Here is a 144,179-nt window from a genome sequence, read left to right on the forward strand (position 1 = left end):
TTATTTTGGTTAGGTTTATGAATTGGGATAATGGTAGCTTGTTTCCATTTTTTTGGGAACTTGTGTTGTGTCCACATTTTATTAAATATTTTGAGTAATGTAATTTTTCCTATTTCGGGTAGATTTTGTATAAATATGAAGGGGATGTCATCGGGTCCACAACAGTTGCTCTTATGTTCATTAATAATGTTGTCGAGTTCTTTTCTTGTTATTTTCAAATTTAGGTTTGGTGTATCAATATGTTCAGCAGTGGTTAGTTCCTTAACGTTTATATTTTGTTTTTCGAATTCGGATTTGTACTTTAAGAAATTTGGATCAAAGTTGTTATCATCGCTTATTTCCTGAAAGTATTCACCTAGTGCGTTTGCTATTTCTAACGGTTCTGTAATAATGGATTTATTATTATTAGTTCTGAGTAATTTGATATCCGTTGATTTTTGAACTCCTTTTATTGATTTTACTTTGTTCCACACTATATTAGGATTTTCAAGGCAGGTAATTGATGACGTAAAAGAGTTCCACGAGTTTGTTTTACAATTTTTTATAATGTATTTAGCTTTAGCTCTTTGTTTTTTAAGTTCAATTAGGTCGATTATGCTTCTGCTTTTTCTAAATTTATTTAAGGCTTTGTTTTTGATTTTAATTATGTTTTTACATTCTTCCGACCACCATGGTACGGGCTTTTTGGTTCCGCTGTATTTATTTTTTTTTATTATATTCATTCCAGTGTTATGTATTATTTCTGTAAAGGTATCAACTATTTCGTCTATGTTATTATCATCCATTGGGAGGCATTTTTCAAGTTCAGATTGAATTGTATTTGAAAATAATTCCCAATTAGGTTTTTTTAAGTTCCATTTCTCTTTGGTTTTATATATTAAGGTAGAGTCTCTGTTATGGATATTAATGATAATAGGCCAGTGGTCACTGTTATATAATTCTTGTTCCACCGTCCAATTCAGATTGGTTGATATATTTGCAGATGAAAAGGATAGGTCTATGGCCGATACTGATCCATTGGCGGTATTAAAGTGCGTAGGGCTTCCGTCGTTAAGTAGTGTGATATAGTTATGGTCAAGCATTTTTTCTATTTTTTTTCCTCTACTATCAATATGCGTGCTTCCCCATAGAGTGTTATGACTGTTAAAATCACCGGTTAGTATATAGGGTCGTGGTAATTGATTAATTATATTTTCTAGATTTTCGATTTCAAAATCATGTTGGTTTGGAAGATATATGTTACAAATAGTTATTTTTTCTTTTATGTGAACAGTTATTGCTGTAACTTCGAAGTCGGAGGTGATTTTAATTTCTTCGGAAGGAAAGGATGAGTTTGCGTAGATTGATGCGCCTCCGCTGGCTCGACCTCTGACAGAACGGTTTTTTGAATAACCGAGGTAACCTTTAAGTTCTGCGATGTGGGTTTCGGGGAAATTTGTTTCTTGTAAGCAGATTACCAAGGGAGAGTATTTATGAATTAATCTTTTGAGATCGTCAATTTTTTTGTAGAATCCATTAATATTCCATTGTAGTATATTATTATGATCTGTATTGGATTTATTTAATGTAATTTTATGCATGCTAATTAATAATTATTTTGTTTGGTATGGATGTGGGTATAAGTTGATTATGAGTGTATTTGGGTATATATATGTATATATATGTGTGTGAGATATTGTTATTTTGATAGAGTTAATGGCTTTACTGATCGGTTGGGTTATCATTGGGTAATGAGTGGCCTTCCGTATTTAAGGTAGTTGCTACATTGTGTTCTAGATTAATTGATTCAAATAGTTTGTTTGATAAGCGCGTTAATCGATTTTTCAAACCTTGCGATTTAATTAACGGCCTGACCAACTCAATTGTGTTTAGTAAAGTTTTGGTATCTGTTCCGTATTGTTTACAGATATCGATAGGGTCTGAGTTACCTTGTATATTTATTATTATGTTCTTAAGTTGATCGAAATCTATATCTATGTCTTTATTATTATCAAATAAATTTCTGGCAGGTTCAATATGAATGTTTATATTTTCGATGAGTTTTTCTGTTGAATTTGATCTTATTACTGTTTTAGATTTTTTGATGATTTGATCTTTTTGGATTTTTGTTGCAGTAGATACAGTAATAGTTTGTTTTTTATCATCGGTGGTTTTTGTGCCGGTTAAGTTAATTACACTAATTGGTTCCTGCGTGACGTTGGAAGTGGTGGAGTTTGATGCCGCTCTTTTAATACCTCCTTTATCGGTTGTTGTCGTGGTCTGGTCTATTTCCATTTCTAAATTGTCATTATTAATTAGGTCATTATTTCTTGTATTTTCCTTGGGTGTATTTGAGTCTGTGTTATCTATAAAATTAATGAGGTCAGTAGGTTCACTACAATCTTCAATGTTGTCGGTCTGTGATTCAATGCTAAACGGGCATTTTGAGGCTACATGGCCGGTCATCTTGCAGCTGAAACACGTTACTTGATCGTCGGAAATGAATATACGGTGATTTGTTCCGTCATAGTTTATGAGTATGTCGCTAGGCATTTTGGGTATATCTTCGGCTTTAACAAATAGTTGTCTTCTAAAACTAAGTATGTGGGTATATCCCTCAAGTTGTATACCGGCTCTGAGGCAGGTGATAGGGCTAGAGGGGATAATATTATGGTGACGTAATGCTTCTAATATGATACTATTAGGGATATTATTATATACATTTGCCAGTATGAATCGCTTATCTGGGTTATATAAGTGGCGAATAAGAATAGATTTATTTTGTATTTCGATTGTCTTATGTTTAGTTATTAGCTCGTTAACTAATTCTTTGGAGTTAAGGAAGATGCAAAATCTTTTTTTTGAAATTCTGGAGACGGAGATTATATTTTTGGGTTCAACGATGTCCCCAATCTTTTTAATGTATTCTATTTGGGACACTTCATCTACTGCATCGAATACAATGGCTTGTTCTTTTTTTGGATATGAGCTGTTGCCTAATGTTTCGGCGAATGTAATTGTTGGATTGAAGGTGGTGGTGGTGGGCGATGGTTGGAGCTGTTGTTTCTGTTGGTTGGATGATATCATATTATTTTTGATTGAATTGGTTGTAGCTTTTGAATTTTGAGACGGGTTGCCATTTGATTGTGGAATTTTTGAGATATTAACCTGTAGTTTGTTAGGAGTTGTTCTAGTAGGTGGGGATGTGTGCTTCGGTGAAGCGGAGGTTCCTTTGATAGGAGGGGGCGTACGATGAGTGAGACTCATTTTGTACGGAGGTATATGAAATTATAATTACGTTATTTAATTCCTTACCTTGACCCGTACATGTTGGTTTTATTTGTGGAAAAATCTGATAAACCGTCGTGATGTAGATAACGCACTAAACTTTACTATACACGACTGTCGCTATCGGAGTGTGCCACGGGACTGAATATTTGTTTTGATTTTTAGGATAAAAAAAATAATGAAATGTATTAGGTATAACTTATGGATTTCGCCTTGGCATTCGGAAACTATACGAATCAGAAAAAAAAAGTCCAAAAACTAAAGTATATAAATTTTAGACCTTTTTTAAAACAGTAACGGAATGGCAAGATAAACTAGATGGGTTATGTAGGTAATAGCAAATAATAATCATATTATTGCGAGTGTCCACAAATGAACCCGAATGAAGTTATTTTCGATGAATGGGGTTTAGATTTGTAGTATACCTACCTACGGACGATTCATCGATGAGAAATCAGCCACGAATTTTCTCTCGTTTATTGCTAATAATTTAACCCTACCGAATGTCCAAGTGTTGACAGCGAACAGTATTTAAATTGAAGTGCTATTAAATTGTACTAAAAAATTATGAAAAATCATCCCGAAAATACAATGATTTAGTATATAATATCCCTTATTTGTTGGAGTCATTAATATATTGATTTTTATTTATCAGCTTTAAATTATTTTAACGCTATTTTACTGTGTGTCTGTTCCATTAATTCTATCGAAAAGTCATATGTTCATTTTTACGATAGACACGTCATAATATTATAATATCAATATGTATACATATTGCGAGTAGGTCCGCTTTCTATCGGTAAAAATAATTTTCGTGGTTTTTTCAATAAAACCGTATATTTTTGAGGAAAATATACCGAGATCACGTATTCACACGCCATATTTTGGAAAATATTTCCTTTAAACTCGAACTTTTTTTTGGGGGGGGGGGGGATTTCAATTTGAATTGAGATATTTATTCATCGAGCTTAAAGTCAAATATTTAAATTGTCGAAATTATAACTTTATTACTGCAGCTGTGCACATTATAATATATCAATCAAACGACGACGACATACAGTCAACGGTTACAATATGATATATACGTAGTATATGAGGTCATATTAATATGTTAGTTTTATTGCCACTGAGACTTGATAAGTGAAGTAAACAAATATAAATATATTATACGAAGATATATGATAGACCAACATGGCGACATCAGTTGTGGGGAGCCGGAGATTATTGCTCTTCAAACAAGATTACAACGGTAAATACTCAACCTAGCAGGGTCTCTCTCTGCGATATAGTCAATAGGTACCAGAAGTCTGTTGTATTCGGGACAAAAGTTATTTAATAATATTTAGAACTACCAATATTATATTATGTTCTATAGTAAGTCCTTAGACGAAATGCGTGCGCCCCAAGCAGCGACTCACTCGTCGTCACTCATCGTATACCGGGTGATTTTTATCTTATTTCAACTACAGTCAGTATCATCTATGACGATGGTCAGTGAACCGTAAAAATACATCCTTATAACCAAATTTGATTTTGTACATAATTTAAATAAACGGAATTTTGCTGGGACCTTGAAATTTACATTACTATATCGGGTCGACATCACGTGTTCGAAATTATACTAGCAGAAGTTTTAAAAAAATATAAATTTACTGTATCTGGACCAGACATACCATTATTCAAAAGATTTCAAGCTAGTTGGTCCGAAATAAATACTCAACATTTTGTTCAGGGCATAAATAGTACGGTAGTACAAGAGATCTTCAAAAATAATTTAGATGACATTTTATTGTCACTTAAAATTGTCATTTAAAAAAAACTACCCCATGAAGATTACTGCGAGCTTCTGGATTTGTCAATTATTTATTTTGGTGGTGTGTCACCAGGTGGAATACAATTTAGGAAATATGGAGCATATCACATGGCAAGGTGGATGGTAAAAGCCATATACACTTTAAAATTATATCTATTTCGAACAGAATTTAAATTATCAAAATTAGAAGAAAAGTCGTTATTTCAAATTACGTCATTTTATTGTAAAATGTTAAGTAATATATTGGATTTATGCCGTGGATACTGCATCTGCCCCATTAAATGACATAAAGTTTCTTCTAAGAGGATTAAAAAATATGAAGAAATAAACAAAAATGTATCAGAAGTAGCCATTAGTAAATTTATTAACCACCTTTACTATTTAACCGAAGAGTGTGCTGCATTTGCATTATTTGATGAAAATATAAATGTTAACACTAAAGCAATGATGGCAAAGAATAATATAAACGAACAAATCAATATCGAAGAGCCTGTACACGCGAAAAAATTGAAATTAAAAATGTGTGAAATAACAACATTTTTAAGCAAACCAGACAAAGACATTTTAATATCACTGTTAAGTAAAAAATCGGCAAATTTATTTCAGCGTTTTAAAATTGAAAACTTTTTACATATTCATCCATCTGAATGGTTAAACTCAAATGCTTACCAAAAAGGAAGACCTATCATTGAACAACTAAAAATTGTCAACTTTTCAGCTGAAAGAGGTGTAAAACTTGTAGAAGATTATAATGGCAGTATTACGAGAGACGAAACTAAAAAACAATTTTTATTACAAGTGAGTAATTTAAACACTCTAAAAATATATTGTATTTCAAAATAAAACCAAGCTTTTGCTTATATTATTTCAGACAGCCAAGACTATAGATCTACGTATCCTGAAACAACAAAAATTGCTTTGTCCACCTCTTTGTACATTTAAATACAAGAAAACAAAAGTATTTTTATAAAATTTGTTTTTCAGAAAAATAAGTTATTTTTATGTGTTTTCTCAATTTAACCAAAACGAGTTAGTTCGGCGCAAAATTTTGTAGATATATATATTTTAATAAAAATAAATTGCATCAATTTTAGTAAAATACGATTTTTGTGTATGTTTAATATTTAGAGAGATAATTGCAAAAAATATTAAAACAGGATTTTTTCATAAAATGTTATTTACATCAAGTTTTTTTGTTTTTACAAAACAATATTGACTGTACGAACAATTTTTTTAGTAAATAACGAATTCTACAAAAAAGTTCCTAATGACTTTTTAGAAAAAACCAAAATTTACGCGATAATATTTAAAAAACTAAAAGAATTTCACATTTTCTCTAAATTTTGAGCTTAGAGCGCGCCCTGTTAATCATATTATATAAAGTTCAAATTTTGCAGATCTTATTTTTAGACCCATAGAAAAAATTTCACGAGCGGCACAACTCGAATTTTAAAAATAACGGGCACCCTGCTACTATACCCCCATATAACGTTACGGTTAACGTCGTTATGGCACCGACTGTATTTTCTGTTCCTATTAACGTTTTTGAAAATATTTTAAATTCTGTTTATTGAAGTTATATTAGAAAAATGTTGAAAAAATAACCGTTTTTCTTAGTATTTTTTTATTGTTATAGTTTTTTTTTAATTTTTCCTTTTTTAATGACAATTTGATATAGCACTTTTTTTTAAGAACGTTGTTCAGAATGAAACTATTTTTTTGATTAGGTGTTTGTAATGTTTCGATATTTATTTTATTAAAATCGAATTTTAATCGTGTTATTAATTAACTATGATGGTCAATATAAGTGTTAAAATATATTTTAAAGTTTAGTTAATTGAAATGTTTTGAAATATTGAATTTTTATCGATCGAAATCCTCCCATACAATCCACGAAATCTCGCGAAGTTTATTAAGAGGACGCTACACCCGCATGTGTTGTCTCCGTCTTACAAGTGCGTAACATAGCAAAATCTGTTTAGCACGGGACAACTGTTCTCCCTCAATATTTATTATAGAATTTTCAAAATTTCACAACGCATAGGTAAGAACTTTATTTGTGTCATAGCGTCGTTATTTTTTTGATAGCACAAACCAATAATTTTAAGTAACTTAATGAAAAAATAAAAAAATAAATGTATTTTCTTAAGCTTATAACTTTAATTATATTTATGTTATAAAATTATTGGTTTGTGCTATCAAAAAAATAACGACGCTATGACACAGATAAAGTTCTTACCTATGCGTTGTGAAATTTTGAAAATTCTATTATAAATATTGAGGGAGAACAGTTGTCACGCGCTAAACAGATTTTGCTATGTTATACGTTTGTATGACGGAGATAACACATGCGGGTGTGGCGTCCTCTTAATAATCGTAATTTAGCCACGTCCATGTGCGAACGCCGAACATATTATTATATTATATTATTTATGGTGAATTGGTGACAGTCGTACATGTTATGCCAAAACACGGTGAAGGCAGATTTTTTTCGAATTATCATAATATGTACAATTTATATATCATACGCACGATGCATAATATTTATTTTTATTTTTTTATTGTATTATTATACGGTCTGGACTCATTTTTACGAGATATATACAGTTTATATTTAATTATTTATAGAAAATTACTTTTACATAACAAAAGTGATTAACAATATATTTTATGAATAGAAATCCATACTAATAGCGAGCGGTTACATTGAGTGTAACTAATGCAGAGAACAATATTAGCCAAGAAATTAAACGTTAAATTATATTAAATCTTACACGTACAATGTACATAAACTTTCTTAATACCTGACACCAAACATGTTAAGCATGCATTGTTTACATGAGAAACTCATTTACACGAATAAGGTAGTTGCGTGCAATATTGAATAATAAAATTAAAAAATTAAAAAATACAAAGTTAACTTAAAATAAAAAAAGTAGGGTCAACATTGGCATTCCACAAATGTTCATTTGCGAGGTAATTTGTGAAAGTATGTGGGACACAAAATGGTGCATTGGATATAGTTAATCGTTAAGGACGTTAAGGTACCTTAAAAGATATAAACAACAGCAGCTCTGAGCAATCGATTGACTTATCAAGGACTTCTTTAATGAACCTGATGCCTGCAAAGTGCCTACGCTCGGCTAAGGTAGAAAGGTTAAATTTACTTGCTGCTATTCTATAATATATTATTATATGATATCAAAAAAAGATACATACGCATTACAGGACGTGCCTACAGGATCTGCGAGATCGATAGAACTATGAAATAATATTATACATTTCGAGTCCCGTCGATTTGATCGTTCTTTTATTTTTTTTTTCAGTTTTATCTCCATTATATGTCTCCTTCTAAATTTCTTTGTAATTTAACGTTCTGGTAAACCTACACTTTACGCTCCTCGACAATAAGACCACATGATGTCATAATACATTCGTAGCTTCGAAAACGTTTACTAGATCGCTCGAACAATTAACACATTTTTATCAATTTTTACCAATTTTCGATAAAAAAAAATAACATAAAAATTAGGTAACGAATAATTAAATTTATCGGATGAAATGTTTATAAGGTGTAGAATTAAGTACAGTGAATATTGAAAACTTTTCAAATTAATCCATTGATTGAGTTACTTATTAAAAAATCGTCAAATATGAAAATTACAAATATATTTTGTGAATCTTAAGAAATCGCTTCTGTTCTAACCCATCATATATAAAGCTGCAGTGGCATCAGATATCTACAATGTCCTATATTTTGGGCAATGAGCAAAAATCCTTAGGATAAGGCGAATAGACTTTCTAAGCGCATGTCGTATTATATTAATATCGTCACGTACATAATATATACTGTACATGTATATTGTATATAATAATACTACACAGGGCCTCTATAAATTCACTGTGACAATATTCGACGGCGATAACGGCGCCCGGCCGACGCCCACCCGCGCCACCGTATAATAATATAGTCGTCGGTTGATTAGAAACAGACGCCACAACCATGCCACTATACATGTTATATATTCGTACCCTCCAGTCTTCTGTTCGGCGGGGTCTCTCTTTCTTTCACTCCATCTCTATCATTCACACAAACACACTGCAGTCACCTCACTCACCCGGTATATGTGTTACTATTATATTATTAATATTATTATGTATACTTTACCTACCCGCCACGACAGTCGTCAACATCACCACTGTCGCCAAAACGAGACCAACGCCCTAACCGCAAACATCGTCCGTCATAAGTCATCGGATTCCAATTTGCGTTATAATAGACGTCGCGCAAATAGCTTTCTCTCCCGCCATCTCCTCTCTGTCCTGGAAAGTTGGTTATAATATACCAACATATATACAATATAAAATACAACTGCTGTTTCGTCTCCGCCGACCCACATCAATTTACATTACGAGTTTTTTCAACTACCTTTCCCCAACGGGATCGTGTTATGATAACCCTTCGTCGCTAACCGACGTTTATAACACTATGTATTCGGTTACCGAATTAATGAATTGGGTTTGCCGTTTCGTACAAACAATAGATACGCGTGCTCACTCCCCATTGTGGTGGAGGAGCAGGAGCGGGGGACGAAAAACAACTGCAGGGTTCATGCGAATGAAGTTTTATAATATTATCAACACATACATACTGTTATACAGGATGATCGAAGGTTACCCCGTCGAAAAATCAAACTTTGATGTCTCGGACATTTTTTTTTAAACGAAAACAACTATCTATATATGTTACTTTTCACCATAGGCGTGCACAGAACATTTTTGCTGAGGGTGCATAGTACAAACAGATTGAACATTTTAGTATGTTACCTAGCCACATAACAAGTCAGGCCAGGATTAATAAAAAAAAAAAAAAATTAATAATAATTTTAATTATTGTATTTCCTTAAAAGTCAATGTTAATTACCTATGTTAATAATAATTTTAAATTATAATTCAAGATGACGTGTCTATATAGCTACTATCCATCGACTATCACACTGCGATAACAGAAAACGATTGTCGATTTTAATCGTGTTTCGTACAATGTAGATTCGTACATATAAGCACTGGTCGTGTGACCGCGGGTTTGAAAAAAATTATCACTTAAAAAGTATTATTTATCTATCTATTTATTTCTAAGCTGAACTCGCTAGGGGTGCAGTTGCATACCCTGCACCCCCCGTGTGCACGCCTATGCTTTTCACTCTCCTGCGACCGAGGGGAGGGCGGGTGTTTGCAAATTGATCCACGGTTCAATTAGACGGTCTAAGCCTCACTGCAGCGGAAAAATAAAACCATCTCGACGAATCCAGCGCCTCAATTGCAGCGCAATGACTTTTTTGCTATGAATAATAAAAATGTTTTACCGGCGCGCTTTAAGATGAATTTAGATTCTATAAGTAGAACAAAATGGAAAAAATTATATTCCAGAAATTTGAACGAAAATGGATAAGACATTAGACACCAATATGCTATTTCAAATTAAAATCGTATGTACATTTCCGAACAACTTCAAGCATCAAGCAGAGTTGACGAGAGTTGTGAGCATTAATGTCTATTTGTTTCCTATTATAAGTAAAATAATTCATGAATTATAATATTACCATATTTATTTTAACTTTAAAATAATTCAATAAATGAGTTGAACGAAAAAAAAGGTGTACCTTAAAGTGATTTACTTGATTTTACGTTTTCATTTATCCGTTAAATTGAATGATAAATATATAATAAAAATATTGAATATGTACTATTGTATATTTTATTTTATTGTCCTCTTTAATCTTAAACGTTTTTATTTTTTTATTGCATCACGTGCATATATGATAATTTCTTTGTATAAAATTCTTATAATATGCCTACATATTGCATATATATGATGCAAAGTTATAAAATAAGACATTTTAAAAAGAAACATTAAAATTTGTTTATATATTAAATTAAAATTAGAGTCTTTTTGAGTATAAATGTATATATTACGTATTTATAAACAAATTAATTAATGGCTGTATCAATGACTACGTCCATCAAAAAGTTCTAAAAATATAATTATAATTTATACCGATTTGAAATAATATTAATCATATTATCATATCGTAAAATAAAACTGTTAAAAATTACCATGTACCTAATAAAATTATTTTTTGGCTTGTCAATATGTATAATAGGTAGTTAGATGTATGATAATAGCTTGTAAATAAATATTTTGTTATCTTTTCACCTACAGTAAAATTATTCAAAATATGTGTCACACTTCACAGTATGCTGCAGCTGAAACTTCGAATAATGAATTATTAGCGTTTGCGAAGACGTCAAATTTAAATTCGGCGTACATAATATGTACATACGTTGAACGACATCGATTCTTTATCGAGGAAAACAAGCGATATTCTGCATACTATTATAATATTGTTATATTGTGTGTACGACGTGTTGTTTATTATATTAGATTATGTGAGCAGTATACAGCAACAATTTATGAACGCGAACGTGACTAGAAAACCGAGAAGAATATCGAATACGATGCTGTTCGCGAATTATACGTACCATATACGATTTCAAAATTAATCACCAAACAACGGTTTTAATAATAACATAATATTGTGACGGCCGTGTAAAATATCAAAAAATAAAAAAATAAAAATTATACCTATTCATAAATTGTGGGGTCCAAAATATAATTCGATAATTTTAACGAATTTTTATGCACATGAGAAGGATCTACCTATCACAATTAAAAAAAGAAAACCATTAAAACAAAAACCAATCGGGATATACACAAAACTAAATTTATATTTTTTAATTTAAAGGTCAAACTATTTATTAAAAATAAGGTGTATTTATATTAATAACATTTTAATTTTCAAATTCTCAACAAAATATTATGTTAATAGAATTAATTAAATTATTACATCGAAATAATTAAATAAACAATTTAAAAATTAATTATTTTTATAAGCAATAAAAGCGATATCATCATTCACTGTATTATATAGAATTCAAAATTTGTATAATTTGAATTTTAGTATAATATTTCCAAGAATTAAAAAAAATGAAGTTCATGAAAATCAATTTAACAAAACTCGTACGCTTAGGTCACGAAATGGGTTATCAACTTCGTGGAGGGGTTGATTATGCGATACCCTTCCGAACACAATATACACTTATATATATATACATATAATACATAACCCCGCACTAAACATTCGTGTATAAAGTTGCTTGGTTCTGTAATAGTTTGGGTCCTAATACGAATATTTGAAATTTTGAACAATGAAGATGTCCTTTTAATTTGAATTCTGGCATGACGTTTAAGACGGAGGGTACAAAACTCCAAACACTATTTTTATCTTAAAAACTAAAGACTTAAATATTTTTTTTACGCTTTTTCACTTTATGAAAAATAATTTGGTAAGTTCACAGTATTAATAATGTTTGACATGACGTATACTTTATCTAGAAGTTTTGCTCCGTCTGTTTATCATCAGTATACGGTTCGGATGATCCTAACTATGATCGAAATGTTTAGTGACCTTACCCTTTTACATCATAAAGTCGGTGCGTAAACTTTTGACATGGTGAAAAAACTATACACAGAACGAAACAATAAACACGCCGACTGCCCTCTTATAGTTATTTTGCACACTCTTGTTATTTATGGTTTCAAAAGGAAAATGCTAAACCCAATCAACAGATTTCAGGAGTATGATACACATATACATTTAAATAACAATTAAGATAAATGTTTTGAAAATTTAACAATTATTTCAGTAGTATTTTCATCGTATATTGTATAATAGTTAATACTGTACATACATATGCATTAAAGTTTAATATTTTTTTATTAAGAATAAGCCCTCGGCGACATCGGCCATTGGGAACAATGAAATTCAAAGTTTAATATTATATTAACCATTTACAATATATATTTATAACATACAAATTCAACTCAACTGTATATAAGCTGGTACATTTTAACATCGGTAGGTGGGTACGCAATTACCCATGCGTTAGTAATATTTTTAAGCATGACATCCAATTCGTTTCAACTAGAAGAACAAATTTATTTTTAGCGTTTATAATTATTATTATCATAAGCCCAGTACCTACACTGCAGATAAGACTAGAGTAGTTTTAACGTTGTAACTCTGTGCCTCCATAACAATCCAAGCTTAAAAGAGGTATTTCATAATTTGACTCTTGTTTATAATATTAAAAAAAATAATAATAATATGAAATAAAATTTAAAAAAAATTGATCAGATGTATGACAACGATAAATATACGTGAGGAAATAATATTTTTAATTAGTTACTAATTTTATGTGCTCATAGTGTATTAATATCAATATTGTGATTTTCAAATGTATAATAATATCCATGAAAACATTTTATAACATAAAATATAAATATTATTATGTCTAAAACAAACACATTTAAATTTTAAATTGATTCACGTAATAATGTAAAATTATTAAAAGTTGGATTCAATTTAATGGAATTAATAAAAAAAAATTTCGTTACAATAATCAAGACAATTTATTAAAATATAAAAGAAAAATTAATAATATTATATTTCCTAATGCCTATCTAATCAAAATACTGCTAGGTGATATTATTATAGGTAGGTACTCTGAAACAAAATCAGTTGCTGAATGTTAGTTGAATTTTTTTTATCAAATACAGTATGTTAGTAAGTTTTTATAAGTATCTATGCTATCTGTAATATAAAATATATGTTAAATTAAAACATTTTCAATAAAACAATAAAATATAAATAATTACATTGTTTATTAAATGATTGGGTTTTTTTTAAAATTATTTAAATGTATTTAATAAATGGTTGAATATATGATAAAAAAGTCTCACATAAAAGCTATATATTATTTAAATTATCATTTGCTGCAATTTATCCTATAAATGTATTTTATCTTCTTATTCATTAAAACTCTATATCCTTAACGTTTTAAATTTAACCATCCTTGCTAATTGGAGACACATTGTGAATATATCATTTCTTATTAAACTTTTATCTAACTCAATTGATTTGCTTCTGCCCTTATTTAAAAAATTTAATTTGATATTGCACCTCATTATACTAGGTATTCTACTCTCTCTCTATTCCAATTTCCACTTCTAATATTCTCTTTTACTTCCTCTATTTATTACATTATGCGTCTTGATGATGAAAAAATGGGTAAATTAACTGAGTATTTTATTATTACTTTTTATTCTACCCAAGATATTAATATTAGTATCAAATAAACCTATCATTCCATGTTTATGAGCGATAGGTTCACATTAAATGTGTAGTATTCATAGATTTAAAAAAAATAGATAATCAATAGCTATATTAACAATATAGATGGTAGCGAAGCAGAATGGGGAAGAAAGAAAGAATATTTTTATCATTGCTTCGCATTTTATATCAGTGATCTAATCAAAATGTATATATACGAGTATGTATATATATATAATTATACAATTATACAGCAATAATATTATATTTGTGATAATACCTTTATATTTTCATGTTCGTACCCGTACCTATGATACAAATGGCCTATCCATTCTATAATATCAATAGTAATATTATAAAATAACGCATAATAAATATCCTTAAAAATAGGGTCATCAATAAAAACTTCATGATATGTTAATCAAAGACTTGCTTCAATGTTCGATCAATATGATAATAAAGAATACATATTGTGTTGTACACTTACTGTTTATCTTTATTTTTATACGGCGCAATGGGTATGCAACTCAGGTACATGGCATGCTTCGAAAATATTTATGCTTATCACATACGACCCAACTAAAATTAATTGTAAAAAAAATAGTACATAATATATAATAATATACTAAAGGTATATATGTGGTGAGTTAATGTATACGATTTCCCGATTTTTAAATAAAAGTTCATAATTTTCTGTTTGACTCTGAATAAATACATATTGATGAGCTCATAAATCTGCACATCGTAATACAAGAATAATGCGTTTGTAATAGTTTCAAGTTTGTAGTAATTAAATATTAAAGTATAGTTAGTATGAAAATAAGTGTATTGAAATTTATAAATTATACCTGAAAAACAGTGAGCCTTTATTATAATGACGTTATTTTTCTCATTTTAAATCACTGAAAATCTTTTAGAATATTCTTTCTCAGCGTTTCGTACGTTCAAATAATAAAATCTGTTCTAAACAGTTAACTTAATTTTGATAACTACAGACGAGGGATAAACACAACTAACATAATATAAATTATATTCCTATTGAATACACCAAATATAGGATATATAGTGTGGTGTTGTGTATTGCAGTAGTATAGGTTTAAGGCAAAAGCTGCTTAATGCTTAACAAATGTTTAAAGCAGACCAATTGTCATGATCAAAGTACCCGCAATTATAATGTATTAGGTATTAATATGCCTCTAACAGTTGTGGTTAGATTATAGTCATTGTCGATCGTAGCAATTTAAATTATAATAATTATTTATATACGCGTGAATGGTGGAAAACATTAGAGATAATAATTGTATAGTAGAGGTATATGTATATAAAATAATTTGACGTTATTTGATGTTTTCGTATAAACTATAATATAGTAATATTATATCTTCTACAAGACTCGACCTTTGTCCACGGGAAATCTAGTCGTGAAAAGATCAATGTGTCAAAACGTCTGATACAATAATAATATTATAAAGTAGCTGTGTATTGTACTATGGCACTATGCGATTTAATCGCGAATTCGCGTCATTTCAATAATAACATTATTATTATCGTGTACAATTCGAATTAATATCATATATATTTCGCGATAACGCCTTGTTCCCGATCGGCGTGTGTGCAAAATTTACCTCTAAGATCAAACGATAAATCAGCGATCGCTACTGCAACGACGTGTGTCAGCGGCAGTTAGGGTAACAAATTGCCCAGTAATCTCATCTATTCATCGAGTGCGTGAGGCGTTGCAAAGGAGAGAGAGTGAATCGTTGTGAGACGAAAGGTTAGTGTGTATATATATGTATATATGGTACGCGTACATAACAATATATAAAGCACTTTAAACAGCAATCTGTTTTAGAAATCACTGAGCGTTTAACCCGCGACAACAATAGGTGGTCGCGCGCGCGTGTTTATCTACAAAGGAGACCGGAGTCGAAAAAATCTGAGGTGGAGCAGGAGGGCTTAGAAAAAGAAAAGCAAAGTCAGTCGAATAAACTCACGACTGCAGGAGTGTGTGCTGCAACGGCGTCGAGTTCCTTTTTATTATCGACTATTGAAAAGGAATGAAAAGAAAAGAAGTATTTTACAATATTAATAAGTATATTCGTACAAAAGCGAAAATTCACCGTTTGACGTCGGGTGTCCCGTTCTTCCGCAGATGAACTATACAGTGTACGCATATACCTATAGTCCGGAAACAAGAGCTCGTCTAGAGTCGAAATTCGGATATTAATATTCGAAAAGCCAAATCATCGTCGTCTCACCACACGTATATTGTATATTATATGTTGGATGCCCTTACGCACAACGTTCGCCATATATGATAACGATGACGATCATCATGATGTCGGTGGTAATAGTAATGACAATTTTATATTATAATGTACGATGTACCGGAAAGTGCAGTTCATCCGCCGCCACAGAGTCATCCGACGGGAGTCATTAATAAACCTCGAAAAAAAAACGAAAAGTTTTGTGGCTCAAGACGAATGAAATAAAATAAAACAAAAAAATAACTTGACATGTTTTCGCATTATTTTGTTTTTTACTTTGTAAAATACTGCGCGCTGCGTTTGAAAAAAATACCACCACCACCATCCAGGTTGGTAGATAAACACGTTAAAAGTTTCAGTTAAAAAATGTACGTCCCTGATCCATTTGTCATGAAACACGAAAATATAATACCATTTAGAGCTTTAACAAAAACTATAAGTCACCTCGTATGAAAAATTGTGAGTAAAACATTTTAAACCCTTGTGTTATCATATTTTATTTTTTTTTTAATTACGGGGTTAATTTTAGAGCACCAAACACTTTTTTTTTATTAGCTTTTTAATCAGTAACTATGATAGCTCAACATTAGCACAAAAACTTAATTTATAAAATCACTTAAATATTGTTGTTTTAAACGGTAGATAGGTAAATTCGAAAATAATCGTTAGCATTATTTTGTTATTAGAAATTAGAACTTAAAATATTAATATAACTATAAAAATTATTTTTATATCATTATAAAATAATTATTTTTATTTTTAAATTGGAATCCTAACAACTGATAATAAATCAAGTTATTGCCATATTTTATTGTTAAAATATAAATTTTAATATGATAAATGACTTTTTATATATTTTAAATTAAATTACTTCAATACAATTTTGCATTTGTTTTCTTTCACAAAAAACAGCTGTCAAAATAAAATGTTAAACATTTTGAAAATTGCATGAAAATTAAGAAAATAATTTAAATCACAGTGAATTATATTTGAAAAACAAACAATTCCACGTCAGTTGTAAGAATTGTTTTTCTCACAAACTAAAAAAAAGTGACTAATTGTGATTCAGGTTGGAATTCCAAACGTCTTAGACATCAACCGAGCATTTTATTTGACACATTTTTCTCGTCCACTTTTGTTCTTATGCCGGGAGCGAGTATCAACAACAAAATATTTAAATTTTTTTCTGTTTATAAATTATCAACATACATTTTTTTAAGTTTTATGTTCTTTTTCGTTTTAAATTAGGTAGGCACATCATACAAATAAAAACATATAATAACTATTTTATATATTTCATAACCGTTTGATTATATTATTGTTTTAACGGTATTTTAAGAAAGATGTTACTATTATTTTTTACGAATAACTTTGATCTTGGAACTGTTTTTCTAATAGAAGTCAACAATATCCACTTGATTATCAAACCTGCAAGCACAGGTCTGGGTAACTCCTACATCGTTGTTAAAACTAGTGATCACGTAAACGTGTTAAAGTCATTTATTTCCTATTACCTAGTACCCACACACTTTGTAAAATAGCGTAGTATTATTTGATTATAGTGTTTGTTTTAAAAATTATCAAAATTCAAAACACAACTGTGCTCGGTTGAAATTTGAGAATATGACGCATGACAATGATATTCTGTGGATTAAATGTACTTTCTTGTACGTGACAAAAAACGACTTAATACAATTATATTATATGTATACACTATACATAGACCGTAATAACTAATACGCAAGAGCACAAAAAAAGAACGGTAAACAATAATTTAGATATTGTGTCATTGCTTAAGTTCGATAAATTATACAATTTAATAATATTCGTTAATTTATATTATATAATTTTATTGGTGAGTGGCTGACAGTATATCTACCCATTCAACCAGAAAATATTTAACGATATTTGTATATAAATTAATCATTAATTGGTACAGTGGTATATGCCATATGGCGAGAAATATAAGTTTTTTAATATATTAATTTATTATTGATTATCTTTAAACATGATTTGCTATTTAATGACGCTAATGCGACAAGATAATTATAATATAGTTGTTAAAAATAATAAAATTAATAACACTAAAAAAATTAAAAAACAAAGCATTAAGAATTTAATACAATAATATACAGGATGATTTACCAAAAACAAACACTCCCCATTTTTTCCTTTAATAATAAATTTAACCAAATTCTGAATTTTTGAATTTTTAAATATAGATAGCTACTTAAAGAAAATGTTTTCAAACCATTTAATTTTTTTTTTGTACTATTTAAATAGAGTCCTTTTTTTCTTTTTATTAAAGAAATAACCCTCAGCAACTTGGCCATTGGAATAATAAAAAAGAGTCCTATGGTGGTACAATCTTTCTTTTTTCAAATGAGAACCTCTATCTTATTTTACTGTAAATTGATAAGTATATTTTTTTTTATTTTTTTTATGTACCGAATTGAAAATTCGATTGAATAGTTTCTTAATGATCAGTGATCACTGATCACACTAATCAAAATTTTTGTATTAAAGATAATTCTTAAAAATATTTTTACAAAAATACAAAAATGGATGTAATAACAGAACTAATATTTACTATTTATTATATTTGGGTCGTTTTTAAAAATTAAGAATGTCAATGAATTGATAGTTAATATTAATCATTAAAATTTTAAAATTGTCATAGCTCTCCAACTAATTATCATAGACCATATCTTTAGAATTAGAACACACAGTTGAATAACTCATATAGCCCATGCATACGAATTATGATTGTGTTCCGTTAAATTTTTCAGAAAAAATATCTTCTGAAATTGAAAAAGAGGGTATATGGAGAGTAGTATAGTCTCTCAGATTTTGAATAACTGTATTGTTGAATAAAATAAGGGGGTTAGCACTCTTGAAGAATCACCCACCTTGTAATCACCCTGTATTCGTGCACTGTTAATGTCGTACCCACAACATTCTAAGAATTTGTCATTCAGATTTAATGAAACATTCTAAGCAGCTCTATCTAGTATTAAAAACTAAACTAACATTGACACAAACTGTGTAATTATTATTTTGTTTTTTTATTTAATATTATACATATTGTGACATATTTACATAAAAAATAACATTAATATATAGATATTCTTATATTTTAAATCATTTTCTAAATTTTATCTTAAATGTGTTATACACATTTTGGTTTTGGTCGAAAAGGAAATCGACCTATTTTAAATTTGGTTGAAAAATGAATCGGCTAAAAAGAGAATTGTACGCTTTTGGTCGAAAACGGCCATACCCAATAATACGCGTCTAAGTATTTTTTTTTATTCAAAAGGTTTTCGAACGAAATATTTAGAAATGTGTACAGTGATTTTAAAGTGTTAAATCTAACCAATACTATTAATAATAACTCGAGGTAGGTATTTAAAATAATGTAGACATCCTCTTCATTACAGTTATTTATTTTTAAATATTTGATTTTTGAGTAGGTATAGACACTAAGTATTTATATTGTACATAAGTATCATAGGTAATATCACGGATGAGTGTATAACATTTTTTTTACGATATTCCATACGTATTGAACGTAATTATATTATATTACATTATTACCTATATTACACGAGTACACGAAAATCGACTATCGACTTTTCAATTTTCAGTTTTAGTTTATTAAAGGAAAATTATAATAATTAATAGATTAAACTATACTTAAAATATGATAAACAATAAACACTAAGTAAATTAATCATCCTAAACATTGAGTAAATATTTTACATGGATTTTTAATTAATACGATTTATTACATTTTCATTTATTAGCACAAAAACTAATGAATTTTTTTATTACTCAGAAAAGTGATACTTGCCTTACAACCACAATTATTATCGTATATTATGAGAAAACTCGTAAACGTAACACAGTAAAATTAACCGCCATCTCGATTTAATATAAATCGTGTAAATAAAAACGTTCTCTACCAATTATTGAAAACGAAAAGTCTGGGAGTAATACAACATAAATTTTTTTTTTAATATCAATAATAATAGTATCGATACCATATAATATGTGTATAAACGATAGTACTATAATGTACTTTAAAACCATATTATATAATATAGGCAGTAGGCACAGTAACCTATAGGATATAATATTATAGAGCTCAGTTATGAACTAAAGTCCACAGAAATTATCTCCCCCGAGAACATAAACAACCCCTTTGTGTCAAGATGTCACATAATATTATGTGGCATAATACGTAATAATATTTAATCTAATAATACGGTCTGTCAACGTAAGCCGAAGCAAATAGTCTTGGTTTTTAAGAATGTTATATATCGTGGGGACAGAGCTTATAGTTTTAACAATGTAATTTTTATATTATTTCTATGAAAAGAGTTTTACAATTGCTATGGATTTCTGTACGACGAATGAAGTGAAAGATAAAAAAATATTTCTAGTTAATATAAATGATAAAAATATGATCATATGCATGACGATGACACTTTAAATCAAGAATACTTTTACCGAGAACATCAAATATTTAAACATATTACTAATAAGCCAAGTATTGCCCAAACAGAATATTTAACCTGTCAAATCTTATTTCAGACGAAAAATTTATTTCAGTTTTATGTCGGAAACAGTATTTTTTGTATTTTGTAACTTGTATAATGCCTAACAAAGTACTGCAGTACAACAGAAGCGGCTAAGTAAGCATTAAAGCCAGTGGATCTTACCTAAAGGACTACCTACTCACAAAGAATTAAATTATATGTCGACTTCCTTTTTTTTCATATTTCAAGTCTTTAATAAAAGTTCCCAAAAACCTCTAAAGTGAAGGTCAGAAGCTCACGTCCAACATAATTCGCAAATATAATCTAGAAAATTGAATCGTTTTATACCATAAAAAAATAATATTTTTTTTTACATTGACAGTAAAAAAACGATTAGAAATAAACAATACTTTTTTAGAACGATCATACATTTTATACCTAATTTAAATCGATAATTTGAAGTGATAAATTATGTTAAATTACAGTGAAACAAAAAATCATTAATTTAAGAAAAATAAAATAGTAATTATTTTAATTGAATTTTTAATATACTGAAACAATTCTTAAATTATTTATGTAAAGTTTTTTTTTTTTTTAATTCATCGTGGAGTAAATTAGATTTCCATAGTGGGCTTACAGTTTTCATAGGTTTTATGTAATCTTCAACAAAATTATTATATTTTAATTATAAGAATATCAATTTTTTGATTTAAAATTTAAAGATCTTCCCTAATGTAATGATAAGATTTTACACAAAATTACATTTTTTGTTAATGAATACCAAAATTAAACATTATATCAAATTCGTTTCTAGTTAATTGCATCAACTGATGTTTCCTTATCAGCCAGCATTATATATTATATATAATCAACTATATAATATTACTTTCGAATATATTCTTAACAATTTTTTTTTAACATTAAAATATTGTAAAAGGTTAGTTGCTTAAAAAAACATAGTATTGTTTATAACGAAAGTTATTATTATATAGTTCGTTACATAAATAGGTACAATCGTCAGCTTAATCTACTATACCTTCCCCGTTAAATTGATTTTTGCTTTGAGTATTTTGATCATATACATAAAATTGTGCAAACTTTAACTTTACCATCAGATACAATAAAAATAAAACCACAGAATATCGACACTTTTCCATGATCCGTGAAAAAAAGCAATAACGCTATAGCCACAGCTAGATTTTTCAAAAATAGGAAATGATTGTTTTTTCTTAGTAAAACTTTGACATAATAATATATCATTGTTTGTACACCTTATACTGCACAGTTATTTAAGTTTTCCAAGTGACCTATTGTGAATCATTATATTTAATGTAAGTCCTTGTATAAACAGATAAAAAAATAAAGACAAACAGTGATTTCCCAATGATGTCCATCATAAATAGAAAATGTTTTCTTCTGCAATGCATTTCCGGAGAAGAAACTCCCCTGTAAAATCACTACACTGGGAAAATGTTTTATCTCAAACATCTTTTATTCATATGATTATTTCTGATAGTCTTTTCTTCTACTATGCCCATTACCATTGCATCGTATATGTATACTCCGCACGCCGTTTCCTTTCTATTTCAAAAACCTTCATCACAAGTACATACGCGAAAACGGTGACCCAATCAAATTAGGAAAACCCCATATTATATACACATACGAATGTATATTATACATATTATTATATATATTATGTATGAATACAATATGGTGATTGATTGTATATATACAACAATAATAATATGTATCTGGCATTGATGAAATTAATTAAGTGTTTACAGTACTGGTGTTGTTTTTTTTTTTAAATTTAATTCCACACAAAAATAAACGTAGTCCACATCATTCTCTTTTCGTATAATTAATTAAAGTTTAAATATTATACATACATTCTCGTATACTCGTATACAGTACCGCTAACTACGATAAAGGATGTAAACGCAAAAGCCGTCAAATTGAGCTCTACAAGTACGTATTATGCATGTTCGTATAAATAAATAATAATACATTTCAAGAATATATATCGAGATCTGCGATGTTCCAACTAAAGTCAAAATTTTTATGTAATAAATCTAAATTTATAATTCGCAATCTCAGTCATGTTTAATTATCCATATAATATATTATGTTTATCAAAATTGCAATTTTCAGTAGATTACATATTTTATATTATAGGTAAGAGTGATAAAATATGTTTGTTTAAAAAGGTAATTCAGCGAAGTAAAAAGATTTAAACTAAATCCTCAATCCTATTTGGGTAAAATAAATAAAATAAATAAAATATATTGAGTTAAATTGATTTATTTCTTGATTATGTGCTGTAAAAAAGAAATATTTTCTACATACATCTACTATTTAAGTTTTTGTGTTCTTATATTATGCAAAATGTTTATTTATTTAAAAATTTCACTAAGAAAAAAATTAATTGAATACGACTTTAATGCAACTTTTCATAAAATGAAAAAAAATGGATTGCCTATCAATTGTATTACACAGTCACAACCTCATAACCGTGTAGAAGTATCGTGGGAATACGTATTGATGTATACCAATTTTATGTATTAATGTATAAATGAATAATAATATAACCTTCTTCTTAACAAGATAAAAATAAAAAAATTTAATCCACACTATACCCTAGGATTGCGTCATATTTCATATTCAAATTTAAGTAGAACATAATATTATACCAACATTGTTTATGAAACGTTGTTTTGAATAACTAAAACTAAATTTAAAATAAAAAAATTTAATTTTTAATTTAAAACATTTAAAAAATAATATACTTTAATAACTTTTTTTTCTTATACCTAATATTAAATAATTAAATATGAATATAGTTAATGTTATAGAACGTGTTGCAATTACTTGAACATATAAAAATATTAAGTACAAACTTAATATTTAACCGTTTTATAAAGTAGTCTGCATAATATCTACAATTCTACATACTAAATTGTATAGGCATCTAACCACGTTTGTCGAATGAACGTATTAATATATTAACCGTAAGAATAAAAACAGATTACCTGACCTCGTTGATAAATATTTTTTTTGCAAATATAATATTCTTGTCAATTGAATATAATAAGTTTGGCTATGTAGTTTTGAAATCTATAACACAAAGAAACCAAAACCAATTATGAATATGAAATTTAATATTTCAACTAATAATATGGTGCAAAACAATTTTAAAATTGTAAATGGATATCTTGAAACTTCAAAATATTTGTTTAGATTTATATCTTGTTCGTGTAACATGGAAAAAAAAGTGTATTTCTTGAATCGTATTCCGGTCTACCTCGACCGAGTATCTATAGATACATGCTTCAACAACAATTTTGCATTCAAAAGTTTTTATAATGATTGGGGTGGAAAATTGTTTTGCAATCAAAGGATGATAGAGGCAGGTAAAAAGATGGATAATAATACCCAAGGTGAAAAAATAAATACTTTTTGTAGTGGAAACAGTAGAAATACGGCACTCGCATATTAATTTAATAACAAATAACAATAGACAATATTACCTGTACGAGCTGCGTAGTCGCATGGAAAGTGCAGTTTTTTATAGCTGCTGCAAGTGCAGCAATAGATGAATCGAAGTGACGAGAGCGATCACCGATGATGACGGTGATAAAGATAAATTATGATACATTATAAACTTATAAACATGCAGAGATATACGATGATTAATATATCGGAAAAACGAGTCGGTGATCGAGTGATGTGGTATGTAGAGACTTGTGAGTGATTCAGAGTCGGACGATGCCGCGGGAGACTTCGTCATCGTCAATCAGAACAGACGAAGTACGTGCGTTTTGGTGCGATGCGCGGACGCGAGTGTCGTCGTTCTATGGTAGTCGGACGGCGGTCGGGAAAAAGCTCCTCCGGACGGCGGCGGTCCGCCGACAGAGCCCTGCGTGGCGACTGCGAGAGGTACGCGCATAATGATATTACGTATATATAATATAATACGCCACCGTCGTCGTCGTCGGCGCGCATGCCAGTACACATGACCCCCACAACCCTTGTCGACAGCCTTTGCCCACTACAGCACGCGGCTCCTTCTTCTTCTCGCCCTCGTCTTTATATCGTACCCCCGAGCCTAATGAAAGTGTAATATTGTGAGCCGCCACCCGCCCCCGACCATGCCGGACGGAATACCGACGAAATAATTAACCTGTATACACTCGCGCCACCACTGCCTCATTCGAAAATTGTCCGCATCAGACCTATTTATGCACCTGTATTTTAATACAATGTGATAATATGCGGCATGGGTTTATCTATCTATGTATGTTTTGCGTTTAAAAGTCATCCGAACTAAATCAGAACGCCGTAAATCTAAAACAATCCACTGCTATAATTAACTAGGTAACTAACTTTCGTTTGAAATGAATAACACGCATTATTACTGTTAAGCCAGGGGTGACGTTTAACGGCTTTTGTGGAGCGAAAAATATTGAATCACCAAAATGTACATAAAGAATTATTTGACAAGGCGTAAAATGTATAGGTAAAAATCAAAACGAGGTTCAACAATTTTGTTGGTTACAACTGCACAAATATCACAGGCTAATGGCCTTGTTATTGAAGCCTTATTATTATCAATACAAAATTGCACAAATACTAAATAGACGTGTTAAAATATACCTAGGCATAGATCACATACGTCGACGATTCTATAATGTATTTTAATACTGTATCTAAATAATTCTCAATTATACAGAATAATTTGGCTAGGATGCACCTTCCTCCCCCATCCCGCAATTTTGAAGTACAGAGCTTACACTCAGTTATCATTAGTAATAGTTTATTACCTTTTCTTTCAAAGCTCAAAATGATTTTAGGGGGAAAACATTTTTTTTTATGATAAAAATCAAGATAAAATAATAGTTGAAAAGTGACGCCAAAACAGAGGTATAACATGATATCAAATGCATAGGTACCAACTGTGATACAAGTTACAACTTTAGCGTTGAATAAAACATCCTATGGACTTCTTAGTTTTTAAAAAATGTTGTACCTATATTATCCCCACATTTTGGACAACCCTCGTATTATATTATTGAGTGTACTATGCTTCTGATACTTTGATAGTATAATACATTTTGATGTACGTGATAATAAATTATAAAATTTATATAAATTATAATGTATAGTAATGTTTTCGTTACGAACTCGTATCTTCGGTCACATGTGAGCTACGATACGTAAATGTTATATATATATAAATAATAATAATATAAGTCCCTTGTTTGCGGCTTGGGACACGTTTCGCGTCTTATACCGATCTTTTCTGTTTGCACTGCCTTCGCCGCCTGTACATCGGTACACTTCCTGCTACACCCTCTCTGGTTTCTACCACTCGCGAGCACTGCTGCAGCGTAAAATATAATATCGTGCACTTTGACATACTTCCAAACGGATCACTTCAAAGGTAAGAGAGACGAGAGAGTGAGAGAGATGAGAGAAAGGGGAAAAAGCTCAGATAATATGTATATAAAATAATATGGTCGCAGCCAGTGGCATTGCAGGGCTTTATGTTATTGGTTATATAATACACATGTATTATACATATATGTATAATATTAAATATATACTTCTCGAGAGAAAAAAGTAATTTCCTTTACTCTGCGCTGCGACAGCCGCCGGGCCAATTTTCACACAAAACTCGACGCGCGCGATAAAGCTGCCGACGCGCAGTTGTCCGGTTTCAGCAAGTATACACAATAATAATAATATATAATAACCATGGCATTGTTGTTCTGACGTAAATGGTTATGAGCGACCGAGATCTCGTAAGTCTTCTCACTACAACCCCCATCTCACCGGTGGAGGTATCACGAACGCTCTGGTTTAATAACTGTACATATTTCATAGTAAGTATATACATATACGAGTATACGTATATTTGTGTATAGCTTCCCACGCGCGTTTCTTAAACATCCACCGCTGAACATTTTAGATATTTATAAGATATAATATTATTTGCATACAAGTTATATTGCTCACGTGAATTTTAGCGTTTAAACCATGTAATACTTACCTAATTTTTACTTGTTTATTACCACATTGTTTCTTATTTTGTTAAATGGTAACCAATTATCATTTGTATTTTATAACTGAAAGCTATTCTAATCAGAAAGCAACATTTTTTTGTTTGTGTGTGTTTGTGAGGGGCGGAGGGGGGGGGGGGGGGGGTAAGTGACGAAAAAGATGCACAAGATGATGACTGTACATAATAAATAGAAAATATGAATAATATGAGTCAAATATGTAATAAGCTGTTTTAAGAAGAAATGTTTTACACGACTTGCGAAAAAGAATTTTTTAACCTTTAAGTATAGTTTTTAATTGGTATCTACCTAAGTTCAGTATACATTGGTCCTCCCAAATTTTAAGCTACAGAAACAATAATAGGTATATTATGCAGATTAATTATTTTAAAGTTACCGTTGTAATCGGTAAAATGTTTATCCACTACTTCATTCATATAAACTTTAAATACTATTAATTTACAATATTTATTGATATATATAATAACTGAATAAGTTTGAAATTCAATTTTTACGTACCTATTGGAAATACCAGAAAAATATTTTGCTTCAGAGCATCAAATTAAAATGTTGCTGTTCAAAAATGATAAAAATTAAAAAAAATATATAATGATAAGACATTATGAATATATTAATATATATATTTTTATTCAAAAATGTTATTAATTTATTAAAAATGAAATTTTTCGATAAAAGAAGACGAATTATAGGTGTCTTTAAATAATCTACGGAATCACCTCGTCTAATATTTTAATAAGACGAAACAATTAATACAAATAAGAATTTGCTATTTGCTGAATTCGTATCATTCATGTCATTCGTTCCTCAGCACTAACTCGTGACAATTACATTTTAATAGTATACCAACTAATCGATTTTTATATCCAAATGGCAATATATTTATATTACAGTCTCTTCAAACTCTACTGTGCATGTAGCGCGTAGTAGTTGACGGTTGTTATTTTTACCACAGGAATCTAAAATAATAAATGAAATGTCCTACAACGTTATTTTAGATTCTGCACAGCGATAAAAACAAGTGAATGTATTGGTTTTTGTAATTAGTTTTTCCTGTTGATACATTTTCCTGTTTTCGTATCCTGTCCGACTTTTTTAAAATTTTTTCGTGTGACACGTTTTTATGCTATAATAATTATACTATATTATTAAATTGTATTGGTTTGATGACTCGTTGTATCTACACCGGCGGGAAAAGCTGACGTTTTTTCGCTGCCAACGTCGCACTGTCTCTTCTAACCATATCGAACTTAATAATTTAGACAGTTCAGTCTCCGAGTTTGTAATCTCTAATAGTCAATGTAGTCTAATAATAAGATGACTAAGATGATATCTAATATGGCTAAGTGTGCATAAAAGGATTCTAAATAATTGTTCTCACAGATTTAGATAATAAACTAATCTGCTGTTTCTTATGATTATCGTGTAAACATTGGATCAATAGTGAGTCACATGTATATCTTATCACTTTATCTTTATGATTTTGATAACACAAAGAAGGATTATAAGAGATTACCTACTATAATTTCTAGTTGGTCATTGAAACCATATCTGGAGATACTAATTTTATTTCATTATTTGTTCAAATTGTTTCACTATATAAGTCTAAGATTTAATTGTTTCCATTAACGTCTAAATAATATTATAACATAATAATTTTTTTTTTCTAATTGTACATATATCGTCAACATAGGCCATTGGACTTAAAGCGACATAATTAATTACATAGTTGTGTAACTACTAAATCTAATAATTAAAAAGCGGGTAAGTGGATGTCGCTCTGCTGTACAGTAGGTTACTGTAATGGATGGAATTAAATTTGAATCCAATGATATTATATCATTGTTTACGAAAAACGATTCTGAGCGAAGATGGTTTATCTGTCAAGGATATATTATAGATTGTTAAAAATTTTCAAATCTTAGATTAAAAAAGAAATTTTTTTATGAATTTCTAGTTTAAAATAATTTGCGAATTTTCGTGATTTTTACACATGTTGTCAAAATTCAAATTTTGAATGCTTGTAAAAAAAAATTGTGCATACGTATTTTTAATATTCTTTAACTGCTATTGTTACAATGATGTGTTAGAAGCCTTGTATTAAATTTTCAAGCTTTTCTACAGAACATATAAATTTTTATCGATATTTATAGAAAAAAAAACTAAAAAAGTTGAAAAATTAAAATGTCAGTAAATAGCTCAAAACAAATCTAAATATTTTGAAAATTTTATCAAATATATTAAATTTCTATATAAACATTCAGTGAAAATTTCAAGTATCTTCGGTCATTCGTTTTAGAGTTACACCAAAATAAAGAAATTGCTAAAAGTGAAAATCCAATGTTGTAAAAATTTAAATTTCAAATGCTCATAAAAATTTAATTTGAATTTCCGGTGGACTTTTTATTTGTGATGAAGATTGAAAAACTTTTAAGGAATATTGTATTAAATTTTCAAATCTTAGATTTAAAAAAAATTTTTTCATGAATTTCTAGGTTACGTATTTTGTCAAAATTCAAACTTTGGATGCTTATAAAAAAAAATTGTGACTATAAATTTCTTTTATTTTTCAACTGTTATTGTAGCAATATGTTAATAGCCTTGTATTAAATTTTCAAGCTTTTCTGCCTAACAAATAAATTTTTATCGATATTAATTTTAAAAAAACTAATAATAATCGAAAATTTCAAATGCCTATGAATAGTTCAAATTAAGTCGAAAATTTTTAAAATTGCATGGTAGATAGAATATACTTATATAAACATTTGGTAAGAATTTCATGTATCTATGGTAATTTGTTTTAAAATTACATCAAAAACCAAAATAGATTTTGTCGAAAAATGCGTGTTTTTCCTTTAATTTTTAGTTTGTTTTTCTCGATTATTTAGAAAAGTATTAAGAATTTTTCACTTTTGACCCCCCAAAGTACCAACTAGATTCACTTTCTGATCGAACGAGGTACTGAAGTCAAAAATCGAAGCTTTTATTTACTGCCCCAAAACGTGATAACAGACACAAAAAAAATAAAAATAAAAAAATAAATAAAATAAAAACACACATCATGGTAAAATTAATACAATCATCGCTCCGCTCAGAATCTAAAATTATTCACGTTATTGGGGCTGTATAATTATTAGTAATAATTGTTGAATTTTTGTAAAATATAATAAGACGTGCTTTATATTATCATAATTTTTATATTCAATATATTATTGTTGATGGATAGCGTAAATATATGAATTGTATTCTAAAAAAACCTCAATATTAGTTAGGTAAATAAATATTTAACTTTAAAACCTTTTGTTGATGTTTTTTATCTTTTTATTTTGGTCCTTAATATGAGTTTCGTCTTAATTTTTAAAAATATTTATTTTTCATAATTTTGTTATTGGCGTGAAACTGAAAATAATATTTAAGCTTAAAATTTGTTCTATTTACTTATTTAATTAATTAAATGGAATTAATTGGGTATTGCAGGGAACAAACAATTTATCAAAAAGAATCAAACATAACTACAAAATTCAAGTGATTAATTAAGAAATAAGTTATGAATAATTTGTATTTGAAGTTAACTATTTTCCATTTTCTCAGCAATACAATTAGGAAGCGATGATTTATAATCAAAATAAATGCAATTATTTAATGACTGCAAATGCCTACAAAATGACATAATTTTTTTTAGATTTGTTTTATCTAGAACATGTTTAGCTACTATTACTGTTGAAACTGAGTTAGTAGTAAAAATAAATCTTATACTAAACATTGGCCTATAACTAAGAAAATTGTGAAAAACTTACTATTTTCAGTGGTCTCATCTATCAATCTTGGAGAAAGTGATTTTATCTTAAAATAAATGTGATCTCTATACAATTAATTTGTTTCACTTATAAAGAATTAAAATGTTAAATACTAGGTACTGAAGTTTATCTCAACAACTTCCTATAGATTGGTAAACACCACTATTTGTAAAATATTAATTATACACTTTGCTATAGCGAGAGGGGATAAAGTTTTTTTTTGTATATTATTTTAACATTTGCCTTTTTATCTCTTCAAGCTAAAATCTTTTTTTTTCACAAATTATTATCATAATTCTATTTTTATTTGTTTTATACAAATTTAAAGGGCATTTTAAAAGTTATACATAAACTTATTGAATGAATATTATTTAATTTTGAATTTGTATTACCCATGAAAATTTAATTTTCCTAGGTTTTTAGCTTTACTACTACTATAGTGACAAGAACATTTTCCAACTCAATATATCATAAGAATTTAAAATCATTGATACTTGAAGATATTCCAATTGAATTGTTAATTGTTTACCTTAAGTCGGTTCAGTGATTCACTTAATTGTTCAACTACCTATTGACTTTTTCCTACTGAAAAAGCATCTCAACAGTTTATGAGTAAAAAAAATATTGAGTCTATCAATTATTAAATAACTTATGTTATGACTTTATGAGACATCATTGTTTTATTTTAAATACTTGCATGTTTAAAATTAATGAATGTTATGTATAATATTCCAACATAATACTTTGATAAAACCTATGCTACAAAAAAATTATATTTAATAAATTTGCTTATTTTCTATGGATGACAATCATAATTGGAAAAATAAATAATTTTTAAAAATTATATAAATATTATTATTATGTATTTTTTAAATTCCTATAAAAGAACTTATGAGGATTCTTGGATTACATTTTCGAACTTTTTGACTGAGGAAAAATTATTTATCAACGCAATTCAAACAGTTAAATAAAACAGACGACACTTTAAAATGTCTTTAAATATATCAAAAAGAGCCAAAATATTTCATATCATATAAAAATAAAATATGCTATTATGAACATTAGTATACATTATAGTATCGTATACATAGAATATAGATATAATAATATGAATAATTTATAGTATTCACGGTTATTCATTTTTGAATTACAATAACAAAAACAAAACTTATTTTGTTAAAAACTGGTGGTACTTAGTGTAAATATATAATATATATTTCTGTATTTTTTTCCCCGAAAAACAAACTAGTTCCAACTTGTTATGAGAAACCACGCGACGACGTTTAAGTTTGAAGCTTTTTTTCTGTAGGTACCTATGAAACTGTAGATATACAGTAAATAACATGCACTCCTTATTGTAAAACCAAAATACATCTATTGCTCCGTCCATAATCTATAACAAATAATTAAATCATTATAATATACATAACACGTGATATTTCGAAAGACTATTATGAACATTATTGTGTTGATAATTACTCCATCAGTATAAAATACCTATAGTATATAGATTAGGTCTTAATGCAAACTGTAATTATGCGTATCATAATGAATAAGGTACCTGCTAAAAGTAAACAAATAAATATTTAAATATATTTTTTCAATGTTTACGTATAATATTGTGACACTATAACCGTTGTCACGGCCGATTCCCTGAGTACATAATATAATAATGTTGGGTTATTAAATTTCCCTCACTTTTATTGAAAAAAACTATTGTATGGCATAGTATTCTTAAAATTTTTATATAAAATGTACAATCTGTACTTAATAGCACAATAAGTAAATATGAAACAAGAATAGACATTTTATAAGGTATTAAAATATATAAATTATTAACATATAAATATTAAATGAAAAACAGTTTACATCGCTGTAATATCAAAAAAAAATTATTATTGTTCAATCAATGAATGTCGAACCTTTCAAGCACTCCTACAAAACCTTAAAATATAATAATAATAAAAAAAAAATTATAAAACATCGTTCACTTTGCTCAGAATTTTAAACGCCGTGGTCCTTATTACAAAATTGAATCTATGTATTTAGTATTATTATGGTACCCAAATTCAACAATATTAAACAGTAAACAAAATAAACAATTAGTTTTTTATTTTGTTATTTCATGTCCTACAAAAATCTATTTTATGTTTCTTATTGAAGTAATAATACTATATTCTGATAATTATTATACATTTTGGAATTTTATATTATAAATATATATTTTTTTTATTAAACAAATATGCTTCAACTACCGGGGTTGTTGGCGTTTTAAAATACGTATTATAGTTTACTTAATTTTTGCAAAATAATAAATTGTAATATGGAAAAGACCGAACCACCGATATGCCTCTCTTGCAATATTCCCCTTACGATCAAACACATCATCATCCACTGCCAGATATTCACGGAAGCCAGGGAAGAATGCGGAATACCTGATAATGTATATGAAGCCATAGGACCCTATGCTGACTCACAAAAAATCATCACTTTTTTAAAAAAAATTGAAATGTACAACCTAATTTAACTTAATTATTTTTTGTAATTTATTTGGTTTTTTCTCTTAACAATCATGTAAAAAACCCATGTATGTAACCTAATCAAGCTAATAACCACGATGTTGATGCTGTACCAAAAAAAAAAAAAAAATAATAAATAAATAAAATACATTAAAATAGGTGAAAAATTAATACAATAAGTTAGGTTAGATTTACCAAAAACCAAGGTTATTTTGTGTGATATTCTAAGTTTTGCTAATGCTATTATACTTTATGCAGAAGGTTGGTCTCTTTCAGAAATTCTAAAAGTGATTATGTTCTCTCTTCGTTTGGTGCAAGTATTTCACACAGATTATTGGAGAGCATCAGTTTGTGTCTGGCGTCGTTTGTGAGGAGGCATTAAGTTAAAAGATGTTTTACTGGGATCGTGGTGTTACAATATGAGGTGCATATCTGTTGTTTCTTTTTGTTCATTAAATGCTCACGAGTGTCTAATATGTGGCCAATTCATAGTCTGTCGATGATGATTTGATATCTGCGTGGGGGTGACATATCGTGCATCCAAGGGAGGATAGAGGATTTAATTTCTCTTAATTTGTTATTTTGTATTAATCTCCATTCTTGAAGCTTTATATTATATAATTTGATATTCCATGATACTGAAAATCCTAAAACGTTACAATAATAATTATAACTTTGATATTTTTGCATTATTGTAGTTAAAATTTATAATTACCTAGTAATATTATTATTTTCAACTAGGCCGTGACGAAGCATACCATCGACCGCCTCCAAAAATACATCGTTTAGTTTAAATATGTAAATTTCGTTGGCTACTATATTTTTCATGAACAAATTAGTCTGGATATATACTATAAGTATCATTACAACATTACCCACGGTTTACTTTTTAATTATTCTGCCCAAGACTCTCTTCAACGCGTTAAATACGGTTCCGTCTTCTGCAAACATACTACACTAATAATTAAATGTACGCATTACATACAGATTTAAGTGACACTTGTAAAGTCACCCCCCCCCCCCTCCTTGACACTTCACGCTCAGTATTGGACTTCACGCAATAATTATTATACTCCGCTGCAGAGTTTGTTACCCATAACAAAGTAGGTAGTTCTAAATAAACTTTCGTGTAATTTTAATTTAAGCGTGAGTTTGATATTGACAAAGTTTTTAATTACGCTTAGCCTTCGTTTAATAAGTTGATATAGTTACAATTTCGTACGTATTACGACCATATTAACCACTTGAGTTGCATGTATTTAAATTATTATCGTACGTACACGTGAATTTAATAAAATATTTTCGTTATAATAGTATCGTTGCTTGCGATGTTTTCGACTTTTCTGACATCCATTTCGTGTCAGAAAATTGTCGACACAAAATGGATTGACGTGGTTAATTTTTCCATCACAAAATAAATTCTTAAACAAGTGTGGCCAACAAGCGCAAGCCGTTCAAATGTTTTATACATTTACATTATAAAATTATACTTACGATCGTATAATATAAGTACTTATTATACTTTCCTTTAACCACCAGACTCAATTATAGAGCACTAAAATAGTTTTGTTAGGCTGATTTTATTTTCAATATGGTTTCCGAGAGATAAACATGTTGTATCTAACTATTGTAATATATTTTTGGACATTATAATATGACTATATGCCTATATAGCCTATATACATTTTATAACAACTGTGCGAAACGGTATCCTAGAAAAATATATAAAGAGTTCGATCACAAAATCTACCTATTTCACGCTTAACAAATGTTTTTTATTTTTTTATATTTTTATTATTTATTGAAATAAAATGACAGCTAACCTTAAAATCATACGGTAATTTTTCTAGATTCTAAGCGGATCGATAAATGTATTGATTTTACAATGATGTGTGTGTTTTTTATATAGTTTTTTTTTGTGAGTTTGTGTACACGAATTAACACGATTAGTTGTCGAAATAGTGCTTTGATTTTCAACTTCAGTAGCTTTACCAGTTGGAAAATGAATCTAGTTGGTGCATTGGGGAAATGAAATTCCCAGTAGTTTTCAAAAAAACCGATAAAAACAAAAAAAAAATTATGGAAAAACGGGAATTTTTAAGCGAAATCAATTTTAGATATTGGTGTAACTATAAATTTACCGATAGACACATAAAATTGTCACTGAATATTAATACTGGCATTTTCTATACTTGATTTTTAAAATATTTAGAATCTTTTTAAGTTATTTATAGACATTTGAAATTTTCAATCTCTTTGGTTTTTTTTTTATAAATTACAATAAAATTATATTAATTTGGTAAAAAAGTTTTAAAATTTAATACAAAGTTCCCAATAAGTTTATACGATAGGAGTTGGATAATATTAAAAATACATAGAATTATTTTTTTTTATGACCATTTAAAGTTCAAATGTTGACAAAATTTATTTAATTGAAAATTTGCAAATTCTTTAGTTATTAAAAATGTATAAAACGTTTAAATTGTATAGCTAAGGATTGAAAATTAACAAGGTTCCATGTAATTAGTTAATTCTGTTTCAAAAAATATCTAAAAACTATACAAACACAGTTTTTTTTTATAGTTATTTTAAGTTCAGCTTTGTATGAAATTATATATTAAATAATCAAGAATAACAATTTTAGTTATATTGTTGTAATTTAAAAATATTATTCGTGGGTACATATTTCTAAAGTATACTTTATATTCTAATGTTAATAGTTAATGTCATTAATGACTTATATAAATACTTTATAATAAATTGCATATACCTACTATGAATGACTGAGTGAGTCGTCTACATAATGAATCTGATTTGATTAATTTGGAATTTATTTTATAGGTACCTAAATTTTTTTTTTCAAATAATAATAAATAATAATCTAATTAATATAGTATAACATATCCTAAATTGACAAACCGTCTCCGCTAGAAATCATTTTTCGTATACAATGATATTATATCATTAATCATTGAATTAAAATTTAATACTATCTGTTACAGTAGCCCACTTGTAACGTACTGTACAACAGAGCAACATCCACTTACCCAATTTTTTTTTAATTTTTTAGAAAATGTCAACATAAATCATAATCAACTGTTGGAATTAAATAAATAACGACTTTAATATTATGATTAAACAACCCTAATCCAGTGAAAACAACGTGTATAATTGTAGTGATCATAAAAATGACCAAGATCGTTCGTCTAAAATTAAACGATCGCGGACGATGGTGGATTTTATCCACTGTATTTAATTCTATTCGTATAAAATCGATATTTAATATTTGGCTAATAATAATTATTATTATTATAATAAACAATAATATCCAATGCAACGAGGGTGTAATAATGAGTATCTTGGGCTTTTATGGTATCGCCAATTAATCAAATTAGATAGGAACCGGAATATGCTGAACATGTGAAAATATAATTGAATAATAATGACGAAAATATTACTATATTGACTACCTATTATATAATACGTTGATGGCAAATTATTATTGTGTTATATACAGCAGTTGAAGACTTGTAGTGGTTGTTAATTAACAATATAATATTAATTATACAGCTGCAATATATTTACAATATATTTTCAAAACAAATAGTAAAATAGTAAAATATAATATGTATTATATTTAATTAAAATATTCAATTGCTTTCTTCGATTTTAACTGAAATGTCATTGCATTGTTAGATTTAAATAAATTATAGAGTACATTCATTTTTTTTATGTTTGGTTCTATGATCGTAATTTAAAAAAAAAACACTTGATCGTTAGGAAGAAGAGTTTAATAGGCCCATAAGCGGATATCTATTGAAAATTGTGATGTAGTGAGGGCTACAATTATTTACATAAATCTAAGAAGTGGGGGGTTCGCCCCACACATCCCCCTTAGTGTTCATTTATTAAATCATCGAAAGTCTGTTTTTATAATAGTGACCACATCAATAGAGCCAGACATAGAGCTAGATGTTTCTGCCTCGAAGTCATCGACGATTATGCTACTTTCCTGGGCATTTTTTTTTATATATTAAAAATACTAAACACATTTTTAATAAATAATTAACAGTAAAACTAAAAACGGCAATTGTCTAATTAATAAACTAGGTAATACACAAAAATTGTTTAAAATAGCAACCTACAACGTTATTCCCGTTTGAAAATTAATCAACGTGTAGTGTTTACAATTTACAGACAAAACATTAACCCCTCTTATACGCAGCTACGGTCAAAGGCTACTCGCCAACACATTTGCCACAAAAGACGACAATTTTGGATTTCCTGATATTTATTTTATACGAGAGATAAAAACACAATATCACCTCAATAATAAACTGTAACAAATAACAATTTTAACGAAAATCACATCATCAGTGTTATAAATGTGTTCTGAATTATTTATAAACAGGGTGATCTAACGGGATTCTTACATCACCTCGTTAGGTAATAAAAGTATATATTAAAAGGAAAATGTTCTCTAGATATTTAACTAAGATGTTCAAAATATATTTGAAAAAAAAGTTTCTTAACATTATTTCACTGAGCTGTACATTAATTTTATAATTTGCCGAACGTTTTTGAGGGGATTTAGTGGCTGTATCAGGGGGCCTAGCCCCCCAAGCCACCCGGATATCCACCAATGTATAGACCACATACCTAACGCAAGATAAAAACGTGTACCTATTATATGTTATAAGAATAGGACAGTCATTATTTAAACTATTAGTTAAGAAATACTATTATCAATAATTCTTTAATAGTATAGACTTATAGACTTTAATACCTATAAAATACATGTATAATATATCTGTATATATATATATATATATATACGTAAATATATATCAATTATCAAAAAATATTTACTGCTTGTCTTATATAATTTCTCAAATGAACACTTCAGTTATATGATAAAACAATATTTAGTATTATAATACAGACGTATATTACCATAATATTATAAAAACAGATTTCTACAACTGGCTACTAAAGGAAATTTATGAATTGTACATCATGCCGTTATAATAAAATCGTTGAAATAAAAAATTGAATGACCATATCTTATTAAATATCATATCGAATCTATTTACTTATATATATACATATATATTATTAGATAAAAACAAACCAACCATAGCTTGATAATTTTTTCAATTTCAGTACCTATATTTATTATTATTTTTTATCATTTATAAATAGGTCAAGTTTCTAGGAAATATTTCCCATGATACTCATAATTTCGATGATATCAAAAACCATCAATATAAACTTGGTAAAAACATTTATTTTATTTAGTATAAATAAAAATATATAGGTAACAAAGAAATTTTAGGAAAAAAAACAAACGTTTGGTTATAAGACATTTATTACGCAATAAATAATAATATAAATACAGTTTTATGTTTTTACATTTTAATTATTTTTACATAGAATTCTACATATACATAGCTATAGTGATGAAATGTAGTTTAAGTATATTATATGTAAAACGCATATGTATAGTTGTTATTAATAGAAAATTGTTTTTACTCAAGATAAAATCCAAATAAAGATTTTTAAAACTAAAACCATACTTATTAAGGTCGATCGTAACGTTTTGTGAGTTTAAAATTGTATATTATGTGTGTATATACTACACCAGTGGTACAATAATGATCCAGTCACAAAAGTATATACATATCAACAAAACAATAATATAGTTTTTTCTGGGCTCTAAAATAGCCATTCAAGCTGTCCTAACAAAAAACACAGATATTATACCTACTACATTTACGGGTTATAATATATATTATTATTATCCGTACGAGAACCGATCCAACACAAATGCACCGTATCGTTGCTGCCTCAATTGCAGTAAATAGTTATTCGACGAACATTATTGTGCTATACCAACTATAAACGATAACCTGTGATATTTACATGGTACTCGGTATTATTACATAGATAGGTAACTACATTATAATAGTAATATTATAATATAAATTTGGCAGCACTACTCGATTGACCGGAATAACGATCGTTTTTCTGTTCCGGTTGTTCCGTCTTTGCTAATGGTGTATAGATCGCCGAGTCAATTGTGCCCGCGGAATAGTAGGTACGTATAATAGTAATAATAATAATATCGTATGTCGGTTAACTAAGTATTACCCTACTGACCGACCGCGCACACAATTTTACGGACGCTTCCGATCTTCTCCGGACAGTACCTAGTACACAAACAATATATAAAAAAATTATAACAATACACACGTGTATATAATATAAAATATACACCGACGCGTCTTGCCCAATTAATATATTATTATGGTCTACTCCACGCGTTGCAAATCAATTCATCGTAGGTAGCATTATTTTTATATTTTATGATCGTTGCAACGCTCGTGATTTACTTTTTTAGTGGACATTAGCGCACATGTTATAAGTACATTGTATACGGATATACTTCTATTGATAAAAAAAAAATTCATATTTATTGAAATGGTTGTTTATTTTTCAGTCTTGTTTATAAACCATTGCGATCCGTAGATTATTTTTTTGTTATTATTTAACTAATTTACATTATAAATATTACAAAATACAAATTTTCTACGCAATAAATACGTACCTTTAATACCGTTGTATGAGAATTTGTCCTAATTTATAATTATTACGCCAAAAATATAACTTTTTTCCCCATGTAGTACCTATAGGTATAGATATACGTGCAACGCTCTTTATAAGTAAAACACGAATTACAATAGAATCTGTAACTGGACAGTGAAAAGTTCATCGATTACGTCTGGCAGTCTCGTTTGATCATATAAGATATAATATAACACAGAAATCTGAACAGATATCATTATATAGGTACTTAATACATCAATTGTGTATAATATATATTGATTTAGACAAAGTATTTTATCACGCCGAAAAAATAGGTAACTACTTAATAATGAGACTAAAAATAAAAATATGTCAATAATTATGATTATATTAGTAAATAAACGGTTATGGTAAAAAAAAATCATTTCTATCGTGTCAAAATCATCCAGCCATCGTAATACCTATACTTAGTATACTTATTATGATGATAGATTCAACTGCTTCTAACAAGTGACAAGGCCGGTCAAGCATAACATAGTAAGCACCTATATTAATATTACATTGAAATAATATATTATGCAGCGCATTTTTAAATATTTTATGATTAAATTTTATAAGTAAAATATATTTTATTGTTTATATTATTCTGAAATTAATTGTATTGCTCTCTTAATACTGTAAACATTTCAAAAATGTTCAATATTAATATTAAAATATTATAAAATAATATGTCAACAACAGACTCAGGTGACTTATTACTAAGTTTTAACTTATTAGATAATATAATCATTTTAACTAATCTCGAAAGAATCTAGACAAATCAAGAAAAAAATCAATATTTTTCAATTATATTGCGCTCAGTAGGTACCTATGGGTATTAAAAAAATGTTCTTTGTTATTAATCACATTTTTAGGTTAAGCCCCAAAGAAGACCGTTCAGAAAATACATTTGTTGGCAAATAGCTTACGAATAAAAAAATATGTTTTGGATATAATAAATAATATTAATACAGTGTACTACTAATAGTAATTCAGTCAGAATAATTAAAACAAAATTATTTTTACCTCTAATTATTTTACGTTTGTATTGATTTTGTAAGTTAATAATAATAATAAATAGTATAATATAATCAAAGGTTTCCTATCGGTATATATAATATATATTTTGGTTCTGTGGTCAAAAAGATTGAGAATTCAATATAAGTTATACGCCGGACACAATCTGGAAATTGAATCAGAAACAAGAAGTAGGTAAGTAAAGTATATTTTGAAGAAACGTGTAAGGATCACATTTATATTCAAATCTCCAATCTAGGAAAAAATTATAAAAGTATCGAAATTATTATTATTAATACAATTATGATAACAAAAATCAAAAATTCAATAGTAATGACTAATAAGTATTATAATAATTACATTTTTTTCAGTTTATATTTTATTTTTATAAGATAATATAATATTATAACCTACCATAACTATACTTGATTCAATCAATATAATATTATGTACAATGTTACCACTAGACATGTAAACCATTGTATTGTAGGCTAATAAACTTTTGTATTTGAAGCCTTAAATAAATATATATATATATATATATATATATATATATACATTATGTACAATGAATTTTTTTACAATGAAAAAAAAATATATTAAACACTTAAATGAAATATTTATGTTAATTTTAATTTTACTTAGTTATTCATACTTTTTTTTTATTAAAATTATAAATTGTTTATAAGTATTATATTTTAATTATTTAAGTTATTATAAAAAAAATTCAAAACATCAAAATCTTAAATTAAGTTTATAGAACCTAAAAATAACATTTTAAAACTATTTAGTGTTGTAAATGTAAATACGAACTCGTAAATTCATTAGAGTGAAATAATATTGTTTAAATTAATGAATTTGGAATCAAGAGTTATTCTATATTGGTAAAAATTAAAATTATTCACAGATAGATATATTGTATATGTATATAGGTGCAAGTTTTACACAAAAACCATATTATTATACCTATTTATAAATGACAGGACAGGTGTTATGAATTCTACTACCGTGTGTCCGTCACGTCTGTGATTAAACTTCCGCCTTTTGTTACTACCGATTATTGAACCTCGTCCAATAACCTTTAACCGATATTAATCTACAACACAATTAATCCTATAAGAGGTGACTTGCAACAATGATTAAACACTCCATATTTTTATACAATATATTATAAAATAAAAGACGTTTTTTTTCTTTTTAACAAATTCTACCAGCCGTTTAAAAAATAAATGTTAAAGTGTCAAAACTTAACACAATTTTAATTACTAAAATATATTGTATAATATACAGATTACTTAAATTAAGTACCAACACTACCAACCATAAAAATATGGCTTTAAACAGATTGATATTAATTTTAATTTATTCATTTGGGTGCCTACTTACTGATGTATACTCTACATAATGTAATATTTGCATAGGTATGGTCTTAGTCTTAGATAATATAAGATATAATAGGTAATCCAAATGGCATTTTTTATCTTATGTGTATAAATATATGCGTGGGTAATCAAATCATACCTACAACACATTTTTCAGGGTCGAATTACAATATATTAAAATATAGAGCTACCACGAACTTATTATTATTATATGTACTTATAAGTACATTAAAAAAATGTAATAGCTAATTTTTTTCATACATGACTAAAAACGGTTTGTACTAAAATAAAAAAAAAAATTGAATAGATTTACTTAAATTTTAAACTACGGACATCTTAAACTTGGCGAAATTAATTGATACCGAGGCCGTTGAGTTGTGAACAAATATTTAACGAACTGCAATGAAATACCTACATGGTGGCGGCAGCAAGATTGACGTAGCTAATACTATATAATGCCCAGCGGCTATCTGCGGGATACGTTTGTCTAAAAATCAAATTAACCCGAGATTAAATCGCGAAAAACCATATTTAGAAGTCAGCGATCAACCGGTGTTTCGCGAGGAATGTAAATATGTACCTACTCATACAGTCATACACGTCAGAATGCACTGTAAAATACATAGGTAGTAAGAGTGGTCCACCGCGACATGCGCCATTCTTCAATCTGAACATTGGAGGCGTTTTATTACGACAAGTACTATACGTATAGGTAATTGTACATCATGTACCATATTAATCTATAACACTGCAAGGTGTTCCCTAAAGAGCACAGTTGTAACAAGATACTTAAAAACAGTATATACCTAGGTATAAGATACGAAACGCTGATTAAGAAAGTGATATGTAAATATAGATATTGTTAGTCATAACATTGTAGATACGCACGTCATACGAATAGTACAATATTAATGTTTTCTGATGTTTAACAAAAACGGAGTAGGCACCTGTAATAATTATTCTGTAACCAATCACTTGTCAATAATATTTGCACGAATCTTGCAGCAAGATATTATGATTTCAATGATATTTTTAAAACTACAATTATATTCACGGTACTTATATGGAATGTATTCAATATGCATTCAATTGAATTATTATTATTTCGTATCAGTCGTATCACTACTACGGAACCTATATACAAAATAAAGATAAAAGATAAAATATTAAAGGATAAAAAGATGCATTCAATGCAGCGCCGCGTGGGTATAATTATTCAAATAACTATAATAATCAATCTTTCGTGATTTTGTCAGTAAAAAAAGCTTAGACGCAGTACCCAAATGTTGAAATGTCAGTAATCAGAATACCTATGTGCTATGCCTATATATGCGTTATAATTGCAACTGTGCAGCGATCGTAGATCATCACGGTCGTCGACAGTTTCGTTATATATATCATCAATAATAATAATGATAATAATTTCGCACCTGCAGTAGCAATAATGACAATATATAGAGTATAGACGGAACGTATAGACATGCAGTCGCGGGCACGCGTATTTTACAGCAGTTGTGTACCTATATACCTATATGAGGCGTACCTATAATACATTATATACATATGTATCTATAGGTATATACTGACAATATTAATAGTATTATACGGAATTATAATAATCATATATATTGACCACGGTATAGGATATAAAAAACCTCGTGTGGGCAGCGTGCCTTCGTGATGTCGCCGACGATCAGCAGAGGCTGTGTGGCGGCGGACGAACAGGCGAAATAATAATAATAATAATACAATAATAATATTATAACAATATTATATTATTATAGACATGACCCACCGCCCGAGCGTGGGGGAAACGGCCACGGAGCGGCGGTGGCAGCGGCGATTGCGAATGTTCTAAAAATCGTATTTTGTAGTTAGTCGCGTTATCTGCAGCGATTCGTTTATAACGATTTTCACTGCACAGTGAAATGACGATATTATAATAATATTACACTGCGATGGCTACATTTCGCTAAAAATGTTTACTATCATACTGTGTTTGTGTAACAATATTTTATTTTTGTAATATTATCAAAATATACCCGCAGCCCAGGCTCACCAGATCGGCTGTTTTTTTTGTTTTTAAATCGTTTTAATTTTTTTTACTCATAACTATATATTGTTAATATTATTTTACAAGCATGCGAGTTCGAGTATCGCAATACTTACCAAATTTGAATAGTCGTCCGCTGCCACTTTTCGACTGGAGACATTGATTGCAACATTAGATAATATTACTACATACCTACCTATAAGTAAGTTTTGTTTTATCAGGAAATGCATTGCTTAACCTAACTTATCCTAACGTTTCTGAACTACAATTTTTATTTTGCTTATAATATGCCTAACAACCAGCAAATACAAATTGTTATATAATACCGTTATATTTATATTATATTATATAAGTATTAAAATAATCAGACACATTACATATTAACTATATACCTTGTAAGTTATAGGTGAGTAAAACTAAGTAAAATATAATTCGTTCAGCTTGCGATGTTGAATTAGACAATTTACCAAATATGTTGTATTGATATCACACACCTAAAACTTTCGAATAAGTATATTAATATTAGTACTTGAGTGAAATCTTGTAAAATACAACATATAACTTACTGTAATAAGAGAAAATTTATGAAATTTAAAGATAAAGAGTTTAAATATAAAATACTATTGTTTAAAAATAATAGATAGTTTATAAAAACATTAATTTGGTCTCAAAATAAGTTAAGTTTTAGGTTTTGAGCGGAGCGACAATTGTATTGATTTTACAATGATATGTGTGTTATTATTTTTTTTATGGTGTGTTTGAAGAGAATTTTTCTAGTTTAAAAAGCCTAGATTTTCTACTTTAAAGGAGATTTTTGATAGTGACTTGGATTTTTTATGGCATTTATTTTAGAAACATTAATTAAAGTTCAAATTTTGACAAATTTAATATTAAATTTAATAATAATAACATTGTAAAAATATTAGATATTTATAATACAAGAAAAAACAGTTTTAGTTATTTTATTGCAATTCAAAAATATTTTTTTGTGGGAAATTAAAACTTTAACTTTTATATTATAGTATTTTATATAAAATGTTATTTTTAAATACAATGTTTTCGGCTAAAAATGAATATTCACTATATTATTAATAGTAAAACAATATTTATCAAATAATATATAATATATAAAATAAAAAATACTTAAACAGTAAAGCAAGTAAGCCCTCAGAATAATTGTTCGTATTGATAAATCATTGCTTTTAAATTTACCACATACATTACCTACAGTATTTTATGATGAGGTATATCTGACACCACCAATACTGTATAGCAGAGCCGTCCCTACTTTCCATCTTGTATATAAAATCACAAATAATTCATTAAATAAACAAATAATGATGTGTCTATGTCCTACGGATTGTATTTATAATTTTAGTATAAATCATGAATTCAAATACGTTTGATAATATTTCAATATCGATTTTAATAGTTTTGATTGATAGATAAAATAAATATGTTTTTTTAAACTTATTATTCATTTTGTTTGTTACCAAAATATGTTAATTTTAGTTACGTAAGAAATTTGGAACTCCTTTGAACATTATAAATAATAATATATTATATTATATTGTTTTAATATTGTCAGAGGTTCTTGTTTCAATAAAGCTAGGTAGTAAAATGGTTGAGTGTTTAATAGGTACATTCGAAATATAATATTATTGTAATTTATTTAAGATAATAAAAAATTCATTTTTTATATAATTAATTTAGTTCTTAACTATTTTTAAATATGTAAAATACGTTATATGTTGCAATGATTGTATCAAAAATAAAATATTCTTTTAACTTATTTAAATTTTCAAAAGTAAAATTAGACATAAAATTTCATGATAATATTTATACTCGTATTTCACCTTTTAATAAACATACACAATACACATTTATTTATGACATCTTTTTTTTTTTTTTTTTTAATAACCTTTTGAATGATATAATCTCAAAACATAGATTTATCTATCATAATATTTCGTTTTTATTTCATATTTAAACCGGTTAGCATGATTTCGACAAATAAGGAACTAAGATTCACCTTTAACATTTCATTGATCAATACCAAATTACCTAAATATTTAGAAGAAGAAGACTTTCGAATCTCAAAAGTAAAACCTATATTTATAATAGCTGATATAATAAAAGGGGTGTGTAATGAAATAATTTTACCTTTTTATATACCTGTAAATTTGAAGAATGTATGGTAATAATAATTATTATCTTCTTAGTATTCTTCCACTAGAATGTTCAACGTTGTATTTAGTATTTTTTTCTTGTATATATACTATACAAATAACTTAGTGATGGATAAACATTTTTATGCTAAAAGAAATAATATAATCTTAATTTAAAAAAAAAAACTATCATTAATCATGTATTCCATTGATATAATAATAATATATTTTACTATATAATTTTATCAACATTAAACTGTGTTGTTTTTGAGTCATCTAAATGTTTGTATTGCCATTATTTGTATGTCACAAACAGTTACCAAGTTTTAAAATATAAATTTACACGAACCATACATAAATAATTATAAATACAAATTTGATTTTAAAATGCCAGAATAGTATTTGACAGTTTTTTGATAACATCTAGGTTCCTATTATTATTTATTTAAGAACAACCACAGCAATAATTTCAATGAAATGAAATTTTTAAAACTATTCATTAGAGAAATAATTATAATTAAATGTTTGATATTGAATAGACACGTTTGAATGAATAAAACATTTTCTCATTTTAAATTTCAGTGGACATGAACAACAATAAAATCTACAGAAAACAAAATATAAAAGTCTCTAACATTTATATTTTTTGAGTTGAACATAACTACATTTCTTAGAGGAAAAATTGTTATTTTTCGTTTAAATATAGAAAATTCACGAAGTCCCATCAATGGATGGTCTCTTCTCTCATTCCCCCTGTCTGAATTGTTGTAAATAATTGTAATCATCAACCCGTCGTTGTTTTATTACATTATTATTTCGTCTTTTCTATATTATTCTATTCTATTATCATCACTTGTGCTTATTGTAAACCTTAAATTACAGATTGTACAATTCTCTCGTTTAAAAATAAAAATAAAAATATAGAAAATTGTCAAAATTAGAAATTAAAATTATAAACAGCTTAAAAAATTGCAGTTATGTGAACTATATATGTAATTAAATTGCTACAATCAACTAATGAAGAACTTACATTTTAAATTATAAGTAACTCAATACTTTGTATTATGTTTCAAGCTTTCTACCCAGAAAAAAAAAGACTTTTAGCATAGAAATAGTATAAATATTTTAAAAATTTCATTGAGTATAGGAGAAGATAATTTAATTAATCGTGTATTATTTTTCAAATTTTCGATGGATAATATTTTTTGATTTACAACATAATAACAAAAATATTTTACATTAAGTCGCAATTTTTTTAAAAGAATATTAGGCTCAAATCAACGAAATCCATCAAAATCATGAAAATATTTAAGTATGTAGATTACTTTGTAGTTGAAAATTCTTAAGATTTTATACCAGAGGTCCCTACACAGAATTAACACAAGATTCCTCATAACTCATAATTTTCCTTAATAGAATTTTAGAAAAAAATTTTGTGAAAAATCGCATATAAATATATTTTTCCAACAGGTTTTTCAAATGTAGGTATAATAACAATGATAAATCTTCATGACTTCAAAAACTTTTGATATATTTAGCTGCAATATGAAGAAATTATATGAAAAAGCATATCAAAATGTTAAACTTCTGAATTTGAGAAAAATATTTTTCAACATAAACCAAAAAATAAATGAAAAATCTGCTGTTTTTAAAAAGCCGAAATATACGAAAATATTTACTAAACATTCTAACTATTATGATTATTTATTTTTTAATTACATCAAAATAACAAAATCAAATTTCCCCTTGTACTTGTACCTATTACCTATTACATAAGTATTTCTGTTCTTCCAAAGTTTTATTTTGTTTTTCAGATTTTTGTGAAAAGTAATTAAAATGTTTTTACCCTCTTTTAAGTATCAACTGGTATCAAAAATTCCTCTCAAATAATAAAGATTGAAGCAATTTTACTGCTTTAAAAGGTGATGACTGACACACAAAAAAAACATACACCACGTCACTAAAAATCGAATACAATCATTGGTTTATTGCTCTGCTAAGAATCTAAAAAATATTAATCAACAAACAAGTAGTTATTTAAAAAAAAAAGTCTTTTACATAATAAAAAACATTTTCTTAAAAAAAGTGAAGCTCCCATCATTGATTGTATTATAAACAGATAAGCAATAATAGTTAATAAATATACTCGGTGGATAAAATTATGTTTATGTGGGTTGTCAATAATAGATGCCATTGTATTAATAGCGAGCAAATTATTTTTTCGGAATCACAATTTTTCATTTTCATTGCTCTTTATGGAGGGGTCAACGCATGTGGCTTCCAAAGCAATGCTGTTTCAATTAACCATAGTTATAATATGACCGTTGTCGGTTCAATTTTTCGGGTTGGGTTGAAAAAAACTTAATATGCTGCATAAAATACTATAGAACATGGTGTCCGGAGTAGAGTCATGTGACTCATTCACTCGTGATTTGGCCCTCATGATATAATGTTTCTATAGCGGGGTTTCTATACTATTTATATTCGTTTTTTAATAACAAAAAAATAACAAAATTGATTTTGTCATTAATTGGTTAACAATAAAAATTCTCGTTTTTCACAATCATTAAGAAAAGTACTTGCATTTTTCATTTGATTAACTAGATTCACTTTCCAATGCCAGAAACAATATCGATGTCAAAAATTGAACTATTTTCGCTGCTCCGAAAAGTAACAACAGAACAAAATATAAAAGCCACACACTACACAAATCAATCATACGGCACATCTGAATTGCCTACCAAAAAAATAATCATAAATTGGAATACTCAAATTGCATGCCATAATTGCCATCTATTAGATGCGTCTGTCAGAATTACATGCCGTGTACCCAAGTTTATTTATCATGCACTTGTGTGCACAACATAAACTTTATTTTTGATTTTTCTTATTTTTAAAAAAAAAACGGATAAATTGACTAATTAGTTTCTAGATTTAAATTTTTTATACATGAGTAAACATTGTAATATATTGGAGAAGGTGACACAGTTAATATAAATATCAAATAAAACGATTGTAGTGTAGGATATCAAGTCCAAGTGATTGTATTTTACTTAGCCTTTCAAAAAAAAAAAAATAATATTAAAAAATTTGGTGGAGTTTTTTTGATAATATACAATAATAAGAATAATAAAGATAATAATTCAATAGTTTATAATAATAGAATATGTGGCTTAGTGAGGCGCGATCGTACGCTCAATCTGCGGAAACGCACTGAGCGTACATACCAGCCGCAGTTGCTAGCTCCCGGATGGGTGACCACCTGGGATTTTTAGCAACATATCCTTGGCACACATACACAAACATGTGTTACATTTGTTACAACCCTACCAACTTAAAAAAAACCTTCAAACAAAATATGCAAAAAAATAACCCCTACCATACCACCCCACAACCACACACGGCCTATGTTTCCGCGGGTTACCCCTAATAAAAAATAATAGCAACAATAATAAAACTATATATTAAAATATATTTAAATCTATAAGCTAATGAGTTGTAACCAACATATAATGAGTTAATATTCATGTGTTTTCTTAAAAAATTTGAAAGTCGAAAATAAAATTTAAGTTGTGTACATGGTTACGTGATAAATAAACTTGTGGGTACACGGCATACTCCTCTAAGACATGCAATTCGGACATTTTTTTTTTTTTTTTGGCGTGGTGCAATTCGGATACAGTCCTATCATATTTGTTAAATCAATACATTCATCACTCGACTCAGAATCTCAAATAAATCTTAAACATTATTTAACAATTATCATTATTATTATTATAAGCATTTTAAATTTGTATAAAATATAGAACTGTTTATTTAATTTGTGATTACATTGAATAGGATACCTAATATCATAAAATTTATTTGTACAAAACATTTTATTTACTTTAATATTATTAGCAAGTAATATTTATTTCAGACATTTGACTCATAATTAATTTTTGAATTGAAATAATTTTTTTTATTTTTATTGAGAAATTACGCTCATGTATAATTGTATAAATTTTTTTATCAAAAAATTAATCAACAACATAATAGTAAAGTTGAGGCCTTAAAATTAAAATTACAGTACCTAGTTGGACTGTTATTGTTATTACTAATCAATTCGTAATAGGTATAATTTATTTAATATATTTTTAGATTATAAAATGGTATTGTTTCGGAGTAGAAATTCGGTACGAAACGAAGATGTTATACCAGATATATCAGCTCCAATACTGCTAAGAATGACAGCTATCAGAAACAGTATGCGCTCGGAACATCAATTTATTGGAGATAAACACAGCAGTCTTTATGGCGTACAACAAGGTAAATAGATTGCAACTTGTAACTATATAATCCTATTATGCATCCATTTTTTTTCGCATCATTTGAATTGATTTATCAATAAAATATGATTATTTAGTTGGAAAAATATAATAGTAAAAGTCCACAAACCAAACGCGTATTTCGTGTAAGCCGCATACGAGTGTCATGTGTCATATCTGGTATTTCATATTTTTTCTTTTTGTGCTTTTTCTTTGTATAGGCAGGTACTCGGAAATAAAATAACATGACAAAAAGACGACCGCGTTATTGTGGCCTTTACAAACGAATTTACCCTCTAAGTCGTGTGTGTTTTCTTTTACCCGCCAAGGTTGAAAACTGCGAAATATCACGTTTGTTATAATCATATGTGCGAGAAACCTTTCCACTTTGGATATAATGCTGCTCAAATAATATACATACCTTGATGAAGAGGGCGTTTGTATTTGAGCTTTCGGCGTTTTCAATGGAATGCCACGTGCCGCTAAAGGCGAATTTATTTGAACACAATTATTATGCTCTTTGTATACTCACTAGGTGTGCAATTGAATATGAATAGATCAAAAGATGAATAATAATATCGATGATAACTATTGAAATCTGGGTTTCATAATTGTTATATTTTTCAACATACAATGAATGTTGTAAAAATATAAATGTCCTTATGATATACAAATATTTATTATCAAACAATTATTTCGTTTCTGTAGAGTTCGTTATTTTGGATAAAAATCCTAATTTCCATTATATTGTTAACGATTGTGGATATTTGTTTATACTATTAAGTGTATATATACTGTAATAGGTATAGTTACATTTATTATATTATGATATATTACAGTTTACAACAATACAAATTACAACAACTACAGTATGAACTGTGAAGTACCTACATAACGACATTATTTGCTCGTGTCTGTTTTAATGATTATGCAATACAGTTTACAGTTTACAATACGCTTTGCAGTTAATTTAAAAAATAATATTTACAATTAGTTTACATAATTCTTACTAAATAATACTTGTTTACTATTTTATAACAGTGGTTATATATCTTGATTTTCCTAATTTTCAGTAGTACACTGTGCACAACTATATTTAGATTTTCTAATATAAATGACTATGAAGATGGAATTCTGAATTACAATTTTTATTTTATAGTACTATATGTCTTATACAATTTTGAATTTATACATTACAATGTTCATTACATGAAAAACAATTAATTATTGTCATTTTTAACACAACTAATACTAAATAAATAATATACAGTAGATACTAGATACTAATATTAACAAACAGTTCACCTCAGTAAAATATAAAAAAAAAATATATTTCCTTGATGGTATACTTTATAATTGAAAACCAAATGTTAAGTTAAAACCCAGCTAAATTGGTTAATCAAATTTATAATTTTATAATATAAAAATATGAAATCAGAATTTTTACATCAGAACAATGGAATTCAACTAATAAAATACGAAACCTAAAACATATTTTGATTTTTCTTTAAATAAATCCGATATAGTTGTATTATGGACTATTTGTTTTTTCTTTTTTTTATTACTTTTCGTTGTATATTTACTCAACATTAAGTTTCATCAATGGATGGCCACTTCACTCAAACCCCCTAACCCCTGTCTGAATTGAAGTAAATAATTGTAATTTGGCTGAGGGTGAGTTGCGGCCCGACCTTTCGTTTCCGGTGTTGGTGACCGGTGAATTCCGGCCCGATAATATTTTAGGTATAGGTTAGTTGCGGCCCGAATAATTATCATTACATTTGTACCTTACTTATATAATATATATTATACTATATACCTATTACCTATGTACCGTATAAACGAATAACGATAAACGAAATATTCAATACGTATGAGAAGTTATATTTTTGTATATAATATGATAAAGATAATATAGATCGTTTTATCGTATCATCTGCCATATATGACTTACATTATAAATGCTTTGATTTTTTTTGGGCATTATTATCATAATATATTACACCAATTATACTTTTATTTTTTTATTATTATTTATTATTTAATATAATGTCATAATATTAATATATTATATTATATTCAATAATTTTATGAATACTTTTATTTTCTTTACGACCAATATTAATATAAGTACGACAATTTATTCTAGAAAATACCTACATAATATTGTGATGTTTATATACATTTATATATAGACATATAGTATATAATATATATATATATATATATGTAATATATACATTATTGTATGGCCGCAATTCGTACGTACCTTTCATAAACCCGGGCCGCAACTCGTACTACGTACCTCTCATAAACCCGGGCCGCAACTTGTACGTTATTTAGGGTTTGGGCCGCAACTCACCAACACTGTGTAATTTAATTTAAGTCACTATTGTTTGTTACTTTATCCTATATTATTTTGTCTTTTCTATGTTAATTCTTTAATAACTTGTGTTTATTGTAAATCATTACTTTACAGATTGTACAATTTTCTAGATAAAAAAAAAAAAAAAATTACTCAAAAGAAATTATAGAAATGAACTAATTTATTTAAAATTAAATTAGCAAACAATAATATTTAAATACCTGCATTATGACGTATACAACGTAATTAATGTATTTCATAAAGTCAATATACAATAATTAATTAAAAAAGGTTATTTTTTGATAATCAAAAAGGTAGATTTAAGATGCATGTATAACTTAATCAAAATAATTTTAAACAATACCTAACTACTATTACACTCAAATACTTAAAACATTATTTACGTAACTATATATTAGTAGGTAGGTATAGATATTCATAAATTTTATGATATTTGCATACTAGTCTAGTATACAGTTAGTACATTTCAATTATCAATATAATACCTACAGAGAAATCATCAACTTTTATTGTAAAATGTAAATGTATATAATTTTGTTGAATTCATGACATATAGAAGAGTGGATCGTGACTGAAGAGTATGTAGAAGAGCTCTCTCCTAATTTAATTTATCTGTCAGTGCAATTCTCTATTAAACAGTATTTTAACATTCATAATAATTGTGTAGATATTAGAAATATATACCTTTTCGTAAATTTTAATTTTTTTTTTTTAAACATTCAATGTTCAATGGTCTGTCTATAAAAATATTTATGATGCCATTTAAAGCCTAAGTGATCAGACAGATTTTGCATCTACTTAGATTTTACAAATCTGTGTGTACACACTAAACTGTATGTCCAACTATACAATGAATTCAAAATTACGGTAGTTAACATGTGTCCCATTACGAGGAACCTGTGATCTGTGAATAATATACACAAATGACTGATGTGCGTCTTGCCTTGACGCGCCGTATTCAACTATACAAACCTTCCTCGTCGTTAAACAGGTGACGCGTTTCGTCAAGTATTAGCAGGGGCGGACTGGCCCAGTGGTTTACTGTCCTAGAGGACAGTGGGCCGCTGTCTTTGGATGGGTTTTGGGCCGATGCCTTGTAACTTACTGTTGTAAGTACAATTATATCGGTAGATAAGTAAATATTAAAATATAGTAATGCGACATAATATGATATGAGACATAGGCTACATAGCCACATACCTACGCGTAATTTGACGTAGTGTTTGGTATATTATGTGTAATAGTTATTATGATTTATAAGTTATAATAAGTCAGTAGAAATAGACAAAAAACTGTAAATATTAGAATATTTTACATTGTATAATAATAATAATAAGATAATCTATAAAGACAATGTCAACTTTTATATTGTATAACTATCATTTTGTAATTATAGGCTAATAATCCTAGTAATTGAAGCCTTTATGTTAATAAAAAAAAAAAAAAAAAAAAAAAAATAAGTCAGTATCGTTTCAAATCTCAAGCGTCTATCGATAAATCATTTCCTGGGAATAATAAACATATAGTTTTGCTAAAAATAGATTAACGTGGTATTATTATACGTTCATATTATCTGATATACTATCACAATTTTTCATTGGAATGGAACGAATTTAACATTAATTTGAAAAAAAATGGTAAGTGCAACTTTCAAATTAGTAAAATTGGTTACTAAATTAAATTTTATCCTAATTTAATTGTTTTAATATAATTTGTTTTTAACTAAAGGATGTAAACAATCATCAAAATCAAATTATGACCGTTCTAAATGTTTGATCTGTGTTCAAAAACTATTATACTCACTAAATATGCATTCTATTGCTCACTCAAATTTATATGCTGCATATGAATTTGTCTTAAGTTTATCAGTCAGTCAAGTTAACTGTGAACGTACATTTAGCACTAAAGATAATAAAAAATAGATTACGTTCGTCATTGAACCAAGAACAGAGGCTTTTATAATGATGTCAGGAGAAAAACTAGTTTTGGAAGAGGTTGATTTTCAAGATGTCTTGGAAATCATAAAAAATTCTTCATCGCTTTTATTAAAACTGTTATCATGATATTATAATATAGTTATTGAAATAAATAAATTATTTGTATTATATTTAACTAATTACCACTATAGTCAGAGACTCAGGGAGTAGGGCCGCTATTATATTTGGGATAGTAAGCCGGGCCCTACCCAGTCCGGCCCTGAGTATTAGGCTCAAAAATGTATAAGTTCACAGAAGAATTTCTATAACTCGAATCTTAAGAGAAAAAAATAAATGGCTGTAATCAATTTGCACCAAAATTGACCCAAAATGTAATATACAACATATATAATTTGCACCAAAATTAAAAACGATTATTTTTTCGATAGTACCAACTTACAATTTTCTATATCCTAATATAACTTTAGCTTAATTTTTATATATAAAATAACTGAACTTATACACATATTGTAGTAAGTTTTTATCACGGACAATCCTCATATTTTTACCTATAGTAAACAATTTTGATGAACATTTTCTCTGTATACAACTTCAATGAATTATATTTGTAGTTTTTGTTTTATATGCAAAATAAAAAATGGTGATTGTATTCTATAATATCTTCCCCGCCATTATTTTTAATTATCTTAACTTCCATACTTCAAGAAAAAAATTGAAAATGGCACTATAGGTACCTACAAAAATGTTACGTTAAATAAAATATTACGACGAAACGGCAACACTAAGCATATAGCTTAGTATTTGATCAAAATAATAAACTGATATACATTATATAAATATATATATAACGCGATTACGACCGATAATTGGACGTAAAACGTCAAAAATCAAAATATTACCAGATAAGGTGAAAAATCCCAAAAAATTATTATTGTCATACATATGTCCATCTATAGTCTTGACGTCAACGAGGATATGTCGAAGAATTATTGAATATTTCAAAATCGAATATTCGATAACTGAACAAATAAATAATAATTTTGGTGCAAATCACAAACTCTCAAATAAATTTGACCCTTGTATATGTCGAGTTATGTACCTACCTTAAACACAACTTAAAAACACTTCGACGAGTAAAAAAAAAATTCGAGTTATCGAGACTCGTCCGTTATATCTAAATTATGTAAAACTCGTTTAGCCGTATGTCGTCGTACCGAATTTTACTGTACTGTACTGTACTGCACTGCACTGGAAAATGGTTCGAACGATGATATGAAAACGGTCTAATCGAAAGCCATTGAAAATCTTGTACACCGCGGAGAAAACCGTCGGCAGCCGACGAATATGTTAAATCATGGAGGTTCCAGCTCGCAATATCGTGATTACGTAACGCATAAACCATACGAACTCCGGTCGTGGAATAATAATATCTATTCTGCTGCCTCGACCGTAGTTCCAAGGCGTCTTCATACACTCGGCTATACGATTAATGGGAGTTCACCACAGTCACTGTGTCGTGTATTCCAAAACGATATTTTAATTTTCATGTACCAATTATAGGTATCTAATAAATAATCACATATTATTAAAAAATCACTATAAATTTCCAAATGATTTTCTCCGGAAATCACTGTACAGCGTCACCTTAAATCAATCAACTACAGTACTGCATTATGTGCCTACCTAGTACCTTTCTACGCAATAAACTCGCAAACGTGTATCGCGGTATATGATATTTGTTTGTCGATCAATGTTAATGAGAAACGGTGGTCACCGGTCTTTACTTTGCGTTCGCCAACGTTGAATCGTCCAATTTTCAACGATTCTCGATCAACCCGTTTTCACGTCACCGCGAGTCTGTTGAGACGTGTTGTGTAGTGTGAAAGCCGTGTAGCTACGGAATTTTTATAGATATATCCATAATGACACTTGAATTGAATGTAAACTAATAATGTATAGCTAATATTATAGCAATTCGTAGTGCGACCGAATCCCTACCAAATAATACGATTATTTTACGTTAATATATTAATTATAGTAAGGGGGGGGGCTGATCACAAAGCGATGGCATTCACATATAAAGGTTCTTCCATAAGTAATCTAACCCTTAACACATATTGATTTAATAATACACTTGTATACCTACTCTAAATAATTTTGATTTTGTATTGTATTATATTTTAATTTGGTGTGATATATTTTTCTTATTTTACGAGTATACAGTATAATTATGAAATGAAAAGTAAAATGAGTTTTGATTTGAATTTAGTTTATTCAGTTTATGTCTACAACTCGATTTACTCCTCACTCTCTCATTCGCTTACTTTCTAACATTTCATTGCTCTATCGTTTTACTCGTCCGACCATTATTATACCCATTACCATACTTTGCGTTTGAATTGATTGAATACTAATATTAGTTCACCGTCCTGGACAAGTACTTGTATCGTGCAAAAATGGCTTTAATCATATCGTATATTCACTAAATTTCAATAACCAATAACAATGTATGGTTCAATAAATATATAAAACAAATTCATTTATAATGTTATTAAATTAAACTTATATTACAGTAAAAATTGAATGATAATTAATTTAACAGGATATCATATCAATATGACAATATGTCATATTATATTTATAATTAAAGTTAAAATAATTGTAAATGCATAGGCATGATAATATTATGACCTAATAAAGAAGTACAACTATTTTAAATCACCATCTAATTCTTAAATATGTCTCTGCAGATTTAGTAATAAGTAATTAATGTGTTAAGTAATGATTATAGGTACCTACATATTAAGTCATTAACTAATCATTATATGTAGATTGTAGGTACTTACTTATTCAATTATTTTAGATTCTGTACAAGCGAAAAATATGTTGATTTTACAATGATGAACTGTTACACTGATTTAAAAAAAAATTCTAATCTATTCGTCTACTGTTAAGTCGTATTAGGGTACCTAAACAATTTCTCCAATTCTAAAAATTGATGTTACTGATAGGTACCTATTTCAACAATTTGATGTTGGTAGCTTGAAAAAAAACTTAAAATTGTTTAATTTGTCAAAAATCTTGATGATTACACAAAAACTATACAAGATACTTAACAACGTATTCTTATTACAAATTTATAATCACAATTTTTTTCTCGACGTCTTATTGTCTGAGATCAAATATTGACTAAATTGTTGGAAAAATCAAATTTTGTTTTAAACTAAAAAATTTAAATCGTAGGGATTTGACAATTTTTTTATTTCAAACCCATGATTAATTTTGTATAAACATTGAAATTTTCAAAATATATAGTTAAATATTGAAATATTTACACCACTAACCTTTTCACACCATTTTACTATACATAGGTATATCACCTATTTACAATATTTTGTCATATGCAATAGATTTTTGAAAAATTAGATCAATCTAAATTCTAAATAATTAATTAAATACTTCTTATTAAAAATATAAATACAAAATAAAATAAATTATGCTTAGAAATATAAAATGCTTACCATTCAGAATCGTTTTTTATACTCAATATTATAAGGTTTATTATTGTATTCAAATAAGACTATAAATGCAAATTATCATCAAACTTAAAGGTAAAAGCAATATCTGTGTTGTTTTTCAAAGATTGTTTACAATATTTTGTTTTTTTTTTAGTGAGTTATGAGCATTTTTGAATTGTTATATTCTACATAATTAATAATCATTAATTATAAATTGATCTTAAATATTTAACCTAACCTAACAATTTGTCTTAATTTCTAAAAAGCAGTCAATAAATGATCTTTTTTGTCCGTCAGTAAATTATTATAAATAATATTTTGTGTTAAGAATTTAAATATAGATAATTTTTTATAATATGTTTAATAATATGTCGATTTTCAGAAATAGTTTTCTTCTTTTTAAAATTAAAATTTGTTATATTTTGATAAATGCAATTAAAGTAATTACTTAAAATACATTGTGTTTTATTTATTTAATAGAAAGATGAATAGCACAGTTATAACATTTTTTTAAAACTATAATTGGCAATTATTTAAGTACCATACAAAAATTAAATATTAAAATCAATGTTAATTGGATTTCCCTACATAATATGTATTATATCTAGTAATTATTATTTATTTTTTATATGTTACATTTTTTTCGTATGAGTAGTATATATTTTTTTTATTTGAGAATTTTATAGTCTGTACACTTTATTATTCTTATTTAATATTATATGGTCAATTTTAGTAACTACTCATAAAAATCATGTTTTAGCGCTAGTGTTATTTCAATTACAGTTTTTATACGTTGCATAATTTACTTTCTCAGGAAATCTTTGCTCAAAATGTATTTTAAATATATAAGTACCTATATAGGCTTATAATATACAGGCTTTAATCTACATCATAGCATGGGAATAATGTTTGTTCATCCTGTTGATTTTATTACATACATAACCATTATTTAAAATTTAAAAATTAATACGACTTATTTCGTCCTAAATTTGTAAATTCCTAAATCTAGTATCTACCTACAAATATATTTTAGTAAATAAGATTAATCTCAGTAAATAATTATTAAGTAAAATAATCGTTTTATTTACATTTAAATTATTAAATAATATCAATACATAATAAAAATAAAGTAACATTTCATAGTTTATATTTCCATCTACCTAAATAATATAATTTTACTTATATAAGATAATTATTTTAACAAAATAAGTAATTGATAAATTTCAGTCGTATTTACATACCTATTATAGTTGATAAATTAATTTTTTTAGAAGATTAATTAAATTGTTCACAGTTTTTCGGATTATTTAAATATATACATATATATATATTATTATATTGTATACTATTTAAAAAATTGCATAAGTTGCATTTATATGTTATTATAAGTTGTTCGGTATTTAAATGCAAACAATAATAATGTTTAAGATATGAGAAAAATTGAAAATAAAACCACCAGAGTGGGTTGCGCATATAATAGACGACCAAACCAGTCAACCACACAGGCAACACTCCCATTATAACCCATCCCATTTTAATGGTTTTTTATTCTTATCCGTGTCAGTCTATAGCGAACAGTCGAGTGTTATTATGTCTACTGCAGACGCACGTTGCCGGTGTATTATGTGTTTACCTCCACGTTGTTTTCGTACTTAAAATTCATTATAAAATATTCATATTGTTTTAAATTATGTTTTAAACAAATCGGACGATTATGTTATGCATGGCCTGTGACTTTGGTAAGTTATTATTTTAAATATTTAAATAATACAGTTTAGAACTAAATAATTCATTGTCAAAAGTGTTTTTATCAATAATATAGTTAAGTACTATAAGATCTCTTTTTTTATGTATCGACTTAAATGGATAAAATCAAATATGTATGAACATTGAACATACACATGATTTGTATTCATACCCGCCTTATCTGACCTAACCACACAGTATGGTTTGTTTTTTGCATACAATTTTTTCAATAAAAAAAATATCTTTAGTTGTGCCAAAGACATTTCGTATATGGTCAGCAGCTGCTGTTTTGAATTATAGGATAATAAGTACTTACTTATTGTGTGTTCTTAAGTATAGTGCGTTCAACTTCTTTGTCCTTATAGCAATTTATCTCAGTTTTAAATTATCCATTTTATGTTTTTAGGATGCCCTGTAATAGACTGGCATAGAACAATAATAATTACCGGATAATTACACAATTTCCTTATGTTGGCCGACCAATAACAATCTTTTCGTTCCATTTGGCCGACCATGCGCAATGCATGTTTCGATATAATTTATATGTATAATGTTTATCTTTCGTTGTATGCATAAAAGACGTCCATCAAGTAATGAAGCAACCAATAAATTTTATTTTTAAAAAATTACAAAAAAAAAAACGCAATGGTTCACTCTTTTTTAAACATATGATGAATTAAATTAGGTAATACTAATAAGTATTTTAAATTTTGTTCCATAATATGTCAAATAAAATACATGTTATAGCTACACATATTACATGTAGTATTATTACATAAATATAAGTATTTCAATTTTTCAGAAAAATATTTTTAAAAAAAATTATTATTATACTAAATAAAACTAACCAAACCTAAATATAATTTAAATTCATAGTTTTTGACAATGTTAATTGTTTTAAATATTCTTTTCTTCAGTAAGTATTAAAAAATATACTTTTATAAATACCTACATAATGTTTCACATTCAATCTGCACATTAATAATTCATTTGATTATTTTACAAGGTGTACTTACTTATTCAAACAAAATGTACATTTAAACAAAACCAAATCGAATAAATCGAATAATACTTAACATGTTTTTATTTATGTAAATATGTAGAAATAATTCAATTGGTTAAAAATTATTAATTTATTAATATAGCTTTTTAATCTGCTCTTCGGGTTCACTTTAGTTCACAAACTAAATTAGTATTTCGTATGCATACTTAAAATTGTGATTAAGAAACGTATTAATCAAATACACAAATCATTCGAAATATTGTACATATAAAAAACAAGTCAATAATCCCATAGTCTCTGTGTAGTAGGTACATTTACCAGAGATAAGACATAAATTTCTAATATGTAATCGGGTCTTAGCATATAATATATCTATATATGCGATCAAAACAGTTTTCTAACACACAGAACCTTGATGGACATTCACTGTTTTTCCGCAATTCTATATGACCTCATTTCGAAATCTTAATGTATTTTATGAACAAAGTGATTAAGACCGCGATTCGCGAAGTACCTTAAAAGGACACGTTTCGGCGAATTGGACAATGCATTGTGCCCTGGTCATAAAGATAACCCAAAGTCGTTTGTTGTGTGGTGCTGATAATACACAGTGCGTAGTATAAAAACAAACATAATTGCAGGATGAGTGCGTCAAAACAGAAACAATACACTGTGTCCCCTATAACTTCCGGTGTGTGCGTGCAATGATCCAGTGATGCCCAACGTTTTCGGTATATATACATTATTATACGTGCAGCTGTGTTTTGGGATAGTCCCTATGTTTCAACTGAAAAGTCTCAATTATAGTAAGCCGACGAAATACTTGCGGTTGTCGACGGAAATTGTGGTTTTTAACACGAGCCAACATTAAGCGGACGAAGCCTACACTTTTGATGATAAATTTCAGAAATCGTCTTTAAATATGATACACATATCATAATTTATAGGCAACATTATTGACTGTTTTAATGAGTGCTGAAAACCTCATACGTGGGACGATAGTTTCAGAGTAGATTTATTTCCGTAGCCCGATGGCGAACCATTTGCACGATAGGTTTACCTGTATTTATCATAAGCGCCACATTATACAGAGTATGCCGGGAGGTTGAATTATTTTTCATCAACCGAAAAACGAAACTCAATACAACGCAATATTAATTTAATTTAATAAGTCCTAATGTTTCACTGTAAACCACGTTTACACACATCATAATAATTTATAATAATAAATAGCAACGGACTAACGCGGGCTTTCTGCTCTGTTTGTTGGTTTTGTGCTCCAGATAACCATTGCATTTTTTTTTCGTGAGAACGTACCGAGTATATATTATTGTATTATTTAAATATACACATTAAACGGTCGCGTAACGCGATATATAGTAAGAAGGGATGACGATGATAATAATATATTATCGTTCAACAAAACGGAAATCGAACATCCCTTAAAGACGTTGACACGCCCTCAAATTTACACACGTTTTTCATTTAGTTGTATACTTGTAGATTCTATTATTCACATAGTGTTTGAGAAAACGGTTTTTGTTTTGTCTATACATAGCGGTGTTCACCGTATAAAACACACCCATGACGAGCAATATGAAAACAGATATTTTTTTCCTTATACACTTTTACTTTAAGTCTTTATCCCACCGCTAATAACGGTCAAGCGTAATGACAGCATAAAATCAAACATAAAACTGTAAGTATACGATATACTATTATATAAATGTGTATTATACATTATACAACGGTTGTACCTATAATAATATTCTTACCTACTGCGTAAGTTCATAATATTATATAATATTACTAATATTATATTAGAAGTATAATATTATACAAATAATAGTAATAATAATAACGTATACACCTGCTCACCACATCACTACCGCTGCAGCCTACAGGGACAAATAATAAAACACGATTCGATAATTATATTATTATTATTACCCGAACAGGTTTAACGTCCCCCTGCGTGACGTGTATAAACGGCATTCCATCTAGCGACGATATCGTATACCTATCCCCATTGAAACTATGCTCGCCCACCCTCATGTGTGTTTGAGTGTGTGTGTGAGTATGTAGGAGTATATGGGGGAGACGGACCATATGTCGGCTGTGGCTCTCGTCCGGTGGCGGTTGTACAACGGTGGTACCCCTCCCTGACCCGGCTCCTACCGTTACGCGGTCCGCAATCTACCTATGTATTGTTTGATATTTTTGTTTAATTTTCAAAAGACCGAAAATACTCGTGTTTTTTTCCTCTCCAACAATTGAAAATGCACAAAATCTAAAATCTGACTAAAATAAATACTACCAACGTACAAGGTACAACCACACACAACATACTTGTAGACAGACAGCACAACAGTTGTTGACATAAACAAACATTAAACAATTAACAGTCGAAATCAATTTTATACGCATATTTGGCATGACGACTACAACAGTGGTAATGATTATTATTATTATTATTTATGTAGGTACCTCCTATAGGTGCAGCATAACATACCAGATACGAATTTAACACCCTTCTCGAGCACCAAGTTCTCACGCACAACATTTTCGAATACCCGGTTTTGTTTAAGTATAATATATATATTATATTATAATCTCTTTTTTTTTTTTGTCAATAGTCTCGTAATGTGCATTGTCTTTTATTCTACACACACTTTGCGGTGTTTTTTTTCTTTGTCCAGATGGGATTATAATATAATCTTGAGTAAGTACAGCAGTAGGTAAACCAATCGATCATTTCTGGTACTAACGCCTGAAGTAAAAAAAAAAATAATAATAATAGATAAGTCACGTTTGTGTCATAAACCAACAAAACATGTGATGTTAAACTATGTTTTTATTCATTAATCAATGTAATTCAAAGAGTTAGTATAATTTGTAATGTTTACATTTCTATTATAAAAGAACACGATAATAGTATACTTCATTAAACCACTCAATTTATATAATAATAAAACAATTTATTGTTTGTGTTTTTTTTAGTACTCACAAAAAATGAATAACTAATTTATTTGACAATTCGAGATTCGAGAAGCTTTAATTCAACAATAATTTTCTTGTTTCCTCATTTGTATAATACTATAACATACAATAGGTATAGTTATAATATAATACATATATTATCAAAGGATCAAATTATTCTATTATTTCTATGATAGAATTATAATTTTTCATAATTACGTCATCAATGTTAGCGATGCCATACACCGACGGGCATAGGTACGCATTACATGGACGTGTATTAAATATTATCTTGGAATTTAAAAAACAAAAATCAGATGATACTCGTTGGATTTGTTATTCTTTCTGTGACCGGAAACACCTTTGCGGCGTACCTATGTAGACATAATAACATCATTAGTTAATGTAGGTAATCCGCTTATACATTATTATCATAACGTATATACCTATACGTATATTCTAATACACTACAGTAGTACACTATGTCCTAAAAGTGAAAAGAGTACACCACAGGAATTTGAACGGTAGTTATTTGTATATTGTTTGTATATATATATTTAAATGTATGTGTGTGTGTGTGTGTGTGTGTGTGTGTGTGTGTGTGTGTGTGTGTGCAATAACGATATGTCTGTAGTGCAGTATAAGTAGTACTCTGACAGAAAATAATAAAATATAGAGTATAAGTATAGTTCGGATTATAATAACACCTTAAAATCGCGCTCGACGAGTTAATATAATAATAACATCTTAAAATCGAGCTTGACGAGTTAATAATAATTTGATTTTAATGTGGTTAAACAGTTGAGTAATGAGTGTGTTGCCGCGTGGGGGTTAATATTGAGGCCGATTGTTAACGAGCGCGTGTATTATTTTTGTTACTTATTTTATTATTACATGTATTTATACATACTTTATACGTATATATTATAAATATTATATATTATGTTCGCGACGACTCGCCCGAGCTTAATGAAAATTGAAAATAAAAAACATACTCATGCGGAGGTGCCGTGGCGGCACTCAGATTTAGATAGGAGAAAGAAGAGTAGATATTTATACAGAGTATGTATCTGCATGCGTATTATCTTGTTAATTATATTTTTCTAATCCAACGTATTATTATTTAATCGGATATTTTATGACCATTTCATGAACGCGACCATTTTCGTCGAAAAACTACTACGACATGTAATTATTACATGGTGCGTGTGGCTGTCCTTTAAGATGGAACATAAAATATAGCTATATATATACCTAGTATATATCATATATGTATAAAATATAAATATATAAATATATAATGCATACGTGGGTATAGGTTGGCGTGTAATGTTTTGGGCGTCAAACCACTCAAGACTATTATATACGCATTATTTGACGGGTCGGGTAGGCTTAAAACGTTTTTCGACCCCTCCGCGTGCACTACACACACACACACACACACACACACAGGTACATTTACTTACTATTCGGCCTAAGTCCTCGTATATTGAGCCGTCGTCCGCTCGGAGTCACCACCGTGGAGCTTATATTATATACACATATTATGTACCTATACAGTTAAATAGTTAAGTATTATATATTCACACACTTTAACACTTATATATACAGGGTGAGGGTGATTCTTTTATCAAACAACACTTATATGGTGTTCGTGTGTAAATACCACCTAATATACACCTATAACACGCAAACACCACCAAACTTTGGGAAGCTATATCTCGTAAACGGATTAACGAAAATTGAAAATTTAAACGTGAAAATTCATTGAAAAAATAACCTTTTTAGTTTATGGCATTTTAAGTATAGGTTGTCATTTGAAAATGAAAAGTTGATAATGGTTTACCTGATAAATATAAAGGTGAAAATGTTTAAAAAAAATATATAGTTCTAGAACAAGATGAATCTAAAATTTTGAAGAAAAAAAAATTGAAAAAAGTTAATAGTTTTTGAAATAAGGAGTGTTGTTTGATAAAAGGATCCCCCTGTATATGAATATTATATGGTATAAACACTATAAACGATGGTGTCAAACATTTAATGCAGTGGTATATAGATATAGGTTAGGTTACATAACGTAAAATAATACGTATACTATGTAATGTTCGTTTATCGCTTTGACGGGTTTTATACGAAACACACGACAAGCACATTACTTCTTAGTGACTGTCATCGTGAACTTGCATGTGTGTATGTTTATATATACATACACTTACGACCAGCGTAGACCACATATAGATATATAGTATAGGAAGCATGGTGGCGTGTATAATATATAAAGCCTATCGTTGCGGCGGTGCTGCAGTCGTTTATCGCGGTACATTCGAAGTTTTTTTTACGCACCTATATATCTGCGTCTATAAACCTAACGACATCGTGGTAATCGCGGTATAGACCATTATTTGAGATCACCAATAAAAATATATATGATTAGCCCTGGAATACAAATAATGCATCGTACCTTTTGATGTCGCGCGATATTTCATACAAAGACGAATCGCATAATAATACATTTAAATATATTTTTTAAACCTTTTTATGTTTGTCAATTATATACCTGCATAGTTTCGGATTCACCGCGCTATCGGGGGCATGCTCAAGGCATGTTCACATATCATAGTATGCTCCTTTGGATTATTTTTCTCGTATAAAATATGTATAGGTATATAGGTAATAAAACAATATAAAAGTATATTTACTACGGTCTGAGAACAGTGAGAACAGTCACAATTTCATAATATACCTTCCTTTCAAAAAAGCTTGGCACGCCACTGGACATCGCCATGTATAAGTGTATTATAGGTTCCTATATATAATAGCGTGTGGAGATGACAAAAATCCTCTCTGGCTGTGTACGTTAAATAACATACACGTAGTTCGTATGTGATCTTATGCGTAATATACTGTGTATATTATATAAATCGAATATCGTCGTAGCGCCCACGGCCGACGTGACTATTATCATCAAACTACCCCCGTTGTCCGCTCGAATGGCTTTCCGGACCATTGCGCGCCGTCACCGGATATTTGTCTCGTAGTGGTGTCGTCGTCCGTGTCTCCGTCTTGACGGGATCAATCGACCGTATGCGTTTTATACGGACGGACGCCGGCACGTGCATAATGACGGGAAATACCGCGGCTATATGCGATTCGATCGCCCCCACGACAATATTAACCCTTGACATTTCCCAAAGACACTTACCCTCCCCCGACCAACAATAAGGCATCCCCTTATTCGCATTAGTATTATTATATGAAGCGATAAACGCGTACTCTGGATTTACTTTGTGGCGCGCATAAGGCAAACCTGCTCAGCAGTAATCGTCTGAACGTATTAGGGAATGCGTAGGCTATGAAAGAGCTGCTGTAGGTAACTGTTTGAAAATTATCATATAATAATATAGTACTTATGTAATGTATTGTATATTGTTAAGTACACAATAATATTAAAACACTTATTATTGTTGTTTGTACTTATAACTATCGCTATACGTTTGTCGTGTCCATCGATATCGTTTTCAATAATGTTTTCAAAACAGTACCTATATATTACATGTCAAATTCATCCAAACATTTACAACTATGAATTTCATAAAAAATATTCAAACATAAGTAGGTACTCACAGAACAACTACACAATCATTTTAAAAAGTTCAAAACTAATAAAGCTATTTTTTCAGACACTTTGACAGGTGACATCGGTATTTAAATTTTTTTGAAAAAGCATCGTCGATGTAATTTTGTCTAGGTACCTATACAGTTTTACGTTTCTTTTAAATTCTCTGTTAAATAAAAAAAAAAACTGTAAAAATATGTCATATGTTCTTTAAAATTGTTTATGTTATGGTATTCGTACTTTTACAATAACATAATGTTGATATACTTCATCTAAATTAAAATAATTTTTATAACATCATTATTAAAGGTAGTGAATTATACATAAATAACATATATAAACAAAATATACAAATAATATTAATCACAGGTATATTATGTAGGTTTAAAATGTCATTAAGTTTTTTTTGTTAACTTTAGTTATAAATAATGACTAAAGAGTAATGACCCGTTAAGTAGATCAAACTTTCAAACCTCGGATTTATGTAAAACTAAAATATATTACTAAAAGCTGAGCTGAGAAACTGAACAATGAGTTAGATAGAAACCAAGGAAGGAATGATCGATTATTATAAAGTTATAATAATAGGGAAGAAACGCGTATGATTAAAAACATTTGTAATTTGTATATCTACTACAAAACATAATTTAAAATATATATATATATATATCACAAATCATAGTGGGGGATATCATTTTAACTATAATAATTAATAAAGTAAAACAATAGCAACATGAAAATGTACATTTCAATAATACGGTACTATGAAACCGAGGCGAATCTTACAAAGGTCAGACAGTGCTTAAGCTTAAAGACGTATTTTCTTGAATTCTTGCCTTTTAGTTCGACATTATAACTATACTAACTTGTAACAGTGACAATTTCATATTTCATATTTCTAAGAATAACTTTTCAAATAACTTCATCTTGGTATATATTATGGCATAAATACTTAGGTCATAAGTAGTTACATTATTATTCGGCAATAAAAAACACATTATTAGATATTATTATTATTATTGTTAACATATATATTAAATTACTTGTATGTAATTATTAATTAACATTACTGGCTACAAAATATTTGCTTATTATATATCTTTTTGTCAAATGTAAATTGTAATCAGTTTATTATAAAAATAGGTACTATAATACGATACCAAGATCTATAAAGAATATATTCTTTATAGATCTTGCTATAATACAGTATTACAGTGTATTATAACATCATATTTATTAAAATTTAAAGTTAATTAGTTAATTGATCCTATTATAGTTATTGTAAGTTCGATTAAAACCAAAGTACCCTATATACTTATTTGTAGGTATTATACAAAAGTATAATACTGAATAAAATAACTTTAAGTTTAATTGAAAGGCAATCGGGTAAAAATTCAATGACAGTATAATATAATATTTGACATTGATGATATTCATAAAAAAATGAGAATATTTTCAATTGAAATGTTCTTTTTTTTTACTATCTGCACGTAATTGTGTGTGGTTCGTTTTCCATACAACATAATAAACATAATAATATCCGTATCCTACCCCGCACTTTATGAATAAACCACTAACTAGCACGTCGACGTATCGTGTGTTTATTTTGTGTACTACTTGATGAAGTTCAAATCATCCGACCATCTCATTATGGTGGACCTTTTTGTAAACAAGTTCAATCGCTAACTAGAAGTTCCAAATTACGTTTGAATTGAGGAACAAAATCTAGTTTTAAGTGTAATTATACTTATTTAACTTATTTATAGTTATTTCAATTGAATTAAAACTAACTGTTTATTAATAATGTCGTCCACAATATACATTGTATATATACAAAGCTAAATATTGTGGTTAAGTTTATGGTAATTTTTTGCAGAAAACTTGAACTAATTAAAGAAAATGTATAATCTTATATAGTGTTGAATAGTTTTCAAAATGTACAAACAATCAACTCATTATTATTTATAAATAAAAAGTAAAGTAATTCAACACATTTGGCTTACATAAACGGTATTAAGTTTCTAAATGTGTTTTTCGAGGTCAATATAGAATATATATCTACTTAAAGTTTTGTTTAAAAAAAAATATACAGTCATGCTTTTTAATAAATTAATTTAATAATAATAATATATTTATGTGTAAAATGAAAAATGTTGTTTTTATATTAGGATAATAGGATCTCTAAACATTCGAGTAATATCTCCGTACCTAGATCATCTTTATAATATGATGTGTATAATAAATAATAATAATTACCATACGAAATGACGTCGGTACTGCAGCGCGGTGCCTCATACGGGCATGTGGTGTCACCCGTTACAAAATACATATTATTAACGAACAACCCGGTGGTCGGTCATGATTGTCACATGTGTTCATAATTTCATATAATATGTTCCTAAAAAAGAATCGAAAAATAAAACGTATCTTACTATCTTGGCAAAGAATGATATTCATTATTAATAATTGATCTCGATTTCAATATCTGTTAACACGCAATATTATATTTTATTAAAATATTAAACAATTCACAAAAGATTTCTCACGAGAATTATTTGACGATCGACGTCCTATTGGGTACTTGGGTGTAACGTCACACATACCTATCTATAATCGGATACCCATGCGATAATTTAACACAATTTATTACACCAAGTATTGAATTGCTTGAAGTATTTAACTAATATTTCATCGTATACCACAATTCCGATTTCGAACCGTTCGTGTGGTTATAAGATTTTGTTTTGCTCTTCGCGATCGGTGTCAGAACTAAAATACATTCCTTACGTCCATACAAATGATTATAGCTAGTCCCATTCATCGATGTTTAAACAATTTAGATTTTATATAAATAAATACATTGTATTTGCCTATCATATTATATTTTAGTAATTTTTTATAAAACGTATGATTTATGATAAATTTATTTGATGAAAAATCTAAAATATTTATACAATCAGTGTTGAGTGTATATAAAAATTAACAATATATTTCCATTGTATTGCACAATATACATCATATTTCACAGTATACACACACATACACTTATATATTATGTATGTGTGTTTTTTCTGTGTATAAGATACTTGGGGCCAACGCCTTTATTGAAATTATTTTTATTGGAAAAAAAATTAAAATATATACATAACATGGTTATGTTAATCAATGATTGCTACGCGCTACATTTAAACACATAAAGTGATTATCAGAACCATTAGCTTAAAATAAATGATACCAATATGTACAATGTACAGTACACAGTTAAAAGACAGAACATAACATTAAAGACATTGGACATGTGTTTGTTTCACGATTATAGTTTATTTATTTATCTAGATATATATGTATATATTATATTATACTATATTAATTACCATAAATTCTGGTCGTGATCGTTCACAATTATACATAACGACCACGACCAAAACTTATGATATTCAATATAATATATACATATACGCATATACAATATACATCCAGAATCCAGATATATGAATAAACTACAAAACTACCGGCAATTAAAGATGTGTGAAAATTTTGGCATTATTCATTATCTTAATATTATTATTCCTAAAAGACTCTGATTCGCATTATTTTAATATGAATTTATGAATTGATCTACTATACAACACTAAATAATTTATAAATATCCACTGGCATTACTTGTCACGTTTAATAGTATATACAATATAAATAATTAATGTGTATGATACAATATCCAATAAATTAGTTACTAAGTTTCATACTTTTTTTAGAATTTACAAATCCTAAATATCAGTGTATAATAAACATCAATCTGTTATCTGAATGAATGTATTTATATGCACATTATGAAAATTATTTATATACTCATTTGACATTTTGATCTTTTATAATCTATTAAATAATCAAAAAATATTAATGTTCTATCTTTTTAAACTTTAATTGATTTTCTTATCATAGTTGACTTAATTGTTTAATCATTTCTAACAATTTAAAATGCATTTAATTCGAACCTTCGCGTGCAGCCATGATAAAATGCCATACCATAACTCAAAAAGCCGATTTTATTTTATTTCAAAATTAATTTGTTCAATCGATAAGCTATTTTTCCACGTCTTTAAAACGCCCGTATTATATTTTTCTATTAATCGTGGAATGAACCATAGATGTTTTCGTTTTAAATATCAACAATAATTATCATTGAAAACTATTAATTAACACAAATAAAAAAATACATAATAAAGTATACTCGCAACGATTTACTATAAATATATAAGTACATTACACGAGTCATTTCAACCATTATATTTGCAAATACGAATAACTGAAGTATTATTGAAACGTAAGGTACAACCGCTAATCGTTTTTATTTTATCATTTCAAAAATATATTTTACTAAAATACAATTTTTTACCTAATAAAATCGTAAATTCGATTCAACATTTAAACTATACACTTATTATGTGTATTATGTTTTTGTTCAAACCAACTATTTGAATTTGTGTTTCAAAAATGACTTTCCGACACATACAAGAACCGCTCTGCGCTATACGTTGTCATGTACAATGCGTACTTGAATGTACGATCATTTATATTTTATAATATATAATATACATAATAATTTATAATATCAGAGTTTAATGAAAACGTGTAATGTAACGAAAATACAGCAATTAACAACATTAAGACCTACGTGTAGATACGAATATTATAGTTTTTCTTCTCTGAACCACCTATTATTATAAAATTGTATTAAAAATAGTTTTCTAGTACGACACACGCGAGTTACGAAAACAATGACGACGGACACATATTTCATCGAGTTCACTCGTAGGCGTTAAGAAATTGTAGGACATTTTATCAAAGCAGAGGCCACCGCAAACGGATTAAATAAATAAATGCATTATAAACCACATTCGGAGCATACTCGCATTTTATACTTATCGTTCCACAATTATTTTATTTTAAATAATTTATAATATAGTCATATAATATGGTATATCTATATCTACAATCGACGTAAACTGAATAGTATTCTTACTGCTTTATATAAAATATTAATATATTATTAGGTACAAACGTCACTTTTATCATTTATCGTGTAAGATATATATATATAAGTATATTATTTGACTAGACTTGGAAAGAAGCGCGAAAAGAATCCCAACACACTCGTAATACTCGTTTGGGGACACTGAATTATATTAATTTTAATATTATATTATATATTATAATATAAGTTAACTTCGATTCAGCAATGATTCCCAAACCTACGTAAAAGCTCTAATCGTCACATGCGTAAATACATTTTTAAATATTAAACTTAAAAAACAAAAATATTTAAAAATTTACTAACCCTGCACAACATACGTACAGTTATTAAAATTTGTAAGTCGAAAATTCTCGTTAAAAGTAAAAAATATTTTTTATTTTTTTATGCGAAAATATTGTTAAAATAAACTTTTCGAAATTATAAGTTTACAGGCCGTATACGCTTAAGCGGATCACCAAAATTATTAACTGTCGTTTTTGCGGTGTTTCAGCAGACGTCAGCTTGTGGAACAAGAACATGGGCCAAAAGTGGCGTAAGATCCGACGACGGTGTTCGTCGTTCAACACGGGCACCGGCAAGGACAAATCGGCGTCGGTGGACGGGCCGCTGTTGCCGGCGTCACCATCGTCGTCCGACGACTCGACCGCGTCGCTATCGCCGACAATAGCGGCCGCGGCCACAGTGCAAGACATGTTGCGCACCCGGCTGAACATGCTGAACATCAGCTACAAGCGACGGCCGCAAGTGCAGCTGTTCAGCAGCGCGCGCCCGTGCAGCCTGGCCTCGGACACGTCGTCCACGTTTTACGTGCCGTCGCCGTTGCTGGGACAGGACGTGGACACCGCCGGCCCGTGTTCGCTGCCCGTTACGTTTGACCTGTCCACTGACCAACGGCTGTTGCAACCGTCATCGTTGTGCCGCGTCGCCGAGACGCCGTCATCCTGCGGTTCGTCCGGCCGTGGGACCGCTGACGACGGCGCCGGCAGTGACCGGTCGTCCGTGTCGTACAGCGACCACGGTTACAACAGCATCGCCAGCACCACGACAGCCACCGGATACGACGCCGACCGGTGAGTAGTACGATAGTTTAAGTATCGATATTATATATAGTGTATCGATTTCATGCATATGTATAAGTACCTATTATATAGGTATACTGCAAATTGCAAGGGCGTGAAGTTTACATTACATAAGTATTGTTAGCAGGGCGCTTTATATTTTCATTTTATCTTACACTATCATATAGTGTAGATATTATCTGAAACGAGTTCGGTTATAAAATATATTATGATTTCGAATTCCCCATTTTATAAGATGACCCACTCATCTCTCGACATTCAATAATATTTTATAATATTATCCACGAAATGGGCTAAAATATTTAACGATAATTTATATTTTTCGCTAGACAATAATATGCGATTCAAACTTATACCGAGTATAATGTACCATATATACAAAAACATTCAGCGTGTGTTGTAATTGAACCATTAAAACACTTAAAATCTGCGTTGGATGATGCATCCTGCTACAGCACATCTTATATAGTAGCGTAAATACCCATTTTATATCAAATATGTAATCTATATATTAAACAAATGTAAATATGTTGAGAAAAAAATGCATTCATTATATTTTATCCTAACGGTTTTGAATACTTGAACTTAAAATGGTATCTCCGAAAACATCGTGGGTTAATATATTTTTATTTCAATATCGTATAAAATTATTATGCTCGTTTCAAGTTTTAGTTTTCATAGACGTTTAGATTGTTTTGTCCATTACAAATATTTTAATCAACCTACCTAATGCCTATATTTTGGTAGTTTTTTTTTAAATATTTTTTTCCATTCAAAGCATCATATCAATATATATAATATGTGTTTTCAACTAAATCATTGTCGTCTGTTGACGCATAAGAGTCGCTGTTTGACTGTGAAATGTGAGTGAACTTTGAGTGGCTATTACTAGAGAAAACAGGTTTATGATAACCACCGAATGATTCATACATAAATTAAAAAACACTTTGAACAATTAAGTGTGAATGTGTCCAGTATGTAAAGTAGATTAAGTAATAATTTTGTTATTGTATCTGTAAAACACTATTTCAGAACAAAAATCGTTAGTTTTATAACCAATAAAATTAATTGTACCTACAAGAAGCTTTGGTTGTGTGTATGGCTGTAGTATCATAGAAGAAACTCCCAATAACATCTAATAAAATACCTTTCCCAGTTTCCTCTCCCCATTCCATGGTGGGCCATAATATAACAATAATTGGTCAAACCCAAAATAAAACTTATCATTAGCAATCGATTTCTCTACATTATTCGATTATCAACTTATAATAGATTATAAAATAAGCACCCATTATACACTTATTATATAATTGTTAACGACACTTATGATTATAATAACATATTTTCTTCTCATTTGACTCTACAGTTTACTATCTGTTATTTGTACATACTCGGCTATAAACATTTTAATTTAAACGGAATAATCTTTTTTCATCAATTCGTTGCAATGTGACACTTGAATTATATTATTTAGAATGATTTGGTGACATTTTGAATGTTATATTTTAGCTTTTAAAATCTACATATATTTAAGTATCTAAAAATTGAATTGCTTAAATTGCTAATTTATTGAATTTTATAACAGTATAATGTATGTGATATACCTAGTATATATTTTTAGTATAAACTACTCTTGTTTTTAAAATTATTTTTTATTTAAAAAATGGTAAAAATTGTTTTTGCCTATAGTCACATATTTATTAATTATACATTTTTAAAGTTATAGTATACGTTTTGTAGGTATATTTAAACTATAGAAACTAATCATAATTTTTTTTGAATTTATACAAACAATATTGAAGGAGGCAGTAATTCAAAAATGCAATATGTGAAAAATACATAGACCCTTTTATACTGGAAATACCTAAAGTCTATGGAAAAATATCACTTTTAATTCCAATTTACGAGTATGGATTAAATTAACACCCAAAAAGAATTAAATTTTTTAATTATATTTATAGTTTTAGCTATAGAAGTAAGTTATCTGGCCCACTAAAGTATCCCTAAAAAAATATGAACAAAAATAATTAGTGTAAGTTTCCAAAAAATAAAAATATATTTTAGAATATTCCACACATAAAAAAATAAATAATGATATAGTATAATTATTCAGCCCACAGATATTGTGTATGTATAATATCATTAAACGATGGTTTTGAACCAAATGATAAAATTGATAGGTATGAATAGCTTGCATTATATATAAATACCGTAGTACCTACCTACATTGCCACGACTATAAATCTACGCTGAAACTTGCGCACAAAATATTCTACTTGTTTAAGTAATTGCATGAGGTTTCAAAAATATGAATGTATAAGCATCATAAAGATAAAAGAGAACACCTGGGGTAACCAACAAGTTAAATAAATATCTCTAAAACTACTATATACACACACACACACACACACATACACGCATGTATATATGTACGACCTCTCCATTCATTCTCTTTTTCTCTCATATTCTCACCATACAGTCAACCCTCCAACTGCTCCTCCTGTAGATACCTCGCTGAGAAACTCCAAATATCAAAAAGCATAACGATGAATTATGAATAGCGCGTACATCGGGGCAGTCTTTCGCAATAAAAGTCAAAAGTAAATTCCATACGAATTGATCGGCGTGTACATTCACACACAAAAGATAATAAATAACGGTTTGTCGTTACACGCAGCACACTACTGTAGTCACAATTTGATTTTTACCCCAGTAGAATTTCGACTTTATCTTAATCAGAAGATTTCGACTGAGATAATAATATTGTGGGAAAAGCTATGGTTGCAGGTACCTATTTATATAGTGAGGGACACACATACATAATATCATACATTTAAACCGACCTACGAATAATCATGGGCGTTCTCACGGGGGGGGGGGGGATATGGGGGATAGATCCCCCCCCCAAGGATCTTTATTTTCTTACATTTTAGTAATACACGTTTTGTCTACTTTTGATATTATATGTTTGTGAATTGTGACAAGTTATTATTATTTTTTATTTTTTTGATATTTTTTCTTTATCATGATTATTGATATTTATGATATTATATGATAACAATAACAACACAGTGATAACAACTCTATGTGTTAACCAAAGTGTGGTTCGTTATTATCGCTAATCCGTATTATGTGATATCATTTTTCGGCTGGTTATTTACAATTTGTTATCATAAACGTTTTCGTATTTTTTCAATTAAAAAGTGACAATTCACAATTGTGTTCTGACGACCTGACGTTCTATTATATTCTATCGATTGTACGAATATTGTTTGATTTATAAAATGAAAAGAAATAGTAGTGGTATTTTAAATTTTTTCTATTAAATTCAAGTAAATTTTCAGAACCCCCCCCCCCCCCCCATAGAAAAATCCTGAGAACGCCACTGCGAATAATTATGATGATTAGTAATTACCTAACGAGAGTGCCTATTCAATATTATAAGCACAATATATTATAATATGTTGTCTTATCGTACTTATATGATATTATTAATAAAAAAAAAATTATGGGTTACACAACAGTAAATCCTGCGTATGTCGAGAGAAAAAAATGTTTAAATGTAAGCAATTTTATTCCACTCGTGTGTGTACTTAATTTATTTAATTTGTTGTAATCAACACACGGTTTTTTTTCTATTGTGTATTATTTTCTCGTTAATGAATAATAATCATGATATCATATTTTAATAATGCGCATGTTATAGTATACGTCATATCAGACGTAGAAAAATACTCACGAAATTAGGAATCGTGTATTAGATATTATCATATTTATATAATTAGGGGGAAAAAGAAACAGTTTTGTTCGTAAGTCGGACTACAAAAACATATTCAAATCCATATTACTATATTATATTTTATTTTATATCTTTATATATAATATTATTTCTTATTTACACTCGTAGCCATGCATACAACGTACGTAATTATGGAAAAACAAGACACACCGCAATCGGCGTGGTAATTCAAATTGTATACATCAAACTCATCTTTACACATTGCCATTTCGTTCTGGAGACTTGTGTTATGACTTGCAACCCACATGACTCTAATCAAATACACATTTCGGATACGACTTGTTGATAAAGGCGTTGTATATGGATTTAACATATTAGAAGGACTGCGATTTCCGCATAGTTGACGCTACTATAATCCGACTAACTAATATTGAGTCCGAAAAATTGTGCACCATAACGGATTCTTTGCATTATAACATTTATAAGTTTGTGTAAATGTGTGTTTATGTGCACTGTGTGCGTGTGTGTTTTCTATTTTTCTAAGTACGTCCCAACATACTATATTATAATGTGATGTGTATATATAATATTATGTGGTCGTGTGATTTGTTTATAACTTATTAAATTACAAATCGCTCACGTTCAAGGCCACGATTGACCACGATAGTTGATAAAAACAATTGAGGAAATCGATTTCATTTTTAATAAGCAAACAATATCATTACAATGTCCGTCAAAATATGTCCCCGAAATGATGATCGATACCATCGAAAAAAACCAATTCCCCGAGTTAAACGGATGACGTTGTTTTTTTCTCACACGTTCTAGCTTTTGTTATAATATTGAATAATAATATATAATAACAATCTCAACACGACAATAATATTGTTTGAATTTATGAAAAAATATTAAATTCGCCATACAGTTACAGAATCGACGTGATATTGGCTATTATAACCATTTCACACACCCTAAATATCGGCAAATCGTATATACGTTATACATCCCGTGGTTTTCACTTTTATATATTATAATGTTGTCCGCGTATATAATAATATATGTACGAAAATCTCCTGCGCCGGGAATTATTACTATAATAAAGGTCGAGAAGTTTTTATTTCCACGAAAATCACCTCGATTATATTTTACCCCATATAATAAACTTCATATATATATATTATTATATACTATTGATGTTATCGGCAATAGCCAAACAGAGTACCCACATCACGTGTGCAGATGCCCGTTTTTGTTAACAAGACATAAATTGATATGTTATATTATTTTGTTGTGTTAGTTTAGTAACAAAGCGAACATTCTTTTGTACATTATTCTGCAAAATTGACGAATTATGGGTCGCTAATTTTTTTAAGCCCGTGTTGTATTTTGAACAGTTGTTTTACTTCAGTAAATCATACAGTTTGAGATGAGTTTTTAATTTTATTATTGCATAAATAGTGGAATTTAAATTTAAATATCGAAAAGTTCTGTGTTATATTGCGCAAAAAGCGTCGTCGATTCATTTGCACGAGTGACTTACACGTTTCTAGGACGTACCCATCTCCTTCCTGAGTTATTACGCGTATTAGATAATATTAATATATATATCATATAATACATCATTATATGTACCTGCTCGCATCGTAAAAACTAAAAATCCATGGTAAACCATTGTACACTTTAACTACCCCAGTCACAAAACGCAATATTGAATGGTTTTTCGGAACGGTATTGGTTCGTGACGGTAACACGTGGACTTTTTTTTATTTGCACAATATCTGCACGTAGCCCCGACGTGTCGATTATTAACAATAATAATAATATTGATGATAATAATATTTAAAAATTAAATGCAAACGTTTTGCCGTATAATTATATGGCACCTTCCACTTACGCAATGTTCAATATAATAATATAATACGATACATCACGAGAACAAATCATCGTTTTAAATAATATTATTATTTTTATCTAACCAATTAAAACCTTTCACGTGATCGTTTCCAGACTCAGCTGCAGACCTCATTCGTTCGTTGTCAGACGGTCCGTAAATAACGCGAAACTGCGACCAACGCGTTGCAGTGGCGACGACACCGACGACGGTTACAACGACGACGGCGGTGACGGCGACGACGACGACGACTATTACAATTGTAGTCTGCTGTTACAGAACAAGCCGAAGATGCGATCGTGCCGGAGATGGTCGCAAGCCGACTCGCTGGCATTGGACACGCCACTGACGGCCAAAGCGTTCATGATCGGCGGTGCCGTGTCCGCGTCCACGTCCACGCCCGGCCACGGTGCCTGTCGTCCGCGTTTCAGCGGTCCATCGTCGTTGCAGCAAACCTACACGCCGCCGCAACTGCAGCAACAGTTACCTTCCCTGCAGCAACAGTTACCTCCGCTGCAGCAACAGTTACCTCCCCAGCAGCAACAGTTACCTTCGCTGCAACAACATTTGCCGCCCCGATCGTCACCACCACCGCTGCCACCGCCACTAATACACAAACCACCGCCTCCGCTGCCGCCACCGCCATCAGAGAGGACCGTAGTCGACCTTCCAGCCATACCGGAAGCGTTGCAGTGGGATGAACAACGCTTACGCCACCGCCGCCGGACGCCTGAACAGCAGCAGGCTGACAGGCTGGAAAGAAACGGTTCGGCGAGAGTCAGCGGCAGGAACCCGTATCGCACGTTCAACGGGAGGGCTGCATCGCCAGCCGGCGCCACCGTTCCCGATTCCGGCGGCGGTGGTGGCGGCGGTGGCGTCGTTCCGGCGGACCATTGTCATCGAGACAATCTGCAGGTAAGATTTTTGTTCATTAACTTCTCCGAAAATAAATGTCATCTCGTCTGCTCATCCTTTGAAAAACATTCGATGTATATCAACTGCAGAAATGTATACGTCTCTATAATAATATATATTATATTATATTTAAAAACCTTCTCTTTTATATAAACATCGCATTTTACTTTTTAGTCCCTTTTGATTTTTGGAGTGATCTTTCTCTTATAGTCGTTGGTACATAATAATATAAACCTAACCTGCTCGGCGCTATCATTATTGTACACTTATTGTACAGCAGGTATACACGTTTCACACGATTATTAACACTCGAATAATCTGCGAAGTTTCTCTTTTTCTTCTAACTATAAAAGAGAGGGGAAATCCACTAAAAACGCTAAAAGATTATAATATTATTGATCTAGCTGTAGCCGCGTCTTTAAAAAGACCTCCGTTCGCACTTTTAACTTGTCGCCGTCGATCGATCGAGGGAACGCTGCGTATATAATATAAACTTTTAGTACACTTTTATACCTCCCCATTATTTACCACACGCGCATACGCGAACACACACATGCAACAAACTAAACACAACACGACATACACCAGAACAATCTATCCTGGAAAACGTATACCGTTAATATATACAATTATATTATATCGCACTCGCTTATATACGTGTGTATTATATACGTATATAGGTATTATCAGTAGATACTGTACAACACGTCTGTACGTTTACTATCTTTTTTTACGATACAGCAAATTCGCTCTTTTACTATCACACAATTAGACGAATAAGGCGTTTTTGTCTTTCCGTCTTCGCGCGCGAAACCAAATAAACGCGACACGACATACTATTTTACACGTGACGTTAAATTCACACGAAACCTCTTCTATATACCTAGGTGGTCGTCTTCCCGGCCGTACCTATAAGGCTATAAACAATATACGACAACGCGGCCATATTTTAATATGTGACGACGACGACGGATGCGGTCGCGAACTGATTTTATAATTCATAGGTGCTCGTATAATACATTCGTGTTGTTTCTCTAAACGTATTATTATAATACTTTGTGTTCGCTTATGCGTATACGGTACACTATACTACTATAGTATGTAATGTGCTGTTCAAGGTCATTTTCAGTATACACAGTTTGGTGTGCTGCAGGTTAGTCGATTTAAACGTTTTAAACGATTATAATATGCATATAATATAATAGCCATTTAAGTGTGTACCTATATATGTGTATATTGAAAGAATTGTCATAATAATATAAATATCATTTACGACGATAGAATATACCTACTTCAACGATAAAATAACAATAATATTGTTAGTTTTACGATGTATTGATGTTTCTTTACAATTAATTTTTGTAAAATTAAAATTTTCTAAAATCTCATGATCGGTGCCTGTAATAAATTCTTTATTAATATAATATTAAGCAACAAAAACACATTACTTTATAAACGAACATTGTTTTTAAATAAATCAAATATTCGTTTAAACTAGGTATTTAAGATAATCGGTGACTTAATTACAAATAAATGATGTGTTATAAATATAAAACATATGCCCATTACATTTTTCAATGTGCCTACAACAGTCATCAATTCTAATTTATTCTTGCATAGGTTTATTTCAATAAAAAAAAAATTTAATCAACTACCAAGAATACCAACATCAATTCTGGAGAGTAAAATAAGCTTTCCAAATCATCGATTTCGGTGCGATTTCTTTAAGGATAATTAATGGACAATTAAGATGTTTTACGTCAATTTAAAATACGTTGACGGGCCCTCCATAATATACTTGTTCAATGCAGTTGAAACCGTTTTAATAATTAATAATTGGAATATTCCATTTGACTACCTACTAAGTTAAAATTTTAAGGCAATACATTTTTTTTATTAACTGTTTTAAAAAAAGTTTCAATGTTAATATATTATATCTGCAGTATACGTATATACTATATCTAATATACAATAGGTAAACTCTGTACAAGCATTTCCAGTTTCATTTGAAATCATTCATTGTAATTTTTTAAAAGTTAACAAAATTTAAGTTGAGCCAATAAATCAAAAACGCATTGATTTTAATTTTTGATAGATTTAGATTTATATTCGAAATAAATAAAGATCCTAAGAATCCTAAATTATAATTACAAATTGTAGTGGTAGGTAATATATAATATATCAATATATCATAATAAATTACCACATAATATATAGTTTATGAATTAATAATAGTATACTCTAAAATATTAAAAAATACAATATATCTAAAATCATTTAGGATAACAACCAAATTGCTAACATTGTCATAATTTATTCAGTTAACATTTGAAATGCATTTTATATCTCAATTGTATATAATATATTATTTTAATATTTTAATCTATAGGTATTACATTGCATTTAAATGTATTTGAACGGTCATAAAATATAATATACAAGTCACGTTTTCTTGTGGTTATTTTCTTAAGTTTTGTTAGATTGCTGATATTCATTGGTTATGAATATAGTTATGATAAATATATTCATATTATTATATATTTGTTAGATGACAAATCGTGATGTCAATGTTACAATATGTGATCTATATCGTCACCTATAGAAACGTGGCTTGAAAATATAAATGCATTATTAATATTCTCGTATCAATTGTTGTCTTTATTCCAAAAATAATCATTGATTTTATCATTTTATTCTGTAATACTCACATATGAAATATTACTGACTGCTGCCTCTATGTTAATTAAAATATTTATTGATAATTATTTGCTAACCAAATTCAAATAATATAGATATAATCAAAAACAAATTATGATAACTTACACTATTCAGTACTTTATTTACAAGTACATATCAATTTATTTTTTGTATGTAATGTAAAGATATATTTTAATATTTAAATATAAACATTTTCTGATCGCACTGTAAAAAATATTATTTAACAGGTGCTGTCCAAGGCAGTGTCTACATATTATTTAAAATGTATGACAGTACTTTAAAAAAAAAATACCGTCAAATTATACTTGTCACGTATATGAAATTTAGTAGAAACTTCAAACAGATAACAAATGTTAACAGTTATAATATTATCTTTTGTATGCTTAATTAATTACCATATAACAATCCTGTACTGACTAGTGACTGTATACTGTATAGGTATGACCCAAAATCTTCGTAAAATATATTTCAGTTTAATCGCAATATACTCTTAAAATGGAATAATAACATTTTTTACATAGGTAAAAAAACAATATGTTTTTAAGCTTTAGAATATTTAAAAGATTAGTTGGAGTTTCGTATTTATTTTATTCGCTGTATTATAAATTATGATGTACAAACATTTGGCATAATTATTATTATGATAATCGTCTCCGCTTTATATGGTGATTTGTATATTGATACTACATATTATGTAAGTATATAATCGGTATAATTTATCCACCATACAATATGTATAAGTACAAAAACTTTCTGATTAACATTTCACTGTAGACACAAATTTAGTATTCATTGTTTCTCACACATATAATACATCATGAATAATTTCCACTCGATGAATACAACCCCGTAAGTTCAGTCGTTTATTTGTATCATTAATATAAACGAATATATAATATAATACTATAATAAACAGTAATACAATAATAATTACTGTGGATATATATTGTATGACAAGTACATACACTATAATAATAAATAAGTAATTACAATATTATATTCACCTATATAGTAACTTCCTCCGTAGAAAAAACAAATGTAATTACTCACTCGTCCCAATTCGAGCAGTCACAAACGTACCTACAATTTATATGCTCAATGCTGTCAGGCAGCAGCATTGAGAGCATTATATAATGTGTATAATATAGGTTCAGTGTGCGACACATAAGGTGTAAGACACATTTTAATTCGACAAATAATTAGGTTAGCATTACTTTATATATTTATATATATATATATATATATATATATATATGAGTGTGTGCGTGACAGTAATAATAACAATAGTAATAAATATACACCCACCGAATTCACGCGTATAAATTCATAACCTTCGCGGTCCCCGCGTCCTCGGTTTCGTTCGCGTAATCCACAACTCTATATTGTCTACCTATTGAAACGATTTAAATCGCTTTTCAACACCTCTTATTATACACCACATATGAGACTGTCCACGTAATAATATGACTGACTGCAGCCTAGTGCCCGTGGCGTATTTTAACATAATATATTTACCTACACTGTTCACGACACGATTTCCGTTTCCGGCGACGAAAACAGTCGCACGTCCCTAGTGTATTATTCGTTATGAACTAATACAATACGATATCTCGTTGTTTGGAAATATAATAATATACGCGACAATTGTGTACGTCGACTTCATTAATAACCATGTATCGTGTCCACAGGGCGGAAAAAATGACGGCAATTGTTTCTACACGTTGCCGCGGGGCGGCGGCAAGGATGCAGGTTTCACGATAATGACGGTCAAGTTCCATAAAGGTCCGGGCCACAAGTGCTTGGGCTTCAGCATTGTAGGCGGCACAGACTCGCCAAAAGGTACTATGGGCATCTACGTGAAAACCATATTTCCGAATGGACAAGCAGCCGATAAGGAGACGTTAAAAGAAGGTAATATTTTATTGCAATAATAATATGTTATATTTACTATATGCACCAAAGGAATATCAAACAACATTGTTGTTTTGCCGAACCATTATTATATTGTGTTAAATATTTCTAAGTAACTCGTACTATTATTATCATAACTGCAGACTATTATAATATGTATTATTCTAGTACCAGCAGCACCTATTTAGTCTATATCTAACCTATTAATGTGTAAAAAAAAATAGTTTTAATATACCTACGTTACAAGAAATTCATATGAAAGTCAAAGAGTAATCGCAATTATAGTAGGTTAACCCAGTCACACCAACAGCCAGCCAAGCTATCAAAATTAACCCATTTTATCACCCCTTCCCCCTATCAAACATCAAATGACACCACTTAATTATCGTATTGACATTCATATGGTGATTAAGAATAGTTTTGCGAGCTATATTTGTGGTGCTCTCCTCGAAACAGTTTTTGCTGATGTAACACTATTTGTGCTTAAAAAATTCATTCAAGTAAGTGTGTGATGGATACTTTGAAACGTATAAATTATAATATTGATGTAAGAACGAACGAACACGCGATAAAGTAAAACGAAAACCCATTTCCAATTATTACCTTCCTATATACATAATATTATAATAATATATTACATCAGTTCAGATAAACAAATAAGTGTTATATACTTATATGTTATATATATATATATAGTTTGGTGTGGTCAAGGTGAGCAATATATAGAGGTATAGCCGTATAGGTACGATTTTAAGCTACTTCTATGTATACAGTATATACCATCCACCAACCTCGAAGATATGGGCTAGGCGCTCTCAAAACTTTGCCGTCAAACCCACCTCGAGATTATAAAATATAGTTTATAGCAAATAAATGCTTGTGCGATATTACTATTATACCTACCTACCCATATATCCACCTACTTACAAATGTTATCAATTCGAATATCGTTTTTGGCATAGAACTTCACATGAACGTCACTAGAGTCCAAATTCTGGAGCAGTAAAGTTTATTTTTAGAAAGTAAAACAATAATTTTTATAGGTTTAATTATTATTTTGTATAATAAAAATGCACATGTATAGTTAAAATTTTAACTGACATCAATATAAGAACAAATTATTAATTAAGAAAACATTGATACCTATATTAGTTATTAAATTTATGAGTACTAAAATATTTATTATTTTAAATTAAGTCGACGTTTGTTGTCAGCACAAAATTCGTCGATAGCTGCATTTTTATTCACAGACTTCTATACATATAATATATTAATATATTATATATTATACAGAATTCTGTGTTTATTTACCTCTTTATCTTTGTGAAAAATATTTATCAGTTATTAGTTATGACCACGGACCAATATAGAAAATAGAAACTAACATGATGTTAGATCCTTGTTTATCCGTATTCTTGGTAATATATAACCATTGATTATACAGTATAGTATGACGTATATAAGGTGTATACACTGTCTAATCATCTGTATATTGGACTTATCACAAAATATAGTTAATTAATGTTATTATGATCACAAATCACAATCAAAATAATAGATAGTCTATTTTCGTACACATTTGAATAATAAACATCGAATATATTTTTTAAATCTAAGACTTTTTTAGGGATAGCGAAATGTTACCCTTTCTACTCCAAAACAATTTCTGGGGTAGCAAAAATACCCCTCGATACCACTTAGTGACGCCTATGGAACTTAATCTATAGTTTTATTTGTACTATATAAATATAATTCATCAGAATTATTCGTCCGGCATTAGCTTTGTACAGGATCAGCGGGGCGTAGACACTAATAACGTACGTTTAGATTCGATATATTATCTACGATTCTCCTATGTAATCGCAATTTCAAGGACTGATATAAATTCGCAAACATACGCACACGCACATACGACACACACAAAACACATGCTCATATTACCTGACACATAATATACTACATTACAGAGGTATTAATTAATAGTGTCAATTTTTGAGTTTTTTACGATTATATATTACTGTCTGCCGATATTGAACAGTAAAACAATTATTATTAACTGTAAATTTTACAATAAAACCTTCAAAAAAATAAAACGCCACATCGAGTGTTATATGTGTGTAATGCACATATTTGTTTTGTTCGGCATTAATTTTGTACTCCCCGAAGCGAAAAATAAAAATTGTCTCATCCTGTATATTCTGCAAGTACGATATTACGTCAAACTCAATTACTCCGTATAATATAATATTTAAGTATTGTATATAATATATGGTATACATTGATTTAGCTATTTATTTTTACAGCACGCTTTCGAATTTCTGAGCTTTTATGACTATATTAAGTACTTTTGAAAAAAACGTGTACGTCTTCCGAAGTATACGTGTTTACTTTTAATTACGTCATTTTTTTCAAACGCATTTTATAAAATATAATATGACGCGTATCCTATTACATCGAAGAATCCGCATTTTTGTAGACATAAACATATTATTAATATGTTTTATTCGATACACTGAACATAAAAATTGGGTACCTATTCTTATTACACCTGAATAGGTATACATTACAGCGATGTTTTATTTAGTAATTATAAAACTGGTAATATCATAATTCTTTCCATTGGATCCCATACTTAATAAAAAATTTTATTACTCGATAAAAATTGTTCACTGTAGTACACCGTAATTGTTTCATGCAGTATATTATATGATATATTACAATTTTACAAACATTGGAGATTAGTCGATCAATTGACATATTGATAAAAAAAACGAAAAATCCCTCCCCCCTAATAACCGTATCTTGTTAAATGGCAGTAAAATTTTAAAATGTTATTATGAAACAGGTACACGGGCATAAAGTGTACTTATATAGCTAAAACTGGAATAAAAATTTGGATCACCAGAAATCACTCTTAAAAGAGGTAGAAAAATCTAAGTACCTATCTGAAAATATTTTCTTTAAGTGAAAACTTATAATTACAAAAGTAAAAAACTTGAATAAAATAAATCCATTTTAAAGGATTTAAGAAGAGTAAAGATATTACATGCGAATCATCCGCGAATTATAAAAAAATAATATTATGTTATGTTTAATGAATCACGGCGTTTACGAGTTGGAATTTTACTGAAATTTAGATTCCTTCATCACGTATAGTGTCATATACAATAACGTGAATGGTTTGAAGAGGATAAAATGTTTTAGAAACGAGATAGAAGTGTATATAATATAGGTAATTAAATATACTAAATTTAAATAGTAGGAGGTGAAGAAGGGACTATACAAGCACTAGTATCCGTTAAAAAAAACTAAAGTGTTGAACCACTTCAACTATAAAATCACTGGAGACTATCGAAGAAACTAGATGAGAGCCTTCGAGATTCAATAAAATAAAATAATAATGATGTGGTATAAATGGTAGTGTGGTAGTAATGGTAGGTGCATCAAAATTACCGGAGAGACAATACCATATACATGAGACAAGGGTGTTAATGCATTATTACATCTACTATGTTTAATGTGTAGTATATAGATTATACTGATTATAGATAAGTAGAGGTAGTAGATCAAATTGCATATGGTCGTCGCATATAGTATATAAGTAATAAGTGCACACTATATAAAGAACTAAAACAAATTAATATACATCGGTACATGATATACAAAAGCATCTGCTTAAAACATAATAATATGTATATTATGAAGAGATGAAAATAACAATGCTATAATATCATAATATCAATCGTACAATAAAATAATATATTACCTAAATAATAATATTATAACGCGTGTGTATCGGGTTCATTGCGCCTTTGTCGCGCTGGCTGGCACGTCCGGATCGTCCAGAAAACCGTACATTATGAGTCATCCGTCATCGCATATTTTATAGGTATAATACGCGCACAGAGTATAATATTATAGGCAGACAGCCGACGACGGACCACAGGTATTGTACTAATGTACTACATATTGTATTATATATAAATATATGTGTGTGTAAATTGTTTAATGTATATTATATATGTGGTGCTGTGTACAATGCTGAATGTATATTGTACGGCCGTACGGGTACGAACGGACACACACCGTACACGCGCCCTACACAGCACCGTATAATCTATATTATAATATTATACACACAACAATACGATATGTGAGCATAAATAATTCATACGGTCACACGCGTGCGTTTTTTTTCTCGTAATTATAATAATATTGTATATGTACAAGTTCGTGATAGGATTGTGCAGTGTTATGTAGTAAACGTCATAACACATTTTTTTTTATTATTATTATATATAAATACCTATACAATGGGTAAACGGAAAAAAGTCCTAAAAAAAAACGTCTCAGAATGTATCCGTTAATAAAATCCAATAAAAAACATAGTTGTACCTTATACGTCAACTGTTAATTTTTTTTTTATTGAAACTAATTATTCAAGTAATTAGAAATTATTACTTTTACACAAGTTTTTCTCATTAAAGCCCAAAAAATAAAGTTACGATGGTATTCATTTACGATATAAATATTGTATAAGTAATATTTTTACTTCATCTAATAGGTACCTATGGCTAACAGCGAAAAAACCATTACTTACCAATAACGTGTGTGAGGAATGGAATAATAGGTTTAGTCATTTGGTTGGGCATACAAATCCATCGATATGGAAAATAATAAAAATTTTATGAAAAACGAGGTGGGGGCTCGATAAGCTAAATTAACATTAAGCGAAATTGGGCAATTAACTTACAAACGATCACATAAAGGACATATAACGCAAATTCGGCTAAAAAATCTATGCGAACAACTTACTAGGGCAGAGTTAAGTGTTGATGTATTATTCCTATCTAGGACATAATATAAGGATGAAATGTGATTGAATTTATAATTTGTATTTAAAATTTTTTTTTATACAAGCATTTTTTAAAATTATTTTTATTATAACATATACCGTAAAAAATTGAGTGTAATTCAATTTGTAATGTTTAAATAATATAACATTTAAAACTTAATTAGTGAATTGAATGTTAGTAATTTTTTTTCTGGGGATTATTTTCCGGCAATGGACCTATATATTATTATTATTATAAACGGAAGAGTTTTTCACCACCGCAGCGATTTCCCGTTTTCCCGCGTGTTAGTTTAAAACGAACAAACGAGAAGAAACGTGGCGAACCACCCAAAATTAAATTAAAAATTAAAGATTTAAACAAAAAACTGTAAATATTATAATTTTTTACATTGTATTCCTATAATAATATGATAATATCAACTTTCATATTGTAAAACTTTAACATTTTGTTATTATTATTAGGCTAATAATCTTTGTAATTGAAGCCTTTATGTTAATAATAAAAAAATTAAAAAATTAAAAATAATATTTACGCCTATCGCGTATAATATATAGATATTAAATACAATATAATATTTAATAATATGATCGGGACGTACGCGAGAACTAGTGCAGTTATGTTTGCCATTTTCGATATTTAGAAGAAAATGAATACCTGCACGGCTTATTGTTTGCCATTTATTTCGAAGAAACTTTTAAGATATAATAGCATATTGTATAAAATAATATAATCTACACCTGATTTCTTCAGCATCGTCTCAAACCTCCGATCCGCATCACTCATCGGATCCCGTTCAATAATATTATAATATATTCCACGAGCTCGACTACGAATGACGAGTTTCAGGGTGTATATTACAGTGTACTGGGTGCGTATAATGGACGGTCTTAACAGTTGAAAACGATAAAAAAATCATCGTCACCCGTAACCGCGAGAGAAAAAAATCGAACGAGACTGTTTCCCGTTCAAATGGCCAAAGCTCGCCCCCATCACGGCTAGCCACTGTTGAACATTAAACAACAACGATTACATATTATATTGCCGTGTGTTGTACGAGCATAATATATTATATTATTATTACACAATAGTTTACGACGGGCGTATATCGCGTATACGTATATACCGTATACATTATATTGCAGCCGTCTGAAGCTCGATAACAGCTCCCGCGTTTATTATTCTCGACTTTTTTTTTCCACGAATCGATTAAACTACGACGTAAAAAAAAATATACTTTAATGTGATCATAATAGTACATACCTACAAAACGGTTTTCCGCCCATGACAAACCCTATATATTATTGTTACATAATATTTAGTAGGTAGGTATAACATAATAATATACGCAACCATCCCGCCAGCGTATTATAACAATAATAATTATTTTCGATTACACGTCTTTTCCAGAGAAACATGCACGCGTAGGTACTTATTGAAAATTACACCGAATAAGAGAGGGTAGTTTTTAATTTTCATCGAATCACCCGGCCGAATCCGCATCCGGCTGAACTGCATCATCCTGCAACAGACTTGCGCGGTCATGCAAGTCTTTACGTAAAAATCGTCGTTCGCGGTTCGCGCGACCGGCGATTTATTTCCGATCGTTCCGAAAACCGGATGCGCGTATACACATAATACGTAATAGTGTACATAATATAATAACAAATAATAATGGCAAAACGTACGACCGTGTACGCCCCAAAACGACATAATATAGTGTCGTGCAGTAATAAATAATTATGATAATAATAATATTATGTGGGTTGTAGAGCGCGAGAGATGTTAATTAAAACGCACGAACCGCTACTGGCGATCGCAAAATGTATAGGACAAATTAGGAAGCGCAGCACACGATGAATTACTACGATATTATAATATATCATTATACTATTACTTTGTACACGTGTACAGTACGCACTCGGTCGGTCGTGTAATCAATCGGCGGCGGTCCCGTTACCGGACATCATTCGTAATTCGATCGGTCTAATCCACACTCGTTAAATTAACTACCCGTGCGCGGGAACAATATAATAGTAATAATAACGATCATAACGTAGAACTACGTCGAAACCGTGTGCCCACAATTCGCGCATTATGTACGCCCGGTAAACTGCAGTTATGCAACCGAACCGTCGTCGTGGTGCAATGTATAATAATATTATTATACAACAATGGTATAGGTGGCGGGACCGACGGAGGGACAAATCAGTCGTAATGGGGTTGAGATTTCGACGAGTGAGAGGGTTGAGCTTTTCCATCCGATTTCAGATCAATCTTTAGACACCGTGTTTTCAACGCAAATCTTTGTAGAACGAAATTCTGTAAGTACCCGTTTCCCGAGCAACAATAGTTTATACAATAGTTTCAAATGGGTATCAAATTCTTGCAGATATCTTCCATTTTTTTTAACATAGATAATATGCTTATGGGCTTGGTACAACTTTTTTCAAGCCGATTATCGTGACTTTTTGTTTATCGCTATGCAAATCAATAAAATCAAATTCAGGCTGGATGTGAGATTTTTTTGTGTCCGGCTGATTTTTCATAAGGTTTTTGCTGTCAAAGTTAGGCACTTAAAAACAAAAACATATTTATTTATTTATGATTCATTGATTTTTCTTTTATAAAAAAGAAATACTGAGTAATATGCATTTTTTTAAATTAGTATTATAAAAACCAAGTACCTATTATGGTGCCTACCTGTAGATTTGTTTATTTATTACTTATATATTTATGTTACAATTATTCATAGTATCAATATAATACAACATAATATTGTACATTTTGAAAGTGTACTTATTTACCTTGTACCGAATATACCGTGTGAATAATTTGTCGAAATTATAAAATATCGAAATTTGTCGTCGTATGTTTCGATTAACAAAATAAACCTAATTTACTACAATACTATACCTATATAATTTATGTATACACTTCATTACTTCAAAAGTTCAAACGTCTTATTTAATGAGATGATTTGAGATAAACATCTTGCCGATGTTTTATGAAATTCCAAATCAATTGTATTATAATACAAACTTATGTTGCGAATCTATCGAAAAATTAGTTTTGAGTTGATTCAATTTCACTGTTATGGCTATTGTCCTGTTGGTAGCAGTGACAGGTTTAAAGGAGGGGCTGTGGCGACATTAACCCCCCCACTTAGAACTAAGCTATTTATTTTTCTTAGACAAGTATTATGATACACCTATTAACAATTATTATAAAATATCTTCATTGAAGAATATGGCCCCAACAGATAATAATATCAATGAACGATTTTCATAATAAGTTTAAAAAAGAAACTTGGAATTAATTATGTAATATGATTTTTTTTTTTTAATAAACAGTTAATTTTTGTTAATACTATCTTATAATTATTTAATACTTTCAGATGAAAATTGATACATGATAAAAAAAAAATGATTTACATATTAGTAAAAACATATTATGTTAATACAATTTTAAATAGATTTAAAATACAACTATGTAAATTCTTGGTCCTCAATTAGCCCCCTCCCCCCATGTTGAGTGATAAAACACTTCTCTGTTTGATAGAGTGCGGGCCGTTCTCTTAAGTCTTAAACACAAACGTCAAACACTACAATATTATATTATAAATTATTATTTATCATGCATCTTAAAATTAAAAAAACGGTTTTTGATAATACCAATAATGTTTCAGGTGATGAAATCCTGGCCGTCAACAACAAGCCGTTGCACGGATTAAGTCATCGCGAAGCGATAGCTGTATTCAAAGAGATTAAACTGGGAGAAATGGCGTTGCACATCGGTAGGAGGATTCCAAAAAGAACTCGGGAATCGGTGAAGTCGATGCGAAGTCCTTGAAAAGTAAGCACGTAGTCTCCTGTCGCCGTTCTAAAAAATATTGCCTGTATATACAAAGTAGTTTATAGGTGCTTATTTATAAACGGCAATACAACTATTTTTTTGAAATCTACACGTTTTTTTTTATGATTTCAGGAAGAATACTTATCGAGATTCTCATTTCAATGGATGGTGTTATTATTATTACTATATCATTAAGTTTTGTACCTGTACCTATAATTTTATTCCGAGTTTTATGTAATGTTTTGATCGTTTAACCAATAATTATTATTAATTTCTCATTTTTACATTTTATACAGGTTGCCCACCGCGATTTCTCGTTTTTCCACACTAACTATAAGTCTATAATATATTATGCGTACTTATGTGAAAAAAGAGCAAATAACGGTAACCCACCCTATGTATATAATATATTATTACTGCGTGTCTGTATACATATTAGGTATATAATATGTAATGTCTGTTACCAGTGTATAAATAAAATATTTACAAACATTTGATATTGATTTGGTATATTATAGATAATATATTTTTAAAATACCTGGACAGTGAACATGATCTGCAGACTGCAACGCATTACATAAATAGTATGTATCTGAAATAATTTGTAAAATACTATAATCAGCGCTATATACGCCAAATCAGCCTCGATCTTCGGGTTAAGGCCACTGCAAAATCACCGCTCTTCGACGCTGTGACATATTATAATTTAAAAAATATTCAATACAATATTATAATATGGCACATTATTATTATGACGTTCCCACGTCAATAATCAGTACCTATTCATTAAAGTACTAAATTATAGTATTATACTGATTAGAGATCGTAAAACTGTTAGTTGTTTACTAGTGTAAAAATATATAAATGCATAATTAGTTTACAGTAATAATTTTATTATCGCAATATAACATAATATAATAATGTTATACGTAATAAGTGTATTATAATACAGGCCCAATAAATAGTAGGTATTCACGTAGGCGGATGTTAGATAAATTTGCTAAAAACTTAAGATATTTAAATGAGATTAAAAAAAAAGTCATCACATTATTGCAAAATTCCATTGTTACAAAAATATTTTGTATATTTTACCTGGTGTGGTGCGGTGGTTGGCCACAGTCACTATAATGCGTGTGATTCGGTCAAGCATCGCCCAACGTCACTAGCTCCCATCTAGGACCACCCGAGTGGCGGGTATTCGATGATGAACACACATATCGCATACACGTGTTCCTGAATTAACCCCCTACAAAATGCCAATTAACATAGTTGACGATGACGCTTAATTGATATAATATATATTAATATCCTCTATCGTCACGATAGGTGGTCCTCTTCCTGAGTATTGTTTATAATCTTTTTTAAATAATGCCAGCCGATAATAAAAAAAATGGGTACATAATTTAGTTAAAACTCTTACTATCTTTATTAAAAAAAAATATATATATATATATATATTGTTCTTGTCGTATACTGCAGTATTTTTAAGTAGGTACCTACTTTTCTATCAGCACTCAGCAGTATTTATAAAGGAGAATATTAAAATAATTTCTTCATTCGTTTTAGAGATCATTGAGGTTTACCTTCTGACCATCAATTTGCACCGATGAAAACGGCTCAAACGATGTATAGCAACTAGCTATATCCACACGCGTATAATAAATTACCAATATAAATGAGTATACTAGTGTTAGGCATTTTAAACTTTTTGTTATGTGAGAGCTGATACTACTAAATACTAATTGTTATACTGGTAAAAATTTTCGTCTTTTTTTCTGTTCAAGATAACCAACATATGAACGCATTCAGCTATCGTAAATGAGGCAAATGGTTTGGATGGATAGGTAGATTTTTGAAGCAATATTTAGCGTTTTATTATAATTTATAGCAGTGTTTAGGGAAAAATAATCTATATCTATAGAACCGTACTTGAAATGGACTTATATCAACACCACTTGACAATTTTAAAATAGTATACCTACATATATTTACAGTGTATACCCAAACATCTTATTGAAAAATGTAATGTCGACTTAATATGGAATTAATAATATTGAACTCGATGGGCAGTATACCACAGCAGCCACCAGTGCACGCAGTCACTACGACTTTTTAGTTTTTTCGTCTTACCGGTAACTAATTAATTGTTATTACGAATGTTAGTCAACTGTTTCAATCGTACCAGCAAAATAATATACAATCGTGTTGCGGCGTCGTGAATATGCAATCACGAGTGCTTACACCACTTTCCTAATGACGGCCAACAGCTATTCCTATTAGGTAGCTGCCAAATCCAAGTAAAGCCAAGTAGGACTAAAACCCGAGTCCAAATTATAAATAAAATCAAATTTTGGCACCATAGACCTACTCTGCAACGCTCGCTGAGCTTTTTTCGAACCCATCCCGTAAGTAAACGATATCGAGTCAGAGGAATAGCAATTTTAAACATAATATACCTACCTGGCTACCTTAACGTTTAACAATTTAAACGGTTTTTCTTTTTAATCTGTAGAGAATACTGGAAGAAATCAGTCTTATTTAATCATAGAAACTTCTTTCAATTCTCTATACAAGGTCCTTTACTAATATTCCAACATAACTTTCTTCATGACTGCCGTACGGTCTTCCTCTTGCTTTCAATAATAAATGTTAGCTACATGTATTATTCATCTTATCCAATCCTTTCTTCTTTCCTCGGTTTATTTATTTTCTATTATCCTATATGATTTTATTATTTGACACTCGATCTGTCCAGGGGATTCTTAACAATTTCATCAACTGCAAAATGCTAAATGAAAGTATAAAATTGTGTAATTACCGCGTGTTAGTACCTACACTCTTCGTCACAAACTTTTAACTTCAAAAGGCAACTAAGTAGTCAGTACTTAGTGTACACAATATGCACCTATGCCGTTACGTTTTTCCCTCTATTAATCGTTATATGAAGATTGTTATTTAAACACATTTTTACATAGAGAAAGCTAGGCAGTCATTAGTCATTACTGCTTAAATTCCGACAAATACTCCATATTATATATAAGTATAATATAAGGTTACAATGATTGGGTATGCACTATGCACATAAATACGATTAAAATTATTATTTTGAAATGGTTTAAATTTATGCAATATTATATTTTTCAAACTTTAAAAGTTTAAAACACATTTTCAATCAAAAATCAAATTGATTTTGAATATTTTGATGTATATATTTTACATCCTAAATGGAACAATGAATATATGTATTGACTATTACATGTTGATTTAACAACTGAAGTGTATTTTTAAGTATTATACGTTAATACCTAACCTAACCTTTGGAACTACAAATAAAAAATGAAGATCTATTTAACGATAATAAATGGTGCAAATTAAATTCTTTTGACGGAAAATAGATAAATTCTTTTACATCACACAATGAATAGCTCTTATGATTTTGTACATAAAAACCTATTAAAACTAAGTCTTCATTTTTTGTATTTTGTCATACATCTTTCTATCATAACAGTATTTATTTTTAATAATAATATTAAAATTAAAAACATCCACAGTTATATAATTTATTTTTGAAACCATTTTCATTATTGTTAACATAAAAAATGTACACCTTGTAGCAATAGATAAAGTGAATCTAATTAAAGAATACAAAGTAGTGTATTTTACTCAATTAAAAAAAAAAAACACTATATTTTATTGTAAAATTTCAACAAAATCTAAATTTAATAATATTATTCAGAAGATAAATTCAAATGAACACAACACACAAAAATAAATTTGTATATTAAATATAGTCATCCAACGACACCTACTTTTAATGAGTACAAAAAACAATTATCTTAATATTAAAAAAATTAATATTAGTTATAAACAAATTTAGAGCAAAATTGTTATTTGATATACATACAAAATGTAACTACATGATATAAAATAAAATTGTGGTGTTATATATATATATATAACATTTTTGGCAATATATAAAATAGATATTGATATTACTTAATGAAAAACAGATAGAGATCGTGTATTTTCAATATGAAAATTTGATAAATTTGTTTGGTATACTAAAACTGTAGTGGATTTTATATTAGTTTTGACAAAAATATCTAATTAGCTTTTTAGGAAATGATCAAGGTATTTTATAAGTAGATACATATAAAAAATACATATATTAAATAAAATTAAACTAAAGAATCCTTAATGTTAATTGTACAAAAGTTCTTCATTTTAATCTTTAGACACTTTTTCACGTTTTTGTTTCAAAATTAACTCATACTTGCTCTTGCTAACCCACCATAACATGAACGGTCCTACCACAGCTGGCAGAGTCATTATTGCAAATACAAACCAATCAAGCTGAAACAATAAAAACAAATTATAATTATAGAACATAAACAAACAATAGCATATTATTCTACTAATAATATTTAAACTACATTATTATTCAAATTCAGAAATGAATATTTTTCAAATCTTAATATCTCAAAAAAAGAAATATAATATATTATTTTATTAAGTATCTATATTATTATATATTATATACTATTGTTTAAATAAAGTATAATTCTGAATTTAATTCTTACTTTTAGATATTCATATTTTTAACTAGACAAAAAAAAATAACACCCTTATAATATATTTTATTTACCAAATGAGGGGAGAATTTCTTGTCGTATTCAGCATAACTGATGATGTATCCTTCACCGGGTTCACTGCTTATTGCGAATTGTGGCTCTTCAGCACCTTCTGATGATTTGTATTGTACCACTGCAGCTGTGAAGTTGAACCGCCCATACGTAAGAGGTTTGATGACGACAGCATGAGTAACATTTGCACCAGATGGAATTCTGTTAAAACGAATATTCAAATTTCCTTTGACTGTGGCAAATGCTTCTTCAGGAAATCCTGAGTCTTGTAATACAACATTTGTCGCTGGTATATTTCCCACATTGTAAATGGTATACTAAATTTAAATAAATAGGATTTTATAATTGTACCAAAGTAAAAAACGGAAAAGATATTTATATAAGTATAATTACTTTAACTAAGATATCTGAGTCTTGAACTAGTAATTTATTGAGAACTTGTTTGGATACTAATAACCGGGCTTGTTGACTATCAGCATTTTGGCTGAATACGGTTAAAGAAGTGCAAATTAGTGCTACAACTACAAATGACTTTAATGAATACATCCTGCAAATAAAAATATTAATCATTATTTTTCTAATATCAAAATCTGCAATACAGTAAAATAAGTGTATAAAAAAAAACTATCACCTAACATAACACCAAACTCCTCTAAAATACAATCAAGTTTTCAATGATAACAAATCATTTCAATTTAAATAATGCTAAGATTTATATAATTTATCAATTTATTCTTAAGATGATTTCTGTATAACTTCTATCGGTATTCTGAACAACTATTTTATTATATACACAACATGCATACAACTTTACATATTTGTTAAGTATGAGTAATTACTCATATATTTTGTATATACATTTACTGTATAAATATAAAGTATATGATTAGAGGATTAGAAGGCTATTTTTTAATTAGTTTAAAAAAATATATACACAAGATGATTTTTTGTTAATGGAATTCAGATGTGTATTTTAATATAATTAATTATAACAAAGCTACAGAGTATATCAAACTTAAATAAATAACTTAAATCTATAGAAGATATTATATTTTTGATCATCATTTAGTATAATATATAAATTAATTATTTAACATAGTATACTTATTAAATGTTGGAAAAAAACAATTAATTTATAATAATTTAAGACAAAGCAAAAGAAAAAAGTTGAAGCATAGTTAGGTGACTGAAGAGAAGTTCAAACATATTTAATCACCATTAAAGTAAAACATATTATGCCTTAAGATTTATTATAAACATAGGTGTATGTAATAATAAGCGGTCAAGACAACAACAAATAAAAAAGATATAATACATAAAGAAAAATCTATACCTTTTAATATATTACTCATTTTGTCATTTTGAAATAATCAAATTAAATTAATAATACTGCAGGGTATACTAGGTAATTATTATTGTATCTTAACCTATCACTATATTTAAATTTTAATACAACCAATTCCAGATAATAATTTCAAGATAATAAAATAGTCAAAAACCAATAAAGTTTCATTCTGGAATAGTTTCACACTTTCCAGTAAAATTAAGAATCTCCTCGCATATTTTTTTATACATCCAAGAGTCACCCTTAAGTCGCTTTCGTTTAATGGCAACAACCGGCACATTTTCTTTGTTCATTGAGGGCACCAAACAAATTTCTAATTCAAAAGATAATTTCAATTTTTCTTTATCAGCTATATCACTCTTTAATTTGCCCCTAAGCACAAAACCTTTTCTTGAGCAAATAACATTTTTCATAGCCAATGCTTTTTCCAATTGATTCATCACCTTTTCTGGATCCTTACAAACCGTAGTTGATATATTACATAAGTCTTTTTTGATATCTAAAATTTCCGGTTGTTTTTTTGTTGGCGTTGTAATACGACGCCTAGGTGTCAATGCTTTCCTGACACGGTCTAATCCTGAAAATATTTTACCAGCAGGACTACTTAAATTTGATGAACATTGTGGTTGTGCTTGTGGAGTTTCAACATTAGTATTTCTTTTGATTTTAGCAGGTATAGTAGGTGTCACTTCATCTATTTTTCTTCGAACAGCACGACCGATTACCCTTCTGTTTTCTTGGCCTGGAGTATGTAGAGCAACTGGCCTTCTTATAATGAGTTCTGGTTGTTGATTAGGTACTTCTTTTTTCTTCAAAACTACTGGAGAGCCATTTTTTTTTTTATTTAATAACAACAAATAAGTAGCAGTTTCACCGTCATACTGCCACTTTGAAATACGGGACCAAATAATTTCCTTATCAATATCACAATGTTGACTAATTGCTTCAAGACATTCCATGTCTTTGCATCGATCAATGTCATGAGTTTTAGTAGACGGTGGACAACCAAATCCTAGTCTAACCCATGGGTCATTAATTAACTCACTGATTCGTATACGCTTCAATGGGTCTACACAAAGCATACGTCTCAGCAAACGTTTACTACCCGACGACAGCCAACCCGGTTCTACGTATTTTCCTCGTAATATTTTTTTGAAAAGTTCATCAATATTGTCACTTTCAAATGGTAAACATCCACACAACAACGCGTATAATATTACGCCCATGCTCCAGATATCTACTTCTGAGCCATGGTACTTGACTCCTTGAATGAGTTCTGGCGCAGCATAAGTGGGCGATCCACAAGAGGTCAACAGCAAACTGTCCATGCCACCTTGTGGTTTTGCGCACAGACCAAAATCAATTATTTTCAAATTCTGCTCCCTGTCTAAGAGCACGTTCTCCGGCTTGAGGTCACGGTGCGCATAACCATTGTTGTGCAAATACGATACGGCTGATATGATTTGCCTGAAGAACATGCGCGACTCCATTTCGCTGAGACGGCTTTTCTCTACAATGTGATCGAACAACTCACCACCCGAACAGTACTCCATGACAACATAGCAGTGCGACTCGGTCTCGATCACCTGATAGAGCTTGCAAATGTTGGGATGCGATAGGTTCTTAAGCGCGCTGATCTCGAGCTTGACGCGCGGCAGGTCTTTGCCCAGCTTGGTCTTGTCCATGATCTTGATGGCCACCTTTTCGCCCGTCAAAGTGTGCGTGGCCAGTTTGACTTTGCCGAAGCCACCGGTACCGATAGTCCGGTCCAGCTCGTAGCCGCAACTGCGCAGCGTCGGGTACCTCGACATGACACCCGCGTGACGGACGGGTAACCCACGAACAGCGTACTTACTACAGGCACACCAACAAACATACGCTTTTCGCTTCAAGTCATTTGCGACACGGATACAAGCTCGACGACAACCAAAGACAACACAACATACGGCAATACGGCGGTTAGGCAAGCAAAAACGAAACGGGGGAAGTACCTAACCCTATTCTGGATGGTTAATACGTGAATAAAACGACGACTTACCTATGATGTTGTTATTGTATACGTTAGTTAAAATATATTATATCGTATACCTATATAATAAAATACGTAGCGAACGAAATTAAAACGGATTACGAGACGAGTTCGAGACTGGCCAACAGTCGCGAATTTTAATTTTTAGTGTTAAGTAACCAAGTGTTAACGGTGCATGGCCAAAATCTGGGACGACGGAGTGACGGATTTTGCTTTCGTTGCCTAACCGCTTTGTTGTTAACTTTTCAAACCGTTCACGTCACCGGACCGGGGACACGTAAACAAAAATGTCCGTTATGACAATGCACCACCGCGGTGGTGGTGGCGTTGGCGTCAGCTGCGGCGTGACGAGTGATAACAACACGTACCCAGTGCGTGTACCATGAACGGGGTGTCATAACTTCATCAGCTGTCATTTTCGTCGTAAAATTTCACGTCCATCACTGTTTTTGTCGAATTCCATTATCCACGTCTGGACAGACGGCCCGAAACATGATTAATAGAATTTCCATCGTAGATTCGTAGATTTTCATTTTTCAATGCATACATCAACTATCATCATTCATCAGTACTGTATACCGCGGGTAGATGGCATTAGCATAACCCATTTAACGTGATAAAAATCAAGACTGAACATGTCAAATAATAATTTTCAACTACAACTTTGTCTGCGTTCATGCACGTTTGATGGCATCACCCGCGTGGAACGGGAATTTAAATTCACCGAAAACAATATTATAAACTAGAAAAATGTATAATTAATAACTCAATATATTTATTTTACGAAACACATTAACTGACATTCCTTATACGATTACCTTTACAAAAAAACATTTTACTGGAAAGTCATATTACATTTTTATGAGTGTTTGAAATTCAAATTTTTACATTATTGGATATTCACTCGATTTCTCATGGAACGATTTTCCTAATTTGTTGTAATTAAAAAATGAATAACTGTAGATACTTGAAATTTACACCAAATGTTTATTTTATCTTTTCCAATTCTTGATAAAATTTTCAAAATATTTTGACTTGTTTTAATTTTTAAGCTGTTTACTGACATTTTCAGTTTCAATTTTATTAGTTTTTTTTCCTATAAATAAAATTGTATTAGTTAGGTCAAAAAGCTTAAAAATGATATATATATATCTGTTATAACCGATTCCTGCACTAGTTTATTACTAATCCCGGAAAATTTTAAAACAGCTTTGGGTTTGACATTATTTCTACATAATATACAAAAGATTCATTTTGTCTGAATTTCGTTGTGCTGACACATTGCAGAAGTGCAGTAATTGCACAAATCTGCAGACGATGCGTAAATAGTTTTGGTCGAGAAGAACTCTAAACGGTGGTGACCGTATTACGGCTGTGAGAAATTATCGAGGTTACTTTCTCACATGTATCAAGATAAAAATAATATTATTATCTATCTTCCAGCCTACCATAGTACCATAAGCATGTTTACGAGTATAACCATATCGGCAATACGAGTAGTCGTAGCTGCGCAATCAGCTTCTCACAGAATTTATTTGAATTATATGTGAATAAAATATAGGACCTAATACAGGCTACAAACTTTAATTTATAATTTTTAAACAATATTTACAAAAACACATTTCGTAAGAGAAAAATTGTAATAATAGTTGATAAATATATTTATTTAATTTTAGTTCCTAATATCATATTATGATTTATGAAGCATTCGAATATCTTTGTAGATCGGATATTGTTCTTGATTTGATATACGAAAATTATTACTCTAAACACGGCCATAAAGTATATACAACAGTTAGTGTTTCAAAAATTAATCATTGCAGTTGATAAATGTTCAACTATTTTATTATATTAGAATATTATCCTATAAATTATTATTTTAATTTACCCTGTTCGATGTAGCCGTTTAATTGAAAATACCTAATGACTATGGTTAATAATCATCTAAATTATTTTAACTAAGGAGACTACACCTTTCCTATATAGACCTAAGTACTTATAAATTATAAATTAAAATATATTGAATGTTCTTCTTGAAACCGAATGTTTCATAATTTTATAAACTAGGTTTTTAATAATTATAATAATAATATAATAGGAATCAACTATCAAGTATTGAACTATAAATTAATAGCTATGTTTTGGGGACTAATTTTCAAGATCTCTCTCCTCTCATACAACATATAACTCATATGCACATTATTATTATATTGTAATAGTGAAATGCTCGCGATGTATTCGGAATGCGAGGACTCCGACGAAGACGGTCCGAAATAAGGAGGGCGCGCGCGAGATCAGCTCCTCGAACGACGGACACGATTGTCGGTCACTGGTCCGAACCGCGGCGTGCAAAGAAAGTGCGCGTGAGATTTAAATCGTTTTCGTAATTTTGTGTACGAAATCACATCGTACGTGATACATATTATATACAACCATGCAAAGACTTGTCGTGGGTTCAAATACAAACACAATTTAAAAAAATAAAAAATAACATTTATGTAACCTTATGTAGGTTGTAGATATATTATACATATTATATGCAGCACGTGTATGCCTAACTTACTACCAATAAACACTGTACGTCTCACCATATAGGTTAGCTTATACACTAATACACATAATAATAACAATATATTACGGGTGTATTTTATATATTAATGTATCATTTATAAATGATGCATATTACATATTGTACGCAGTGTACGCAATACTCGTAACTTGTTTTTTGCGAACATCACGTTCGAATGTATTTGTCATGTCTTCGTGATGCACTTCATTTGCGCTTTTACACAGTATAGTATTTAATACATAAAAATATATTTTGTTTCCAAAAAAATAAATCGTAATATTGTTTGTCGATGTCTTAAAACTCGAACCAATAAAAGGCGATTAGGTTTTATGAAAATAAAATATTATCGTAATCGCGTTAGTGAATATCTAATCTGTGTAAAGAGATTTATGATAAATAATACTTTTTTCTTGTTGAAATATACAGTATGATAGTTTTGAAAATATTTAAACGCTGAGATTTGCGTTATTCAAATTATATTGTTTATGTTATACCGAGCATATTAGTTCCCGACAACTGATATAATCGTTTAGTCAAGTGGATGCAAACAAGACCAAATGAAATGATCCTTTTGTGCCGCTGCTTGTGCATGAATATGTATAATATAAACGTCATAAATCTTTAACAGAGTCGAAGAGAAAAAGAGAGAGAAGGATATACTCAGTGCCTATAGAGAGCGTCGTGTGCTTTATGTAGTTACATGAGAATAAACATTGAAATTAGAAAATAATTTACGATAAAATCCTATTTCTTTGTAAGTGAAGAAATGTTTTCAATAAAAATGATTGTATATATGAATTATTTTTATTATATTATAATATGCTGTAGTATCGTATTAACTAAATTTGTAACGAAAAATATTAGTCATGAGTCATGACTATATAATCGTAAACTATATTATACGCATAGTATAATATATTAAAATGCCCATAAAATAATATTGCATTTAATTAAAACGTAATATAGTAGATACTATACTTATTAATTATTATTACTTTTACTATTACTACTTAGTAGTTAGTAGGTACTGATCTATTACTTATTATTTATTATAAATTACTAGTTATAAAAAACTTTAAATTATTTCATCTATTGGAATTTAGTGTTTAAGTGCATAGCTATACTAATGCGAGTTCTGATTTAAATTAATTCACACAAAAACTTAATCAAAAAAAATAATAACGATTCATTTTGATAAAAGCGTATTTATTACCTAATGGTACACAATATGTCAATATTAGTAATCCATATAAGGAAATAACAGCCTGCAATGAGTATAATAATTCAGGTATTACCTACAACAATTATAATAAAAATAATATACCTAGAAACAAAATTTAAATACTTAAATTTAGGCTGCAATACGATTGCGCGCGGTCCTTATCAACGGTACCTTTTTAGATGTACGATTGCGCGTGCTAAATTATTTTTGCTTCTAAGCAATGTTGCCAAATATACAGATTATGGTAAAGGTTAATGCATGGTAAATATCCGAACTTTTTAGGTAGACTAAGTGTGAATATAAAGTATCTGTTATTTTTTGTAACTATTTGTACCATCTGTAACTTTTTATACTATTTTTGACTGATTCATTGACACGTGATGTCACGTTTAAAATGTTATTAGAAATAAATACAATAACAACATGATATACGACAAATAACAAATTTTTTTAACATTTTTTTTAATTATAATAATAATTTTAAATTTTAATAATTAATTGGCAACGTCGCATCCAATTTTACGCGCAATCGTACGCTTTTGAATAGTCAAAAGCATGTTCTTTGTTATTCCGGCACCGCGCGCAATCGTATGCCCAAAAAGGTAAAACGCGCGCAATCGTACTCCACCGTAGATTTAGACTGTAATAGTGTAATATGAGATTGGATTGTCATGTAATAATATGGTAAGTATCACATGTCGAAAAGTGCTTAAGAAGTAATTTATTGATTATAATTATAACTATATTATTTCCACAGGTAATATGAAAATTGTGTTTACCTGACTATATCTGTCTACACTAGTATACTAAAATAATATGGGTTACCTACCTATAATTATATGGGATGATGCTACTGAAAATACACTTAAGACACTAAATTATTTACAAAACAGAGTTCATATTTGTTTTGATAAGATAGATCAGTTTGGTTCTATTAAAGAAAATTATAATGAAATCGGCCTAATTCCTCTAAATTTGTTGTATATAAAAAATGTATTTATTTTATTAAATATCATTTTAATAGTTTAGAAGTTTAGAATGTTTAGTTCCCTTTAAAATAAAACGAACAAATTTATAATTTGATCTTATGGAAAAAAAGGTGTAGATCAAAAATGATTTGACTTTAATTTGAGACCCATACTTATTTTAATTGTCTGAATATTCATTTTAAGAAATATCTATGAATAAATAATAATAAAACTGAGCATTTTTAATTATCTGAAAATAAGTAATAATATCAAACAAATTAGTCTTGTGATTTTATTATTGTATAACTAGTATAACAACATAATGAGTTTATTGATATAATAATTATATTATTCAATATATACCTATGTAATATCATTTTATTTCATATTAATTTTTGTGAAAAATTTACAAGATTTGCTTATATAGATGGTTGATAAATCAATTGTTTATTTTACATGTATTTTTAAATTCTTTAACAAGTAGATAAAAGTTATTATTTGAAAAAGAAATACATTTAATACATGTGAAATGTGTTTATTATTTTTATTTATTTTTATGCCACTTTATAACTATAATAGTTCAATAATTATTGTATATATTTATACATATTTTTTTAATGTAATTTTAAAAAGTTTGAATTTAATTTAGATTAAAAATAACTTGTAGGAGAAACAGTACCTAGTATTCAACGGGGAACGAAGAATACAACGGACAACATTAATGTGCTTTTAGTAGACAAGTTACGGTAGTCTCTCATGTATAAACTAATTGTTCAAAAACAAAGGACAAGACTCTCATAGGAGCAATATATGTATTAGTTATATTATAATATTTGTTTTTTAGTTTCCGCCAGTTTCCCTATCAAAAAATTAAAAAATGAATAATAGGGTAAGTACTTGAATTTTCCACTAAAAATATATTTTAGTTTTTCAAGACAAAATAATTCTTAAGCTATTTATAAATATTTTAAAATAATTGACTTATTTATTTTAATTTTTTAGATTCTGAGCGTAGTGAATTGATTTAACAATTATGAGTGTTTTTACGACTGTTATCAACATTTGGGATGATAAAAATGCTTCAATTCTAGTCATCAATATCTTTTCTGATAGAAAAGTAAATCTAGTTAGTATTATTCAGAGGTCGAAAATCCCGAAAAACAAATAAATGGTAATTTTTACGCAAAATTAATTTATGAGTTCAAAAACTAATAACAATAATGACACTTGAAATATTAACCATATTAAACTGTCGTTTTTATCAATTCCAACTTCTCTTTCGTTATCTCTCTGGTTTTTAACGTTATTGATATACTTAATCTTCATGACCAAGTTCCAAGTGCGATCAATTTTTTTAAAAATATTATCCAGGTAAACATTAAATGTTTAGAAATTTAAAGATAATTATAATTTTTAATATTTTACCTGAAAGTTCTAAAATCAACATTGATTTGTACAGCTTTCCATTTTGTATTATTATTGTATAAAGTTGTAATATTAACTTTATATTTTAGATCATCAATCTTATAATTCATGAATTAAAAATGATATCACCACACTTCTATAATAATTTTTTTTTTTTTTTGTTATGTACCTAGTTGAATATATTAGGTAGACACATAAAAAAAGTTACCAATATAGTCTTTTACCTTTCCCACAAATAATTATCATTTAGATTAGTTTAAATAATACGAAAATATGCTGTTGTTCAGCATATTTACTAAGTTTATTATTCGTATGTTACTTATTTTCTCTTGTATTTTTTTTTTTTTATAAAAGTAATGATATAACATATAAATTACCTATACAAGAATGATTGTATTATACAATACATTATACTATAGGTCATATGGGTCACGTACTTTTGATCACGTTCAGTTAATGTATATTGATTAGGGTTTAAATTGTACCTATGATGCAGTCTATAGGCTATATTATGAAAATCCATTAGTTTGGGCCTTATAAAAAAAAAACACAGTTAACTAGATTTGTTTATGTCATTGAAAATCCAAACCGACACGACAAAAATATTCGAAAAGACATTAAGGAGAGTTTGGTTAACGTTTTTAATGTTCATCTAAATTATTTGAATAACTATCTAACCAATCCATCTCGAACATATGCAGTATACCTACACGGGGAATCTACTGGGAAACAATAGTTTAGGTTTACATAAATATATCCAAAATATCCTTATCGTACATGATATGTACTGTTTAATATAGGTATAGGAAGAAGGACTTCTAAACAAAAAAAAAAAAAAAAACTAAATTAAATTCAATTAGGATATTTATGCTGGATGTACCAAAGACGATAATCATCATCGGTACGCTGTTTGCCTTCGTCTTCATATACCAGCTACTACCTAGTACCTACATATTATTATTAAAACGGGGAGCATAAAAATCGTTATAGGTGATTGCGATCTCCAATCATTTTTGTGCACATTATAACAATAATATTAATATTCTTTGGAGCAGAGAGATAAGTTCTATAAGTATAGCCGTCGATTAGGGTGGTTAAGCGTATTTTATTTTAATTGTTATTGTTTTCGTTCTTGTGTACTACGTCGGTAAATCTATCGCAATATTGCACAGATTATTGGAATATCGTATATACGTAACATACTACAAGCCACGTTACGATGGAAACAACCAAAATCATTACACAGCCGGCGAACTGCTGCTTTTCAATAAACGTATGTTTTTACTGTATTACAAGTAATCAAAAATACATCAAGTAAATATATAATAATAAATACACCAAACTCCCTTTACTGTGTGCGTAAATAATAAGAGATGCCTTTTATATTATATATTAAATATATCATAACGATGACGCAACGCCGCCTGCACTGTTACCTACGCCGACGCCACTACAGGAATACCTCCGACGCCGTCACCGATTTCACTACAGACGCCACCGCCCGTCGATCACAAGTGTGTATACTATATACGTGTATGTATAACACACATATATACATATCTATATATTGATCGAATTCGACCAAGTCTTAATGCCTATATACGCAGCGACCAGACGGCATACGTCATCCAACCGTACGATAACCGACCCTTCATCGCCTTTGCCGCTCAGATTCTTTTATTTTTTATCAATCGAAATACAATTACGAAATCGTATACACAATTTTTGTCCGGGTTCAACAGCCCAATACTAAGAATACTTGGTAATGGAAGGAAACGTATAAATATTATATTGTCCAAACGATTTTTTCTATTGACAGTTTTTCGGTACTTCAAAGAATTATTTTTGTCAAAACTAATAGATTTTTATATTCTACGCAAGGCCGTATATGAGGTGGGGGGGTTAGATTTTCAACCCCCTCCAAATATTTGATAACTAATAAATTTAATTTATAATATTGTATAGACTGTATATAATATAAATTTACTTTAAAATAATTATAATGCATTAACATAGTAAAATTTGATTTTTTTTTTAAATTACTTAAAGTGAAAATATTATTTGATTTAAACCCCCACCCCACCCGTGAAAATTTGTTCCAGCTACGGCCCTGATTCTACGTGTACTAATTGGTAAACTCATTACAAAAATTATATCATCTACAAATTAAAATATTCATAATAATCCCATTTTTCATTCATGTAGGAGAATAGGTATAGTTCTAAGCTTCTCCCCAGAGAAATTAAGAGGAAGCTATTTCCTACTCATAATCCATAGAAATGTATAGTTATGAAACGTAGTCAACAGCTTAAGGAGTCGAGATAAAGTTACTATAACCTTCGAAAGGAAGGTTCTTAGAAGAATATATGAGCCCATATATGAATATGATACGGAGACAACTCAATACAAGCAGGCAGTATGAAGGATAACAGATAGTGAATATTGAAAGATTCTTTCACAGACCATGTATCCAAAAATGTCTTGTCTCAAAAATACTGGAATGGGCTGGGTATACATATCGAAATAAAGACAATCTAATGAGACAAGAGTTGTTTTCTAAACTATGGGCGGCAAAAGAAAATTTTAATCGAGTTAATGAAGTGGCAATAATTTAAGATTCAGATAGTAGAGATTTGTGGAAGAGTTTTTTGTTGAAAGAGAGAGAATTTTCAAAAAACTATTTATTGAACACATCAGTTTAATAATAAATTACTTATATTTTAATATTTAGGGGAGAATTTTATCATATTAAATTATTTGAAGGCAAACATAACGTCTACAGTTTAATTATAATTCACCACTTAATATTATAGAGTGGTATAAACACTTTGAACATTATAAATGTGTATTGGGCAAACGCCAAACACTCACAGTTCGCACACCACGAGGATGAACTATTAGATAGGTACTAACTACTAATATATACTGTGTTCTGTTAACGTTAAGCCCGTTTACCCGATATAGGTACATATTTATATTATATACTTGTTGTATATTGTTAATTCGTCATCGTATATTCACTGCAGTATAATATCATAGTATATGTACTGTAATTATTGCCGTGTGTTTATTTTGTACCTATGTATAATGTATAAAGGGTATAAAAATTATACTCAATACTCACATACCGTATTCTGCATACATACATAGATGTAATGTATAAATGTATACTTTTATATATTATGCAGTCTATATAATATTATGAGTTCGTCTGTCCATCGTGTGTGTGGTACGTTTGTAATCTTTGTAGAAAAGCCGAAAGCCGGTTATTAAATCCTATGGAAAATTAAATTCTTTAAACTTCTACCCATTTCCTCCTACATACCTATATATATTATATTCTATAGAGGTGGTGCATTGATGTATATACATGCGTATTGTACAATATGATATACCTACAGGCCAAGATATAATGTGCCTATCGTATACATATATATATATATATATATCTTCATTCTTCATGTGTAGGTATGTACCGTGTGACGTGTGTATACTCTACATAATATATAATATATCGATACACGTAGGCGTCAAACAGCGCGGAACGTTGATGTCGTTTGTTCCGGAGACTTGTATTATATAGTGTTCTATAATGTGTTTGTGCCGTTTGTGGTGCCGTGTTATAGTAGGATAGCCATAGCAATCGCAGTAGGAGCTAAGACCCCTTTATAGTTCCTGTTTCCATTATATTGTTATTTGTTGCCATGCCGCCAAAAAGCCGCGTTAAATGTGTCTTATTAATCATTGCCGACCAGTCCTTTTCGGCGCCGAACACATAAGATATGAGGACTATATGACTACACGCTGTCATTATTTTTATGTCAACCATCGCGCACAGTTACGTACCTACGTCTCAAAACAGTCAAAACTCGAGTACAAGGAAGGTGTATACTGCATGCACACATTAAATAAGAAATTACACAGGCTTGCACAATTGAAACACAGAAGGCACACCCTGACACCCATATAATATTATTATATTATATTAACCCCGTCATATAGCTGATTTCTAGTTTATATAATGTTAATGTGATAATGCGTAAGATAGGTACAAATGCAAGACATAGTCGTTTTTAAAAAAAAAATAAAAAAATATTTTTTAACATAATTGATTTTCTCTTGAAACTGCCGACACCACGGTCATTATACATTTAAGCGCGTTATTATTATTAGTAATAGTAGTATGGCGGTATGTACTTAATATTCCCGAAAACCATTATCGAGATATGTCGTCGTATCCAGAACTAATATTACCTATATACATTTATCGAGGTGCCTATATCGTTGGTCGACGGATGTTTTCCTATTTTTTATTGACAAAATATTGTATTGACCTACCGTGCGGTAAAGATAAAAGAATTTCAGGTTCTGGATCAAAAAAAAAAACAATTTAACAAATTCATAGTTCAATCTTGATTAAATAAAATAAATATCATAACATTCATAACAATGTATCTACAATATCTACATAGTACATATTATTTGTATTTTTAACAAATTTGAATTTTGCAGATTGCTGCATTTCATATAATATAGATATTTGAAATACACGATCGTAGTGACAAGGAATGACAAGGAATGTAAGGTTTCACAATAATTATAACTGTGAAGATTTATAATTTTTTTTATAGTTAGTGTTCCATATTAAGTTTAAAATTCTATCAATAAATTAAAGATGTTATATTGTAACTTGTATAGCTTTAAAAAATGTACCTATTTTTTATCTACTCTTTAAAGTCTTACATCTTGCATGCAATGTAAAATTAACGATGATAATTTATGTTTTTAACTAAATCAATTTTGATTAATATATTATTGTAATGATTACAAAAAAATAATAATGATAACATTTATAGCGATTATAGTAATATTATAATATTTTCAATGATTGTCAATTGTATAATATGATGATGCCATATAATTTTATAGGCATTAAAATAATATTCTTTTTATTTTCATTGATATAACACTATAAATAAATGATAAAATATTTTACGAAACGAATTAGTCATTATATGAATTCATAGGCTTAAAAAACATATTAGTTATAATCGATATTAAAATGATTTACTTTATATTAGCCATATACATAGGTATGAATAAAAACCACTGAATAATTCATTACTATTAATATTAATATTTAATATATTACTATATTAGTATGATTGTTGATATTCAATTTTAACTGTATAGGCATAGGCGCAATTTCAATAAAAAAAACTAAGGGTGCTTATGCTATACATTTTGTCGTTTTAGTTTTTTTTTTTTGAAAGAAGAAGTTTTTGATACATAAGCACGATCATTATTTGAGGGTGCTAATTTTAAAATTGGGGGTGCTAATATCCCCTAAGCCCCCCCCCCTATTTGCGCCTATGTGTATAGGTACTATTATAGACTATAATAATATTTAGTATTGTTGATTGTACCGAATAGTTTAATGGTTTCATACAATATAGAAGGTATAATATACTGAATTTGTTAAACTGTTAACATAACAAAGATTTCTATATATTATTTTCAATTCACCTATATAAAATATAAATACATAAGTATAACTATAAAGTTAACAACAAAATAAATATCTAAAATATTGTCTACAAATGTCCATTTTCTGTCTGAAAGTATATCTGTATAATCGCCACAATATAGTCAAATGAACAGTTAATTCACATAATCACAATACCTATTAGTCAATAGTAGTTAAACCAGAACGTACATTATTATGTATATAATTATTATAATTTATTGAACATTAATATACAAAATAATTTAAAATGTGGTAATGATTTAAATTGTGTTTATAAATATTCATAATTTTTTCATAAGCAATATACATTTTTATTCAGCCTGACAAAAATAACACTGAATAATAGTAAAAATAATATGCAGTATAAACATTTAAATTCCGGTTTTAAAATTTTACTTCTCATTTCACGCTTCTTCTTTATTCTCAATCGTACCGCGATCAGGCTACATGCAGCCGTATAGCCATAGGGCACTTTACAAGTTGCACGACTATACAAGGTACAAGAAGTGTGAAACACGATCAAAGAAAAACAACCGCATTTGTATAATGGTCGGCTACATCATCGTGGATAGGCGGGATGGTAGGACGAGTGTCAATGCTCACCTGCCACCTGCTTCTGAAATACATCTATTGGCTATTGGAATAAACAAAAAAAATTATATTTTTCAGTAGAAAATTCTCAAAAACTGTGACCGCACATTTACATTTTTACAACTGTTGTCAGTTCCGTGTACCATAAATAGTCATTGTATAACAAAAAATATATATATATGATTTATCTTATATTGTGTATATCGTACCTATACATAATATGTACTATACTATTATATAATTATATTCTATACCAAGCAATTCAGTATTGTATATAAAGTATAATTTAACATTATTACCTAAAGTATGGGTATACCTACAAAATGTAAGTCAACGAGTTTATCGTGAATCAAAACAAATTAAAAGTTGGCTCCGCCACTGACCTATACAACTAATTATTTATAAACAGTTAACAAATATTCAGTACTAAGTATATATTATTTTATCCATTGCTACATTTAACTTTGGATAACCACGATTCATTAGAATATTAATGTTTTTATTTTGTTTGTATCCTAATCATTTAATAAAAACAAATATAAAATTAATTATTTCATATTAAAAAATATACCTAATATGGGTTAGGGTTTGAAAGCATACTACGTATTTTATAGTATATTATAGAAAGGCTCTAAATACTTAATTATAAATAAATGTTATTTTGTGTTTTTATGACGATAATTTTTTATAACAACTATTCTTCATCTTTATCAGTGCCCAGTAATTACCATATTTTTTGCCATTTTTAATTATATCTTACAATAACTAAATATGAATAAGCGAATAAGCCATACCACGTTTATATATTTCGTTCATTCAGTTAATTAACATGACGTATTAACTATTGATAAAACTATGTTCTTAACCCAGAATATGCATCTATCGTGTATATTCGTGTGTTGCGGTACATATCAAAGTTGTAATAAAAACACCTGTAACCTGTTATTATTGTGTATTATAATATATATATATAAACATTATAATTCATACATAGAGTATACTATTTATGTTTTACATTTCAATATTATTATATCCATACGCTACTATATGGATGCCTATTATACTACCTACGTCCTACCTATATAAATATATAAAATATATTATAATTATTCTATTATAATATAAACATATTATGTAATATATACACATTTGTATGGGGCTTAGGATTTATAGACTTAAAAACTACTAAACCAATAATTAGCATTTAGCACCAAATTTTGCTCACATATCTTTGTCACGCTGGAAGTGTCTTATAGCCCCTATACATATAGCTAAAATTATATTTAAGCATACATTTTTTTTACATACATACATAAATATAAATATATATCATTATAATTACCGAATTTCTTTTTGCACATACCGACATACCACTCATGTTTATTATGAATCAATCAGTTAAGTAATCACTAATATTAAAAATACAACAATATTTAAAATGATAATAATAAATATTATTTTAACAATAATAATATATGAAAAATAAATTATAATGTAGGTACAATTTACTGTTTATTTAGTACCTATTTACACAAAACATTAATCAATTTTAAAAACGTTTGTAAAAATATTAATTTATTAATTTTTGTATAAAATCTATAATATATATGTGTACATATCCACACGCGAATGACCATCATCTTAATCTAATTAGTAATTAGTTAACAAAGGGAGGTACACCGGAACTGAGATATACCTACGCTAAAATCTAGTTACACCTATGTATGGCTAACTATCTATATAGCACTGTATTTTATATTTTTATATTTCACGTGAAAAATCCGATTATACAGCAATAGTAATTAATGTTATTATATAATATTTATAACCTATGGCAAGAAAATAATTTGAATGCTTACAATAACAGATTTTTTTCACATGTAATGTTGTTCATGACGTTGCCACAGTTTATCAAAAAAATATTTTTTTAAATACATGTTTATATGCCTAATAATCGAAAATGTCTTAATATTGAATATGCAAGCAATTATTTGTATAATGTGGATATAAGCCAATATAATTATGTATTCTATATATAAATTATGATTTAAATAATATAATATATTGTGCATGATCTGACATCATTTAAAACGTCAGTGTGTAAAGTGCCTACTACGCTACGAACATTTATTAAAATAAGTTAATTGCAGAATATAGCATATTTTTTTTCAAATAGAAATATGATGTAAATATAATGTATCATAATTTGGCTAAAATCTGGCGTTCTACAATAATACAACATATACCTATTTTATATTTGATGTAATGTTGATACTTGATTGTTAGTAGTTCACTACATAGTACGATTGTTTGTCCAGTAATTTAATTATATTATGTATTATAATTTATCATAGACATATAAAATATATAATAACTATGCGAAAACACAAAAACTTTACAAATATAAATGTACCTACTTATAATAATTATTGGTAATAAAACGGAATAAGCGATGAAAATGGTTGTACGTAGTTTTTTTAGTTTAAATATTAAAAATTGATTTTAGAAAACTATTTTACGAGTTGGTCATCTTAGATTTTTATACATAGGTATAGATACAAATATATATCTCGGTAGTTTTACTGATATATATATAAAGTAAATACGGCGATAGACTGATTGCAGGGATATAATATAGTGAGAGATAGTGATTGACGGATAAACCGGCAAAAAAAAGATAAAAATATTATAATATGTAAAACGTGTGTAAAGAAAAATCAGCTGCGCGCATAATATACAACATATATCAACCACCAAGTCTCTGCGACCGGGCACATCAAAAGGACTAACGCCGCCGCTGCGTCACAATCGGATAATAATAATTGTCGGTGGCGACGGCGGCGGCACTTTGACAGTCACCGGTAACACGTGGCAAATCGTATATAGCGAGAACGATTATTATTTTTAAAAAAAGCTAATAATAATAATATAATAAGTATATAATGTGACTGGCCCCACGCATACTTAGATACATGTGTAAAAAAAATATAATTTCCTTGTAGTCATCCGAAATCCTCTACGCGGCGGCGCTTTACGATAAATTACTATGTAGAGTCGTATTATGGCGTATTTACGTAGGTATGATATACAACCAACAGTATGTATTATTATTATGAGATGACGACGACCACGACGAAGACAATAGACAACGACGACGTTTTTTTTTACGTTTTATTGAAAACTTTTGGCTGAGCACCGGCGAGGATGTGGCGGGAGAGATGACCAACGGGTATCGTCGACGCGCAGTGTAGTTCTGGTGTGTGTGTGTGTGTTGCATATATTCCATGTTCATATATGAAGTATAGTATACGTAAGTACGAGAAGGATATTACTTAAAATATTTTATATAATACGTACAAGCGCGCGGCTTCTTTTGTTGTTGCGCGCCGCACTGTAATTACCGGCAATAATGAAAACATCACACACAAAGTTAAAAAAAAAAGTCCTACGCAGCCGGTGGTGTTTGTAATATAATGTAGCCAGCCGTACACCTGTGTGTGTGTGTGTTTTGGAGGAACGGTCATGGGTATATGCGTGGCGGCGTCGGGCGCCGACAAACAGGACTTTTCCTGTGTGTGTGTGTGTGGAAGCAAACTGCAATTTCAATTGTGGACGATTAGCACTAAAGGTGTATCTGGGTACAGTGAATAAGGGCGTTTTAGACCCTAAGCTATGTACGGCAGTCTATAAATCTTCACGTCGGACAATCGACGTTTTAATATTATTTATAATTTTTTTCTCGTCAAAACAAAAAAATACCTTCGCAGTTGGTTAATATTATATAGAAATTTATTATTACTCCTATAATATATTTGTAAATATATATAGATGTATATTATATTATATACAACAACCACAATATGGTTTTTCAGGCGAGTATAAATACAGCTGCATAACAAATTCATCCGTATCGATAATTATTTCATAAAATAAAAAATTTGTACAAGTAACATAATAATATATGGTTTATTATAGAATATAGTATATACTAATTATTTTATACCTAAATTTAAATAATAATAACTTGATTTCTATTAATATCATCAGAGACACTAATTTTAAGTATTCTAAATACGTTCAATTAAATATTTAAATCTATTCAAATATTTCATTTTGTAGGCTATATAGTTCGCGAGGGTGAGATTTCCGCTTTAAAATTAAATAACAATGTAAATTGTTATCATTTTATTTCATTTGAGATTATGAACATATTGACGAATATTTACCATAGTTTTAATTATCAATAATCGTTTATAAGGCAGCACTTTTCTGTCATATATTATGCACAGTTACTATGTAAATGATCTCATATATGTACATTTTTTTTTATTTTTGTATATATAATATAATGCGCCATGCACGTGAGTATAAAATAAATAAAGCTAGTAGTCAATAAAATGAACAATAGTTGGTAAAATACCCAAAAAGCCTACTTATTATAGTATTTTTTTTTATGAAATAATATGTCAGTACCCATATGTTTAAGGCAATGTATAATGTGATGCCTATTACTTTCATTTCATACCATTGAAAGAAATATTGCTACTATACTTAGCTTTAAGGTCAGAATCGCGGTCTATTATATTATTCTTATTACTTCTATTTATATGTTCTATAACTAGATTATAACCAAAATGTTGATAACTCGGAGTACTTCAAATGTTAATCATAATTATTTTAATTTATATAATTTCTAAAGAAATTAAGGATTTTTCAATGGCCACCATTATGTTATATACAGAATATTCAATATGATTTGTAAAATAAAAATCTATAAAAGCATTTAGGTAGAAACGACCCACGAAGTTATATTACAGTCATATACGTTCGATTTCGATACAGATGCAGCGATTCTCTGGAACGTTATTGCTTTTTGTCACATTTAGTGAAATGCCCCACTGAGAGGTTTCGAGAAATCATAAAGTAGTAATATATATTATTGGGCACGAACAGTTTTCTTCATAATAATAGGATACACGGTAACACGAAAAAAAAATTATATTTTCTTGTATAGATTCAAATGCCTTAACCGTTAAGGCTATAGGTACTAAATAAAGATACGTTAAGACTTAACATATCTTTATTTATGTTGGCATTTTAAAATCAAGCCCAAAGCGTATTAATATATAATATTAGTTGTTATCAAAAATGCACGTCATGCACGCATGAATTGGTAGTGACATTTTAATTGAATAAGTATAATAAACAATGAGCAAAAAACCTAACAATGGATTTAAGAATAAAGTAGATATAATGAAATCTCCCTTAACATACACCTCAAAATATTAGACATTTTTTGGGAACCAACTACATTGTATACAATATTTACAAACTGAACCCTCTGATGAATAGCAAACAAAATGTTTGTATTTTAAGTTTAATATTTTAGTATATTTTCAAGTCTCGACTATTAATGATATATATTCATGATTACAATATAAGGTGATCCATTTAAATAACTACACTCGTATCGAAAAGATTTAACTTAAAGCTTTGCTCAGAGGATAATGGTTTGTTTATACACATTTTATGTCATTGCAACACAACGCGCATGGTAAAATCGGGTTTTCTCGTGTTGAGGGGGTTGTAAAAAATTTTATTTTGGTTGTACAAAATACTATCATGGTTTGATATTTTGATTCGACAGTGCAGGCAGTGCTGGCGTAACGGATATGTCTGTAATAGCTACCGTTCTATACTATATTAATTTCATTTTTATTTGTTTTTTGTTGAATACAACATTATTTTTCTGAATTTTACAGTTGGTTTGGTAACCAAACAATAAAAATATTTAAGTCATAATTTAAAAAAAAAACATAATATATGAATATGAATAAATATTATGATCAATGTTTTTGCATGAAACGAAGAAAATCAAGTAGCACGCTACGCTTTATTTTTCTTAAACTCTATCTGTGTATACCAAAATATAAGATTTATTTAAAAAAATATTGTAAGATACATTATTAACAAACATTATACTTTTAAGGCCGCCGGAGTAAATTAGTGTGAAAGTATGGGGCGTTTAAAACGTATTCTATAACTTAACAACAACATAATCCAACGTTATATATTAAGTTTTAACTATTCAAAAAAAAAAATATATTATTTCATACAATAGGTAATTATTAAAGTAATAAATATATTATACAGTTTATACCGTTTATATATTCTATTATATATTACAATAAATTATTATTTATCCCCCCGCATAAATGTCATAGGGTACAAATTACAAAATAACGATATCGATTATGGCATAAGTATATTTGCATAAAAATTTCCGTTTTTCCAAATCATTGAGAAAATTACTGGTAATGTTTAAATTTTTCTGCATTCTAAAAGAAAATATTTAAGTTGTCGCTTGCTGACTGAAAGATTTTTATTTCTCCAAAAGGTGATGACAAAATAATACACACACATCATTGTAATATATATTGCAGCATTGAATTATTTGCTCCACATTGAATTTTAAATATACTAATAATGACTGCAATATTCGCATAGTCACATATAGGTTATATCTACTTTTTTGATTTTTAGCATACATACGTAAAATGTTGCGCAAGTGTTTTAAAAGCCTTTAAACTTTAAAGTACATCATACTATTGTTGTCTACATAATATACGTGGCATCTACGAAACAATAAAAACAAATGTTAAGACGTATTATATTTTACATGAAATCAATAGTTATGATGTGACGTACGTTTTTGAGCCAAATTTATAAATTATCCTATAATACTGATAAGGTAAACTACCTTTTTTTATTATACATCGATTTTTTCACCATTTTAACATTTCCTTATAATAAACTTAATAATATTCTTCATGAATCATATGTATCCGTCTGTCACGTTATTATTATAATTGAGCCGGGTACATAGGTTAGGCGGTAGTGGCGGCGCGGTCTAACCCATAATTTAAGACAATGTTGCTAACCCTTTTCGAATTAGCTACTACTACCTTGCTGGGCTGCCAATGATTTCGTTCAATAATAGCCTCCGTCTTTTTCTTTCTCTTTTTTACTTCACCCTCATTCCTTCTTCACTACAGCCTTAACCAGTCCCCTGCCGTGAGCGACGCCGCACCCGTTAATTTCGTAATCGTGCATCGAATTAAGACGGACATTATAAAAGAAAATTACAGTTTTCGTGCGATACATAAGTATTGAGGCGCTGGTACACGTACAAACTACACATTATATACACGCGTATACTGTAGTATCTATAAGATTGGAAAAAAATATATATGTGTGTGTGTGTGTAATTTATTATTTCGATTTCTACACGACACGCAGACGTGGCAGTGATTTTATTTCTATTATACTTATATATATGCGTAATGAAGGTATATAATATATATAATATATTACACTATATTATCTTGGACATCTATTAAGGAAATTTGGACACTAATTCTTATTTAAAGCCTCTATAGAAAAAAACATAAGATCCAAAAATATAGATGTATACTTCGAATGTTATTATGCAGACATTTTAAAAATATTCTTTTAAAATGTTTTAGAATAAAAGCAAAATGGGATCATCTGTCATTTGCGATTTACGTTGCATATACTTTCATTGTTTTATACTTTTGTGATTAAAAATCACCAATGCTCTCATATCTTCCACACCCATTATGGTATTATCTCTAACTCGAATACACAAAGTTAAATAACCCAATAAGCTATAATACAGAGATACATTTTATTATGATGCATGAACATTTTCAGAAAAATTATCTTTTTAATAAATAACATTTAACAGTAGAAAAGCGAAATTATATCATTTGGAAAAAAGCAGTTTGTACCTCTTCAGGATAAAAGAAATAAAAGAAAAATATCAAGAATTTAAAAATACGGTCTTTATGTGTTTTTGAAAAATTACAAATTTTGAATTACTGCTTATTAATTGAAGAAAAAAGGAAGATTAGCATACTTATCGAATCACCTTATAGGTATATCTATAATCAATATAGCTATCTACCATATAAACTACCAACTATCTACCAAACCTATGTATATAATATTTATATTTTTATGTTATAATATAATGTTATATACTATTATTTAATATTTATACTCTTATAGTTACGTATACAATATACGTATCACAAAATATTGATTGATAACTCATTTTTATAGTTAATTATTTTCTCTTATTAGGTAATTATTATATGGCATAAACATTACACTTATACATAACTAACAATTACAAATATAAAAATTGATTGGGAAATAAGCTCATTGAGAATAAATAATTATACTCAATTTTTAATCCATTTAGTTTAATTTAATTACCTTATAATAATATATTCAAATAGCATTTTAAATTAAAAATAATATTAGTTTATATTCCAGTAACACTTAAAAAAAAAATAGGTAGATATGATAAAATAAACAATAAAATAAATAATTAATTAATCATTTCCAAATTATCATTAAGGGAAAGTGAAGAATCTTAAAAAATAATGACTGAGAAAACTAAAGTTATTTTGATTGTAAGCTAAATAATTTTTAAATGTCTTATTCTGAAACAACCCGAAAGCATTTTTGATGGATTTTTCGTTTTTGTTCTATTAAGACAAGATTATTGGTTTTGGTGGAATTTAAATTATCAGCGAAATATGATGGGTTCACTTTGCTAAGATTTTAATCGCGCAATAACAGGTTGTGTTGTATGACTGTAGCAGTGTGTAGCAGTGAGGGTTAAGTTGTAAAAATGTTTTGAAATTCAAAACATGATATTTTTTCTATTAAAATATAGCACAAGATATGCATTTTTATGTTTATAGTTGAAATCTATAAATAGTTTGAAAATATCTTTGTACATATAGTAAATAATATACTATAATGAAGTGAAAGTTACAAGGGACTAAATATAGGTAGCTAATAAAATATATTTTAAATTACAACAAAATATCTAAAATTGTAATGTTTCTTTCAAATATTCAAATTTATTAAAATGATTATAAAAAAAAAATGATTTTTTAGAATTCTATAAGAATAACTCACAAGTCACAAAATATTCAAACATTTAACCTCTGCAGGTAATAATTAAAATGCTGTTAAAACTCATACGGTTGCATTAAAATTTCAGGTTTTAATGTTTTTGGTTTTAACCCTCCATAAAGTACCAATTAAATCCAATTAGTTATACCGGAAACCACTCTCAAAATGTTAATAAAAAGTATTTTTTACTAAAAAGTGACGAAACATACAAAAATATCTCTGCTCAGAATCTAAACGACGACGCATAATATAACATATAAAATATTACTTCAGACAATAAAATAAATAATTATCAGAAAATATCTTATATATGCTTAATTTATTTTTAAAGGTTCTGACGTTGCACTGATTGTATTTGATTTTTAAATTATGCCATTTAAACAAAGTACTATTAGAATAATTATATTAGTTATTACGAGATTAAATTAAATGTTATTACGCCTAAAATATAATTATAAGATAACATCGTGTGTAAAGAAGATAAATAAAAAACATAAAAAGTTTAATTTGAATTCATTAAGCAACATATTCTAAGAAAATCAATCATTCATAGGTATTGGTAAGTAATAAAACTTGTTGAAAGTAGGTAATTTATTTAGATATTATAAGAACTTGGTAAATTATTATTATTCAGCTATCATATTTAGCATCATCTCACATCACAGATCATTGGTTAAGTTATTTATTGTGTGCATCATAAAAATACAGAAAACATTGATATTTATTTAGCTTATATAATATGTAATGATATTTATTACAAAAAAAATAATATATACATTATAAATTTATGAAGTACCTATATGGCTATTATATTATAAAACGCACAGACTTTAAAATTATATTAACATCATTCATCAATCATATCAAATTACCATTTGAGTATATGATATCTACGCTAATCGCTATAAGTTATTAAAATTAGTATATTCATTATAATTATTATATTTCTTATTAAATTAACGTATTTTCATTAAACTACTATTTTAATTAAAAATTTCTAAAACCAAAAAACTGGTGCATTATAAATTTTTTTTCTAGTTAACATACAACTAATTTATTAAAATATTGATAATAAAGATTTATTAGTAAACTACAGCATCAAATAAAATTTAATACATACCTTGCTATCCAAATTACAAGATTTATGAAAAACATAAAATAAATCAAATCTATGCATGTTAAAAAAAGTAGGTATAAAAACCGTCAAAATAGTACTACAAAAATAATATGTATCTAATATACATTTCATATTTAAAATCCTTAACGCATAAAACAGATGTAATACTATTTTTACAGGTATTTTTTAATGATTAGCAAATCCTATATATTATTATAATCCTAGTCCGGATATAACGTATTATAGTATAGTGAAATATATATAGTAACCCACAGTTCCTCCTATAAGTCCTAAATCCTAATATATTCTTTACTATGTAATATATATATATTCAATATTTAAGCTATTTAATATTATGTACATATTATTAACATACAGCATCCCGCAGAAACCGGATCGACTACGATTTCTTATACACGCGATTATTTTGCCGGTCATAATAATAATAATTCGTCAGTACTCGCGGTAAATATGAATAATAATAGTAATAAACAGATTATACCGACTGCAATGCACCTATATAATATTATAATATACCTATTCTCTTGAGCCGGTTATTTTATACGTATATAATATAACCCATCATAATATGGTGTGAAATCAACTTTTGGGTCGATTATCTCGCTCGCCGATGTATAATATTATTATAGGAGAGACCCAACAAACGAAAACTCGCGTTCTACATTATGATAATAATATTGTTGTGAATGTTGTGATATAATATTGTTATTATAATCGCACCTCCCAACTTCTAATTACCGTGCGCGTTCGCTCTCGCGCGCATGGTCGTCGTCCCGTTCTTTCGTCGGTATATGTACCTATATAGTACCTACTTCGCGGACTCGAACACACAGCCCGCCGTACGTCATGCCCAGCGGTGTACCGGACAGTGTGCGTATATGTATATATATATAAATATATATATGTGTGTGTGTGTGTGTTTCGAGGAGCGTAACGTATAATAATCGTAAAAATAATAATGGTAAAAGTGAAGAAAAGAATGGGTACCTTCATATATGTATAGTGTATACATATATATAAAACGTGCCGGGTAATAATGGACCGAGAAAATAACACGCACACAGGCTAGCTGGTACATGTACCTACGCACACATGTGTGCGCGCGCGCGGTATCGTTTCAAAGAACGCTCGCGCGGGGCCTCCGGAACGGCCGTCACAGTATTACCGGTGGGCGGGCGGGCAGGCGGGAGGGTTGGCAGGCAGGCATTCCGTACGGCGGCGGCAGCAGCGGCGGCGACGACGGCGACGGTACGACGAGGCCCCAAGGATGAGCGAGTGTGTGTCATGCCGTACTGTATAGGCGGTCGCCTTGCCGATGTGCCGACGCCACTGCCGCCGCAACGGCACCACAACGGCAGTCGCCCGTCAGCATTAGATCGAGAATAACGTGTGCGTTATTCGACGTGTGTTCGCGTCCGCCGCGAACCGTGAATGCGTTTTCTTTAGCCGAGTTTTATCGTTCGTTTTTATTATTTTTAAACGTTTTTACATTTATGAAGTGGTTTTTATTTCTTTTTGAACCAATGACGAGAGGTTTTTTACTGTCACCGTTAATTGATCTTTTTTACTAAAACATTTTCTATTTGGTTTCTCGTGACCAGTTCGCGCAACAGTTACCTTCTTCATGGGACTGGCCAAAAAAATGGAATGGCTAAAGTGGATACGAAAATATTCTACAGGTAAACATTGTCACTGTTTTTTACTATCGTCGACGTGTTTCGTAAATCGCATGGGATATTTACGTTTATGGTGGCATATAATAATATAATTTTTCGTTTCGCGCACGACGATCCACACGATGCACGTTCTAAAATAGTCCTTACTAAACTACTGAAGAATAGAGGTTATAGGCACTTACCCTGCACTCGTTAACTGCTCACCCGTTTTACGATGTTTTTCGGTTGTTTCTGCCGCCGGCTGTTTATTATCTTGTCATAGTCGCAATAAAGCTACATTACATAACGGGTTACGGGAGACGCCGCTGCAAATAATGTATTGCGTATAGAGTTATACTGCTTTGAATCGAAAACCGAAGATCGACAGGCGCCGCGCGTAAGGTTTCGACAATGCTCCTGCAGCGGACGTTTAACTATAAATTATTATAATATAATGTAAGTTTATCGTTTAATTATGAAGAAGCCAGTAGGTAGATCATAAATATCGTTACGACTCATCGTGTACGCTGGTTCTACAACTCAAGTACCCATGTCTCGTGTATTATTATTATTGTTGTTGTTATAAACAGTGCGTGTGAGGATGTTATATTTGGCGCGCACGATTGTTGTGACACGCAATCGTTGTCAACGGTCGGCGGCAAATTGCCATTGAGGGTCGATGAACCACTACCGCCGAGTAAGACTCGACTGAATGCGTGTGCGGCGTGAAGTCAAGCCGCAAAGCCACCGATGCCGCCACAAGAACTGCAACCGACTCGTTATTTTGCTCAGATTTCGAACGTAATGCAAAAAAAAAAAAAATGAATAATGATAAAAAAAGAAATCACTCGGCGGGCGCCTGTCTCACCATCTCCCACTTCCTCCTCTTCCACAGCGATCTTTGTCGCATTGTCGTCATAAATGTAATATTAATTTCGTCGATCACGAATCAATTCGATTCCATCGTGTGGAACTTGCGCGACCGATCTATTGCATACTTACGTATTGCCGTACACGCAGCGTTTTATATTATTATTATTATTATTATTATTATACAACAATACAAGAGAGAAGAGCTGCACGTTAAACCTGCGGTTTTTTTCATCTCTCGATGCAAAAGGAATTCAGAGGGGCCCGCGTGTTTCCTTGGAAATGGGATTTTTTTCTTTCTGTCGCCGACGTCACCCCTCACCACCACCCCGAGCCTTCTATCGCACAACAACAACAACAATAATATAATATAATGTTTTCCATCGCTCCCGCTGCCGCAGTATCCAGCTGGCTCGCACCATTGTGATGCCGCGCGCCCCGGGTCTCCCGTGATTGTGAATCTGGTCCCGGCATAGATTTACACCGAAGACGCACACGCACACTTGGCGAAGGAACAAACACGGAATGTTTGTGGGTGGTGCAGCGCCGCATGTATATCGGCGGGTCCCCTTGTGCGACGGCGACCCACGCCTTTTTGTTTATGTATAGTGTATTTGCCCTCTTCATCCGTCACTCACACTCTCCTCTACCCCTCTCTCTCCCACCCACCCGCCCTACCCCCTCTCAACTCCTCCACCCTGGTCAACACTCCGGAAGTCTGCCACCACCGCCCGGCTTTCATATTTGTGTTTAATTTTTCCACGCTATATTGTTATATTCGTATAGGTATACATCGCCCATTGTTATGTCCGGTGTAAACGCGCACGAAAACGTGGCATAAGGGCTGTGCTAATGGGGGAAAATCTAATGCACGCGGACGTTGTCCACCATGATGAGCCTATTGAGACTTTCGATGTTAAGCGGATATAGCTTCCTGTCTAACTCTCACTTGCGACTTGCGTATCATTCGTCGAAGTGGTGCGTTTGAACTTTCACACTAAAATGTAAACTATAAAGCACGCAACTGTTGATCCGTGAAACGGGCCCTACAGACGTTTACGTTGTACGCATGTGCGTATTCACTATTCAGTTTTTTTTTATTGTGTAATATACGTGAACACGCGGCCGGTCATCGTCGGCGGGACTTCGTGGAACTCGGACGGGCCTCGCGCGCACCGTTTGGTTTTTATCTACCGACATTCCGAGAACCGGCCCAATAAACAACGTTACAACGGTCATCATCGTCTCTCCGCACCACCGTACAGTCATTTTATGTGTGTGTTTGTGTGTCCGTGTGTGCGCGCGCGCTCGTTTGAAACCGATACGGCTTGCCGACGGTCGCGTTGACGGCGTGCACGGCACCCACCACTCAAAAATTGATCTGGCGGGAGGCGGTGGCGCGGGGATCGAGTTCCCGAAATCGTTTGGGACCTTTTTCGTTGTCCGCCGCATTCTTGCCTCTCGGGGTGCACATTCCGTGCGTCCTTTTTTCCCCTTCTATTTTACTTCTGCGATACGGTCGACCACGTATTGACGGAGCGCGTTCAATGTAATTATTATTATTTAGAACAATGACAATAACAATATTAAAATATTAGTGTTTAGCGTTATCATTTATGTGATATCATATTGTTACTTAATAGTTAATTTATTACATTGGGAGGTATATTATGATATAATATTATTATTTCATTATTTGTTACGGGTTCAAGGACGTCGGTGTCGTGAGGTCCGCGCTTCGTTTTGGTGCCAATTCTCCGCGGCGGCTGCAAACACGTGTTTAGTCGTTGGCCAGCACTAAAATTAATTGCTACCGTGTTTACACCACGTATATGATATATGCATATCATATAATAACAATAATGTTATGGGCGCGAAAAACATCCGCTCTGTCCACCAGCCTCCCTTCGCGTATTTGTTTGATTCCTTTTTTGGATTTCCTCGTGTATTGGTAGATACGCGTTTGGAAAGCATAATAAGAAATAATAAGTATTCTCTAGCCGGTCGAAGACTACAACGATGGATGTATCCGTATAATGTATAATAATATGATATTATTATGTACAAAGACGCTTCGGTCTTTTTTTCAGTTATTCGGTCGCGGCCACAGTACGCGGACGCGCGACCGCGTTTTACAATCTCCATGGATTGACGACGACGATAAGTCCGAGCAGTTTTTATCCTCCAGAAAAAAAAGAGTATATAATATAATATAAAATAATGACGTGTCATGTGTTATGCGTGCGTTGGAATATATACGAGGGGGAAAAAATATATGCTATACATAAGGAAAGGAAAAAAAGAATATTACCGACCAGCCGGCCGACGACTAATGTTATGTCGGCGGCTCCGCCTTGTCGGTACTCTTTGTAGCTAAGAGTCAAGGCCAAGATTATATATCTCAACCAAGGATCTCTTCTGAAACGTTGTTGCCGCATGTTGTTTCGTCTCTCACTCATTCTCTCACAATTGTCCTATCCTCTCACTCAGACACACACATACGCATACTAACACTTACCATTCGCCCCGTTGCCCGTAGATGATTGTAACGCCATCGTTCGCGCGCGCGCGCGCGCGGGACAGAACAATACTATGGAAACGTGTTATTAGCATATTAAAGAAATCCGGTTCAAAAAAAAATCGTAATAATAATCGGTATCAAATATTATGGATGTGTTTTTTTCGTCTATTCTCCATCCACTCCACCCCCGGCATAGTGGAAAAGATTTTTCCCGAAGGTCGAGCTTAGAACTCCGTTTCCTCCTCTCTAAGTCTGAATCCCTTATTGTATTATTATTAATTCTACGTTTGACGTTCGCGCGTCAATTGCGCGAAGTATTTTTGGCAGTAGCGTGTATGATAATAATTTTTTTGATTTAATATGTAATTGTGTAACTCATTTCAACCAATCTTCAACGTCGTGACCTAGCAAAGTCGGCACAAAAATGATTGAGAAAAACATTACACTCGCGCAACACCGTATATAATACTATTCTAGTTTGTGCGTCTATTGTTCTGTTATGTTTTTTATTCGGTAGAAACAGCGTTTGTATGTGTGTGTGTAGTGTGTGTGTATGTATGATGCGAGTTGAATCGGCCGCGGCGGCTCCGGCTGCGGGAGAGAAGATGGATGGATGGATGTACTCAGCGGTACGTATCAAACGGTTCGCCGCTCTTGCCTCCTCCGTTCTACGTCGCCGACAACCAAACCGGTTTCGTTTCCTCGACAGCGTGAGTTTGTGTGTGTGTGTGTGTGTGTGTGCGTGTTGTTGTTGCTGTGTGGTTGTTCTTTCGTGCGTGTGTGCGCCTCTATAATATTATCGTCGTCGTCGTCACTGCACTCTCTCCTCTCTCCATCTGTCTATTTTTTTCCGCCCCAGCAAACCCCTGCACCGATCGTTCCCGCACCCTTTCTAACACTATTTTTATTTTGTCCATGTACATTCTGATTTCTTACTAAATAATACACTCTCATAATTATAATTGTACATTATAATAATGATATGAGCACACGATTTCGATATTGATATGACACGAAGAATGGTGTCAAAATTCCAAGTAAAGACGAAATGAATAAATTATTGTTATATATATATATATATCAGTATGTGTTGCTCTGTTCCTCACCCATGTGTTACGGGATTAATTTAGAGAAAGAAATAAAACATTATTATATAGCATATAAAATATTTCAGGTTTGGGGTATATTATTTATTATAATATTATATTTTACATTAATAAATAATAATCGTATACCCGAGGTCCTGCTTCGTTTTCGTCGTGCGAGTAATGAGTATCTCTAATTCTCCCGTCCGGCGGCAAATATAATATAATAATAGTACATAATATGTACACTAAGCTCATTACAGTCCTATTGTTCGCGTCCGACTTGCTCTCCCCACCTGCGCGCCACTCAAATATTCCATGTGTGTTTTATATAATAATATATTGTACGTGCACTGTAAGCATTGATCGAATAGACCAGCACAAGAACTAGTTCTTACCCTAATCTGCGTAGCGATTCCTCGGGGCGGGAAAGAATGGAAACGGCAAAAAAAAAATTAAAAACAAAACAAAAGCGTATACACGCCGCTGCCGCTTTTTTTTGATTATGTGTTTCGCCGCATCCTGCTGGTTGTAACGGCCGATATGTAATACCTGCAGATTCCAATTATTTAATATTTTTAATTAAAAAACCGCCACTCTATGTATGTATTATACATAATATAGTAAAAATTTGTAAATTATGTTAATGTCTTTAAGTGGATTTTAATTGACATTTTTCTTTACTTCCCGCTTTCGCAGGTATCCTGGACACAAAAACTGGTAGCATGGAAACGTTAATTGATTCAGCCAGTTCGAACTGTTCGAAGACCATCAATTACGCTTATACCTCCTCGGTAATTGCCGACGATGAATTCATTAACGCCGCTGCTCCCCCACACCAGCGTCCAATGTTGCCGCCGCCACCACCTACTTCACAAGTTTCGCCGTCTCCGCCACAGCTACCAAACGACGTGAGTATTTCATCTACATGTATTAAATATTGTAATGCTTTGAGTAATTAAAGTTTTTAAACCTTAACTGACTGATTACTTCCTAAAACAGGTATACGACTGCTGCGTGTCGCTGGACGGTATACCTATCAAACATGAGTTTCAGTACACCTTCTCCGACACCGACGGTCAAGGAAAAATCACCAAACACGTAAGTCTACCTACATTTATTATTATATGTTGTTATATGTACACAACGTTATCACATGTTTTTAAGGGATTGGCCTGTAGGTCTTCCGGGTTTGACCCAACCCCAAAACTATTTTTATTGTTATTCCACTTATCCCGTGTTCCATTTTTTTTGTTGGTCTTAAAGTTAAAAACCTCCCTAAAAATCACACCGGATATGACCATAAATATTGTTTATATACTTACAGCATTTATAATATATACCCAAACGAAAAATAAGATATAAATTATCTAGCACGCGGTAGGTAGTTACGTTTTTATGTACCCACAAAATAATAAACACATTATACAGTATATAATCTACTGCCCTGACTTAAAAGATTTTAAATGGAACGCATTTAAAAATAACAAATCGTTTCTTCTGATGTTTGGCAACGCAATCAAAGTAGTTCACTCAAACCGTCTGTGAAACTTCTCATATAGGCGCGACAACAACGGAATCTCTTTGTTTTTGCTCGTCCGCCTTTGATGTTCCAATTAAGACACATTTCACTGTTTTACAGACACATTGTCAGTTAATAGTAATATATATTAAATATAATATGTAATTCCTCGAAATCCCATTGGAGACGTCTGAACCTCCGCTCTTGGCAAACCGTCAATTCCATTATTATTATTTTTATTGGATTTCTTTAATTTTTTTATTTTGTGTTTGTCTGTGTATCACTATCATGTATCATATATTTAATAAACATTTTTATGCGTATTATCGTAGGATGTCGAAGGACTAGCTACGAAAATACTCGAGTCCATGTACGGTACGACGTTGAAATTCTCTTCACGGGGCCAACGAACCGTCAAAGTGACGCTAAACATCAGACAATCGGTGGCGGTGGTCGTGGATGGCTCAACGACGAGTACGTCGTACCGTGGACACCAAAAGAGCCGCGAGCGCAAGACCAAGTCGGATAGACATCGGGACAGGACAGACGCTACCGAATACGGGGTTGTCGAAGATTCAATACTGTTGGAGCAGCCTGTCGATTCTTCGGTGTACGATGGTGTCAAGAGATCCTGGTTGCCGCACCACAGAAGTGCCAAGCTGGGCGCACAGCGGTACAGGCGCGAACAACTGATCGAAATGGTACAAAGGAGCCTGGCGGAAAACTTGAGTTTTCAAAATCAAAGGTATGCAACGTCATATGATCGTTTATTATATGAGTCGACCAATTGGAAAATGTATAAACATATTATTAGGGGTGTAATAAAGTTGGAAAACCAAATACATAAAATACAAAAGTAAATAATAATATAGTTGAAACAAGCATCGATTTGTAGTTATTATTTAGATACTTACCTCATACTTATACTAGAAATTAAATAGACAATATTTCAAAGTTTAAAAACGTACAACAACAGTTTTAAAAGGATGACCATTTATTGTTTAAATAACTATGACGAAATATCGATTTTGTGAAAATTGATGTGTCTTTTACAGCTGGTTGACTCGTATATTATAGTTTTATAATACAAATTCATACGTTAAAAATTGTATTATGATTAAAATAAAATCACAAATAAATATAACAACTATATTATTATATGTATTACCAAATGTTGATTGCCGTTTACTGTGAAGAGTTATAAGCCGTATCGTTATAGACTTTCAGCAATTAAGATCGCGTGCTCGTTTTTCATCGTATGAATTTTATTACGTCATTGTTGATCTGACTGAACAATATATTTCACGACTAGTGGCGGCACACATTTTTTGATATACGTAATCGCGTGATATACATATTATTATTGTAAATAAATCAAAACTAAGCAAACGGACCAGGAGAGATTACGCGTGCAAACCCCCGCGGCAGCGGCGCTAGTAAATAAAATAAAATCATAACGTCGTCGTTGTTCGTTTATAATAATTTATAATATATGTACGCCGCACGTTCAATAATAATATACTTTATGTCTGTATACAGTTATAATATGCGAGCGAGGCCGACCGGTATATATATATATATATACAGCACGCACGCTGTAATAATAATAATACATAATAACCGTTCGTCGGGTCGCGAAAAAGGAATTCCGCTATATAGATCGCCTGACGATTATAATAATATTATATACAAATCTTTAATAACGTATTGTAAACGTTTCACTGGTACACAAAATATGGGTGTATTCATGTGTGTGTGTAAATTGGACTTGGTCCAAATCCGACACTCTCCAAAGCGAACCGGCATGTGACGACGAAAGATGACGCCCGTGCGGCTTATCCACTCATGGAGTTTTGAGGGCGTAAATAAAATTATTATTAATAGTCAGTTTTAAAATTTTAAATGATAAATTTCACTTCTTCCGGAACCGGAAGTTGAAAAATACCTATCTTTGTAAACGTTCTTGTATATTAAAGATACCGCAGATGAGCCCTGCAGCCGAGTAATATATCATTACTGTATATTATTATGCATATATTGCATACAAAACAATTACGTGCATCCGATAACCATATCATCATGATTTATAATATTAGATAATATCGCTACCTACACTATAGTAAAGTTGTAAGGACAACAGCGACATAGGTATAGATATTAAAATTCGAAAACGTATGCAAAATATAATTCGTTTCTCGAAATACTATTTTTATTATTATGATACCAATGTATGTTTTTTAAACTTAATATTTAAACAAAACTTGTTTTTCACATTTCACTCAAAATATATATAACATACATTATAGGTAATAGGTATCAAACTGTTTTAATCTTGACCACAATGATTATTATTAATTTTGTTATATCAATCACTATTCTACGCACTAGACGCATTTAAAAAACAGCATTAACTACACAATTTTAATCACAACGTCGTTAAACGTTATGCGCTATAGCTATATGAACGGATATAGATATAGGTATAATTTATTATATTGTATTAAACAATCGACTAGTAGAAATATGCAAATTGGTGCTTTAATAATATTGTTTATACACGCACAACGTGTGTTCAATATTAATATGAAAATATTTAAAAAAAAATTTATTTTTTATTTTTATAGAAAATCCGAAAAGCCCACGGAGGTCGTTTATCACAGACCACGGACGAAGCGTCGCCAGACCGCAGCTCCGCCGCCCAAGGTAGCGTGGAGCCCGTACGACTTTGAACCGGTAGCACACATACCTTCGCACCAACAACACCACCACAATCAGCAGCACCACCACCGACAGCACGAACACCTCAAGAACGTCAGAAGCCAGCAGCAGCAGCTGTACAGCAACTATGTAACGGCCGAGGAGCACGGGGTCAAGTATTCGTCTGGTCACTCGAAACAACACCACCGGGCCACCGCGGCGGTAGTCAGCGGTAGCAAACTGCAACAGTCGAAGGACGCGGCCACGGCCACCACTGCAGCAGCCGCCGCTCAAGAACAGGCTAAAAACATCGATCATCAGCGGTACAAACGCGCCAAACTGGCGTCAAAGAAGATCCATCATCACATACACGAACACCATCATTATCATCACTACGACTATTACATCGTTTGACGACTCGGACAAAGAGTGTGTGAAAGAGAGAGAGATAACAACTAAAATTCCTTTTCATCGTGTATATATTAATTGTCACAGCATTATCATATTATACTGTTAGGTACCTGTATACTTTTACATGTTTAGTTATATTACGTATTTGTGTTTTTACTAGCATGTTGATTGCGTTGCACTGGACCAACCGGTCGGCAAAATTGGCAAAAAAAGCTATTTTCCCCAAAACTAAAGATTCTTTTTTTCCCCTATCCAATTGAAAAAGTTTTTACAAACAATAAAACAAAAATTAAAACATTCTCGTTCGGTTGGACGCCTTGTTCGTAGGTGTATATATATATTATATATACAATATACATTATACATGCACAGCGCCAACTATAATTTATTATTATTATTATTATTATTATATTATTATTATTATTATTATTTTTATTATTATTATTATTATTTATTTTTTTTTAAACGCATTTGTTTTATATGCGCCTATATAAGGATTTCGATTGTGATATGTGTGTGCAGCAAAGTTTGATTTGCATGTGTATCATTAAAATATTTTTACACTGATTACTGCAAACGTTGATTTTTTTACTTTCTTTCTCCTCAACACAAAACAAACAAGCATCACGCGATCAAACTTTGAGCCACATGTACATAATTATCTGAAGTATTTGTGAATGTGTTTAACAGCCCAATAGTTCCTTTTTTGTATGTGTACTATTTTTATTGTATTTTTTTTTTTTTTCATAAGATTTAAGTTGTAAAATGACATCGATTGTAAAAACGTCAAATTAATGTAATGTGAACAAAGACTAAACATTTCTTTTATATTATATCGTACAATACCCGCCGTCACTGCAACACCTGCCGCAGGACTGCAGTTTTTTTTATTATTTTTTTAAACTATTAACAATTATAATATTATTTACTCGCTGTAAATCGATATGGCTGATATACGAATTGTATGCAAAAAAAAAACAATAACATGTAATTTCAATTTGACTAGTGAATATTGTGACTGTCATTTATATTATAGTGTGTATTCGTTGTTCATTGTTCAACCATAATATTTATTATATTGAAATTCATCAAACAGTAAATGTTATTAATTATATTAATATTTCCCCTTGTTGATCCATTCATCCTTTGACCGTCATCAATACTCAATCTTGCAAACTAATATTGCTTAATTTATTAAGTATATTAACTCAATTTTTAATAAAATACATATATATTATTATTGAATATTGATAAATATAAGAATTAAGAATCATACTGATATTATAAATTTAAAATTATCTAGTCCCAAGTCCAAAATCACGATATTGTTTTTTTTAGTGAAAATCAATTACTACATATAGTATCTACACAAAAGTTAAAATCGAATAGTGATATTATAAATTAAAATGTTACTAATTTTTCATTCTCCAGTAATAACTGTCAACAATATATTATTATGAAACATTGTAGTATAATATGAGGTTTGAATTATTTGTAAGATTCAGTAATCTAGGTATCTAACCTAATATATAATATAACATATACCTACCAAATAGAGCAGTCTTATTAAAAAATACATTTATAATAACGAAATCAACTTTTAGTATACTCTTAGAGTAGCTTTCGTTACCCAAATTATAATACAAAAATTTAAATATAATCATAAATTAAATTGTTCACAGACCACGACTTAAATTTGCCTAAAAAATGTATGTTATATACTTATATATATTATAATTTTAAATTGTGATTTTGGTTCATTGCAGTATAAGATTTCTGTAACGTCAACATTTGTTTTAACTTGTAAATCTTGATGAAAAATTAGCTTAAGCGTTTTTCAGTTTAATGAAAATCTATATACACAACATATTATGTAAATTTAAATACAAAGTGACATATACCGTGTAAACTAGCTCATATAATATATTAGGTGGTAAGTAGATAAACATAAACTCATAACAAATATATTATATATTATATTACAGAATAAGTATAACACATCATAATGTTTCGTTAAAATCTATAGTTTACATGAAAAATATTAATTACACAAACAAATTATCTACTACGAACAATATGTACACTTATATACACATAATATATTAGTATATAATATAAACTATAATATATACCTATGACATCAATTGTATAAATATTATTTTACACGGATATAAAATAGACTTATCTACAGTATTACAGTAATTTCATTATTACATTTAAATTGTAAGAAATGGGTCAATATAGTATTGTAGCCAAGTCTAAACGCCGTATCCTACGTGAATCCGGCGAGCGCAGTGAGTGTATGCATATGCTATTCTGACCATGCTGTTCCGCCCGCTGCAGTGCGGTGCGTCCGGCGCAACGAAATACAAGTTGTTTGGTTTTTCGCCGGATTCACGTATAGGACACGGCGTTACGCGTTATTATGTACATTCAACCTGACCGGTCTCGAGGAGCAAATATCATTATTATTGCGTTGAATACGGAACGGTAATGACTATTTAACTCGACCGTGATGATTTATTTTATTGCTGTTATGACACGACCGTATCAGGAATAATAGTATTGAGGCGATTCGTGCTCATATCCGGGTACAAAATACATTTTTAAATATTCACACGATTTTTTAGTACAGACATTTCGTACACTATTACTATTGGGAATACGGCTTGACGACGATGGCGACTAAATATAACACTTTATACAACCGGCTTTGGAGCTGTATAGTGCGGTCGGGTCTAGGGTATTTGAGGCTTGACAACCTTCTTGCGGGCCTTGTCTTTGGATGACCTGAACCCGTCGGTAATCTCGTTCAGCGTCTTTCCAGTTGTCTCGGGCAGGACGAACGCGCCGAACAGGGAGGTAATGAAACACGCGCACGCGCACGTTGTCCACACTGCCTGGGTGCCAAACTTGTCCACCAAAATCGGGTACACCTTGATGGCGGCGAACATGAGCTCGTAACCGCACGAGTACAGCACACCGTTCATGGTGCCCTTGACGGCCATCGGGAACAATTCACCGCACACACTCCACGGTAACGGCAGCACGGCGAACATTGCGAAGAACACGTAGAACAGGAACGGTACGATCAGGAAGTCGGTGGCCGGTGGGTCGGGCACGCCGTCGAACGCGTAAAGGTAACCGACCACGGTGGACATGGCCACGCACATGCCGAGCCCCGAGAAGGCAGTTAGTGTGCGCTTGGGCGCCGATTGGAACATAAGGCTAACGATGGTACCGGCCAATCGGGCGGCGCACAGGTACACAGCGGCGGTCATGCCGTCGATGGACACGCGGCAGTCACGCATCACGTCCACTGAGTAGCTCAGCAACACGTAGAACCCGGACGCTTGTTGGCAGCAGAAGAACGCCATAGCGGCTAGCGTGGGCTTCCAGACGGTGGGCCCGGTGTATAAGCTCCAGCAGCTGACGTTCGTGTCCATGATCGCGCCAACCGTCGAGTCAGCCCGGCTCAGCGTGGCCATTGCCGCAGCCGCGCAAGGCGGTGGTGGAAGCGTGGGCAGGTCGTCGATGCGGTCCAGCTCGAACCCGAACCACTTCTCGGCCAGTCGGGCCTCCTCTTCCCGCTTCCGGGACCGCAACCACATCGGCGGGGACGGCACAAAAAACGGAATGACGAAACCGACCGCGCACATCACGGCGAACATGGTGGCCACCGTGCGCCAGTGGAACAGCGCGCCCAAGACCGCGGATGTCATCAGGCCCAGGCCCACGAACAGTGTGTAGATCAACAGGAAGAAGGGCCGGCTGTCCGTCGGGCTCGTCTCGGCTATGTATACATAGATCACGCCGCCGGTGCCTGAAACACGACACAGACGAGATTGTTGTTATTGTTTAGTTCTTATCGCCATCAACATTTTTAATTCGTTGAACGTAGTTCACATAAAAATATTGTCCGCCCCCTTAGTTTTCATTATTATTTGAACGAATATCCAAAAGTTAAAAATCGTCGCTGGAATAAAAAATTCAACGAGTGCGAAATCAATCGTACCTACTTATAGATTTATAGTATGTGCTCAAATGACGTATAATATACGTACTGCAGGGATACTTGTAGGTATTTATAGATATCTCTCGAATTGTTATCATTACGCAGCGATACTTGGCCGATGGTTTATTGTCGCGTCCAATCAAATATTATAACAAGTATATCATCCGTCCCCCTCACAATAAATTATACTAAACACCGTTATATTTATTATTATTATTATTATAGTAAGGACACTATATATATCATACAATGCCGAAAATCTCTCACGTATCGGCTACGTGCAACAATACTTTTGTGATAGTTATAAGTCGTCCGACGATATAATAATAATAAAATAATCTGACCCGTCGGATTACGGATGTATACACGCCTATAAATTATATTATAACACTACAACACACAAATAACGTATAGAGCTTCATGCATATCGTCTAAGTATACGCGCCCCACTCGGAATTTGTATTCTCCCAACATTTGGTGTTTTGACACTATATATATATATATATATATAGAGAGAGAGAGAGAGAGATAGCTGCTTCGATGGACGGTCGAGAGGCGAATCGGATGTATTATATTATATTATTTTATTTATATAACATAACATAAAGCGCTTTCAGACTCGAGAGCATGCAGTGCACTACCTACGAATAAACGATATATACGGTATGTGTATATTTATATACCTACATATTATGTACATAATAATGTCGAGACTGTCGCGAAAAGGAAAAAACGTGCTCGTTTGACGCCAAAGAACAACAGCTCGTATGTATATATATATATATATATATAATATCCAACCTATATTTATGTGCGGTTTATCCACAAACATATAAATCCCGAACATCCGGAGTCCGCTTTTATAGAATATTATATCTATTAAATATACATAGAGACGCCGCCAGCGCATAGGCACAACCTTCGTTGAACACAATAAATATCATTATACATACCGATGACCTATGCCACTGCCATATGCGTACGAAACACAGTCTCGAATTTATATTGTAGTTGGACAATAATAGGTGACAGAGAAATAATACTTGATGGGATCCGAAATGTTTCCCCAGTTTCGTGTTCCCTCGAGAACCAGTTATCGAGAAGGTTCGAACAAAGCCATATTATAATATAAGAGAATATTTTATAATATACCCATATACAATAAAATAAAATATCTTCAAAAGCACAACGATCGTGCATGTGTAATATTATTATTGCCCAAGTAATTAGTAGAAAACGTCTACAGATCGGACAAGACATCACGTGCACCACAACGGTCACCGGAAGAGAGGGGTTATTACGGGTCGACTATAGGACACTTCAGCGTAGGGCCGTTTTGACGTTTGTGTATAAGTTAACTCTGGTCTCAAGGGTAGCATGAGATTAATCAAGCCCATTTTTCCAATAATATTTTTGACAAATAGTGTTATTGTGGGCGGTACGTCTTCGAAATATAGGTTACGCAAATTCACGATGATTTCGTTCTATTGTGAGGTATAAAAAATATGCGAAATTGAGATTTTTATGAAATTGAGATTTCTCTTTTTTTGGGTTAGGGGCGATATATGCTAATAATTGGGGAATAAACCAAATCTAAATACAACATTTCGATGATGAAGAGATTCGATATATAAAATTTGTTGCGGTCCATAATTTACTATTCAGTATTTGGTGATCGTGGCTGCTCAAAAAAAGATAGCATATTATGCTGCTTCCATGTGTTCGCCTATATAAAGAGCGACTGATAGTCATTTAAAATAAAAACCTAAATGAGAAGTCATAAAAACTTTCAGATACGCTCTACTCGCACTAGTGCTTCATTATATGAAGTCCAGTAATTAGTGTATTTACATATAGGATTCTCTTTAAAAATCGTTTAGCTCTTTGTTTTTTTGAGTGGTACCTATATATTATAGTATTATGAGAGTTATAATGTATACGTCATTAGGTCATTATGATATCATTATTTTCGTTTACTAAATTAGTAATAAATTCCAATAAATTTAAAATTAAAGAGCTGATCGATTTGCAACCAAAACCTAATGATTGTGCTTATATGAACTAATTACTCAAACATATAGTCTCTTTATAGGCTCACCGCCAAGTGTCAAGTCAAGTAATTTCATTAAAATTGTTATTAACATTATTGTCTGTATTACATTACTTAATAACAATAATACACTCACCTGTTGCCAGTCCGGTCAACAGTCTGCCGATGTAAATATCTTTCAAACATTCGGCGTTGCTGAGCAGCGACCAGCTGATAAGCAGAGGTACGTACGTAAGCTGTAGCGATAACTTCCGGCCGAATCTATCGGACAAATAACCAAACACCAGCGAACCGATGGGACTCAACAGGAGAGGAAGACTTGCTGCAAAATACCGTGTATATTTCATAATACATATTATTATATTCTCACAATATATTATATAAATTATGTGGGCTTAGTCGCTCTAAATAATATAATAAGATTCCGAGATGAATGTATGTTAAAAAAAAAATTTCCAATTTTATATATTTTACTCCACAGGAAAACGTCTGATGTAAAATTACATTTTGTTTTACTTTGAGCGTCAAAATCACACGAATTTTTTTTTGGGAGATGCCATTGTCGAAAAATTACATTTTTTGGTGAGTGGGAACTCCACGCTTTATACATACCTATCCAAGACGCTTGATCGGCATCAATTTTGACGAGAGCGTCGGACAGCTCAAGCTGCGGCAGTATGACGGCTGAAAATCCGAACACTCCACCGATGATAAACTGTTGAAACGACATTACACTGGTCGAGAAGAACTACACAAAACATATAAATACAAATAAATAATATAACTCAATGACTTGATGCGAGAAAGTCTAATTATATTAAAATCGAACCACAATTCGTATTGTTTGGGAAAATAATTTTAAAATATGTCCATTCTTTTAATACTATGACATTTTAAAATGCATTTACAAACGATACACATTTCTATACATCATTATATTTTTCGATTATTCTATACCTAATAAATTTAAATCATTCCTAAAGATGGGTTAAATTTTGAAGAACTTACAGAAATCTATTGAATTTTGTCAAACTTTAAACGATTTAACGACGTCTAATTTATAATATATAATAGCAATAAAATAAACTTCGATCTATGATAAAAACTTTTAACTTTCTAATCATATTTTTGAAATGGTTATTAAATCACTTTACTTGTTTTGAGTAAAAAAACTAAAAACTTAGCCACTTAGGTCTAGAAATAAAAATAAATAGTATTACATAAAACCAAAAATTGTTAATGTGATATTGAAGTTATAAAACTGAAGTGACAAAAAAAAAATTAAATTGATCAATTCTTGTACTGAATATCAAACATTTCTAACTTGATTGTATTCGAATTTTTAAAGTATGAAGGTTCGATAACACATTCGTAATATAATAATATTTTACAAAAGTAATAAGTAATAATAACAATTCGAAAATTAATAGACAACAAAAATACAGCCATTTGTGAATTTCGATACGTGCATTCTTTTGTTCTAGAAAACTACACGCTAAACATAATACTAGTTCGCACAATTTGACGTCTTAAATTGCTTACCAGTTTCAGATGGACCATTGAAATTTTGTTCAACATGTTGGACGACGGCGGTGAAACGGTTTGAATATTATATAATGTTATAATGCTGCTTCAGTGGTGCGAGAAGACCTTAGGTAAGTACTATATAAAATAAACAAATGCGGATGCAGATTGGACGAAAAATATACGAAAGTACACTGAAGTGCCTATTCTAAAGCTTTGGTAGCGCATACTTAGCATGCGTTCACTTCGGCGACGGTCCCGCCAGAAGAATGCGAAATAACACGCGACGCTTTTAATTTTTATAACGACAAGTGGAACAAATCGTGACTGCGATAACGCTTTAATAGTTTAATCTCTGGCTCGTCCTTATGATTTTCACAGTCAGTAGTTGCTAATAATCATATCTATGTGAACGTCATAAGATCGTACAAAATACACGCGACAGTCGATAGATTATCCCGCGAAGTAAAATAATATCAAATGTATAATAGTACCTCAAACGTCATTATTGTCGAGTCTCGAGTGACATTTTTTACTCGTAATTGTTGTGTTCTTATAACATGTCTATGCAAATGTTGTTGAGCACTTGCATAGCATACCTGTCGGATTTCTGTCGAAAAACTAATTTGTACCTGGTTCTTAAGACATTCAATAATACAATTAAAATTGTATATAACAATATATGTCATTTCAAATTTCAATGTTTTAGTTTTTTTTTCACGACGAAGACAGCATATGCGTTAGAAATTTAAGTTTAACTATTTATATAATATACAGGTATCTGTCTATTATAAAGTTGTTCTGTTACAATAATTGTAAATCGTAACGTTCAGATTTATGTCATAGAAGTTTATGGTGGATATAGTACCTTCTATATACAACACAAATCAAACGAGATTATTGAAAAAATTTAACACGTGAAAATTTGAAAGACGCGCATTAATTTTACCTAATCTAACCTAACCTAACGCACATTAATTTTACCCAATCACGACGATACTTACAATACCTACATAATATTTGATATTATATACTGTTTGTTTTACATTAATTGTTTCAAAAATGTATGAGCTTATATTTTTATGAGCACTTCAAATTTGAAACAGCATAT

General features: G+C 30.0%; 5 protein-coding genes and 1 long non-coding RNA gene across 9 annotated transcripts; 2 read left to right on the plus strand and 4 right to left on the minus strand.

Annotated features, from left to right (window-relative positions):
- Window positions 1–44,459: 44,459 nt before the first annotated feature.
- Window positions 44,460–94,746, plus strand: LOC107170975 (uncharacterized). Of its 4 annotated transcripts, none has more exons than XM_015521204.2 (7): window positions 44,460–44,795; window positions 50,902–51,069; window positions 73,779–74,358; window positions 80,114–80,912; window positions 85,319–85,541; window positions 94,083–94,249; window positions 94,382–94,746. In XM_015521204.2, the coding sequence occupies exons 2-6, from the start codon at window positions 50,910–50,912 to the stop codon at window positions 94,244–94,246; spliced, it is 1,926 nt and encodes a 641-aa protein (XP_015376690.1). In that variant the 5' UTR covers window positions 44,460–44,795; window positions 50,902–50,909; the 3' UTR covers window positions 94,247–94,249; window positions 94,382–94,746. The 4 variants fall into 4 exon arrangements, with proteins under 4 accessions (XP_015376690.1, XP_089075157.1, XP_015376697.1 ...); XM_089219031.1 differs by having other exon boundaries at window positions 73,782–74,358; XM_015521211.2 differs by lacking the exons at window positions 44,460–44,795; window positions 50,902–51,069 and adding an exon at window positions 60,462–60,648.
- LOC149058776 (uncharacterized) lies at window positions 93,710–95,035 on the minus strand. Its single transcript, XR_016190182.1, has 3 exons — window positions 94,788–95,035; window positions 94,069–94,276; window positions 93,710–93,998 (listed from the first exon to the last, which is right to left on the minus strand). It is a non-coding gene; the product is annotated as an uncharacterized LOC149058776 (long non-coding RNA).
- A 3,365-nt stretch (window positions 95,036–98,400) lies between these two features.
- Window positions 98,401–102,542, minus strand: SsRbeta (signal sequence receptor beta). Its single transcript, XM_015521430.2, has 4 exons — window positions 102,276–102,542; window positions 99,286–99,439; window positions 98,895–99,209; window positions 98,401–98,602 (listed from the first exon to the last, which is right to left on the minus strand). Exons 2-4 carry the CDS (start codon window positions 99,436–99,438, stop codon window positions 98,474–98,476), a joined length of 597 nt encoding a protein of 198 aa, XP_015376916.1. The 5' UTR covers window position 99,439; window positions 102,276–102,542; the 3' UTR covers window positions 98,401–98,473.
- On the minus strand, window positions 99,446–102,269 carry LOC107171187 (maternal embryonic leucine zipper kinase-like). Its single transcript, XM_015521423.2, has one exon. It carries the CDS (start codon window positions 102,046–102,048, stop codon window positions 100,402–100,404), a length of 1,647 nt encoding a protein of 548 aa, XP_015376909.2. The 5' UTR covers window positions 102,049–102,269; the 3' UTR covers window positions 99,446–100,401.
- A 23,466-nt stretch (window positions 102,543–126,008) lies between the features above and the next one.
- On the plus strand, window positions 126,009–136,579 carry LOC107171214 (uncharacterized). The gene is made up of 5 exons (XM_015521445.2): window positions 126,009–126,397; window positions 131,549–131,760; window positions 131,852–131,950; window positions 132,704–133,116; window positions 134,996–136,579. The coding sequence occupies exons 1-5, from the start codon at window positions 126,343–126,345 to the stop codon at window positions 135,480–135,482; spliced, it is 1,266 nt and encodes a 421-aa protein (XP_015376931.1). The 5' UTR covers window positions 126,009–126,342; the 3' UTR covers window positions 135,483–136,579.
- An 853-nt stretch (window positions 136,580–137,432) lies between these two features.
- On the minus strand, window positions 137,433–143,347 carry LOC107171000 (solute carrier family 2, facilitated glucose transporter member 6-like). The gene is made up of 4 exons (XM_089220817.1): window positions 143,087–143,347; window positions 142,157–142,292; window positions 141,681–141,866; window positions 137,433–139,302 (listed from the first exon to the last, which is right to left on the minus strand). Exons 1-4 carry the CDS (start codon window positions 143,120–143,122, stop codon window positions 138,218–138,220), a joined length of 1,443 nt encoding a protein of 480 aa, XP_089076943.1. The 5' UTR covers window positions 143,123–143,347; the 3' UTR covers window positions 137,433–138,217.
- Window positions 143,348–144,179: the final 832 nt, after the last annotated feature.

The sequence above is a fragment of the Diuraphis noxia genome, unplaced genomic scaffold (assembly GCF_037042655.1).
Source record: "Diuraphis noxia isolate RWA-SAM2 unplaced genomic scaffold, SU_Dnox_SAM2 contig0002, whole genome shotgun sequence".
NCBI classification, from domain to species: Eukaryota; Metazoa; Arthropoda; class Insecta; order Hemiptera; family Aphididae; genus Diuraphis; species Diuraphis noxia.

What these genes read in the sequence shown, in the direction of transcription:
- LOC107171000 (XM_089220817.1), bottom strand. Translation starts at nt 143,122, where the DNA reads ATGTTGAACAAAATTTCAATGGTCCATCTGAAACTG. An exon ending in CAATGGTCCATCTGAAACTG is followed by an intron (nt 142,293 to 143,086) that starts GTAAGCAATTTA and finishes TGTTTTGTGTAG; the next exon opens with TTCTTCTCGACCAGTGTAAT. An exon ending in CGATCAAGCGTCTTGGATAG is followed by an intron (nt 141,867 to 142,156) that starts GTATGTATAAAG and finishes GGTATTTTGCAG; the next exon opens with CAAGTCTTCCTCTCCTGTTG.
- LOC107170975 (XM_015521204.2), top strand. Translation starts at nt 50,910, where the DNA reads ATGGTATTGTTTCGGAGTAGAAATTCGGTACGAAACGAAGATGTTATA. An exon ending in ACCGGATACGACGCCGACCG is followed by an intron (nt 74,359 to 80,113) that starts GTGAGTAGTACG and finishes GATCGTTTCCAG; the next exon opens with ACTCAGCTGCAGACCTCATT. An exon ending in GTCATCGAGACAATCTGCAG is followed by an intron (nt 80,913 to 85,318) that starts GTAAGATTTTTG and finishes TCGTGTCCACAG; the next exon opens with GGCGGAAAAAATGACGGCAA.
- LOC107171187 (XM_015521423.2), bottom strand. Translation starts at nt 102,048, where the DNA reads ATGTCGAGGTACCCGACGCTGCGCAGTTGCGGCTACGAGCTGGACCGG.
- LOC107171214 (XM_015521445.2), top strand. Translation starts at nt 126,343, where the DNA reads ATGGGACTGGCCAAAAAAATGGAATGGCTAAAGTGGATACGAAAATAT. An exon ending in GATACGAAAATATTCTACAG is followed by an intron (nt 126,398 to 131,548) that starts GTAAACATTGTC and finishes CCGCTTTCGCAG; the next exon opens with GTATCCTGGACACAAAAACT. An exon ending in TTGAGTTTTCAAAATCAAAG is followed by an intron (nt 133,117 to 134,995) that starts GTATGCAACGTC and finishes TTATTTTTATAG; the next exon opens with AAAATCCGAAAAGCCCACGG.
- SsRbeta (XM_015521430.2), bottom strand. Translation starts at nt 99,438, where the DNA reads ATGTATTCATTAAAGTCATTTGTAGTTGTAGCACTAATTTGCACTTCT. An exon ending in ACTCAGATATCTTAGTTAAA is followed by an intron (nt 99,210 to 99,285) that starts GTAATTATACTT and finishes ATTTAAATTTAG; the next exon opens with TATACCATTTACAATGTGGG. An exon ending in AGAAATTCTCCCCTCATTTG is followed by an intron (nt 98,603 to 98,894) that starts GTAAATAAAATA and finishes TTATTGTTTCAG; the next exon opens with CTTGATTGGTTTGTATTTGC.